General features: G+C 35.4%; 6 protein-coding genes and 1 long non-coding RNA gene across 10 annotated transcripts; 4 read left to right on the top strand and 3 right to left on the bottom strand.

Annotated features, from left to right (window-relative positions):
* The first annotated feature begins 45,883 nt into the window (after positions 1-45,883).
* LOC101894178 (protein phosphatase methylesterase 1) lies at positions 45,884-48,505 on the top strand. Its single transcript, XM_005189138.4, has 6 exons — positions 45,884-46,076; positions 46,137-46,335; positions 46,399-46,508; positions 47,275-47,586; positions 47,652-47,846; positions 47,901-48,505. The coding sequence occupies exons 1-6, from the start codon at positions 46,003-46,005 to the stop codon at positions 48,208-48,210; spliced, it is 1,200 nt and encodes a 399-aa protein (XP_005189195.1). The 5' UTR covers positions 45,884-46,002; the 3' UTR covers positions 48,211-48,505.
* A 68-nt stretch (positions 48,506-48,573) lies between these two features.
* LOC101894509 (UPF0193 protein EVG1 homolog) lies at positions 48,574-51,844 on the bottom strand. Its single transcript, XM_005189140.4, has 3 exons — positions 51,563-51,844; positions 50,866-51,243; positions 48,574-48,832 (listed from the first exon to the last, which is right to left on the bottom strand). Exons 1-3 carry the CDS (start codon positions 51,735-51,737, stop codon positions 48,660-48,662), a joined length of 726 nt encoding a protein of 241 aa, XP_005189197.3. The 5' UTR covers positions 51,738-51,844; the 3' UTR covers positions 48,574-48,659.
* Positions 51,845-56,185: 4,341 nt separating this feature from the next.
* Positions 56,186-58,089, bottom strand: LOC101894670 (zinc finger protein 595-like). Its single transcript, XM_005189141.3, has 4 exons — positions 57,260-58,089; positions 57,057-57,204; positions 56,433-56,984; positions 56,186-56,373 (listed from the first exon to the last, which is right to left on the bottom strand). The coding sequence occupies exons 1-4, from the start codon at positions 57,324-57,326 to the stop codon at positions 56,220-56,222; spliced, it is 921 nt and encodes a 306-aa protein (XP_005189198.1). The 5' UTR covers positions 57,327-58,089; the 3' UTR covers positions 56,186-56,219.
* Positions 58,090-61,637: 3,548 nt separating this feature from the next.
* Positions 61,638-106,525, bottom strand: LOC101894830 (protein Smaug). 4 transcript variants are annotated; one of them, XM_059131849.1, is made up of 7 exons: positions 106,233-106,525; positions 81,836-82,933; positions 79,462-80,464; positions 78,703-79,393; positions 78,421-78,640; positions 67,352-67,874; positions 61,638-62,791 (listed from the first exon to the last, which is right to left on the bottom strand). In XM_059131849.1, the coding sequence occupies exons 2-7, from the start codon at positions 82,576-82,578 to the stop codon at positions 62,750-62,752; spliced, it is 3,222 nt and encodes a 1,073-aa protein (XP_058987832.1). In that variant the 5' UTR covers positions 82,579-82,933; positions 106,233-106,525; the 3' UTR covers positions 61,638-62,749. The 4 variants fall into 4 exon arrangements, with proteins under 4 accessions (XP_058987832.1, XP_058987833.1, XP_058987831.1 ...); XM_059131850.1 differs by lacking the exon at positions 106,233-106,525 and adding an exon at positions 105,791-106,155; XM_059131848.1 differs by lacking the exon at positions 106,233-106,525 and adding an exon at positions 100,143-100,609.
* On the top strand, positions 92,504-93,390 carry LOC131806935 (uncharacterized). Its single transcript, XR_009344234.1, has 2 exons — positions 92,504-92,949; positions 93,013-93,390. It is a non-coding gene; the product is annotated as an uncharacterized LOC131806935 (long non-coding RNA).
* A 5,073-nt stretch (positions 106,526-111,598) lies between the features above and the next one.
* On the top strand, positions 111,599-119,464 carry LOC101897583 (ubiquitin-protein ligase E3B). Its single transcript, XM_005184865.4, has 11 exons — positions 111,599-111,962; positions 112,555-112,799; positions 112,860-113,105; positions 113,174-113,244; positions 113,517-113,698; positions 113,760-114,140; positions 114,195-114,802; positions 114,871-114,989; positions 115,044-115,426; positions 117,374-118,171; positions 118,234-119,464. Exons 2-11 carry the CDS (start codon positions 112,639-112,641, stop codon positions 118,516-118,518), a joined length of 3,234 nt encoding a protein of 1,077 aa, XP_005184922.1. The 5' UTR covers positions 111,599-111,962; positions 112,555-112,638; the 3' UTR covers positions 118,519-119,464.
* Positions 119,465-140,739: 21,275 nt separating this feature from the next.
* On the top strand, positions 140,740-142,844 carry LOC101897756 (T-box-containing protein TBX6L). Its single transcript, XM_005184866.4, has 2 exons — positions 140,740-141,051; positions 141,359-142,844. Exons 1-2 carry the CDS (start codon positions 140,795-140,797, stop codon positions 142,527-142,529), a joined length of 1,428 nt encoding a protein of 475 aa, XP_005184923.1. The 5' UTR covers positions 140,740-140,794; the 3' UTR covers positions 142,530-142,844.
* Positions 142,845-144,179: the final 1,335 nt, after the last annotated feature.

The following is a 144,179-nucleotide window of genomic DNA, read 5'->3' as shown; positions in this document are numbered from 1 at the left end:
TATACGAAGAAAATGCATAGAAATTGTTTTTCCATAGGTCGTAGTACCCATTAAGATCTTCCAATACGAAATTCGAGGCGATTCCGGTGAATAATGTTGCTGAAATCATCAAAATACCGAACATCGGGAGGTACCGTTATATGGGCTATACGAAGACGTGGATCTGCATACAAACATTTTGTCATAGGCTGTAGTACCCATTACGAACTTGAAATATGAAATTTTAAAATAATTCCGGTAGATAATGTCCCAAAAATCATGAAAATACCGAATATGGGAAGTTACCGTTATATGGGGGCTATACGAAAACGTGGACCGACAAGGCCCATTTACGAACCTAACCTGCCTACTGGTAAACTATGCATTTATGCAAAATTTTAACCTTCTATCTCAATTCGTTCGAGAGATAGCGTGATTACAGCAGACAGACGGACATTGCTAGATTGTCTTAGAATTTTACGCTGATCCATAATATATACACTTTGTAGGGTCTATTATGAAAATTTGGAAGTCTCAGTACTTCCGAGTACTACTCAGGAAGTCTCAGGACTTTACCTATATTAATTTTTTGAGAGAGGATTTGACCTATTCTTCAACCTACCAAAGTTCAGGAGTACCAAAGACTGCATCTGTATTGAATATTTTTTACGAATAGTTCAAGTACCCGCCGAAACCACAAAAGGTCAAATTACTGTTGACATAACGCAAAGTGGAGCAATATTGAATATTTATTGTTTTCGGAGCACTTAAACCTCGCTCTGAGGACCCCAAATATTAAATTGCAGATGATTTCGTTCGATAATAGGAACAATAGCTTTTGAAATACCGAACATCTGGAGGCACCGTTATATGTGGGCAATACCTAAATTTCGAATCGATATACCCGTTTTCAATACCAATATTGATGTCTGGTAACCTCTTTACAAATACTTGTCTATATAGTTATGTTTCTTGTGCAATAAAATTTTTACTTCGAACTGCATTTTGAGACAGCCCTGAGTTAGTAAACGCTTGGTGGAGTTAAAATTGAATGATACATTTTTATAACCTCCTCCATAAGATTTACCCCCTTTCTTATAAATATCAAAATTGAGGGACATATACGATTTCATTATATTCAAAAGTGCATCCAAGGAAATCCTACAACTTTAATTGTTTTCCACCACAAAAAAACAAAGACAACCATGTTTGTGTGTCAACTTAATTTGAAAATGTAAACAAGCCATTAGTATACTTTTTAGCTATTGATAGATTTTCCTTCCCAGTTGTTGTTGTTATTGCAATTGCCAAGCTGTATGTGTGTGTGCGTGGGTTTTTCTTTAATAGGACAATCGATGAAAGGAAAAACGTTTTTCACTGACAAAACAAAAAGAGTCAACATGACGTGGGAGTGGTGTTGTTTGTCGACAAAAATTTCAATGAAATCGAAACCGAATAAACAACAAAAAAAAACGAAAAAAACGTTGATAAATAAAAACAAATCTGTTGTAGTGTTGCATTCTTGTATTTGTTCAGTTGAATCGGTGTCAAAATGCAATTAATTTTTTTCAAATTAAAAAAAAAAAAACAAACGGTAATAAATCATTTTATGAGCAGTGAAATCTTCTCAAGAACTCCTGCATTACTAATTACTTGCATAGGATATGGGTTCATTTTATCAAATTGAACTCGGTTTAACTAGGAGGGGTTATTCGTTTTAACATTGTCATTTTTATGATCACTGCCCGAACCATGATTTTTTTCCAAAACGATTTAAAGGGTAAACGAACCAAAAAGTAACAAGTAAAAAATCAGGTAAGTTCGACCGGGCCGAACTTTTAATACCCTCCACCATTTTCAAGGATCTTGAAATTTTTCAAAAAAAAAAAAAATACCTCGCAAAATACCACTTAAATGAAAACCAATGGGGGCTGTACAAAGACGTGGACCTGCATAAGTAATTTTTTGTCATAGGCTGTAGAACCGATAACGAACTACAAACGAACTACAACTTTAAAACAATTCCGGTGAAAAATGTCGCTAAAATCATCAAAACACCGAATATCGGGAGGTATTGTTATGTGGACCTATGTGAACAGTTCTCATCCGGGTGGTAAAGTACTCAGAACGAACTCCTTCTGCGGATTTTCAGAAAATTTTATTGAAAAATTTGCTTACAATCATCAAAATAACGAATATCGAGGGTGCCATTATATGTGGTTTATACGATATCTTAGACCGATTTAGCCCATCTTCAAACTTGACCTGCCTGCAGACAAAAGACTGATCTGTGCAAAATTTTAGTTTCCTATCTTTATTCGTTTTGACTCTAGCGTGATTACAACAGACGGACGGACGGACAGGGCTAAATCGTCTTAAAATTTTATGCTGATCAAGAATATTACACTTCGTTCTGTCTAAAATTATTATTTCGTTGAGTTACAAACGGAATGGTGAACTTAATATACCCTCCTTGCTATGTATGTTGGAGGGTTTTAAAATAGTTAAAGAGGAAACTGAGTAGATCATGAAAGTAGAGCTAAAAAATAGAAGACGCATGTATAGGCGTTTTGATCAGGGCTGCAAACCACTGGACGATTTGGGTTGGCTTGGTTCAATGGTTCATACTACACTTTGAATCATGGTTCGGATTTTTAAATGACTTTCAAGTGGAGTAGCCTTCAAGCAACTTGCAACATATTTGTATGTGGTTCACGTTTCGGGTAATTTACAAAAATTACGGTTCAGCTCAAAACCGGTTCGGTTCTGAACCAGTTTGCACCCCTTGTTTTCATTCAAAGTTTACAACACAAATTAACCTAAGTGGAAGGGGCAATTTCCCATTTTCGACATTTTTTGAAATATTCGGACTAAGATTCCTCGGAAACCGTTCATTTTGGGTTTGTATATAGTGTCTTCCGCAATGTTACTGTCAACAATGCTTTGATTATTTTGGATAGTATTTTATTGAATGAAAGCAAAAAATGTGAGAAATAGCATCAAATTTTCGAATAAGTTTAGATTTGTTCGAATTGGTCACCTTTGGCACGAATAACGGCCTTCAAACGGCCAATGAAACCGTCAGACGCTGCGATATTTGGGCTCATTTCCGGCGAAGCGCTTGCTTGATGTGATCGACACTTCGGTAATTTTAAGTGACAACCTTCCTTTCCCAAATACTCCAGACACATAGTCCAACGGATTGGAATCCGGAGATTTTGGTGTCCATCGTGCGCTGGAAATGAAGCGAGGAACCTCATTTTGTAACCATTCTTGGGTGGCGCGTGCAGAGTGCAATGGTGCTGAGTCTTGTTGGAATGTCCAAGGTCTGCGGCCAAAATGTTTGCGTGTCCCCCAGAATATTTTCGCGATAATATTCGGCATTTATTCTGATGCCACCGCTGATTAATACGAGCGGAGAGCGACCATCGGGTGTTATGGCGGCCCACACCAACACCATGGCCGGCCGAGGTGCACATTTTCAGCTGGCAAGTAAACATGATCATTTTGTTTGTTTACAAACTGCTGGACAACGAATGCTTTCTCATCGGAGAAACCAAATTCGGCAGTTCACCACTTTCGGCCAAGCGAAGCAACTCTATATCTCTTTTGAGCCTATTTTCTTTCTGTTGCGGTGTAAGTTCTTGCACTTTTAGAATTTCAATGGCTTTAGCCCGAGCTCATTTTTCAATATTTGCCGAATCCAATATTGCGATATGTTCCATTTTTCGGCCACTGCGATACGGGTTTCGATCAAATCGCTCTTTTACATTTCGAACCATTTCTCCTGATGTTGCTGTTTTCTTCCGTAAGTCAAAATACTTATAAAAGAGTAATGAAATAACAGACTGCAGAGAACCTAGCTAAAGCTAGAATCTTTAACGAAGGTCAGTCTTGGTGCGTAGGCGCGTAGTAAGGCTGGGTTTTTGGAAATCCGTACTAAAAGTTTACGAAAAGTACTAAAATGTACTAAAAATTGAATACTTTGTATTGGACAAACGAAATGAGCTAGAATTCATTGGGAATGAGTGTCACTGATGGAGTGCAGGATTTTTGGAAATTCGAACTTTAAGTTTACGAAAAGATCTAAAATGGTACTAAACTTCTAAAATGGTACGATTTGGCAAATTTGGAAAGAAAGTTGGATATAGTACTAGTTCTATAATTCTATACTTCTAAAATGGCACGATTTGGCAAGGTTGGAAAGTTAACTTAATATATGAAGAAGGTTTTGGAAATGTCTACTAAATGGTACTAAATTTGAAACAATTGGTTGAGGGTGAACGGAAGAAGCTGGAATTTTAAAATTTTGTAATGAAGTCCCTGGTAGATATGTGATAAAGAGGTAGTATTTGAAATGTGTGGTACAATTGCACAAATCAAAAATGTGGAACTAGGGTGTCATATGTAGTCTGAAGGTGGTTACGGAAATGTGTACTGCAATTGTACGAAAAGTACTGAATGGTACTATATTTTGTATTGGGTAAAGGGACACATATAAAAAAATGAAATTCGATATTTAGATTACTGATGGGATCTGTGTTTGAAACTTGGCGGTGTTTTGGAAATGAGTCATATACAGGGTGAGATGAAAAAACTACAACCAACTTCAGACTGCTGTCATTTCTAAGCCACTCGTCCGACAGCTGTTAAAATTAATCCAGCGACAGCTCATCATATTGTTTACAAGCGTACATAACATTTGGCGTCCAGGTGGCCGAAAAATGGCTCGTGAGCTGAACATATCGCAATATTCCATTCGACAAATATTGAAAAATAAGCTGGGGGTAAAACCATTGCAATTCCAAAAGTTCAAGAAATTTTATATTTAGGTAACTGTTGGTATCTGTGTGTTGAGATCTGCTTTGTTTTGGAAATGAGTCTAATATTTGTACGAAAAGTACTAAATAACACTAAATTGGTTATAGTACTTTCTGGCTATATATGCCTTATATTCCCAACTGATTCCAGATAATCGAATTTTTCCGATTTTCTAACCAAAGTGGCGGTTTCGGTAGGGAAACTGCATGGAAAATGCTGAATTGCACAAAAACTATGCTAGCTGCGTCATATTTTAAAATTTATCTTCACGGGCATGGTATAGTGCTGGAATCGTCGAATTTAATGCTGAGGTCTCTGTTGGTGCAAGGAATTGATATATGGACGTGATTTTGGAAATGTGTGCTCCAAGAGTAAGAAAAGTTCTAAATAGTACTATATTTGGTACGATATGGTATTGGGTGAACAGATAGAGCCAAAAATCTGAAATTTGGTATTAGAGTCGCTGTTCATGTGTAGTCTTTGACGTATGGAGGTGGTTTCGGAAATGTGTACCTTAATTGTACGAAAAGCACTGGTACTATATTTGGTATTGGGTGGTTATCCCTCCAGATAAAGAGATAAAGTTCTGAAATTTATATATTTGTATAAAAAGTACTAATTAACATTAAATTGGGTATAGGGTAAAGGATAGTGCTGAAATCCTCAGATTTAAAACATTAGTTCCCTGTTAGTATCAGGAATTGATATATGGACGTGATTTTGGAAATGTGTACAACTGAAGCACGAAAAGTACTAAATCGATGTTCATGTGTAGCCTGGAGGTGCTTTCAGAGATGTGTACAATAATTTTACGAAAGTACTGGTACTATATTTCGTATTACGTGTAAGGATAGACATAAAATTCTAAAATTTCATATTTGGAGAATTGTTGGTAAGTGAGGTAGAGATTTGGACGTGGATTTTACAGTTGTTCGGAAATTACTAAATAATAGTAAAATTGTTGTCGGTTGAATGTATAGATCTCGAACCGTAAAATTTATATTGCGATAACTGTTGGTGTCTACGGGTTTTCACAACAGCACTAAAGATTTTTCAAATCAATACTAAAATTACTCGAGAAGTGTTACATGTTATTAAATTTAGTATTGAATGAACGTATACAGCTTGAATCCCGAAATTTGATATTGACGTCTCATCTGGAGTAAAGATCTGGTGGTGTTTTTTCAAATTCGTAGTATAATTGTTTGAAAATTACTAAATGGTACGGATCATTGTTGGTGTCTAGGATGGAGAGAATTATTTTTTTTAGATATGCGTTCTAAATATTACTAAATTCGGTGAGGGAATAATTTTATTGTACGAAAAGTACTAAATAGTTCTCAATTTGAAATTGGGTTAAGGAATATAGCTCAAAATCCTGAAATTTGTATATATGTTGGTGTCTGTGGTTAAAATATGGAAGTGGTTCGGATATGCGGGCTATATTTGTACGAAAATGGTACTAAATTTGGTACTAAATTTGGTATTAGGTGAAGTGATAGAGCTGGAATCCTGAAATTTGATATTTAGTTCATTTTTGGTTCCTAGGGTTTACATATGGACACTTTGAAATAGATTTGGAGAGAAAAAATGGATATGGGTTCATTGTGCAATGGTTTTACTAATATTCTCCTCGGTAAACTTCAAAATAAATGATTTTTGGTGTGATATATCCCGTCTTCTCATAAGATCTATAATTTGAAAAAAAAAAAAAAAATGAGATATGTGAAGTTTAAAGAAAAGGGAGAGATTTATTATGAGAATTCGTTTAATACAACATGTTTGCCATTTGTAGGGAGGGTCATCTAGAGTGAACCGATAGTATCCCTTTTCCACTTCCTATATGATTTTTGGAAGAAAAGGTTTTTATTGAAACAGTTTCGACCCTGTTCACGAATAAACAACTTTTCTGTGCCTGTTTTAAACTTCAAAATATATTTTTGCTTTAATTTATCATCATCTAATGACATGGCACAATAAAAACTTGAACAATTCTCTTCCAAAAATTCTCGTTGGCCTCTAATGAACCATAAAAAGAACAGTTCAAAACGTTTGACTCAGTTTGCTAATAAAATACGTCAACGAAATAGAAAATTAAACAGAAAACGATGAAAACAAAAGTGCAAAATTATGGCGAAGCTACTTTAAAGCCGACCTCTTCTGCTATGTTAATAGCGTTGACCACGTCGTTGTTGTTGTTGCCATCGTCAAACATTGCCTTAAACCGGCTTTTGACATTTAAAACTCAAAAATTATTTCATCGTTTAGTTATGAATGGAATGATTTTCGAGACTCAGACGTTCAACAGAAGCACAGTGTGAATTGGTTCAGCTGACATAGCTTTTTATTTATTTTGTTTTTCGGGTTTTAGATATTTGGTTATTCGTAAACAATTTAAAAAAAAATATTCATATATTCAAATCAAAACAAATATAAGATAATTCTTTGAAAAACTTTGTGCGTTTTAGAGATTTAGCGATAGATATGAGTCCATCGCTTAACATAGTCAAAATAGTTATTGGATTTGTATTGAAAAATGTTGAATGGTCTCAATGGTCACTGTTGAATGGTCTTGACAGTTCATAGTTCAGAATGTTGGAAAAGAGCTTTGAGATGACAAGATTTCAATTTTATTCCTTAGATATTTTAAACGCCTTTTTATAGACCAAACACCTTGTAATAAACATGTGTCCAAGTCATAGTAGGTATTCTTAATCAAATTTTACTAAGTCACAAACGTATTTTCAAATAGCGGTAAAAATTAAACGGCGTTGTTAAGTTCACGTTTCGAAGTGGTGCCCATATTCCCCAGACTTTGCTATGAATGTTGTTTTCTTACGAGTAGAAAACCTTTCAACCGATTTGGTTGAACAAATTTCCAAGTTCTATCCTAAATACTGCGAAATATATGTCAACCTATAGTAGGGGCACGTTTGTATGGTCAAAACTATATAAGGACCTTAACAACATTTGGCTTAAGAACCCAAAACTCCTCTAAAAACGAGTACTATCAGCCCTATCTCTTTACCCAGTAACAAATTTAGTACCTTTCCAACAATTATAGTACACATTTCCAAACGCACCTCCATATCTTAACCACCGACACCAACAGTTACATCTATATCAAACTTCGGGAGTTTCGCTCTAATCCTTCACCCAATGCCAGATTTATTTAAAATTAGTACTTTTCGGACACATTTCCAAACCAAAGCCAAATCTCAAACACAGATACGATCAGTAATCTAAATATCAAATTTCAGAATTATATCTCTATCCTTTCATAATATAGTCCCATTCATTTAATGCGGCCAAAACGTGTCTCATCAAAATAACGGTTTTTGACCCTGGTCTCTTTGGATCAAATCCGTTTCAGGACATTTGGAGTCGATCTAGCAATGTCTGGCTGGCTGGCTGGCTGGTTGGAGTGCACTTTAACTCCCGAAGGGAGTATCAGATTTGATCCAAACTTACATCGTACATCGTAATATTTTTGTCAAACTTAAAACGAGTTCGGAGATGGGCAATATCGGTCCACTCCTTCTGGTACCTCCCCACAAAATGTCAACATTTTTAAAGAAAATAATTTACTGCACAGAAAGAGAAACGATAAACCGATTTTGCTCCAACTTTGCAAATCCTCATATTTGTATAATTGCTAGGTCAGGTGTGAAAATGCTAGGTCAGGTGCTAGGTCAGGTGCGAAAATGGACAACATTGGTCCACTCCATCAAGTACCTCCCCCACAAAGGGTCAAAGTATTGAATAACCAAAACGATTATAAAATCCGAAATAAGCATCCGGTTGTCTTCTTATAACAAACATCACATTATTTTCACTACAACAAGATCTGCTGTGAAGATGGGATACATCGGCCCACTCCTTCTGGTCAACATTTTGAATATCCATGAAATTAACATTCGATTTCATTCAGTTCTTGTATTAACAAAAATGTTTGTGTGTGAAGTCTGAGAGAGGAAGCTTATTTCGCTTTCTTCCTTATGTGAACCCTATGTGGAGCAGGTACTAGAAGGAGTGGACCGATATCTTTCATCTTGGGTTTATAAAAATATTGGTGTATTTGAAATTTGAAGACAATCTGACTCTTACAACTCATTTTAGTTGTAGAATTGTAATTATTCAAAATTTTGACCCTTTGTGGAGGAGGTTCTTGATGGAGTGGACCGATATTATCCATTTTCGCACTTGACCTAGAACTGATGCAAATATTAGTATTTGCAAAGTTGGAGCAAAATCGGATTGTTGCTTCTTTTTATGTCAAGAAAAAAACATATTTTTTTGAAGGCAATTGGACTCTTACATCACATTTTATAAGAGTTGTAATAATTCAAAATGTTTACCTTTGGGGGTGGGGACACTACTTGATGGAGTGAACCGATATGGTCCATTTTCGTACCTGACCTGACCTTGGAGCAAAATCGGATCATCCTTTCTCTTTCTGTGCAGAAAATATTTTTTTTTGAAATTTTCGACCTTTTGTGGGGTAGGCACCAGAAGGAGTGGACCGATATATTCCATCTTAGCACCAGATCTTGGGTTAATAAAAATATTGGAATGTGTGAAGTTTGAAGACAATCGGACTCTTACATCACATTTTATAAAAGTTGTTGATGAAGAGGGCCAATATGGTCCGTTTTCGTACCTGACCTTGCACTGACGCAAATATTAGGATTTGCAAAGTTGGAGCAAAATCAGATCAACCTTTCTCTTTCTGTACAGAAAATATGTTTTTTAAAATTTCGACCTTTTGTGGGGGAGGTACCAGAAGTAGTGGACCGATACTGCCCATCTCAGAACTCGAATAATTTTGACAAAAGTATTACGATGTACCAAGTTTGGACCAAATCGGATACTACCTTAGAGAGTTATCGCGCGCACCAGCCAGACAGACAGACGGACGATTTAACGATGTCCGCCTGTCTGTCTGTCAGTCCGTCAAAATTTAGCAGAACAATTTGTATTGTGTCTAGGATGGTTGGTATTGAAAATGAAATATATCGGTCCACGTTTTAGTATAGTCCAAATATAATGGTACCTTCCGATATTCGGTATTTTGATGATTTTGCAACATTTATCCACGGATTTGTCTAAAAATTGGTATTTGTGGGTACCGATTTGTTCCAGCTCCGTTGGCGAAACATTGTATGTATAGGTCCACGTTTTTGTATAGCCCCTGGACAAATTAAAAAAAATTTACAAGAAGTTTAAAAATTTTAAGAAAATTTTCAACATTATTTTAACGCATACTTTGTAGGAATTCTAAATTAATTTCCCAAATTTCCGTTATCTTGTCCGGTTTTTATTTTATTTATTTTTATGTTTGAATTCAAAACAATATTAGATCCTTGCCAAACATTTTACGGAATTCGAAAAGCCCTAAAATTTTAATGTCACGATAGATATTAGTTTTTCCACCCAAAAGTTTAAGCGCTCAAAAAAAAACGGTTATGGTATAAAATATTTGCAAGATTATCAACATTATAGACTTGTAACAATACCTGAATACGACGTGGACAAGCTCAGCTAATGACTTTGTTGGGGAACCTAATTGGAAATGGTTGTAATAATTGCTTGGTGTGAATTTGCAAAGAAATGCAAATACTGGTGGTACGAAATGGCTGCTGTATCAATATTTATCAATGAATGGAAATATTCAAATGGGAAAACACCAATCAATATGGAATGTGAAATGCAAATAAAAACGATGCTGGCCCTCTACCTCCCCGGCCCCAGTGTAATAGCTATCATCGCAGCCAAGATCTACGCAGGCTGGCTGTTGACACAGTTACCACAAATCGAACGGCCTAAAGTTCACTTTTTGTGCTTTGCAATGCAACGACTTTTAAAGCAAGTATTGCCCCGGCCTCTGGCATAGAGACGAAGCGGTTTTTGCTCTTCCAATTGCTATGGAAATAGCCAAAGTTGTCACAAATTAGCATTTAAGTAAACACTTTTACTAAAACTGTCACATACGAACGCCGGACAGGCAGACAGACGCATTGGAATTGTTTATGGACGGACCAAACACTTGGCCTAAAATGCACGCAATGCTGCAAGTATTTTGCCCAGAGACAATCGCCAGTGTTGTATCGGAAAAACTCACACGAATCTGGAGCATATTTGCGCAATTTGTTTGCTCTGCAAAAGAGAGTAGAGGGTTGGATGGAAAATCCATTATAATCCACTCAACATAAATACAAGCTGGCCCCAGTAAAAATGTCGGGCCAAACAAACAACCATGCAACCGGCCGGCCGGTCGAACATGCAGCACATGCTCTTTGCCATCAATAACATGATGCCTTCTCACACCAGGCCAGGGAGGCATCCGAAGACGACGACGTCCATCGGTTTAGTTACGTGGCTTCACATTTCGCTTTCTGGCACACGGGCTTCTTTTCTTCCTATTATTGCGCGGATGGTCTGATGGTGGTTGGCGCATTGGAAGATAAGAGCCGAACCGATAAACAATTTCTTCAATTTCCATTTCATTTGTAATTTATGTTGTCACACAACACAGGAGAGAGGGAGAGAGGCAAAAAAAACAAACAAACAAACAAAAAACGCCAAGCGGAAAATGCATTGAAAATGAAACCAAGTTATTTTTTTTTTCGTCAGCCAAAGATTCCGAATAGTAAGAGCCAGACCAAGACTGGCATAAATAAAAATGTTGTACAGACCAAAGATATCAGTCCATGGTCCGCACGGCAACAAATATTTCAACGGTGCTATGCGACATGTGTAAGTAAATATTAGTCGGTCTGATTGTTGGCATTTGAATTATTGTAAATGACGATAAGAGTTTTACAGGCACGCTCCGCCCGAAAAAAAGAGTTAAATAATGAAAATGAAATCTTTTGGGCGGTAATATCTAAATTCCAGGTTTTTATTATAAAGAGCTTAGTAGCAATCTTATCAACAATTTTCAATTTCAAAAACAAATATTTATGGCACACTTTTTGGTATTAAATACCAGAAGCACTGACATTATTCTACACGATATAAAATTCCCAAGTAAGACCAAAAAAGTTTCCTAACCCTAGGGCATGTCACGGCAAATAAGTAGTTATCATTTTGGACCTACATGTCGAGAAGTAAAGAGAAAGAATTATTTGTTTTATGCAAATCCACTTTTTTATTTTGTCCGGTGCTGATTTGAACTCGCTATGATTTGTAGTTAAACACGTTGCCAGAAAATGTGGGACTTATTGCGAACTGCAAATACCAACTTTGAGAAAATCCAGCTAAAAATGTGACATAAATCGTTTAATTCCAAATAGCAGGAAGTGTTGTTATATGTTAATGTCTTTTTTGCCGGCTGGGGACAAAGGTTAACGAAAAATTTCGGCCTAAAATTTGACGTCAAAAATACCTTAAATTGGGTGATGCCGTTGCATGGAGCTGTAAAAAATTGTGGATATATATAATTTTTTTATACATTAACAACAGAGGGTAAGCATAAAACTATAAAGATTGGACAAAATGCATATGATCAATTAATGTTTCCATCCGGCAATAGATGGCCGACGACATGACACAAATGCATTAGAAAAATTACGGAAATATGTTATTCCGAAATCGCGAAGAAAAATCTATTCCAGAGCATTTCCTTGGATACAGAATCGATGAAAATCAACGAAAATCCCATAAAAGTGTCAGGTCTATTATAATAATATGTTATAACATAACATAATGCTATGTCACGATATGGTGACATAAGATATTTTTCTGCTACCAAAGTAACAATGGAATGTTCCATCTTATTATATAATATGTCCTTGGTATATATTTTAGGACATTTAGAGTCGATCTAGAGGTGTTCGTAAATCCTTCTGACTAGCTGACGATGCGCATGATTACTCTCGATGGAAGTATCCGATTTGGTTCAAACTTGGTACATCATAATATTTTTATCAAACTTAGATCGAGTTTGGAGATGGATAATATTGCTCCATTCCTGCAAGTACCTTCCCCACAAAGGGAAAAATAAGAGGCCAATTTTCTATATATTTTCGAATATAACACATCTATAACACATTTCTATGGACCCACAATCAGGTGTGAAAATGGATTATATCGGATTACTCCTTCTGATACCTTCTCCACAACGAGTCAAAATGTTGAATAATCATAACGCGGCCCACACCATCACCATGGCCGGCACTTGAGTTCTGGTGGCCAACCTATGGTGCACATTTTCAGCTGACCTCTTTGGCAAGTAAACACGATAATTTTGTTCGTTTACAAACTGCTGGACAACGAATGTTTTCTCATCAGAGAAAACCAAATTCGTCAGTTCACCACTTTCGGCCAAGCGACGCAATTCTTTAGCCCTTTTGAGTCTATTTTCTTTATGTTGCGGTGTAAGTTTTTGCACTTTTTGGAATTTCAATGATCTTACCCCGAGCTAATTTTTTCATAATTTACCGAATGGAATATTGCGATATGTTCAGGTCACCATTTTTCGGCCACTGCGACGCGAGTTTCGATCAAGTCGCTTCTTTACTTTTCGAACCATTTCTGCTGATGTTGCTGTTTTCTTCCGTTCACTTCCTTGATGTCGGGCTACGCTACCAGTATCACGAGCGATGGTAAAAGATTTGTTCACATTTAAATACTGGAGTGCTCTAACGATAGCCACTTGTGGTTTTCCAGCCAAATATAAAGAAATTACACTATTACGATTGAAGTCCATCACGAATAACTTTTTTTCTGGACAATTCTCACCAAAATGCTTTTGTACGCTTGTAAAAAATATAATGATCTGTCACTGCAATAATTTTAACAGCTGTCGGACGAGTGATAGCAGTCTAAAGTTTGTTGCAGTTTTTTTATCTCACCCTGTAAAGTATAGGAAGTAGTCGCTACAGGCCAAATCTGGACCTTGTAATACTTATTTCAGATACGAATTTTAAACCAAATCATGTATAACTTGACATTTAGAGTTCTGAGAAGGTATAACCTCTTCATGCTAAAACTTATCAAAATTGCTCCAGCATTTGGTATAGACCCATATCACGGTATCTCCTAATATTTTGAAGGTTTCGGCCACAATTTCAAACTCAATCATGAGTAACTTGACATATTGTGTTCTGAGCTAGCATAATCTCTGCATGCTAAATTTTGTAAAGATAAATCCACTATTATGTATTGACCACATATAACATAACACTTCCAAATTTTAGGTATTTTTAGAATCTAACACTGCAAAATGTTGTGAAGGTAAGTCCACAATTATATATCAGCCCTATATAATGGTACTTCCTAATTTTAGGTATTTTGAGGGTTTCAGACAGAGTTTTTTACAAACTTGTTTTTTTTGGTATTTTGTTTCTCATTTGATAAAACCTACAAAAATTGGCAATATAAAATCAACTATAACGTAGGTCTCTGCCGGGCCCAATGGGGTTAGATCCCAAAAAAATTAGAGATAAGCCCGAAAAAATTATTTATTCTTCGAAAAACCTTCTTAAATCTGAAGACAAAAAGACTACGTGTTTTTATGAGAAAGGATTAATAACAATAAAATATATAAAAATTGGATGGTGATTAAGCTTTCCTATCTGAAATAAAATTTAATATTATCAATATATCAAAAAAAATGTGACTAATTTTTAAAGAATAATCAATATTGTGTCCTCCTTTAAATCTCACGCATTATTTAAAAATGGATAATCAGTCAAAATCGAAGGTGAGGCAAGTAGCCTGATTTTCAAAGAGTCTGAATTATTGTTATATTGTTTAGATTTCCTATTAATAATAGGTTAAAAACGCAAGAGAAACTTATTTAAAAAGATCAACAAAAAACCAACGAAACATAGAACTACGAGTAGATCAAAGTACGTTCACCGCAAAATCAGTTGACTATTTTCTCCATTTTTTAAATTTATTTTATTTTTTTTTTATTTATTTATTTTTTTTTTTTTTTTGATTATGAAAGATGGTATTCCATACTAAAATAAAAAATTAAAATTTTAGACCTTCTCAATTTTTTAACTACATATACGAGAACTTTTCAGATATGGCGAAAATATGGTCATATTTTGAATTACATCTCTGTTTTTAGAACTTTTTTTATTCTAAAACGCTGATAACATTGATGCATCAATTTTAAAATTAGCACTTTCGATGAGAAAAAAAACGAAAGAGTGAAACAGAAAAATTACAACGGTTCAGTCAACATTCATCCCAGCTACCTTCAATGACCCCCTGCTTTTGCAACGGCATGATATTACACAAAAACTGGTATTTTTGGCCTTTTTGCTGTAAATTTTCGATTATAAGTTTGGGTTATGAGGTTAGATTCATTTCATTTAATGCCTTTGATGTGATATTCCCTTACCCTCGCTCACACTCTCTGAGTCTGTTGTTGTTAAACACAAAGGTAATAGCATTTCACATTGTTGTCTCTCGATATCCAGGATGCCAGTATGGGTGGTGCGGGAGAGAAAAACACAAAGAGAATTTCCTTAATTTCTGGACAACAAAAGCGTTAACCCAAAAAAGGAAAGTTCATTCATACGAAGTTCATTCGGCAGAGGTCAGTTAGTGGGCGTGATTCTTTAACGAAAGGGTGTTTTTTATTTTTTTGCATTCCCACACACGAAAATAATACAGGTTTCAATTATCCAGAAATTAATTGGAGATTTCAATTAAAACTATTGCTAATAACTATAGGTTAGGTTAGGTTGAAAAGAGGGGCGAAGCAATGCCCTGTTGGACATACACTTAAGCCAGTATACGCCTGTTGTGCGCTCTATACTAAGGGTTTTTTTTGAAGAAGGCGGGCAGTTTACTGTCCGTTATATTTGAAATTCAGTAGCCTTTTTGGAAATTCTTAACTTTCTTATATCATTTACCATGGTCTGATTAAGGTCTGGTATGAAGTCGTTCCCTAATAATTGGGATCTGATATTTGCAAACGCTGGGCATTGGCAGAGAAAATGTTCCAATGTTTCGTCATCTTCCACATATTCCCTTCATATGCGGTTTTCTGCACATCCTATTTTGTACCCATGAGCTTGTAGCCCAGGTGCCCCGTAAGGATGCCTGTTACCTCACTGATCTCTTTTTTACCTAGTAATAAAAGGTTCTTCGTTTTTATCTCATCGGATCGCCCCATACAATTTTTGCGGTTTTCTCTACACCCTCATTGTTCCATAGGGATATGTGGGGGTTTTTTGTCCATGTCTTTAACACTAGACGTTACACATTTAGCGGCACTGTATTGTCTAAGTTTATTGTTGCTAATTCCCGCTTGCAGTATCGTATTGTGATCGGGCAAGCGGAAAGAGATTTCGGTGTTTGTATCCTCGATAAAAAGTTCCAGTCCCACTCTCTCCCCTAGCACTGAGCCGTCTGTATAACAACAGTTTCCAGTCGGCATTTGTGGTAGGAATCCGACGATCCACGAGTCTCTGGTAGGGATTAATGTTTCACATGAGGCAGCTACAAAAGTTCCAGATATCCGGTCCGATACAAAATTTTCTATAGATTCTCCCGTTGTTACCTGTAAAATTGTTTGATGGTATGTAGCCTTATGTGGCCTTTGTTTATCCACTAATAAATATAACCTAAAAGTCAAACACCAAGATTTTTATTATGAAACCGTTTACCAAAACCAGCCAAGTATACCATTTATGGGAAAAAATTTTTATCAAGTGGCCGCGAGAATTAAATTTTATAAGAATAACATGAAAATAGAAACGAAATATATAATCATTAAATGACAATCTATGTATGGAAGGGAGGGAGAGAGTTTTAGACTCTGTATTAACTAAACTATCGATCGATTTTGTGCTGGAGCCGGACTTTTCCAATCATTTTTAAAGGTTAATGGACAGATGCTTGCATTCTATCGGAAAAAGAGTGAAATCTTTTAAATGTGGATTGTATGATTAAAAACATGTTGATGTAAAGTAATACAGTCTTAATTATACCCTCAACCATATGGCTACAGAGGGTATATACAATTTGATACGAGCAAAACGTGACGGTTTTAGACCCTAGGTCTCTTTGGATCAAACCTATTTCAGGACATTTGGAGTCGATCTAGCGATGTTCGTCCGTTCGTCTGTCTGTCTGGTTCGTGCGCACGATAACCCTCGAAGGGAGTATCCGATTTGGTCCAGACTTGGTACATCCTAATATTTTTGTCAAACTTAGATCGAGTTCGGATATGGGCAATATTGGTCCACTCCTTCTGGTACCTCCCACACAAAAGGTCGAAATTTTCAAAATATATATTTTTGCACAGAAAGAGAAAAGATAATCCGATTTTGCTCCATGTTTGCAATTCCTAATATTTGCGTCAGTGCTATGTCAGGTGTGAAAATGGACAATAACGGTCCACTCCATCAAGTACCTCCCCCACAAATGGTCAAAAATTTGAATAATTGCAACTCATAAAATGTGATGTAAGAGTTCAAATTTCACACATCCCAATATTTATATTAAACCAAGGTCTGGTGTTAAGATTGGCAAAATCGGTCCACTTCTTATGGTACCTCCCCCACAAATGGTCGAAATTTGCAAAAAAAATTCTGCACAGAAAGGGAAGACGTTTCCTAGAGGTTGATCTGCTCAGGAACTGTTAGGTTTTAAAACGTTCTAGGAAAATCTTCCCGCCAACACATTACTGGCCACCAAATTGGGCGCCAATAAAACAACTAAATTTAATAGTTTTATCTATTTCCTCACTTCCACTATTATTCACTGAGTCCATATATTATCAAGTACGATGGCCAAAATTGTCATACAACAAACCAGAGTTATCGATATGACCACCGGATTGAGCTCCAATAAAACAACCTATTTTGATAGTTTCTTCTATTTGCTCACTTCCATGAGCTTCTTAAGCCATCATAAGGAGTACAGATGAACTTCTCACCGATTGACCATATATTATACAGTTCGATGGTCAAAAATTGTCACCCAACAAATCCGTTTATACCACAATTTTAGGCATTCTTCTTCGGGGAAAACAGTGTTTTATAAACTAGTTAATAAACGTCCATTACACTATTTTTGCCCTACATCACCAAGTATGTGTTTGCCCAGGAGGAAGATCATTACGAAAGGAGGAAGATCATATAGGACTTCAATCGACGTTGTTGGTGTTGGCGGAGATTTTAAAGAAAGAAGTTGCAAGGGGTTAAATCACAAGATCTCGGTGACCAATTGTGATCACCTCTTCGAGACATAATCCGTAGAGCAATAGTTGTGTTGCTTTTTGCACCCTGTCCGATAATAAACAAGTAAAAAAGCAGCTAAGTTTGGCCGGGCCGAACTTTTTATACCCTTCATCATTCGAAAGGAAGGAAGGAACAACAGCTCGACAGACGGACGGACGCACAGAATTTGAATTATATACTTTGTTGGGTCTAAAATTATTATTTCGTTAAGATTATTAAAATGAGTTACAAACGGAATGGCAAACTCAATATGCCCTCTATACTATGTATGGTGGAGGGTATAAAAATCATCAATGAATCGTCGCTCCAACCTCATTTTCGAAAAAGTAGCCCGCAATGACCTCGAGAGATCATGAACCGCACCAAATAGTGACATACTGAGAATAGACAGGCTATGATGCATATTTCAGAAATTGTAAATATTGTTTTTCACATCGGATATGTGATAATTTTTAGAATATGTTAAAATGTTTGTTGGGTATCAGATCACCGAATACAGATAAAAATATTGGTATGGGAAAAATTACAAGAAAATCGAACATTTATATCCAATTTATGGGAAATCATTAATTCCATATTCATCTCAGGTTTCTGGTTGTAAAGAATCGCCGACTTGTTTCACAAGCTATGACAAATAGATGAAATATTACGACCCTTTGTGGGTGAGGTACCAGAAGGTGTTCGCAGATATATATCATCTTCACAACAGATCTTGTGTTAGCAAGAATGTTTGTATGTGTGAAATTTGAAGAGAGTTGGATGCTAATTTCGTTTTCTTTGAGCGCTTAGTTTTTCCATATCTTGAACCCTTTGTGGGGGAGGTACGAGAAGGAGTGAACCGATATATTCCATCTTCACACTAGACTTTGGGTGAATAAAAATATTGTGATGTGTGTAATTTGAAGACAATCGGAGTCTTACATCACATTTTATAAGAGTTATAATTATTCAAAATTTTGACCCTTTGTGGGGGAGGTACCGAAGGAGGAGTGAACCGATATATCCCATCTTCGCAACAGATATTTGTGTTAGTAGAAATAATGCGATGTGTGAAATATGAAGAGAACCGGATATTTATTTCGGATTTTATAATCGTTTTGGTTTTTTGAAACTTTGACACTTTGTGGCGGAGGTACCAGAAGCATGACCCGATCTCTACCATCTTTATAACAGATCTTTTCTTTATAAAAATATTGTGATGTGTATAATTTGAAGACAATCGGACTCCAACTTCACATTTTATAAGAGTTATAATTATTCAAAATTTTGACCCTTTGTGGGGGAAGTACTTGATGGAGTTGACCGAATTTTTCTCTATTTTCATCTTCCCACTTGACCTAGCATTGATGCAAATATTAGGATTTGCAAAGTTGGAGCAAAATCGGATTTCCCTTTCTCTTTTTGAGCAGTAAAATATTTTTTTGAAAACCTTGACCCTTTTTGGTTGATTTACCAGATGGAATGGTCCGATCTTTACCATCTTTATAACAGATCTTGTGTAGATAGAAATATGAAATATTGAGATGATTAAGTCTGAATGGAATGGGATGGTAATTTCGCGTTTTATGATCTTCATGGATATTCAACATTTTGACCCTTTGTGGGGAGGTACCAGAAGGAGTTCGCAGATATATTCCATTCCATTCCACCATGGATAAATAATTATATTGCGATGTGTGCAATTTGAAGACAATCGAACTCTTACATCACATTTTATAAGATTATAATTATTTAAATTGTTGACCCTTTGTGGGGGAGTACTTGATAGAGTGGACCGATTTTGTCCATTTTTTTACCTGACCTAGCACTGATGCAAATATTAGGATTTGCAAAGTTTGAGCAAAATCGGATTTTCCTTTCTTTATCTGTGCAGTAAAATACTTTTTTAAAAATTTCGATCTTTTGTGGAGTGGGTACCAGAAGGAGTGAGTTGATATTGCCCATCTCCGAACTCGATCTAAGTTTGATAATAACATTATGATGTTCAAAGTTTGGATCAAATCTGATACTCCTTTCAAGAGTTATCGTGCGTACCAGCCAGCCAGACAGACAGACGGATGGACGGACATCGCTAGATCGTGAAATGTTCTGAAACGAATTTGGTCCAAAGAGACCTAGGATCTAATGCCGTTATTACGTTTTGGCCGTATCAAATGATATATACCCTCTTTAGCCATATGGCTGAGGGAATAAAAAGGCGTAGAAGTTTCCAAATTTAAAATGACCCAGAGCAATATAAAAGTGAAGAATATATTTTAATTAAAAAGTGAATGAATGGTAATAAGATCCTCTTAGGGTCGATTTTTTCAGATAATCCGTAGAGTTTTGTAATAAAAGTTGAAAAAAAATTAATGCCTTTTTACGGTCGTTATCATATTTTGATCGAAAATTCCCCACCGTATTTTTAATACCGAAAGTACTAACTGTTGTTATCACTCCAAACCGAATTGTCGCCATTTAACACCCAAAATAATGTACCGAACTTGGTATTTGCAGTTTGTCGCGTAACTTTTGTTCAACATTTATTTCCTTTTTATTCAATTTCCATTATAATTTCCTCATTCTATTACATAATTTATCAACTATTTTTTTCTTTTTTTTTTTAACAACATCTAATCTCACCTTGGGTTAATGAAATTTCAATGTTTTAATAATTCCCACCCACTCCATGGGAGGGGTGGTTATGGATGCGAGTAAATGGTTGCCATCATGCTATCTATCGAATAGCTTAAACTCTCCCATTTCATCATCGTCGTCGTCATAGTCATCATGGGGAACAGGCCAAACTAATCTCCAACAACGAATGCCATGAAAGGATGTCGGTCGCAACAAATAACATTGACGTTGTTGCACTTTGGCACGCAACGTGTTTTTTTCTTCTTCTTCTTCTTTCTTTCTCCTTTGATGTGAACTTTTAATGCTACAACGTTTTCCACCTTTTTTTTCTTAGACGAGAGCAAAATTATCGTGTTATAAACATATTTATCTATGAATGGCAAGATTGGCGGCCACTTTCAGAAGGAAAACTACTACAAACTAATTAAGATTTTCTTTTGGTGTTTAACATGACGATGCTGTTGCTTTTGTTGTGGCTGCGGTAACTTTTCCATGGGAAATGTGTTGGAAGCCCCGATCGGGCATTGGAAAGTAAGGAAGGAGTTCATGTAAGACAAACAATAAATAGATTAACAAGTACCGCAATTGTTATGATCTCTTTTTTTAAATTTTAATGTTTATATTAAAATAATCGGCTTCGACAAGAAATATCAGACCACGAAAGGGAGTCAATAAATCCACACACCATTTATGGTATACTGTTTTACAAAATAATTATATGGCCCAGGTTAATATTTAATTCGTATACCTGTTGAAGAAACGGAGAATGTCCAATATTGGAAAGTATCAGAAAAATATTATACCTTCATCCTTATGGCAGAGGACAGTGAGCCTCATCGAAATAATGGTTTTGGACACTCGGCCTCTTTGGACTATTTTCGTTTTAGGACATTTGGAGTCGATCTAAACATGTCCGCCTATCTGATGAATCTCGAAACGAGATTTGGTCCAAACTTGGTACATCGTAACATTTTTACCAAATTTAGATCGAGTTCGGAGATGGCCAATATCGTTCCACTCCTCCCGATACATTCCACATACAAGTCCAGAATTTTATGAAAAAAAAATAAAAATCTTATATTGATGGGAGCATCAGATATACAGGGTAAAATGTAAAAAACTGCAACCAGCTTCGAATTGCTCTCATTTCTAAGTCCCACAGCTGTTAAAATTATTCCAGTGACAGCTCATTATATTGTTAACAGGCGTACAAAAGCATTTTGGTGAGAATTTTCCAGAAAAAAAGTTATTCGTGATGGAATTCAAGCGTGTTAATGTGATTTCTGTATATTTGGCTGGAAACCCACAAACGGTTATCGTTTAAGCACTCCAGCATTTAAATGTGAATAAATCTTTTGTGTCTCGTACCATCGCTCTTTGCTGTTATACTGGTAGCGTAGCCCGAAGTCAAGGAAGTGGACGGAAGAAAACAGCAATATCAGCAGAAATGGTTCGAAAAGTAAAGAAGCGACTTGATCGAAACCCGTGTTGCAGTGGCCGAAAAATGGCTAGTGAGCTGAACATGTCGCAATATTTCATTCGGCAAATTATGAAAATTGAGATCGGAGTAAAGTCATTGAAAGTCCAAAAAGTGCAAGAGCATACACCGCATCAAAAAGAAAATAGATTCAAAAGAGCTAAAGAGTCGCCAAAAGTGGTGAACTGCCGAATTTGGGTTTCTCCGATGAGAAAACATTCCTTGTCCAGCAGTTTGTAAACAAACAAATTGATCGTGTTTACCTACCAAAGAGGTCAGCTGAAAATGTGCACCTCGGGTGGCAACCAACTCAACTCAAGCGCCGGCCATGGTGAGGGTGTGGGCCGCCATAACAGCCGATGGTCGCTCTCCGCTCGTATTAATCGACCGTGACATCAGAATAAGTGCCGAATATTATCGCGAAAATATTCTGGAGGGTTTATTAAAGCCTTGGGCAGGCAAACATTTTGGCCGCAGACCTTGGACATTTCAACAGGACTCAGCGCCATCGCACTCAGCACGCACCACCCAAGAATGGTTACAAAATGAGGATCCTCGCTTCATTTCCAGCGCACAATGTCCACCAAAATCTCCAGATACCAAGCCGTTGAACTATTGTGTCTGGAGTATTTTGGAAAGCAAAGTTGGCACAAAAAATACCAAAGTGTCGATCGCCTCAAGCAAGGGCTTTGCCGGGAATGGGCCAAATGGCTGCGTTTGACCTAATCTAAACATATTCTAAAATTTGATGATATATCCGACATTTTTTGCTTTTATTCAATAAAATTTAAAAAAAATGTAAAAATTATGGCGTTTGACTTTGTTGCAGTTTTTTTTATCTCACCCTGTATATTCCCAAAATGGTACCATTTGTTATTCTTTGAACGGATTGAGCTAAAAACTTGAAATTTAGTATGATAATCAAGGTTGGGAAGTAAGTTTGATATGAGAAGGTGGTTTTGGAAATGTGTACTAAGTTTCGAACTGTACTAAATGGTACCAAATTTGAAAAAGTTTGGTTTAGGGTGAACGGATAAAGCTGGAATTTTGAAATTTTGTATTGGTGATCGGTTTGCGATAAAGACGTGTGTCTGGAAATGTGCTACAAGTGCACGAAAAGTACTAAATAGTACTATATTTAGTACAATCTGTGACTAGGTGAACCGAAAGTGTCTGCAGTTGGAAATTTGGTATTAGGGTCGCTGTTCATGTGTAGCCTGGATGTGGTTTCTGAAATGTGTTCCATAATTGTACGAAAAGTACTAGATAGTACTAAATTATGTACTGGGTGAGGGGATAGAAGTGAAACATTAAAATGTTATATTGCAATAATTTTCCGTGTCTAATATTGAGATATGGAACGGTTTTGCAAATGGGTACTAAAATTAACAAAAGTTCTAAATGTTACTAAATTTGGTATAGAGTGAATGTATCCTGAAATTTGATATTAGGGGTTCTGTTGGTATCTGGTATTGAGACCTGTTGTTGTGTTTAAAAATGTGTACTATTTTCGAAAATTACTTAATGCTACTAAATATGCTATTGACCGAATGTATAGAGCTGAAATCCCGAAATTTGCTATTGAGGTCTTTGTTGGTTTCTGGTGGTAGCTTTGCAAATGTGTACCAGAATTCGAAAAGTACTACATTAATTGTGGACCACTGTTGGTGTCTTGGATGGAGAGATATAGATTATTTTGGATATCTGTACTAAATGTTACTAAATTTGGTATTGGGTGAATGGGTACAGCTGAAATTTGGAAATTTGATATTGAGGTCACTGCCGGTTTCTAGGGTTTACATATGGAGAAGTTGAAATAGTTTTAGACAGAAAAATTGGATCTGGGTCCATTGTGCAATGGTTTTACTGATATTCTATCCGGTAAACTTCAAAATGAAAGTTTTAGAAGACTTTTTGGTATAAAAGATAAACATTCTCTTATTATTCTTTCCGAAAAAGGGAAAACTTCTATGTGTATATGAAATCTTGAAAGTCTGAAAACTCAACACAACACTTTAGATTAAGAAAATTTGTCAAACTGAACAAATTGTACATGTTGAGTTGTAAAATGGCCTAACACGAGCTGTTTGAACGAATCTAAACAGCTCTTGCTAGTATTCATAAAAAACTTGGTTCAGGAGCAAACACGGAAAAGACCCACTTCTTTGGATAAGTCCACATTCACGTTGAGTCACATGACTTATATTAATAGGTCATATAAGGCATGAATAGAAATAATTTTGATGGTCTTTTGTATTTTTTCTTCAACTACTCTGCAAAGTATTAGGATTGTATAAATTCGAATTCACTTCGATATAAATACGTATTTTTAGTTATATTTTATAATAGTGACTCTGCAAAACAATGCACTACTTCTATTGTGGTCATACATGTGTTTATACAATTTCCTTAGCATAAACAAGTAAAAAAGCTGTAAGTTCTGCCGGGCCGAAATTTTAATACCCTCCACCATTTGGTACAAATTTGGCAATTTCCAAAAAAATAAAATCCGTTAAAAATTCTGTTAAAATATTAAAAATACCGAATGCATATACGACGACGGCATAAGTTATCACAATATTTAAATGCGAAACTTGAAGAAAAATCTGTTTATAATGTAGCTAAAATCATCAAAATACCGAATATGGGGGGGGGGGGTACGGTATATGGGGGCTATACGAAGACGTGAACCTATATGGCCCATTTTCTGTTTTATGCTGCAGTATCTATTACGAACTTTTAATACCATGTTTGGAATGATTCCGTTAAATAATGTCGCTAAAATCATCAAAATACCGAATATCGTTATATGAGGCCTATATGAAGACGTGGACCTACATCGCTCATTTTTTGACTTAGGATGTAGTATCCATTACGAACTTCAAATACCAAATTTGAAAAGATTCCGGTAAATAATGTCGCTAAAATCATCAAAATACCGAATATCGGGGGGACCGTTATATGGGGGCTATACAAAGACGTGGACCTGCACAGATAATTTTCTCTCTTAGGCTGTAGTATCCATTACGAACTTCAAAAGCCAAATTTGAAACAATTCCGGTAAATAATGTCGCTAAAATCATCAAAATACCGAATATCGGGAGGTACCGTTATATGGGGGCAATATGATAACTTGGACCTACATGGCCCATTTACGAACTTAACCTGCCTACCGGCAATTTGTTCGAAAGATAGCGTGATTACAACAGACAGACGGACAGACAGACACACAGACACACAGACAGACAGACGGACATGGCTAAATCGCCTTAGAATTTTACGCTGATCAAGAATATATATACTTTTGTTGGGTCTGACATGAGTATTTCGTAGAGTTACAAACGGAATGACAAAATTAATATACCCTCCATAGTATGGTGGAGGGTATAAAAAGAAATTAACACTCAAATTCGTGTCGTACTTCATTTAACATCTGTTCAAACACAACTTCCGGTATTATTTCTTCAACTGGTGTTTCGTCTTTATTTTGAATACCTTTTTTAAAGGTGAATATTTAAATATAGATGTTGTGAGTAAAAAGAAATGTCTAGCTTCCTAAGAACTACATGTGTTGAAACATTTAAAAATAAATTTTAATTTAGTTGTTAATCTTAGTGCTTGAGAGGAGCATGACATTGAAAATATCTCAATGATCTTTCATCTGTAGCCGAGAAAACTAATTTCGGTAGCCGAGAAAAGTAATTTCAAGCACATGTCTTAAAGTGGAAAGGAGTGGTTGGTATTAAGAGAGAACAGTGGGTGGTATTGGTCGTGGACAGTGAAGAGGGTAATTATGACTTGGTTTTCAGTAATTTAGTTTTTCAGGTCCTCAATGAGGAGACGAAAATATATAAGAAGAAGAAGAATATATAACGCTAGAGTCCGATATTTTGCATTCACACATAAATGTAATCTAAATAAGGTTGTGTTAATAATAATAATTCTTTATTTACAATTTCGTTTAATACAGTTACGCATTGCTTTTTGTACCCTACAACGCTATGTGTAGGGGGTATTATTAGTTTGATTGGGCCAAAATTTATGTAACACCTCGAAATTTTGGTTTCCCACATAGGAAAGTATATATGGATCTTCCAATCTCGCCGAGCTGAGTCGATCTAGCTATGTATGTCCGCCAGTCCGTCTGTCCGTCCGTCCGTCTGTCCATGTTAATTTGTAATCACTCTACAGGTCGCAATTGTGGCCCGATCTTCACGAAATTTAGAATGGAGGTGGGGCTAGAGCCAGAATAGAAGCCCATTGCTGTTGGAGATGATCGCATAATATTTTTGCATGTGCTCTACAGGTCACAATTATAGACCAATCGAAGCGGAAGTTAGCATGGGGCCAGAGCTTAGAGCTGGACAGAAGCCTTCCAATTTTGATGGTCATCGGGTAATATTTAGTGGGTGAAATAGACCATAACATTTGTGTTAAATAAATGTCAAATTTTCCATTGAGCCGAAATCACAAATAGACGAAGTGGTCAATTCTGGGCGTTACGAAGATGCCGATAGTAAATATGTCGGATATAAATAGCGAAATATATATATATATATATATATATATATATATATATATATATATATATATATATATATATATATATATATATATATATATATATATATATATATATATATATATATATATATATATACAAAGGAAAGGGGTATTAGCTAGAATGCTTATATCTCAAGAATGGCTGGACCTGTTTTGACAAATTTTGTAAATTCAGAATGCCCTCTTGGCATAAAAGTATAAAATCTAAAAAAACGCATAAAAATATGCCAGTAATGATGTTAATATAGATTTTGTAGTATTTTGTGACATTTTTTAAATTTTTTTCAGATTTTTTATCGCATCCGTTTTTTCCAATTTGACTTATAATATTGAAGTGTATATTTTGAATATTTTTCACCTTACAACACAGGTTGAGGTTATTATATACAGATTGCAATTATCGTCCGATCCTCACGAAAATTTTCACAAGGTTAGGGTTATGGTCAGAAAGGCTATTCCTATTGTCTTCAAAGATGTCCGCAATATATTTAGAGGTTGAAGTCGACCAACAAAAAATGTTCCTGATTTTGCAGCCGTTATAAAGATAACAAACAAAGATCAATGGACACGAAATCTAGCATGAAGTTAGAGTTTAGGACAGCGGGAAGAATGGACCACTACTTTTGTGTAAAAAATTCCAGCATTACTTACAGACGATATCCGAAATACACAAAAGGCGAACTTCTGTCTTTTTTATGCCGATTTCGTTGACGAATGTAGCCAAATATCGTACACAAGCAAATCATATAGATGAATCTAATTTTGGTGTTACATATGAGGGGGGGGGGGGGTCTTTTTGAGATGATCGCAAAATATTTAAGGGCTCAAATGCACCAAAAACAGAAAAAATTCATGATCACATAATTGAAGCCAATCGATACGCCTGAGGAGAGAGCACGACGGAGTGCGTAAATATTAGGCATATGTCCCTGGTCAAAATGCTAAGAGTAATATCTGGGCAGTGCTCCGTGACATAATTTTAAAAGCGAAATCTTCCAAAATGGATTTGGGCATAAGGGGGCTTCTAACATATTGTAGGGTATGATATGGTCGGCCCAGCACGACTATAGCCTTTGCTTACTTTTTTTAATTGTATATTGTAAAAAAAGGAATTTTATACCTTCAGATATATGGGCGTATCAAATGATATATACCCTTATCATTGGATACGGCCAAAACGAGCCTTATCGAAATAACGTTTTTAGAACCTAGGTCTCTTTGAACCAAATCCATTTCAGGACATTTGGAGTCGATCTAGCGATGTCCGTCTGTCTGTCTGGTGTGCACGATAACTCTCAAAGGAAGTATCCGATTTGATCCAAACTCGGTATATTGTAATATTATTATCAAACTTAGATCAGAGATGGGCAATATCGGTCAACTCATTCTGGTACCTCCCACACAAAATGTCAACATTTTCAAAGAAAATAATTAACTGCACAGAAGAAGAAGGAATGATCCGATTTTGCTCCAACTATGCAAATCTTAATATTTGCATCAGTTCTAGACCAGGTTCGAAAATGGACAATATCGGTCCACTCCATCAAGTACCTCCCCCACAAAGGGTGAACATTTTGAATAATTATTTCTTTTTTAAAACATAATGTAAAATTCCGATTGTCTCCAAATTACACATATCACAATATTTTTATTAAACCAAGGTCTGTTATGAACATGGTATGTATCGGCCAACTCCTTCCGATACCTCCTCCACAAAGGGTTAAAATTTTGAATATCCATGAAGCGCAAAAATCCACGAAATTAACATCCGATCAATACAGAGTTGGTACATCTCAATATTTTTATCAACACAAGATCTGTTATAAAGATAGTATAGATCGGACCATTCCTTCTGGTACCTCCTACACAAAGGGTGAAAGTTTTGAATAACCATAATGATTATAAAGTCCGAAATAAGCATCCGGTTCTCTTCATATTTCACATATCCGATTATTTCTACTAACACAAGATCTGCAGTGAAGATGGAATGTATCGATCCACACCTTCTGGCGCCTCCCCCACAAAGGGCTATTAAATTTAAAGGGCTAGGAACTTTTTGTAATTTCTTGTACATTAAATATTGGCAGAGTTTTTAAAGATTTAGTGGAAAGTTGTGACGATTATTCTGCAAAATACTAGCAATAAAATAATAAAATATATTTTTTTGATAGTGACATTTAAACTCAATAGACGAGCTTTTACTTTAAAAATATCTCTGAAGATGATTTCCGGAGGAAATCGAAATATTGGATGAATAAAAAAGGAAAAATTCAAAAATAAAAAACATAGTTTTTTAATGACCTTAAGCCAAACAATTGACCAAATAAGTAAAATAAATATAACAGGTCAACAATATACAACAACATTTTAAATTTTGCTTCTTTCATCTAAAAGTATACAGAATTTTAAACTAGGTTTACTTGAATTTAATTAAAGAGTAATTTTGCATTTGAAGCTGTGGAAATTGGAGGATGAGCAAAACCCTAAAGTGCCGACTACTTGGACACTCACTCACTTGGAAATTCATTAACCATGGGATTTAAAATTGAGACGAATCAATATTTAATAACGTTGCATAATAGCTAGGTATTTTATTTTTAAATCAACCATCAAAATATGAATGAATTAAAAATCGTAGCGACGCAAAAACAAACCCGCCAGACTTCCAAAATGTAAATTGACAATTCACGTGAATAGCGACGAGCAAACCGGCACAGCAAGCCAGGTGATGAAACCGTATCAACAAATCTTCTTGTCAACAACTACGGCTCGAACATAAAAGTGAATATGAAAACAAACCATAAACCAAAGAAAGAGAAACAAACAGAAATTACGCTGTCAAGTTGTGGAATCCAATTCGAACTCAAAGGCAGTAACGTTATTTCTTTGTTGCTTCTTTTACTTTCATTTGCTACTCCGAATCTACTGCTACTTTAATGTACTTTTTTATTTGTTTTGAGTGGTTTCGTCGTTTCTTTTTGCTGTCCACACTACGAATGGAGAATAAAACAAAAAAAAAACGGAAATATTTCCACTCACTCATATTTATATTTTCACTCGTTCTGTGAGCTGACCGATATTAGGGATGATAAAGTGTATTGTTTGGCACTTTCTGAAAAGCAGTGATGGGATCTTCACAGTATGTGTGAAAAGGTACGCACCATCTCAAAACAGAAATTATAAGACACATTGAACAATAATGTAAGGAATATTGAATTGTGATGAAAACAGCACTGTATTAACGACTTCATGTCAGGCTGCCTTTCTTCGGAATTTTGATAATTTTTGTTGCCCATATTCGACGGACCCATCTGGCAACGCCATAACTTTTGACAGAGATGTCACATCGCTTAATGACATACCGCGTTTGAAGCGTCAGTCCAAGCAGATTTTTACCATGAACCAATACACGCCACGCGAGCGCTCTGAAATAGTTGAAATTTACATTCAACAGAAGAAGTCAATTGTGAAAAAAATGTGAGAAGTGCGCCTTCTAAGAACACCATTAGGCGTTTATACGAAAAATTTTCGACTGGTAAGGCTGTTTCTAATCCGAAAAGGCCATATAAAAGTCGACCAAGGCGATCGGCCGAGAATATCGCTGCCGTACGAGCCAGTGTTGAGAGGTCCCCAAGAACATCCCAAAAACGCCGTTCTCAGCAGTTGGGCATGGCTCGGTCCACTTTACAAAGGATTATTCGCATTGATTTGCATTTGTTCCCGTACAAAATTAAATTGACGCAAAGAATGTTGCCTGCGGACAAGCCTCGTCGATTGGAATGGGCCCAAAGGTCCGTCGAATATGGGCAACCCTTACCCTCCACTATATATAGTATAGAGAGTATATTAAGTTAGTCATACCGTTTGTAACTCATCGAAATAATAATTTTAGACATAACAAAGTATATATATTCTTGATCATCAGAAAATTTTAAGGCGATTTAGTCTGTTGTAATCAGCTAGAGTCAAAACGAGTAAAGATGGGAAGCTAAAATTTTTCACAGATCAGTCTTTTGTCTGCAGGCAGGTCAAGTTCGAAGATGGGCTATATCGGTCCACAATTTCGTATGCACTCCCATATAACTGTACCTACCCCTCGACATTCGGTATTTTGATGATTTTAGCTACATTTTTCAATGAAATTGTCTAAAAATCCATACTAGAAGCTCTTTCTAAGCAATTTACCCCCTGGAAGAGTCTATATGGGTCCACGATATCGTATGACCCACATACAACGGTACCCTATGATATTCGTTATTTTGACGATTTTAGGGACATTATTCATCGGAGTTGTTGTGAGATTTAGAATTCGTAATGGATACTACAGCCTGTGACAGAAAATTGTCTATGCAGGTCCAGGTCTTCGTATAGCCCCGATTACACAATACCTCCCTACATTTGGTATTTTGATGATTTTAGCTACATTATTCACCGGATACTTTGCAATATCTATGACGGCTATATTTGGTATTTTTAAGATTTTAACAAAATTTTTGAAGGATTTTATATTTTGGAAAATGTCCAAATTCGATCCAAACGGTGGAGGGTATTCAAAGTTCGGCCCGGCCGAATTTCAAATCTTAATTTTACAATAATTCCGTTGAAAATCGGAAAATTATTTATTATAGGAAGGTACCTGTATGTGGATGTGGACCTTCATAAGTAATTTTCTGATCTACGAAGTGATAGCCATTACGAACTCCATATAAAAAATACGAAAAATGTGACATAAATCATCAAAATACCGAATATATTTAGCTATAGTTATAGTTATTGGGGTTATATGAAAATGTGGACTTATATATATAACTTTATATCAGAGTATAAATGGTGAGATTAAAAAACTGCAAACAACTTCAGACTGCTGTCATTTCTAAGCCACTCGTCCGACAGCTGTTAAAATTAACAACTCATTATATTATTAATATTTACAAACGTACAAAGCATTTTGGTGAGAATTTTCCAGAAAAAAAGTTATTCGTGATGGAATTCAAGCGTGATAGTATGATTTCTTTATATTTGGCTGGAAAACTACAAGTGACTATCGTTAGAGCACTCCAGCATTTAAATGTGAATAAATCTTTTGTGCCTCGAACCATCACTCGTTACCGTGATACTGGTAGCGTAGCCCGACGTCAAGGAAGTGGACGGAAGAAAACAGCAACATCAGCAGAAATGGTTCGAATAATAAAGAAGTAACTTGATCGACACGCGCGTCGCAGTGGCCGAAAAATAACTCGTGAGCTGAACATATCGCAATATTCCATTCGGCAAATACAGAAAAAAACAAGTAAGCAAAGGCTATAGTCGTACGGGGCCGACTATGTGATACCCTAAAACACTACAATATATTTTAAGCCTCCTTACGTCCAAATCCGTTTTGGAAGATTTCGCTTTTGAAATTCTGCCCCGATATTAACATTAGCATATTGACCAGGGATATTTGCCCAATATTTAAGCACTCCGTCGTGCTGTTAGTTGTTGTGGTCCATTATTATAATCCAATGGTCATCCAAAATGCTAGAATTCTTCCCTGTCCCTAACTCTCTGCTCAGACGTGTCGATTGGCTTCTGATGAGGTAATCGTTTCTGTATTGGTTCATTTGAATCCCTAAATATTTTTCGATCATTTCCAAAAGCAAGAGGCCCCTCTGTATCTCTAAATTTAGACTCATCTATATGATTTACTTGTCTACGATGTTTGGCTATATTCGTCAAGGAAATCAGCATAGGAAGCCAGAAGTTCGCCTTTTGTGTATTTTTAATTCGCCTGTAAATAATGCTGATATTTTTCCACACAAAAGTAGTGGTCCATTCAACTCGCTGTCCTAAACTCTAACTTCGTGCGAAATTTCGTGTCCTTTTGTTTCAATTTGTGACCTTTATAACGACTGAAAATTCAGGAACATTTTTTGTTGTTGGTCCATTTCAACCTCTAAATATATTGCGGACATCTTTGAAAACAATAGGCCTAGCGCTTCTGAGCCTAACCCTATCTTTGTGAAAAATTTCGTGAGGATCGGACGATAATTGCAATCTGAATATAATAACCTCATCCTGTGTTGTAAGGTGAAAAAATATTACAAAATGTACTCTTCAATATTATAAGTCAAAATGAAAAAATCGCATGCGATAAAAATTATGAAAAAAATAAAATAATGTCACAAAATACTACAGAATCTATATTAACATCATTATTGACACCTTTTTATGCGATTTTTTTAGATTTTATTCTTTTATGCCAACAGGGCATTTTAAATTGACAAAATTTCCTTTGCATATAAACATTGTATATATTTCGCTATATATATCCGATATATTTACTGTCGGTATTTACGTAACGGTCAGAATTGACCTCTTCGTCTATTTGTGATTTCGCCAGGATTAAAAATATTCGCGGTTTAATGGAAAATTTTATTTAACACATATGTTGTGGTCTATTTCATATTACCCGATGACCACCAAAATTGGAAGGCTTCTGCCCAGCCCCAATCGCCATGCTAACTTCCGCGTCGATTGGTCTATAATTGTGACCTGTAGGGCAACTGCAAAATCAGGAAATTCTGGTCTTAACCCCACCTCCATTTTCAATTTCGTGAAGATCGGGCCATAATTGCGACCTGTAGAGTGATTACAAACTAACATGGACAGACGGACAGACGGACGAACAAACATACATAGCTAGATCGACTCAGCTCGGCGAGATAGGAAGATCCATATATACTTTCCTATGTGGGATACCAATATTTCGTGGTGTTACATAATTTTTGGCCCAATCAAACTTATAATACCCCCAACACATAGTGTTGTAGGGTATAATGAGCTCGGGGTAAAGTCATTGAAATTCCCAAAAGTGCAAGAACTTACACCGCAACAGAAAGAAAATAGACTCAAAAGAGCTAAAGAGTTGCTTAGCTTGGCCGAAAGTGGTGAACTGCCGAATTTGGTTTTCTCCGATGAGAAAACATTCTTTGTCCAGCAGTTTGTAAACAAACAAAATGATCGTGTTTACTTACTAAAGATGTCAGCTGAAAATGTGCACCGTCGGTTAGCCACAAGAACTCAAGCGCCGGTCATGGTGATGGTGTGGGCCACCATAAAATCCGATGGTCGCCGTGGCATCAGAATAAATGCCGAATATTATCGCGAAAATATTCTGAAAGGTCTATTAAAGCCTTGGGCACGCAAACATTTTGGCCGCAGACTTTCGACATTCCAACAGGACTCAGCACCATCGCATTCAGCACACGCCACCCAAGAATGGTTACAAATGGAGGTTCCTTGCTTCATTTCCAGCGCACAATAGCCAACAAAATCTCCGGATATCAATCCGTTGGACTATTGTGTCTGAAGTATTTTGGAATGGTTGGCACTAAAAAATACCAAAGTGTTCATTTTTTTATTATTTATTTATTCTAAAATTTGATGCTATTTCCGAAATTTTTTGCTTTAATTCAATAAAATCAAAACAAATGTAAAAATTATGGCGTTTGATTTTGTGTCAGTTTTTTATCTATTTTTTTATCTCATCTGCAATGACAGTTTTCTTGCAGAATATAATAAATATATCCTTTTTCTCCTTTATAATGAGGCTGCTGGATAATTCGTGCAGAAAATTATTCAGACAGACCTCATATGTGTCACTCCTTAATTGGAGACTGATTCACAAATCATTAAAAATAACCGATTGAGTAGAGGACAAACAAAAAATTAATCAAAACAACGAATGCTCAATCACTCACACAGACGTAAAGTCCGTTTGTTTCGCTGTCGTTAAAACGGAAAGTATGCAAATAAAGCAAAATGTTGAAAATTAAGTTTCCAAAGAAGGCCCTCTCATTAGCAAGTGTGGAAGAAACATCACAAAGAAGATGGAAAGGTAAAATAAAGTGAAATAACATAAAACGCACACTCACACCGCAAAAGATTGGTCGAAAACCTTAAACGCGTTGCAATGAAGGACGAGGAAGCAGCGAAACAAGTGTAAGAAGTTACGTACAACAATACACACAATAGAAGAAAAATATTGAGACGAACATAGAGAGGATGGCAATGTGGAATGTAGCCAATTCAAGAACAGCCATATAAAGTGCAACAATTAAAAAAACGGGAAGAAATGTGTATTGAGGGTTGCCAATTCTATTTTAATTTGTCGAGCGGAATTTTATATTTACAATTGACTAAGTTCTATTATAGAAAGTAGAGAGTAAATGAATTACTACTTTGAAGTCGATAACAGAACACGTAAAGCGTTGTTGATGTAACAACAACATGAGGAGATGGCCTTATCGACTCTGGTATTTTTATACCCTCCACCATAGTATGGAGGGTATATTAAGTTTGTCATTCCGTTTGTAACACCTCGAAATACACATTTTAAACCCACAAAGTTTACATATTTTTGATGAGCGTAAAATTCTATATCGATTTAGCGATGTCCGTCCGTCTTTTCGCCTGTCCGTCTGTGAAAATTAGGTTGAAATAATTTTACTCAAATGTGTATTGTCTGCATGTCTGGGTATTGAAAATTGGTGGGTGAAAATGGCGATTCAAGCGACATTATTCACCGAAAATGTTTCAAATTTGGTATTTGAAGTTCGTAATAGAGCCTACGACAGAAAATTGGGTTTTGTTTTATTTGCATTTATTCTGCTATGACATTAAATGTTACGCGTTATTGATAAAACAACAGCCACATGACACGGCTTTACCGACGCTAAAAAATGCCCTATGCGACTGTTGTTTATCAACTAAGTAAATTGAACGCGTTACGTGTTTAAACTCTACACCACATACTGGTAAGGTTATTATGTCTTTGGGTATTTGTTTGTAACATGGATAAGGAAGCGAAATAGAACTTAAGTTACTTTTGAGGATCTTCATAGAATCACTTTCTGAGTCGATCTATGAATGTCTGTCAGTCCATGTATTTTTATGAACAAAATGCAGGTCGCATTTATTATTTGATTGAGATGCAATTTTCCAAACAATATGTGTTTGACCCAAGGACGAACCCTCTTGAAATTGGTGAGGATCGGTTCAAATTTAGATATAGGTCCCGTAAATATCTTCAACCGGTCTCGGATTAAATGTGCACCAAATGGCCAATATCAGTCCAAATGGACTGAATTTTGGCATATCCGACCGAATTCAGACTAGAAGCAAGTACATCAAATTTGGTGAAAATCGCTTCAGATATAGATATAGCTTTCATATATATGTTTTATCCGATTTCTTGTTAAAGTCCCTCACACGCGTAATATGCACTCCACAACAATGATCTTTGGTACCAAATAACTTATGGAGATCAAAATTACCTCTGTCAAGTTTTATTGAGATCGGATCAGATTAGGATATAGCTCCCATATATATACATATCCGATATATCAGCCCAGATTGACCGAATCTTGGCACTTCCGACGGAATTCAGCCTAAAGTAGGCAGGTAGTAGGGCCCCCATAACGGTACCTTCCGATATTCGGTATTTTGATGATTTTATTGACATTATTTACCCGAGTTGTTTCAAATGTCGCATTCAAAGTTGGTAATGGGTATTACCGCTTATGTAAAAAATGTCGTTTGCAGTTCCAGTTTTCGTATAGCCCCCATATAAAGGTACCTCCCTTTATTCGGCGACATTATTCGCCAGAATTGTTTCAAATTTCGTGTTTGAAGATCTCAATGGGTACTACAGCCAATGCCAAAAAATTACTTATGCAGATCCGTGTCTTCGTATAGCCCCCATATAACGGTTTTCATTTTTCAAGTTCCTTCCAAATGATGGAGAGTTTTAAAAGTTCGGCCCGGCATTAGCTGCACGGCATTAAAAACGTGTTTATTCTGTTACGACCTTGTTGTTATACTTTTCTCTATTTTACCCTGCAAAGCATTTGGAAGTGAATTTCTCACTGCCTCTCTCAGACGCCGCTTCTTATCCTCAATGAGTCACTACTCAGTGGTGCCAAGGAAGTTAAAAGAATGTGTCGCGTGTACAGACACTTGTTCGTGACTTCCATTGGATACAACAGGGATCGTTTGAGCTTGTTTAATAATTGAACACATTTAAGCCATTATTCTATCTAACGATTATATGAAAATGCGGTTAAGTGGCAAGCATGGTCGCTTTGCTCTTTTAAAAGTGACAAAATTAATGTGTGAGTCAGAAATCACGCAGCAATCTCAGAATACATAAATCCACAACTGTGAATACCAGATATGGTTATAACATAGAGAGGTGCACATTCTCCCTAGCTATGGAGGAAGCCCCCACTCCTAACCTAACCTCCAATTTCTCTTAGATCATAGATAGTAGTACTTTCCTCAACCATGGGTAGGCTAACTGCGCAGAATTCAAAGAGCATTACAACAAATTTCTCAACAAAGGAAGCGGGAATAGAATAGTGATGAACTCCATAGTTTCAAACCTACTGATCCCAGGGTGTGAGAATTGACAGTGGAGAATAACCGGTTGGCAAAGAAGCATAAGAGGAAAAAAAGAAGCTTTACTCCTTCCCAACATTAGAGGATTATATTCATTCGGCGATTATTAACATGGGTTTCGCCTCAAAATAGTACCACAACAGCATTGCGCACACATATTAGCCGAAGACTAAACATAGACAAGTCGTGCCATAGAACAGTGTTGGTATCCCTAGACTTATATTTAAAAGGCCAACCCACACAGAATGTGCAGTTCGAGGGATATTTTACTCCGGCCACAAACAAATCAATGGTCCCAGGGGTGGCATTCGACATATTGTTTAAGTCGTCCGCGAAATCCACAGTTATCTGCTATAATTTTAGAAGTAGGGACAAGGTCCTCAATAGGCTAATAAGGAAATCTAGTTGGCCTCTAATAATGCGAAATATCGGTCTGGGGTTAGTTATACGATTTGGTCTGCAAATGCCAGTGCCACGCAATGGAGAAATATGTGGAACTGTCAGAATGCTGTCCTGCGAACACTCACTGGGTGACTCCTCATGATTCCAGTGGACCATTTAAATGAAGAGGCGAAATTTCTTACCATCCGTCAGCATAACATTTCCATCAAAACAAGATCTGTTATAAAGATGGCAGAAATCGGATCATTTCTTCTGGTACCTCCCCCACATAGGGTACAAGATTTTTGAAAAACCAAACGCTCATCCAACTCTATTCAAATTTCGCACATCCAAACATTTTTGCTAACGCAAGAAGACGATGATGTATATCTGCCAACCTCTTCTGGTACTTCACCCACAAAGGGTCACAATTTTCAATACAGGGTGAGATAATAAAACTACAACAAAGTCAAACGCCATAATTTTTACATTTATATTAAATTTTTTTGAATGAAAGCAAAAAATGTCAGAAATAGCATCAAATTTTAGAATAAGTTCTGTTCGAATTGGTCACCATTCGCACGAATTATGGCCAATGAAACCATCACAGGCTGCCCGTTTGTTGTATTCGGTACAACAAACGGTGAAGCGCTTGCTTGAGGTGATCGACACTTTGGTATTTTTTAGTGCCAACCTTGCGTTCCAAAATACTCCAGACACAATAGTCCAACGGATTGGTATCCGGAGATTTCGGTGGCCATTTTGCACTGGAAACGAAGTGAGGAACCTCATTATGTAACCATTTTTGGGTGGCGCGTACTGAGTCCTGTTGGAATGTCCAAGGTCTGCGGCCAAAATGTTTGCGTGCCCAAGGCTTTAGTACATCCTCCTCCTATTTTCGAATTAATATTCGGCCTTTATTCTGATGCCACAGTCGATTAATACGAGCGGAGAGCGACCACTGTTATGGGGGCCCACACCATCACCATGGCCGGTGCTTGAGTTCTGGTGGCCAACCGAAGGTGCACATTTTCAGCTGAACTCTTTGGCAGATTGTAAAAAAAGGTTATGTTTATCATTTTGTTTCTTTACAAACTGCTGGACAACGAATGTTTTCTCATCGGAGAAAACCAAATTAGGCAGTTCACCACATTCGCCCAAGCGAAGCAACTCTTTAGCTGTTTTGAGTCTATTTTCTTTCTGTTGTGGTGTATGTTTCCCGAGCTGATTTTCAATATTTGCCGACTGGAATATTGCGATATGTTCTCCTCACGAGCCATTTTTCGGCCACTGCGAGGCGGGTTTCGATCAAGGTTTTCCAGTATCACGGTAACGAGCGATGGTACGACACACAAAAGATTTATTCACAACATAATGAGCTGTCACTGGAATAATTTTAACAGCTGTCGAACAAGTGGCTTAGAAATGACACCAGTCTGCAGTTGGTTGCAGTTTTTTCACCTCACCCTGTTCTTATATCTGTCACAACTTGCCAAACAAGACGGCGATTCCTTACAACTTGCTTTATCTAAATATCCATATTTTCGTTAGAACTTTTTGTAGGGTTAACCTACTTCAAGAGGATTTATTTGAAGTATCAGTAATGGATATGACAATTTTAAACCAAGTCCGGTGGGTTTACCCATTTATATGTAAACCAGAAATCTGATATGAAAATGTAATTTTTCGAATTTTTTTATTTCGCATAAAATTGGACATAAATGTTCGGTTTCCTTCAAATTTTGCACATACCAATATATTTATCTGTATTACATGAAGTGTGAAAATGGAATACTTCGGTCCGCTATATCTCTTACATCACGCAAATTTCTACATTTTCTTAAAATTTGCACATATTATACACACACACACAATTTGCACATATCAAGTACAGGAAGTAGTCGATATAGTCCAAATCTAGCACGTTGTAATGTTTGTATCAGTCTTAGGTCAGATACGAATTGTCAATATTGGCCAACTACTTCGAAACCTTTCCCATAGAGGGTCAACAATTTGAATAATCCTAAATCTGTCGGCAAAACCGAATGAAACTATTTACTTTTACCATAGACAAATAAAGGTATAGACTAAAAAGTTGTCTCATCTGTTATCTTTGAAAAAAGTGCTTCAATAGATGTCGTTCATGCTGTAAGAGAGGTTCAGTAGACTCACTCAATTCTCTCAAAATACAAAATATTGAATATTTTTATGATTCATTATTATTTATCAATTAAAAACGAAACAGCGACTTTGTTTACTTTTACATTATCCAAATATGTCGTGAAATATAAAAATATAGAACTTAAATAGCAGAAAAATAAATGAATTGTTTTCGAAGTCGAGTGACTTCACTAGCCCTGAGTGACTTAACTGGCCCAAGATCAACCATAGTTACATCTGCCGGAAGGGGTAAATTTTAAAACTTTTTAGTCTATACCTTTATTTGTCTATGCTTTTACTTCAAATCAGCAAGCTCTTAGAAAAACGCCCTTTTAACTAAATGGTGTCATCCAATTTCAATTTGGCAACCCTTATTGATTTCAAGAAAGATTATGTAAAGAAGGATTGCGATTAAGCAACTCGGATTAGGGCCAAATAACTATAATGCGTAAAAAAACTTTAAGTATTTAATTTATAAACAGAATTTTAAAGGTAATTTTCTATTCAGAATTGCTTGATTTTCGTAATTTAAAGATGACGCGAAACACATTAACGGCTCTTCCACAGAGTAAGTTTTTAATTTGTTTGGTTATTTTTATTGTGTCCATTGATATTTTCTCACATCACAAATATTTTAGATACATACAGAGAACGTCAGTTAAATTGTGGGAATGTTTACCTTTTTGTGTAAAAATATTGTAGCGGGCTATTATAACTAAAACAAGAACACAAAATATATTCTCTGACCGGATGTTCGGTTACGTCGAAGGTTGTTGATATTCCGCTTTTCCGTGATACCTTTTTTATACTGCTTTTTTGCCAATTTCCTTTTTCAATTTTTCTTGTCAGCCAATCGATCACCATCAAATATTCTGCTTTTTTCATTCACTATAAAAACTACAGAGAAAATTAGCTTTGAGGCGGTCGTTGATAAAGCGCGCATGCGTACATCTTAATTTTACACAACTTTTGCTGACGGCAAGAATTTTACAACAAAGCACTCATAAAAAAAGTACTTAACACATTTCAATATGCCAATGTCTAAATTGCAAACACTCCATTGGCCATTTCTTTTATTTTATGTTGCTTCTTTTCTTTTATATCCACTTCGTTTAGCCAAAACTTCATAATAAAATAACACAAAACATTTGACAACTTTTGCCATTCGTTTCTCTGGATATTCTTACACGTCTTGCACTTTGAAGCGAATTAATAATTCTTATATTTTTTAATATCATATTTTTTTCATACGAACTTAACTATTCTTTTTCACAGACCATGCACAACTCTTTTTTGTGATTCTTCTTCTTTATCTCTCTCTTCTTATGTTGTGAGTAATTGCATTATTTTTGCTGACATAAACACACCAAGCCTCACTCTAATAAGGAAACACACAAACAACCATACACATTATTCAATATATTTTCATATATTATTGAGAACTATAGCTTCATCGAATATTGCAGTAAACCACAAGCTTTTGTTAATTATTTCTTTGATATTATTTGTTATTTTTCGATTAGCGGTTCACGAGTGGAATTAAAGAAATGCATTTGTTAGCACTTTTAGTTGATTTTGTTATTTGTATTTCTCTCTATGTCTCTTTACTTTTACACTTTACTGGAAGATTTATTCATTTGTTGACATTTTGTTTTATTAATTTTGTTATGATTTTATTTTTCTACAAATAACTTCACATTTTATTATTTATATTTAGGAATCATTTAAAAATATTTATTGCATTGAATTGTTTAGCATTTCCGACACGCCGCGGCGGCACGTTCATATCCTCACGCGTCAAAAATACAAGTAAAGTGACAAAGAGAAGAGAGCTTATTTATTCCTTTGACAAAATGAAATGCAGTTACTATAGTTGCATTTCAAGCGTTTAACGCTTTGAAGATAAAATGGGTACATTTAAATAGATTAAAACCATAAAGTGGTTGTTTTAAAGTTCCGTAGCCTGGTTTCTGATTGTGGGTTTTAACATAACCCCCATTTTTAACATTTTTTTAACGCCCTAAAATATATTTATAAATCTGTTTAATAAAATCCCTTATTTACATTTGGTTTGTTCCAGAACTGCAAGAATGTAAAGTTTCTACTACGATACCAACTTTTCCCTTTATGATATCGTAAAATTGCAAAACTAGTAGATTCTTGCAGATTCTGGAACAGGCCAATTGTGTGTACCTCTAAATATACCTCAAATGAGTGAGACACCTTCGTAAAATGCGCTAAGTGCTCTTGTAAATATGGTTATTGGCACCTAAATTAAAAGTTTTAGTAAATACATCATTTCTATACAGCATATTCAAAAGGATTGGTCATCTGAATGATGCGTTTTAATAAAAAAAAAATGGTTTGATTACAATGTAGACTTAGGCTCTGATCCAAAATCTGCAAGAATCTACTAGTTTTGCAATTTTACGATACCATAAAGAGAAATATGGTATCGTAGTAAAAACTTTTACATTCTATATAGTGAGCTTTTGCCTTTTCTCATTAATGCCTTATTTTCACCGACATGTTGTCGTAAAACCCGCTATTTAGACTGAAATACAATTAAATATGGAATAATTTTATATTTTTATTTCAGATATTTACCTTAAACTTCAAAAGCGCAACGCTTGGTATGTAAAATACGTCCAATAAGAAGTTTAAATGAGAATGAGAGTCTAACTGCACTATTGTGAATTGTATCGCTTTTTAACCATCGCCGATGCATAATTGGAAGCTGCATTCTGTTGTACGACAAATCGGAAATATTTAATTATTGTAGACGTTTGCTTTTTTATACCCTCCACTACGCATAGCATGGAGGGTATATTAAGTTCGTCGTACCGTTTGTAACTCATCGAAATAATTTTAGACCTAACAAAGTATATATATATTCTTGATCAGCGTAAAATTCTAAAACGATTTGGCCCCGTCCGTTCGTCCGTCTGCCCGTCTGTTGTGATCACGCTACATTCAAAACGAATAAAAATAGGAAGCTAAAATCTGCATTATCCATTACGAACATTAAATACCAAATTTCACACAATTCAGGTGAATAATGTCGCTAAAATCATCAAAATACCAAATATCGGGAGGTACAGTTATATGGGGGCTATACGAAGACGTGGACCTACACCTACAATTTTCTGCCATAGGCTGTAGTATTCATTACAAACTTAAAATACCAAATTTGAAACAATTCCGGTGAATAATGTCGCTAAAATCAACAAAGTAACGAATATCGGGAGATATCGCTATATGGGGCTATACGAAGACGTAAACTCTCACACACAATTTTCAGTCATAGGCTATAGTATCCATTACGAACTTCAAATACCAAATTTGAAAGAATTCCGTTGAATAATGTCGCTAAAATCAACAAAATACCGAATATCGCCAGGTACCGTTATGTGGGAGCTATACCAAAACCTGGACCTACATGGCCCATTTTCAATATCAAAAGTCCTGCAGACATAATACATAATGAATAATACATTTGAATTTTATCAATCTACTTCATTTCATCGTTCGGAAGCTAGAGGGATTTCCACAGACGGACGGACATCGCTAAATCGACATAGAATTTTATGCTGATCAAGAATATACATACTTTGTGGGGTCAAAAATGTATATTTCGAGGTGTTATAAACGGAATTACAAACTTAATATACTCTGCATACTATAGTGGAGGGTATAAAAATAAAATGGCGACAAGACAAGATTGTTTTATTCCAAAATAATACATTTTGTTGCTCGTTAACGTAAAAAAATATGCGTTTCTGTTTTCTCTAAATATTATATGATTTAAAATTATTTTCTTTTTTTGTTCAAAACAATACATAGACGTATACACACTGCATATATGTTTTGACAGAATAGGGGCACCAAAGGAAAAAATGTATTTAGGAGGTAGCTTTGTTCTACCAGATACCAGTCTATACGACATGTTACAGTCATATGTCAAGTGTATTTCACATTTTTATTTTATAGCATACTTTTAGAAGCGCACAATCATTTTTAGACTTAAAGTATGTTTACATTTAAAATCTCTATCTGGATTTTGGCTTTGTTTATTTTTATTTTTTTTTTAAATAGTTCTTATATTGGGAAAACTACGCGAAAGAAGAATGGATTTTCGGGGTTATTCCACAAGTGGAATCTATAATAGTAGGACAATACAGTTTTATCGCAAATTGTACAATTTGTTCCCATATATGTCGAAAATTTGCATTTATTTTGCAACCAAATTTGAAATAATTTCAAATTATTGTATGTTTTATTCAAAACAATACACACACATGCACACAAAATGTGTATATGTTTTGACAGAATGAGGGCACCAAAAGAAAAAAATTGTATTTGAGGTAACTTTGTTCTACCTCCTGTAATTGTGCCATGGTTATTATTACCTTGGTTATTACCTTTAATATGCGCTTTGCAATGTACGTTGCTTCCAATCACTGATTTTGAAAATATTTTGTTTTCGCTTTTCAAAGCAATACAAAATATATACACAAATGTTGTGTTCCAGAACCTGCAAATTAGTACTAATTAGCACTAATTCTGCTACAACGCGTTCCCGTACTCCAAAAACTAGCAAAACTTGCAGCTCTCTCGAGAAAAAAATGGCGCTGAGTGGTGCACATTTCTGCTTGTTTTAGCTACATGAATTTGGCCGAGCAGAAATGTGCAACTTGTAAATTTGACATTTAATTGGCAGGGCTAACAAGGTTGAAAAATGTATTGATACATTTCAATAAAGAAAATGATCTACTTGAAAACTAAAGGAAAAACTAATATTTGTCGTGCAAAAAACAAAAAGAGAAAATATGGAGCAACTGATGTATTCACTTTTGGATGATTCTAGCAGTGAAGAGGACTGGCTGAATGAGGAATCAGATTATTAATTATTAATATAAATTATTAATTTTAACTTATCGTCTTCAATACTCATTTTTTTAATGTTGGCGCTCTTTTCAGTAAGGTTTCACCAGTCCGATTTAGGCTGTTTACTTTTGGAATTTTGAATTTTGACATTTTATCGCATTTCTGCTAATTTTCCGTTCCTTTATTTTTTCAGCAAACCTAAATGAGAATGACATTTCGAACTGTTCTCCCTTCTGCTAGTTTTACTACTAAAAAAGTACTGGAACACAACTAAAGTTGGCAGAAGTCGGGTATACTTAGAAAAACTTGTAATCAGCTGATAGTTTTTCCTTACATTTTTATTGTGCCTTTCAAGAATCTACTAGTTTTGCAATTGTTTCAATATCATAAAGGAAAAATCGGTTATCATGTTAAAAACTTTTACATTCTTGAAGTTCTGGAACAGAACAACAGTAAAATACAAGTCTGATTGAAGACAATTTGTCTATTTGTAAACGCCAAGTAAGGAAACGGCTTTATCGACAGCTAACTTCTTGTGATTGTTGTTTTATCGATTATGTGTGACACGAAAGAAAATAGCTTATTTCTCTTAAATATTTCAAAGAAGATGTATGCTGTGTTTTCCTCATTTTTTCAATAATATTCAAAATAAATCAACCAAATTAATTTTCATTTATTCAATATACCCACCATGAAACTGCCGTTCCCTTTGTGGGTATATTAATGACGGGTGCGATGAAAAACGATGTTGTGACATTCAGTCATGGTCTTTTTGTAGCCATTATTCGCGCCAAGTAATAATACCGTTAAAACTCCAGGGAGGCGTTTAGCATCGATAAAACGGGCTCCTTGTGGCTTTTGTTTTATCGATAACATATAAGGCACAAAATGACTAAAGGAATAAGCAGACTGAAGGCGACACGCGTTATTTCATAAATGTATACATATTTAAGCTGCTCAACAAAAAAGCTGGCCACCAAAGAATTGCCACTTGCAGATGATGAATCTGCCAAGACAGCACCAAGTTTACACATCCATTCAATATCTCTAAGATGATGAAGTTGCATATGAGAGTGCCACTTATTTTTGATATCAATATTATTATTTTTGTGTCAATAAAGTGTTCTCCTTGTGTTTGTTATTTTACCGATTGCACGTGACATTAAATAACACGCAGCACATTCATTTTGTTTTGCCATTCATCGCGCTCTTTCTTTTTAGCATTTTACGTTGGTTTTATTGTGCAGTGCGTTAATTCTGTTTTGCCATTTATCGATATAACAACGATCACAAAAGAACAAATGAACTAACGTTCAAAAGTGTTGGATCAAGTTCCGATGGTTCCTTTTATGGAATAGTTACTTTGAACTAGTTCGTTCCGGAACGACACAACTCTACAAAATTACATGAAAAGATTCTTTTAAGAAAATACAAAAAAAATAGAAAGTATTTTCGTATAATAACAAAATCATGTCAAGTTTACAACGAACAGTGCTAAAAGGTCGTTTGCCTCCCACAATTCCTGGCACAAGAATTGGTCGCAGGTTTGAATGAAATGGCGAATTTTAGTTTTTCATCCCACAATCCTTTTCCTATCCTTTTAGCGATTCTTTTAAAAAATCAAGAGTGAGAGATTTCAAACCATCACTGTGGAGTGAATTCTTTGCCGAAAAGGAGGATGTCCAAGTCGATGAGAAGCGTTTATTCCGCATATATCGCACAAAACAGCCGGAAAAGCCGGGACCATTGTTGTTACTCTTGCATGGCGGTGGATATTCGGCATTAACATGGGCTCATTTTTGCGTAAGTTTACTTTTAAAGGATTTGATTTTTTAAATTATTTTATTTTCAACTTTATATTTGCAGACCGAAATAACCAATATGATTCATTGCCAATGTCTATCTATAGATCTGCGAGGCCATGGAGACACAGTTACCGATGATGATGATGACTTGTCTGCAGATACTTTGGCTAAGTAAGACAATTGTACCGATTGCGGGTTCTTTGGAAAACTAAGTGTTTTCGGAGCAAGTTGAATTTAGGGATCATTTTGAAATTTTTACCGCAGATGGGGATTTTTAACCTGATTTAGGAAAAGCAATTTTTTCTTGGGAGAGATATCCGGTTATTTAACCCGAAAGTTCGAATACAACATCCGGTTTTTATCAGGTTCTACAAAACTGTTATCTACAAAATGGGTATCATTTGAAAGCTTATGGAATTACCTATCCAACTTGAAAATTGGCCCATTATGGGGTTTTAATATCTACATGCTACATTAATGCCTAAATTGTCTTTCCAAAATGGTATGCGTAGCCGGTGTTGGGCATACCCCAAAATCTCAACCGAAGGCCGGCTACCTAAGAAAGGTTAGATACGTATTAGTGGAGCAAATCTCAATTTCATAATATCAACAATACAACAATATCTTTGGAACTATAAGAGATATCAGCATATGACCACTTGTGGAATGTTGTATCCCAATTTTCGGATCAAATAACCGGGTATTTCCCCCACGAAAACATTACTTTCTATTAATCAGGTTAAAAACGCCTACCTGTGGTAAAAATTGATCCAAGCATAGCCCCTAAACTCAATTTGCTCCAGTTAATCTAGATTTCATGAGTGGTTTCATTAATAAACTATTCATTTAACACTAGCAGTCGAGAGGGGAATACACACTTCATAATTGTTATTATTATATTTCATTATTATTATCAATTTCATTACCATTATTTTAGGGATATAGGTGATCTCCTGTTGAAACTTTATCCAACAAATATGCCACCTGTTTATGTCGTTGGTCATTCTATGGGCGGTGCTATTGCTGTACATTTTGCCCATTTGGAGTTAATTCCAAATCTGATTGGCATCACCGTCATAGATGTTGTCGAGGGAACTGCCATGGAAGCTTTGGCAAGTATGCAAAGTTTTTTACGTTCGCGACCACAATATTTTAAAAGTATACCAAATGCTATTGAATGGTGCATACGTAGCGGACAAATACGTAACATTGATAGTGCTAAGGTTTCAATGCCGGGACAAATAATTAAGTAAGTATCTTGTTTTGATGGATGATAGATGAGAAGATTGCATTTTTAATTTATACATATTCAAGCTGCACAACAAAAAAGTTGGCCACCAATGAATTGCCACTCGCCGATGATGAATCTGCCGAAGATACTGCCAACACCAAGTTTACACATCCTTTCAGTATCTCTGAAGATGAGGAAGTTGCCGATGAGGGTGAGGAACCGAAATCTCCCGAATTCAAAAGACCCACAACAACTGCCACCGAAGAGAACACCAAAAAGCAAGTGTAGTTTTAAAGTATTTCTTCTGCTTACTAAAATATTTTGTATTACAGATACACTTGGCGCATAGATCTATCAAAGTCCGAAAAATATTGGGTTGGCTGGTTTTCGGGCTTAAGTGAGAAGTTTCTCAATTTACGTTTGCCCAAACAACTTTTGTTAGCCAGCATTGATGGTCTAGACAAAGCTCTAACTGTAGGCCAAATGCAGGGACGTTTTCAGATGCAGGTTTTGGCTCGTTGTGGCCACGCTGTACACGAAGATCGCCCACATGAAGTAGCCGAAGTACTTAGTGGTTATTTGATTCGCAATCGTGTGGCCGAAACAGCAGGAGAATTTCGTTGTCATATGCCAGCTTGTTAAATTTGGCCAATGGATCTCTGCCCTATTGCATACTCTCACACACACACACTTCCAAAAATGTGTCAAGTAATGCAAAATAAAGCCAATAAACGGATTTTATTTGTGATTATGAAATTTTTATGATATTTTCCCCAAATTTGGTCACAATTTCTTATAAATAAGAAAACATATTTATTATTACAACAAAATAATAAATTTATGATATCAATTACTAAAACTTTATTAAATTATAAGTATTCATATTAATTTGCGTTCATCGATTTTGGCTTGAAATAAATTTCAATAACAAAACTCATTTATTTTTCTATGAAAGCAATTGTGTTAGCATGTTCTCTAAGCCCACAATGGAACTAATTCATAAAATTTGTGTTAAAAATGTATTTATTTGAAAGCATATTGGAAATGTTCACAGAGACAAAAAATATTCGTGCAAGTTATAATGAAAATTATTACTCCAAGTAACAGATGCCTTTATTTTTTAAATGCCGTTTTGTTTCGATTGATTTTATTTGGCGCAAACGTTGGGCAATTTGTTCACGTATCTCGTCGCGATACCGTTTACCTTCTCCCAAAGCTTCCATTTCGGCAAGCCATTCCGCACGTTCGTTTATTTGGTCTAATACTGAAAAAAAAATAAGTAAAAAATAACAATTGCTGATATTAATTTATGACTACCAGATATAACCTGATCTGATTTACAAGGATGTATATTTAAAATTTGATAACTAGCAAATATTTTTTTTTTTTTTTTTTTTTTTTTTTTTGTTTAATTGTTTAATTTATTGAATCTTTCATATATTTAATGAAAATAACAATAAGGTTTCAATATTTGATGCCATTCCTTATTACATCTGCAATTCAGTGCAAATATGTTAAAGACGTTCTGGTGGACAACAACAATACACAATCTTCTAAATATGATGCATGGTTAATGTAAATGGATGCAGTGCAATAGTAACTTTACTACATCGTTGGAAACCGCATCAGTTGGGTATCAAAATATCGAACAGTTGTCATTCGCATATTACGTACTCAACGTCTTATATTTTTCTTCTCTTAAAATAATAATATGCTTTGTCAAACCCCCGGTTTTGGAAACGTCTTAATATGAATAAGTTATGTGCTTCGAAAATTTGATGGAGTTTATTCTATTTCCTAGATGACGTACAAGGGCAAAAGATTGTTCATCTGATAGGGTGAGAAAAAAATATGAGTCGGTGTGTCGAAAAGCATATGCCTTTAAGTTTAGAGTATTAACCTATTTTGTGAGAGTTATAATTATTCAATATTTGTATAACCTCTACCATAGTATGGAGGGTATATTAAGTTTGTCATATCGTTTTTAATACCTCGAAATATACATTTTGGACCCCACAAAATATTTATATTCTAGATCAGCATAAAATTCGATATCGATTTAGCGATGTTCGTCCGTCTGTGGAAATCACTCTAACTTCTGAACGAAATGAAATATGTTGATAAAATTTTACTAAAATTATAATATACATTTCTGCAGAACTTTTAATATTGAAAATGAGCCATGTAGGTCCACGTTTTGGTATACCTCCCTATTTTCGGTATTTTCATGATTTTAGCGACATTATTCACCGGAAATGTTTCAAATTTGGTATTTGAAGTTCGTAATCGATCGATGGTACATCCCGATATTCGGTATTTTGATGATTTTAGCGATATTATTCACCGGAAATGTTTCAAATTTGGTATTTGAAGTTCATATTGGATACTACAGCCTATAACAGAAAATTGTCTGTGCACGTCTTCGTATAGCCCTCATATAACGGTACCTCCCGATATTCGGTATTTGAACGATTTTAGCAACATTATTCACCGGTAATGTTTCAAATTGGGTATTTGAAGATCGTAATGAATGCTACAGCCTAAGACTGAAATTTGTCTGTGCGGGTTCACGTCTTCGAATAGCCCTCATATACGGCATGTCCCGATATTCGGTATTTTGATGATTTTAGCGACATTATTCACCGGAATTGTTTCAAATTTGGTATTTGAAGTTTGTAATGGATACTACAGCCTATGACAGAAAATTGTCCATGCAGGTCCGCATCGTCGTAAAGCCCCCAACGATTTTTTATTGATTTTTATTATTTTATGCATAAGTCCACGTTTTGGTATAGTCCCCATTTAACGGTACCTCCCGATATTGGGTATTTTGATGATTTTTGTCACATTTTTCCACAGATTTGTTCAAAAATTGGTATTTATAGTTCGTTATAGCTCCAGTGGCAGAACATTGAATATTTAGGTCCACTTTTTCCTATAGCGCACATATAACGATACCCACCGAAATTCGGTATTTGGATAATCCTAGTCACATTTACCCACGAAATTGTTTCAAATTTGGTATTTAGGGAAGATTTGCTAGATGACAATGCTTAAAGTATAAAATTGTATATAGAGGTCCCCGTTTTGGTATTGCCCCCATACAACGAATCTAAGCATTGATGTGATAGAAATCTTACGATACATAATGTTTGACTTATATCGGATACTTTCTTCGCTTTATATGATGTAAGTATAGTTTTTGAAAATTTTCGATAAAGTAAAACTATGGCAGTATAAAATGATGTATAGCAATAAATGATATATGTCCTATTCTGTTGGAACCTTTACACTTACATTCATTGATTATATCATCCGTTGTTGCAGGTGGTTCAGGTTTCGTTTTCTGTTTACGCTTCGGTTTCAAAGTAGTTTCAGACATACGAAAGCCCGACATTGCTTCTTGTAATAATTTTTTCGATTTTTCCGAAGGCATCTTATCGTCAGGTTTTGGACGGTACCGTGGTGTTTCATAAGCTCCACTTGCTTTAATTTCGGTTAGTGATTTTCGTTTAGCATTGTGGGCTTTACGTAGAATTTCTAAAGCTTCGGTATCTGGATCTTTGAAGATATTTATTCGTCTTGGTTCCGGTTTGGGCAGTGGTTCCCCATTGCGTAAATGATGATCGATTTGTTTCCGCATTAGCATTGTCATTTTAGACTCTTTCATCAGCACTATTGAAAACGATAAGTGGTAGATCATGGGTTTGAATATAAAAAAATAGGATTTTGATGGAAGGGACATTAGAAAATGTAATATTATAAATTTACTGGACATTTCAAAATCGGAAATCAGATGAAAATGATTTTGTTTAAGCGAGAGAAGAAAATTCTAGGTCGTACTAAAATTAGCTTTCTTTAAGATAATTTGCTCTGTTACTCGATGAATTCAAATCATATTTTAGGTGGATAATATTTACGTAAAAAATAATGTGTAAAATGTGTAAAAAATCTCACGTTCTACATATATGTATGTGAAAATCATTCTACTTACATTTCAATAAATCCGACGTTTCTTTGCTATATTGAATTTTCGGTGTATGAAAGAGTCCACCTTGAGGGATACGTTCACTTGGCCACATTTTGGGCTGATTTTCTGTTGCCGAGTTCATGTTAATGTTCATATTCCCTTCTTGAGAAGATGTTTTAAATTTGTGTATGTTATCCATGTTCGATCTGTTTGTTGCGATGTTTTTTTTTTTTCAATTTTTATATGAATATGTTTTTATATTTATATGGTAAGTCAGTTTAACTTCGTAAACAATAAAAAGTTGAACGGAGCACCAAGGCAACGGAAAATTTATTTAAATTTGAAGGGGTTGTTTGGAAGTTCGTTATTTATTAAGAGCTGTATGTGCATGATAATGTTACGTATGTATGCATACTTAACGTATGTGTAAAGATCATAAATTAAATATGTTTATTAATAATAGGTTGAGATTTCGATACTGCTGCCATATTAAAAAGAATGAAATAAAGGCTCCCAAACAGATAGTTGTCTGTGGGCAATGTGGAGTGCGCTCAATATATTGCTTAGCTCTTACAAACCTATATATATATAAGGGGGAAAATGTTTCTATGTTTGTTTGTAATTTATGGACTCGAAACCGCTACAACATCGCCTGAAAGTAACTTAGGATATATAAATTTTTGAAATTCGACTTGGAACTGAAGATATAGCATCAGAATTAAAGGCATCTTTTATAAATTTAGATTTTATATGCACATGTCTATTGATCGATTACACATACAGTCTCCAAATTTGGAATAAAAATATATTTGTCAATTTTTTTTTGAAATCGGCTCAGATTTGGATATAGCTCAGATATATATTTTCGGCAGATTTCACAAATTCGATGCACCAACACGATACGTATGTTCGATTCTAATAAAATTCGGAATGAGTGACTAAATTTGGTACAAAAATAAATTTGACAAATCAATTAGAAATCGTTTAAGATTTGGATATAGCTCCCATATATTCTTGGCCAATTTCATATATTTGATGCACCAAACACGGTATGTACCTCCAATTTCAATGAAATATGGAAGGTGTGACAGAATTTGGTGTAAAAGTAAATTTTGTCAAATTACAGGGAGAGATAAAAAAAAACTGCAACAAAGTCAAACTTTATAATTTTTACATTTTTTTTAAATTTTATTGAATGAAAGCAAAAAATGTCGGAAATATCATCAAATTTTAGAATATATTTAGATTTATTCGAATTGGTCACCATTGGTGCGAATTATGGCCTTCAAACGGCCAATGAAACCTGCCACGCTGTCCGAATGTTGCTCTGCGGTATTTTGGCCCATTCCCGGCGAAGCGCTTGCTTGACGTGATCGACACTTTGGTATTTTTTAGTGCCAACCTTGCTTTCCAAAATACTCCAGACACAATAGTCCAACGGATTGGTATCCGGAGATTTTGGTGGCCATTGTGCGCTGGAAATGAAGCGAGGAACCTCATTATAAAACCATTCTTGGGTGGCACGTGCTAAGTGCGATAGTGCTGAGTCCTGTTGGAATGCTTGCGTGCCCAAGGCTTTAATAAACCCTCCAGAATATGTTCGCGATTATATTCGGCATTTATTCTGATGCCACGGTCGATTAATACGAGCGGAGAGCGACCATCGGATGTTATGGCGGCCCACACCATCACCATGACCGGCGCTTGAGTTCTGGTGGCCAACCGAAGGTGCACATTTTCAGCTGACCTCTTTGGCAAGTAAACACGATCATTTTGTTTGTTTACAAACTGCTGGACAGCAAAAGTTTTCTCATCGGAGAAAACCAAATTCTGCAGTTGACCACTTCCGGCCAAGCGAAGCAACTCTTTAGCTCTTTTGAGTCTATTTTCTTTCTGTTGCGGTGTAAGTTCTTGCACTTTTTGGAATTGCAATGGCTTTAGCCCGAGCTCATTTTTCAATTCCGAATGAAATATTGCGATATGTTCAGCTTACGAGCCATTTTCCGACCACTGTTACGCGGGTTTCGATCAAGTCGCTTCTTTACTTTTCGAACCATTTCTGCTGATGTTGACGTCGGGCTACGCTATCATCGTACGTATCACGATAACGAGCGATGATACGAGACACAAAAAATTATTCAAATTTAAATGCTGGAGTGCTCTAACGATAGCCACTTGTTGTTTTTCAGCCAAATATAAAGAAATCACACTATCACGATTGAATTCCATCACGAATAACTTTTTTCTGGAAAATTCTCACCAAAATGCTTTGTACGCTTGTAAACAATATAATGAGCTGTTACTGGAATAATGTCGGACGAGTGGATTAGAAATGACAGCAGTCTGAAGTTGGTTGCAGTTTTTTCTGTATATTGAAATCGGTTTAGATTGGGAAATGATTTTATTACGAAGCATTGACCCACAACGCCTTTGCAATGGTATTAGACTAACAGTAAAAAACTACAAAACAATTTAATTGAGGATATCAATATTACGGGAAGGTTCTTGCTACCTCGTATTCTCTAATTGCAACAGAAATTCTATTCAACAAAGATTGCAATTTACGGCACGCTTGGCATTTCCTATGAAATTAATAAATCCGAAGGACAAACCCTTCGTGTATGAGGGCTAAATTTGGCATGTTCCTGCTTTTCTCATGGTCAGCTGTTCTAGGCATGTTCACGCATTGGTAGGTCGAGCCATTTGTGTGTTTACGCATTAAACTATTACAATAATTACATTTTTTTAAATTTTGAATTTTTTATACCCTACAACACTAAGTGTTGGGGGTATTATTAGTTCGATTGGACCAAAAATTATGTAACACCTCGAAATATTGGTTTCCCACATCGGAAAGTATATATGGATCTTCCTATCTCGCCGAGATGAGTCGATCTAGCTATATATGTCCGTCCGTCCGTCTGTCCATGTTAATTTGTAATCACTCTACAGGTCGCAATTATGACCCGATCCTCACGAAATTGGTCAGCCATGGGTTAAGGTCAGAATAGAACCCTATTTCTTTTGGAGAAGATCGCATAATATTTAGGGGTTGAAATGGACCAAAAACTGAAACATTTCCTGATTTTGCAGTTGCTCTACAGGTCGCAATTATAGACCAATCGATGTGAAAGTCAGCATGGGGTTAGATCTTAGAGTTGGGCAGAAGCATTCCAAGACCATAACAATTGTGTTAAATAAAAGTCAAATTTTTCCTTAGACCGCGAATATTTTTAATCCCGGCGAAATCACATATAGACGAACAGGTCAATTCTGACCGTTGCAGATGCCGATAGTAAATATATCGGATATATATAGCGAAATACATGCAATGTATATATACAAAGGAAGAGGATGTTAGCTAGAATGCTTATATCTCAAGAATGGCTGGACCGATTTTGACAAATTTTGTCAATTCAGAATGCCCTCCTGTCATAAAAGTGTAAAAAAAGATTCCAATAATGTTATTAAATATAAATTTTATAGTATTTTGTGACATTTTTTCTCATATTTTTTATCGCATGCGATTTTTTAAATTTGACTTATAATATTGAAGTGTATATTTGGTAATATTTTTTACCTTACAACACAGATAGCAATTTTTGTCCAATCCTCACGAAAATTTTCATAAGGATACGGTTAGGCTCAGAGAGGCTAGGCCTATTGTTTTCAAAAATGTCTGCAATATATTTTGGGGTTGAAATGGACCAACAACTAAAAATGTTCATGATTTTGGAAATCTCGCATGAAGTTAGAGTTTAGGACAGCGGGTAGAACAAATCACTACTTTTGTGTGAAAATATACCAACATTACTGCCAGGCGATATCCGAAATACACAAAAGGCGAACTTCTTGCTTTTTTATGCTGATTTCGTTGACGAATATATCGTAGACAAGCAAATCATATAGATGAGTCTAAATTTGGATATACAGAGGGGCCTCTTGCTTTCGGAGATGATCGCAAAATATTTAAGGGTTCAAATGAACCAACAACAGAAAAAATTTCCTGATCACACAATTGAAGCGAATCGACAAACCAGAGAAGAGAGTTAAGGACTGGGAAGAATTCTAGCATTTTGGATGACCATTGGATTATATTTAGCTGTAAAATGGACCACAACAACAAACAGCACGACGGAGAGCGTAAATGTTGTTGACATAAGGGGGATTCTAACATAATTTAGTGTTGTAGGGTACCGCATGGTCGGTTGTTTTATTTATTTTTTTTTTTAACCAACAAATATTCGTATAAAAAATTGTTAATGCATATAAAATCAAAAGGGGTAGAAAAGCGCTAGTTTAATATAAAGGAAGTCGATATAGTCCAAATTCGGCGCTTTGTAATATTTATATTTGACTAAGGTTAGATACGAAATCTCAATAATGGGTCATCATTTTAATAATTAAAACCTTGTAAATTTTAATAGTAATAACTGATTTTGGGATATTGGTTATAAAGGGGTATGAGATTGTCACTACTAGTAATGCTGAAAGTGAATCCTAGCCAACCACCTACGTTCCTCTTGCTCTCTGTTATTTTCCAAAATAATTGTCAATTTTTCAACCTCTTTTCCAATATTTATTAAAAAAGAGAAACAATTGGATTATATAGATTCTAATTTATGAATAAATTAAAATAAAAAAATACAACAATTCTCATAACAAATAAATGTATACTAGTTCAAGCATTCTTATGAGAAGCCAAGAATTTACGACAGGCCTGTAAGCAATGGCGATTTAAATAGCTTTCCTGACTAAACGCTTTGGTACACTGTGGACATTGATATTTCCAGTTATGATGACCCTTGGTGCGTTGATGGGCTCTTAGGTTAGATCTGTCAAATAAATAGAAAGCTTTTACAACTGTGATGTGACATTAAATTGTTTCGCTAACCTATCGGCAAAACTTTTTTTGCACGACTCAACGGGGCAAACAAATGGTTTTTCGCCAGTATGTAAACGCATATGACCATTTAATACCCAGGGTCGATCGAACTTTTTGTGACAGTGTTCACACTCATAGGCTTTGTCTAGGTGTTTGATACGCTTAGGTTTGTTTAGACTAGCATCCGTAAAATGTAAATTATGTTGAAAATTATTTGAAGAAATTAACGAAGGATCCTCTTGATGAGTTTGGTAAGACGAACTCGACGACAGCTTCGAGTTTGTTTTAAGAAATACATCCCCATTTTTTGTGGGATTAGACATCATATATGTTTCTTCTTCTTTGATTGTGTTCTCCGAATTCTGGGCATTCCGTTTAACGGCAAGCGTGGTTGAACGAGTCATTGTTTGACTGCTTTGTGCCACTTTTTCGGACGCCTGCCAATAGGTATGACTGAAAGTGCCATTTTTATGGATGTCCGTGTGTCGCTCCATTAGAGTCATATTTAAAATGGCTTCCAGTTCATACCTGGTGGCCATGGGTATAACATCGCTGTCATACCTATGAAAAATTGAGAAAAATAAAATTCCGTTTCTTTTTCACCTCCGAAGAAGTAAAATCTTCTCAACTCACCAATCAGAGGGATCCAAAATACGTTTTGGCCTCAACTTCGGTTTGCAAGATTTCTCAACGCTCGCCTTGGGAACACTTACGTAAAATGTTCTTTTCAATCGAGGTAATTTGGTTATTTTTGGAAAAATGTCAGTTCGACGAAAAACATCTGTAAGTGATTGCATTTATTCACAAGCTTTTTAAAAGTTCACTGTGAATCTTACCATCCAAAGCCTCATTAAGACGTATCTGGGCATAGTTGTAGCGCTGAGAGAAGATGCTCCGTACCATATTGACTTGAAGATATTCTCTGGCTAAGTATTAGAAAAATACTCTCTTAACTATTCCACTGCGATATTTCTTTGCAATACACCCGGTTACTGATTTTATTTTACGTTCTGCTACCAAAGCCAACTTTGTTTTTAAAATTATTCATAAATTCATATCTGAGAGCCGTTTTTATACAAAACATCATACTATGAAGGGTATAATAAATTTGCCATTTTCCCTGTAACTTCCCCACAAAGTGATCAACTTTTCTTGATCGGCATAAAATGTTATGTCTATTTGGCGATGACTGCCCGTCTGTCTGTGGAAATGACTCTATATTTAAGGTAGCCTCATTTCAAATAACAATAATTCAGCTCTTCATTTTCTGTAATTTACCTTGTCAAATTTAAATTCATCAACAAGTAAAAAAGAATTATGTTCTTATGTTTGAAATCCCGAGCTTATACGGACAATGGGATGCCAAAGGATGTAGAATCCTTTGCAAATTCGAAATATCCATATGGCTAGGGAAGGCATATATCATTTGATAACCATAATAACGGTTTTAGACCATAGGTCTCTTTGGACCAAGTCCATTTCAGGACAGTGGGAGGCGATCTGGCGATGTCCGTCCGTATGTCCGTCTGTTTGTCTGGTACGCACAATAACTCTCGAAGGGAGTCTCCGAATTGTTCCAAACTTGGTACATCGTAATATTATTATCAAACTCAGATCGACCTCGGAGATGGGCAATATCGGTCCACTGCTTCTGGTACCTCCTCCGCAAAATGTTAACATTTTTACTGCACAGACAGAGAAAGGATAATCGGATTTCGCTCAAACTTTGTGAATCCTAATATTTGCATTAGTTCTAAGTCATGTGCGATAATGGATAATATTTGTCCACTCCGTCAAGAAAAGGATAATCCGATTTTGCTCCAACTTTGTAAATCCTAATATTTGCATCAGTGCTAGGTCAGGTGCAAAATGGGCAATATCGGTCTACTCCATGAAGTGGCTCTCCCACAAAGGGTCAAAATGTTGAATAGTTACAACTCTAATAAAATGTGATGTAAGAATCTGATTGTCTTCAAATTTCGCACATCCTAATATTTTTATGAACCCAAGATCTGGTATTAAAACGGAATATGTGGGTCCACTCCTTCTGGTACCTCACCCACAAAAAGTAGAAATTTTGGATTTGTTATAAAGATGGTAGATATCGGACCATACCTCCTGGTACCTCCCCCACAAAGGGTCAAAGTTTTGAACAATAAAAACGTTTATAAAATCCGAAATAAGCATCAGATTCTCTTTATATTTCACACGTACAAACATTTTTGCTAACACAAGATCTGTTGTGAAGATGGAATATATCGGTACTCTGTTTCTGGTACCTCCCCCACAAAGGCTCAAAATTTTGAATATCCATAAAGCTCATAAAAAGCGAAGTCATCATTCGATTCCATTCCAGACTTGATACATCTCAATATTTCCATCAACAAGTTCTGTTATAAATATGGTAGAGATCGGACCATATGGTACCTCCCCCACATAGGGTTCAAGATTTGAGAATAAAAACGCTCAAAGAAAGCAAAATAGGAATCCAGCTCTCTTCAAATTTCACACAGACAAACATTTTTGCTAACTCAAGATCTGTTGTGAAGAAGATATATATCTGCGAACCCCTTATGCAACCTCAACCACAAAAGGTCACAATTTTCGATACTTTTGCGAAACAAGTCAACGATTCCTTAACACTTGCTATATCCCAAAATTTCTCTCAACCAGAATATGGAATTATGATTTCGCATAAAATTGGATATAAATATTCGATTTTCTGGTAATTTTGTCCATACCATTATTTTTATCTGTATCAGATAAGTTATGAAAATGGAATACTTCGGCCGACTATATCTCGTACCTCACGCGTATTTTAACATTTTCTAAAAATTATCACATATCTCATATAAAGTGAAGGAAGTAACCAATATAGTCCAAATCTGGCACGTGGCAGTATTTCTATCATATTTATTTGGGTTTAAAACGAAATGGCCAATATTGGCCATCGTACTTTTGTGTCTCGTACCATCGCTCGTTAACGTGATACTGGTAGCGTAGCCCGACGTCAAGGAAGTGGTCGGAAGAAAACAGCAACATCTGCAGAAATGGTTCGAATAGTAAAGAAGCGACTTGATCGAAAACCGCGTCACAGTGGCCGAAAAATGGCTGAGCTGAACATATCGCAATATTCCATTTGGCAAATATTGAAAAATGAGCTCGGGGTAAAGCCATTGAAATGTCAAAAAGTGTAACAACTTACACCGCAACAGAAAGAAAATAGACTCAAAAGAGCTACAGAGTTACTTCGCTTGGCCAAAAGTGGTGAACTGCCGAATTTGGTTTTCTCCGATGAGAAAACATTCGTTGTCCGGCAGTTCGTAAACAAACAAAATTATCATGTTTACTTGCCAAAGAGGTCAGCTGAAAATGTGCACCTTCAGTTGCCCACCAGAACTCAATCGCCGGTCATGGTGATGGTGTGGGCCGCCATAACATCCGATGGTCGCTCCCCGCTCGTATTAATCAACCGTTGCATCAGAATAAATTCCGAATATTATCGCGAAAATATGCCTTGGGCACGCAAACATTTTGGCCGCAGATCTTGGACATTCCAACAGGACTCGGCACCATCGCACTCAGCACGTGCCACTCAAGAATGGTTACAAAATGAGGTTCCTTGCTTCATTTCCAGCGCATAATGGCCACCAAAATCTCCGGATACCAATCCGTTGGACTATTGTGTCTGGAGTATTTTGGAGAGCAAGGTTGGCACTAAAAAATACCAAAATGTCGATCACCTCAAGCAAGCGCTTCGCCGGGAATGGGCCAAAATACCGTAGAGCAACATTTGGGCAGCGTTTGACGGTTTCATTGGCCTATTGAAGGGCATAATCCGCGCCAAAGGTGACCAATTCGAACAAATCTAAACTTATTCTAAAATTTGATGCTATTTCCCACATTTTTCACTTTCATTCAATAAAATTTAAAAAAAAAAATGTAAAAACGATCGCGTTTGACTTTTTGCAGCCAGGTTCTGGAGTACAGGTTCTGGAGTTCGCACAACCACCATGTAACGGTACATCCCGATATTCGGTATTCGGATGATTTTAACCATATTTCTCAACGGATCTTTTCAAAGTCGATATTTGGATTTTCAAGGGGTATCACTTCATACGGCTAACAATTATTTATACAGGTCCACGTATGGATCCATATAAATGTCGAATTTAAACTATTCCCTTAGAGAATGTGGCTAAAATCGTCATATTAACGGTAGGTACAATTATATGGGGTCTATAAGAAAACGTGGACCTATGCCGGCAATATTATTTTGCAGTTAGGGGAACCCGTTACAAATGATTGCAAGTAATGCTCAGAAGAAAGAAATGACTTACCCCTACGACATTTCCATGTAAAATTCGCAAGTATTTATTTATTTTTCTCTTTTAAAATAATTGAAACAAAAATCATAAAATTTATTTCTTAAAATGAATTTTTATTTGTTTTGTTGTATAACAAATATTAAACATAAGTTTTCAAAATATAAAAATTAACATTTCTTAATGTGGGAAATTTACTTTCTTATGTTTTTTTTATTCTTTTTATAAATATTTGTTGCTAAATTATCGCAAAGTTAAGATGAAAAATAATCTCATGTCTTAGACTGAAATAGTTAATGTATAAATGTATTTTCTTAAAAATGTTTAATTAGCACATATTTGATAAGGTTTTTGTTTTGTACAAAACCTAAAAAAAGATACAGAAGAAAGACACAGAGACCCACATGCATATTAAAAATATTTTAATAACAAAATTTTATCTATTTTTTTTCGCAACATTTGCCGGGTGTTTCAGGGAAACTGATTTACATGGAAAACCAAGCAGCAGCAAATAAAAATGGAAAAATAAAAACAAAGCCCTTTTACAAATGAAAACAAATGTCTTATATATTGATAATACAATTATAAGAAAATAAAATTACACAGGATGTCTTAAAAATTATATAATAGAAAATAATTTAAAATAGTTAATTATAAAATACATACAATATTTTCGATAGACGATTCATTACACACATAATTTAATAAAAAATAATTATAAAAACAAACATTCATACAACATTTTATTTTATTTTATTTTTAGGGTTATAAAGAGGGATATTATTTTTAACTCGTATCAGTTTTCTAGATTTATGTATTTTTTTCTTCTTCTTCCTCTTGTAAGTTACACAATATATTTATATATGTTTAGAGTTGAAAACTTTGTATGTTTGTTTTTTTTTTTTGGGTTCTTGTTGACTTTATTTGGGAGGGGCGGAAACGGACGATACGATATCATTGTTTGGTTTACATGTTTCATATATTTATTTATTTATCTTAGTTTTAATTTTTATAGTTTCTATATAAGAGTCCTTTTATTATCAGCATAATCAAATGTTGTTGTAAGTCATATATAAGCTATATACTACATAATATATTTGTTTTACTTTTAATTTATAATTATGCATATAAATCAATTTTTGTAATATTAAAAAAACGAAAAATGTACAATACAAATAAACAATAATTTCATATTTTGTGGTAGTGTGTGGAGTAGTTGAAATATTGGGGAGGGGGATTGTTTTGTGTGTGTATGTGTGTTTGCATGTAAAGTGTGTTTGGTATTTTAATGTAAAATGTGGTGTATTTTTTAAATGTTAATTTCATTAATTCAGCAATTACATTCCGTTAGTGGAAAAAATGTTTGATTTGTTTTATATTTTATTTTGTTTTTGTTTTCTAGGAGAAAAAAATAAATAGTTTACTACTTTTTTAAAGTCCAACTTCAGCAAATATATTCATGGGGTTTCCTTTTGTCAAAATTTTTAATAAAATGTATTTTTTCTTTTTGATTTGAAATCATTTCTTTGTATTGTGAGAATTTTCGTAATATTTTATTTTTCGCTTGCAATTTTTATTGAAAACACCTCTACTTTTTATTTAAATTTTTGTTTAACTTACATTGTCAATTTCTTTCCATAGTTGTTCTTCCCGTTGTTTTAAATTGTTTATTTTGTTTTGTTCTTCAAGGAAAATAATCTAAGTCAGTCTCTTTTTTTGTAATTTTTGTTATAATTTTCAAGGTATTTTTCTACTTTCAAATAATTGAATGGTATCGCGTAATATTGCATTCAGTTTTTTTTTTTTCTTTCGAAAAAAATTTTAAATCTTTTTTGTTTAGCTATAATAGTTGTATGTGTGCTGTTCAAGACCAATATTGCCAAAAAATAAAATTAAAGAATAATTATGTTACAAATAATGGCTATGATGAGGTTTAGGCTGATGATGGTGATGGTTAAAGATAGGGCGATGCAATGGAATTGTCGTTAATTTGGGCTTGTCTCAAAATAAAGTAAAATGCTGATCGAACTTGGCCAAATTTTCCTACGAGTGTAAAAAAAGATAAATAAAAATAAGTATAAAATGAAAAATATCAAAACATAACCATTTATTATTAAGACAGCACAACTCAAGGAGTTATCTAGAAGATTTACCAACTAATTAAAGAAAGTGTTTATTTACAGAACATAGGAAATTTCTACTATTGTTTACGACCTCAAAAACTGGGAATATCTAACCAAGCTGATATTGAATACTTTGATTTCATTTCCTAGGCTTACTTCATAAAAAATGAAGCTCTCAATTATGTTGATTACAATCCCCCAATTATATATACCCAAATTCGACAAAATATATCAACCCATGGTACAATGAAGACAAGGTAGGCTAATTATGAAAAAAATTCAAGTCTAGAGGTCTACCTGTTTGGCTTGTAATGTCAGAATTACTATCAAAACAATCAACGCAATCTATATTTTCATTTGTCTATGGTCTTTACCATTTTAGGTCTTTGTTTACATATTTAGTAGAGCTTTACATAACAAATAAAAGTTTTTTATGGGGAATTTGTGAGAACTAAATCATATCCAAAGGAACTAATATATGAGAGGAATATCCACCTATGAATTGATTTCGACTAAATTTACCGAGTCAATTGTGCCTTTTCAATTCGGGCTTGGGTAATATTTGGTGCACAATTTACTTAAAATCGGATAGCGATATATATGGGAGCTATATCTAAATCTGAATCGATCTCGATAAAATTTAGCAAAGGTATTTTTGAGTTGTATTTCATATACTTCCCCGAATATCGTTACAACGGAGTGCATATTACGGCTGCGGAGGACAAAAACAAAACAAATCGGATGAACAATATATATGAGAGCTATAGCTATATCTGAACCTATTTCGATCAAGTTTGACATACTTGTTTCTAGACTCAATTTGGTCGTAAGTGCCAAATTCCATCCCATTTGGTCTAATATAACAAGTATGGTGCGCAATAAAAAGCAAATCGGACGAAGTTATATATGGGAGCTATATCCAAATCTGACCCGATCTAGATAAAATTTTGCAAAGGTATTTCTGAGTTGTATTTGATGTATTTCCACGAATATCGTTACAACGGAGGGCATACTACGGCTGTGCGGGACAAATTCAACAAATCGGATGAACAATATATATGGGAGTTATAGCTTTTATCTTAACCGCCAAATTTGACGTACTTGTTTCTATACTCAATTTGGTTGTAAGTGCCAAATTCCATCCCATTTGGGCTAATATTACACGTTTGGTGCACAATAAAAGGCAAATCAGACGAAGATATATATGGGAGTTGTATCTAAATTTTGACCGATTATCTCCAATTTAAATAGGCTTCGTCCTTGGGTCAAACAAACTATTTGTACAAAATTTCATCTGGATTGGGTAATAAATGTGACCTCTATTTTGTTTACAAAAATACATTGACGGGCAGACGGATATGCATAAATCGACTCATAATGTGATTCTATGCAGATCATTAAAACGAATTATGGGCTTATCTGGTTTCCCTTTGCTTGTTACAAACAAATGCACAATGACATAATTCCCTGACCACCTTGTGGTGTTGGGTATAAAAATTTGAATCACTGATTTTCGATGCTGGGATATCCAAATATTCTGTGGAATAAACTATCGCTACATCAGACATATAGAGGTTAACATTTCACAAAGATTCAAGTTATCGCAATTCAATTTGTTCAGATGATTTTTTTAACATAATGAATGAGAATTAAAGACGGTTGAAGCATTTTAACATGTAAAAAGGACATTGTAAATGGATAACTTTATTTTCTTTTCACATACAGCTCCAATATTTTTTTTAAAAAGGCAGAATTACATATCGAACGAAATTTTATATGTTATCCAATAAGAAAAGGGAAAGGTACCCATGGACTTAGCAAGTGCTGGAATAAAAGTAACATTCCTGGATATGTGCAGATAGAAAAGGAAATTGTTCTACATTAAAAATTTAAAGGCACTAATGTGTTGTGTAAAATTCTATGTTAGTCCTTAATTTGAGAATTTCATGTGCATTTTAATTTATAAAAATTTTTATATTGAAAAATCACATGATATTTTTTCAATAGAAACATGAATCAACCAATTCAAATTGCATAAAAAAAGAGAATTTGAATAGATATACAGATTTTTTGAATTGTACCCAAAAAAAATTTAACTGAAATTCTTACATGTCTAGTAAGACATATGTACATTGCTTTTAGAAAAGCAATAACAGCATTATAAGCACAATTATGAAACCTAATCACTGACTGAAATGTCGTTCAATATAGTTGTCTCCCCACATACATTACATAAGTTATTGTGATGTTTGTATAAATATATGTTAGAAACTCATCTAGCTTAGAAGAAGTTTAAAGTTCGGAAGTAGATATAATTATTGCTCTGTTCCCGAACTGCAAGAATGTATAATTTTTTACTACGGTAAACGATTTTCCCTTTATGATATCGAAACCAGTAAGGAAAAGTCAAAAGTCGGGCGGGGCCGACTATATGATACCCTACACCACTATGCATATTTAGTAGATCTAGCGTAACAAAAGAATTTATATGAAGTAGATCATACCACCTATCAACATTTGGTTTTAGAGCAGTTCTAGTTTGGTTTCAGACGGAACTAATATATAGGGAGCATATCCAACTCTGAATCGATTTTTACTGAATTTAATGGATACATTTAACATTCCTATAGCGTGATATCTCTTCGAGAAGACTTATATTAAAGAATATATATTGGATCCAGACTGATATTAGCCATTATTTGCACAATAAATCTGAAATCGGATTAATACGTTAGCTACATCCAAATCTTAGTCGCTCTCGATAAAATTTGACAAAAGTATTTCTGAGCTCTATAAGATATCTGATCCAAATATCAGTGTTGTCAAATCGGATGAAACATACATATGGGACCTATAGCTATATCTGAACCGATTTTCTAGAATTTGATGTACTTGCTTCTAGACTGAATTCGGTCGGATGTAACAAAAGTTCAAGAATTTTTGACAGATATTGGCAATTTGGTGTACAATTAACACAAAATCGGTTGGGGTATATATATGGTAGCTATATCCAAATCTGATCCAATCTTGATAAAATTTGGCAGAGACATTTCCGAGCTCCATAAGATATCTGCTACCGAATATCCTTTTTGTCGAATGTATATTACGAATGTGAGGTACTTAAACACCAAATCGGATGTAACATATATATGGGAGCTATATATCTAAACCTATTTTCTCCAAATTTGATGTACTTGACTGAATTCGGTGCAAAATTTCATCTCAATCGGATAATAAATGCTACCTGCATTTTGTTCGCAAGAATACATGCATTTTGTTCGCAAGAATACATGGACGGACGGACTGACTGACATGCATAAATCGACTCAGAAAGTGATTCTATCAAGATCCTCAAAAGTAACTAATTGTCTATCTCGCTTCCTTCTTCCTGTCACAAACAAATGCCTTACCAAAGACCTAATACCCTTACCACTATGTGGTGTAGGGTAAAGAAATGGCAAAGCTAGTCTTGCTGGTTCTGAAACAGAGCATATATATTGGTGAAAAGTGTTTCTTTTTTGGTTACTGTTTCCTGTAAAACGGACATGAAATATTTCTACATTAATATAATACACTAACACATAGAATGTGACATAGATATTACAAAAAATATTAGTCTAGAACAGCAAATTTCTTTTAAAACGGCTACAAGTTTTGCAACAACAAGTATACGATTTTTGTGCAAAACATCATTATCGTTTGTCAAAAATAAAAATGATTAAATCTTTTAAAGATGTATACATAGATAAGGGCAAACACAACAATAGAAGCGATACGAAAATAAATATTACAATATTACGGATCATTACTACCATCACTAATAATTCAGCAAGAATACAAATAGCAGTAATATATAGACAACTTAAACAATTTTACAAAGAGTCCTGATGGAATTTCAATCAATTCGGAAGTAGTAAATCCATTAATTAATAGCTTGTTCGGTCATTTGAAGACACAGGGTTTCCAATTGCTCAAGACTACTGGCGTCATTTAAACAATCCGAATTGGAATTACAATTGGAAATGGTAGATGCTTTTGAGACATCTGTGGCATTGTTGGTGGCAGATGAGGAAGTTTGTGATGGGTGAGGGGAATAGTTTTCATTGAGGGTGGGTAGTGTTAGGTTCAGGGGCGAGGGTGTGCAACAACTACTGACACCACAGTTACTACTATGACCATGGCTAAGACTGTGGCCATGACTGTTACATGAACTACCAACAGCGGCAGCAGCTGCAGCCAACAGTTGCAATTGTTGCTGCTGTTGTTGCAGTAAAATGTGTTGCTGCTGTTGGTGTTGCAGATTGTTAGTACTATTATTACTGTTATTATTGTTGGTGGTGATTAGTATTTGGGGAGGTGGTGGGGGAGGTTGTGATGATGTTTGAGATTGAGAGGGCGTTGGTGGTAAGACGACACTGTTACTGTTTGCATTTATGACTGTTCCAGAGCCAGTCGCTTGCATGAGATCATCAGTACTAACCATAACGACAGCGGCCATTGTTTTCTTTGGCACAGATGCGGCAGCCGATGACGACGATGAGTTGTGGTGTTGTTGCAACGATTCCAAATTATTATTGTTTTGATTATTAACATTGTTATTGTTGTTGTTAATAGAGGTAAGGCTAGCTTTCCTTGCTTGTTGATGTTGTTGTTGCTTCTGATTGATCATATCAATCCTTGACATTTCCTCATTGTTCATAACATTTGTTGTGGACAGTATAGCCTGACCCGGTTGGAATATCATTTTTTGTGGCTGTTGTGGTCCGCCAGAAACCACAATCAAATTATTGAGTGAACGTCGATGTTGTTGGTTGTGTTGCTGTTGTTGTTGTTGCTGCTGTTGTTGATGTTGCAATTGCTGGTTATGATGATGCTGTTGTTGCAAACAACTCAGAGAAAAATTTAACATATCATTGGAATTTTTACGATGATTTATACGATCACTGCTGCCATTTTTCTGATCACATTTGCGTGCTTTGCCATTCCACCTGGAAAATTGAAAACTATAAAAATTACTTTGTGTTCGCATCAGAGAAATTAAACAAAGAAAATGCTTAAAATAGTCGTTTTGAAAAAACGCCAAAAGATAAAGCTTAAATATTGTAATAATAAATGCTAAGTTGACTTTAATCTTTATAAGTCGATTAAAGTTGCGTATACATGAGATATTTATTAACAAACATTATACGCACGCAGCCAGCAGTATTTTCCAGATGGCGCAACATTTGCTCTTACCGTGAGAATATTTCCATCTATTATTGATCACAACTCGTACATCAGAGACAAATGTCAGTGCATCAATCAATGTAGATATGACTTGTTCCGTAACTAAATTGGGATTTTTTGTTTTTTATTGTTTATACCCAATCTAATAATAATCTTAATTTTAGTACTTTAATTGCTATATCTTCACAAAGATATAGTAATCAGCAAATTTATACCTTAGCGAATATGTATAGCACACTCATATTAATTTCGCCAATGTCTAGAATTTGTAGTTAACTTTGTCCTCTTCTCAAAAAATAATAAAGAAGTTAGAAAGTTTCTGTCGGTGCTCCGACAAATATATGGGCCAATTGACGAATTTTTTCATATTTTATTGAAAGAAATGGATTTTTCGCAATATTTGGTATCATTACCACCTCCAATCCAATAGCATTCCTAGAAATTATGAAAAAAATATAAACGCTAATTATTTAAAGAAGCTAAACAATGTATGATCAACTATTGGTCACTCCAATTGCGTGAATTAAAGCCCACGTATTCGAAGCACAAACTGATAAAAACAATTAAAAAAAAACAGGTAGGATCAGCCGGACCGAACTTTTAAAACCCTCCTATAATTTGGAAGTAACTTGAAATTTTTCAAAAAACAAAAGTGTAAGGAAAAGTCAAAAGTCGGGCAGAGAAAAAAAAACGGGTAGGATCAGCCGGACCGAACTTTTAAAACCCTACTATCATTTGGAAGTAACTTGAAATTTTTCAAAAAACAAAACTGTAAGGAAAATTCAAAAGTCGGGCAGAGCCGACTATATGATACCTTACGCCACTATGGATATTTGGTAAAGCTAGCAAAATAAATTTATTTGAAGTAGATCATACCACCTATCAACATTTGGCTTTAGAGCAGTTATAATTGGGTTTCAGAAGGAATTTATACAGGGTGAGATAAAAAAAACTGCAACAAAGTCAAACGCCAAAATTTTTACATTTTTTTTTTTGAAATTTTATTGAAAGAAAGCATAAAATGTCGGAAATAGCATCAAATTTTAGAATAAGTTTAGATTTGTTCGAATTGGTCACCTTTAGCACGAACTATGGCCTTCAAACGGCCAATGAAACCATCACACCCTGCTCTGCGGTATTTTCGACCATTCCCGGCGAAGTGCTTGCTTGAGGTGATCGACACTTTGGTAATTTTAAGTGCCAATCTTTTGCTTTTTTTGCTTTCCAAAATACTCCAGACACAATAGTCCAACGGATTGGAATCCGGAGATTTTGGTGGCCATTCTGCGCAGGAAATGAAGCGAGGAACCTCATTTTGTAACCGGCAGTTGTCCACTTTCGGCCAAGCGAAATAACTCTTTAGCTTTTTTGAATCTATTTTCTTTCCGTTGTGGTGCAAGCTAGTACAAAATGAGTGCATACTTTCCATCGAAATAAATTGTTTGTACGCTTTTTTAGCATTAAAAAATATTATAGATCAGTCTGCATAGTCCGACTTTTTCTCACTATCGTTGTATTTACTAGTGAAGATGTAAATGTATAGAAGTGCGGTTGTAAGATTTAGAACACTTCCGAAAGAGTTTTAGTTTTTTTTTAATTCTTTGGTTCCTATTCTACTGGGCCTACGATCGTCACTTGGGTACAAAAAAGTTTTAGTCATACGAATACCTCTTCGCCACTAATCTTTCACCACTGATAACTAAACGTAGTTTTTATAAAATCTGTAATGGGATTAAGTTTGACTATTTTGCCACAACTAAAAAATTATATATGTAACCTCCTTTTTTCATCTATTGAAAACAGATATTAACAGTGTTTACGTGTAATTTTTTATTAAATGTATGGCAGTTCAGTAAAATTTGTAAACCAGGTTTTAACAATTTTCTAAACAATGCCGCAGTGAGTCGCAACCAAAAGATGAGAAAAATTATGGCCTACGCCATATCGGTTTATAAGAGTTCGTTATATACACATTTTCATATATAAAACACCCCCAGACATTGACCTCAAGTTCCTTACACGATATATATCTTCAAATAAGTACTGTTATACGAGAAAAGCTACGTCATTTCCTTGCATCTTTTATATTATTAATCTATAAACCACCACAGAAATCACTGTCGGCGGTTTCATCTGAAAAATCCTAATCAGATAGATTTATTTTTGTAATCCGATTACAGGCCATCATCGATTGTAATTATTCATATATAAATGCGTTTTCAAATGCAAACGGTAACATTCGTTATTTTTCTGCCAGAGAACTAAGTGTGTTTCTTGTTATTTTGTAAAACGACCGGTCGTTATACTTAGAACAATGAACAGCTGTTTACGATCGTCTCCACTATTAGTGATGATATTTCTAGTGATTAAACAACAAGCTATTTGCGAGCTTATCAGACTTCCAACACCTGCCCTAACAAGTCGAAAAATCATACTCAATCATCGCCAACTAAAATCAATTGAAGCTTCAATGGACCTGAACACCGATCCGTGTGAGAATTTCTATCAATATGCCTGCGGCAATTGGGATAGTATGCACACAAATGTCACCAAGTATCATGACTATTATCGAATGATTGAATATTACACCAACAGAGAAATGGCCATTGCATTGAGCAAGAAAACAACGCTAACAAAGGAGCCGAAATTTGTGGAGAAGGCTCGCGCCTACTTTAAATCTTGTACCAGTATGAGACATCTAGATTTAAGGCAATTTCTCAAATGGTTGGACGATAATGAAAATTTGAGAACAGTTGTCGGAGGAACAAATGGAAATGCAAGTACTGATTATCCAGATTGGATACGGAATTTAGCTGTTTTAAAAAAATATGGCTTAAGTGGCATCTTTATGGATGAAATTTATTTTAAAGATCTAAGAATTTTTAAGCTTAGCCGGCCTATAAAGAGCAATGGTTTTGTAAAATTTCCCTACCAAACCTATCATGTGTTGGCCAAGTCATCGTTTGGCTGGAAAAATGAAACATTAAATGATAAATGGATACAATTTTCGAGCTTGGAAAATGATTTACAAAATCTACAATTAACTACCAATGGAACCCAAAAATCGTTTAATATTTTTACAATTCAAGAAATACCCTGGCTCAAGTATTACATGGATACGCTGTTGGAAAATACTCAAATTCCAGTGAAAAATCTTAGAATCTTTGTTTCAGATATGACATACTTAACAAGGCTTTATAGATTGTTGTATACCTACGATGCCGAGTTTATTGGCGAATATTTGCAAATAAGATTCCTCTGGAGCGTACTCACCAATGGTTATACAAAATTTACTCCCGATATGTGTGCACTGAAGACTCGACAATTTATGTATTTGGCCACGGACTGGTTGTATGAACATCAACATCCTGTTTTGGTAAAAAGTGTTCCGAAAATTGAATTCATATTCCAGAATATTAAGGAACACTTTAGGAAACTTTTACTAACCAATCCAAATGGTTTCGACAAAAACGTTATGTCATTTCTTTTAAAGAAGTTGAACAGTATTCAACTACAAGTTGGACATTTGCCCCGAACTAATACCCAAGCGAAACTTGAAAATATCTACAAACATTTGAATATGAATGAAAGCAACTTTTATCACAATCAAATGCAATTGTTGAAATTCCAAACAAATAACACCTTCCTCAATTACATTGCCACACAAAATCGCTCAGAATACATAGAACACACAAAGAAGTTATCGCCCTATTTTCATCGGATTTACAATACTGTGGTATTACCCATAACCACATTGCAATTACCCATCTACGATGTGAACTTGTATGACTTGTACCAATACAGTTCGCTTGGTTATATATTGGGCCATGAAATAACACATGGCTTCGACACTTTGGGTACTCAACGAGATCCGAATGGTCGCAAATTGACAATTTATCATGATATGATTAATGCAAATGCTCGATTTAAGGAAAATCTAGAGTGTATACGCAATTTAAACAATGGACGAATTGATGAGAAAATAGCCGATGTAACTGGATTCCGTGTGGCATTTCAAACCTATTTTGAAATGCATCCAAATGCCCGACAGCAAACTCTAAATGTAAACGGTAGAAACTTGACCCTGGACAAGGTATTCTTTCTCAATCATGCACAATTCAGATGTACCTCAGCTAAAGCGAATGTTTTCTCGGATAAAACTCATGGCACTGCAGAAGATCGTATCGTAGATGCACTTTCACATTTTCCAGAATTTGTTAAAACATTTCAATGTTCTAAATACTCAGATATGTATTTAGAGAAAACATGTCAGCTATGGAGAAGATGAATGAATATTTTGGAGATTTAGTTGTATATATGTAAATATTGTTTTCATATAATTTAATTAAAGAGCAAGAAAGAACGAAAAACTAGCCATTGCAGATGACATTTGCCCGCTAAGAAAAAAGAATTTATTTTTTGATGTATACTTTAATCATTAACAAGTAATCGAGCGGCTAAGTAGATTTTTATTCCTTCGGAAGGGGATGGGACATCCATACTTAGGCTTAGAAGGAAATTCAAAAAAAGTAAAAATCAACGATATCCTCATAAATATAATAAGAACATTCCTCAGTTTTTGTATAAAACAGAACTAAATATTGAATATGTTTTTAAACATTTTTGTGGGGACGATTTCTGTAAAAAACTATGTGAACCGAAAACACGCATTGCATATAGTGTGAAAGAATCATTGCATTCATTTAAAAATCATTAACCTATAATTGTGAAGCCATTAACCCTATACAATCATCTGAATCATTTTGCACATTATAATTAGGAAATTCGCACATATAAATAAGTACCAAGTTCAAATATATACATACGAATACACATATTAGCAAGTATCTATGAAAATACCAATGTCTGACACTAAATCATAATGTATAAATAACATTTAGACTATCGTAAAGTTCAATAATTGAAAAATCAACAACAATGAGATGAAAATAATAAATATGAGTACATCTTACAATATGTATTAGATATAAATGATAGATATGTAAATGTAGATATGAAAGTTTTATCTTTTATAATTTATTAGGATCAGATATAATAAGAAACATAAAAATCGTTCTATGCAACTGGGATAAATAAATGTGGTTTTTTTTATATAAAAATCACAATAATGAGATTGAGCCCAATCATTTTCCAACAAAATATTTTCTTCTGGTTTTTCGTTTGGCTCGAGGTCAGAATTTAAAAAACAGACGAATTTGTTTTTTTATATATTAATTTATTTTTCCGATATTTCGACTATCCTCGATAGTCATCATCAGGGATTTGACTTGAAAAAACAATTAACATTTAGTATAAATAAATAAAACAAAACACTATAACGATAATTACATTGGATTTTAACTCTTCTGTTTTTAAGTTCTCTGATGCAGCTTTTCCATCCTTTCCTTTTTACTCGAATTTTCCAACTAATTTTTCCTTATGCTTTTCGATGACATTTCTATAAATTTGAGCACAATGTTCCGTGTCAGTTTTGTAGTTCATTCGTTTATTAGGAGGTACATTTATAATATGTAGCATTTCTAACATGTACCTACGTTTGTAGTTATTTTCTTGTGCCAAGATGTCGACATCTTTGAAATTGGGCGTATGTCCTTCTTGTTGGCAATGGGCAGCAAGGGCAGTTTTTTGCTCTATGGGTTTAGTTTTTGTCTTTTGGTCCGATTTATGAGAGCTAATACGAGTTTTTAATTTAGATTTTGTTGTCCCAACATATGCCTTCTGACATACGTTGGACCCGTCCCCATTACATTTAATCTTATAAACGACGTTAGATTTATCCTCGTGTGGAATTTTTGTTTTAGTTCTACTAAAGAAATTATTGTTGGTGTTACTGCTTCTGAATGCCAATTGATACTTCTCACTGTTATACATGTTTGATGAAGAAAATCTTTCCGAAAACCCTGGTATATATGTAGATCTTTTATATGTCTTTTCCACTAATTTTGTATTTTGGTATGCTCTATTACCCTCAGCGCGTTTAATCAATTCATTAACAATGTTACTAGGGAAGTCATTCATTTTTAAAATCTTTATTATTTTGATTTTGTTCTTTGCATGGAATTTTCTGTCACTTATTTTCAAGACCCTTTGGATAAAGTTTGTGGCCGTGTTGATTTTTATTCGTCGCGGATGCTTTGAATGGTAATTAATTAATCTACCCGAGGCTGTTGGCTTTTGGTACCAATCTAATAGCAACTTTTTTCCTTCTCTTTGTACTAAGCTATCTAGATATGGTAACTGATTATTCAATTCACTCTCCATCGTAAACCGTAGTTGTTTGTTGTACATATTCAGCGTCTTAAGTGTATTTTCCACTTCCTCCTTTTTTACGATGCAAAATATGTCGTCCACATATTTTGTCAAGAATCTGGGTTTGGTCGTCAATTTGTTCATAGTTTCGTCAAGAAGTTTCTCCATTATTATGTCAGCAATGATTGGTGAAATAGGTGAGCCCATCGGCATGCCTTTTTGTTGTTCATATATCTTATCCTTATATGCGAAATATCTAGCGTCCTTAATACATGTTGTCAAAATGTCAATAAAAAGATCCATTGGTATATGTGTATGTTCCTTTATAATAGACCAACTATCTTTAATAGCACTAATTGCCAAGTTTACTGGAATGCTTGGGAACAAGGAAACCACGTCAAATGAAATTAAAATTTCGTCATCTTCAATATGTTGGTTATTAATCCTGGATTTGAAGTCTATTGCATCTTTAATGTTGTATTTTGAATCAACTGTCAATACTTTTAGGATTTTTGATATATATCTAGATAACTCATAAGTCGGCGAATTTGTAAATGAACATATTGGTCGTAGTGGTGTTCCCTCCTTATGGATTTTGGGCAATCCATATATCTTTGGTGGTATTGACGTTCTATTTATTAAGTTATATTTCACTTTTTCGTCAATTAGTTTTAACTCAAATAATTTTATAACTAATTTATTGTTTTTCTCTTGTAGTCCTGTTGTTGGGTCTTTTCTTACACGTTTGTAAGTACACATGTCCATTAAAATTGCGTTCATTTTTGAATCATATTCTGTTTTTGACATGGCAACAGTTTTTCCACCCTTGTCTGCATTTAATATTAATAATTCTTTATTTTGTTTCAAAAATTTCGCCGTTTGGTCCACTGTGTTTAGAACAAACCGATCTCTTTTCCCTAATGTCGTTTTCCTTGTGTGGTCATTTATCAGAGTAATAAAATTTATTCTCGCATTCTCTTGTTGTTCTCTGTTATCCAACGTTTGAATGCACTCTTCTCCCTCAGCGATAATATCAAACAAGGGGAACGTCGTTTTTGTTGTTGGCAAAGAGAACTTCGGCCCAAGAGACAGCAACCATTCAACGTTGTTGGGTATGTCAGTATCTGTTTTATTTACGAACCATTCCTTGTTGTGTTGTATGTTCAGTTGACAGTGTTGTTGTTGTTTTAATGCGTCTAGTTTGTTGGTGTGTATAGATTTCTGTTTTGTGCTTTGAGAGTGAGAAATGATATTCTCACTTTCTGTGAGTAATATTAAGTCGTCTGCATCTAATTGGTCCCTGAGTTGAGCTTTAATGTTTGTAACTAAAACGGGGGAGAGTATCCCCCGACAAAAAAAAATTAAGTAACGCGGATTTCCGTAACCATGGCATTCCCTGTCTTACCTCCTATCCACTAAATAAATTAATGTTGCTTTTATAAAAACAACAAAAATGTGATTAAAGCCTAACTATTTAAAAACAACGAAATCATATTTTAAAAACACTAATTATTTAAAGCAACAAAGCTGTTAATGTATAACGAACTATTGGTGACTCCAATCTTCTTCTATATCTAAAAAATAGGAAAATGTTTGTATGTTATTTATGGAGTCGAAAACCGCACAGATTTTCCTGAAAATTTTCAGTATACTACAACATCGCCTGAAGCATCAGAAGCGGAGATAACTCCCAAAAATTTAGACTTTGAAATGCATAACTGAATTTGGAACAAAAATAAATTTGCCAAAAAATTATTACGGGGAAGTATGCTACTATCTCGAATTCTCTAATTGCAACAGAAATGTCACTCAACTTCAAATACTTGCAGTTTCCTGCACGCTTGGCATTTCCTATAAAATTAATAAATCCGAAGGACAAACCCTTCGTGTTTGGCATGATCCTGCTTTTTTCATGGCCAGCTGTAACTGGCATTTTCACGCGATAATAGAACGAGCGATTTGTTTATTTACGCATTAAAGTATTACAATAAATGCGTTTTTTTAATTCTTGAATTTGTTTTATTATTTTTTTAAACCATAAAATATTTGAAAATAACGATTTTAATGCAGCTACTACAACAAAAATGAATTTTTAGAGTCCGCGGATCTTTTGGATAAATTTTCACAAACAAGGTTTTATTGAATCGGAATGTAAAAAAGAAAGCAATGGCTACAGTCGGCAATGGTCGACAATTTCATACCCTACAACACAATAATATGTGCTTAAGTTTCTGCAGATCTGAAACCATATTTACCCCTAAGAAACATCCTAATTTCTACCACATAATAAAAGCATATGTTGAAATGTTGCTACTTTTTTACTTTATTCATCATGGATCTGGAACCAATATTTTCCGAAAACATACGATATCTAAAAAACGCGTCTGTGTTCCTAATGTGTCAAATACCAGATTGTTCTTCCGGAAAAAACAAATATTTCACAATAAAAATGCATGCATAATAACAAATTAACTTCAATTCATTCTTAAAATAATGTCACATTGTCCTGCGAAAGTTTTATCTTGGTTTTTTGACAGAAACCTCGAAACATTTGCCTTATGTCATGTTAATGATATTCAAAACAATATTTGAAAATGTAGATTCCTCTATATGATCCCCTGTATCGCCGATATTTGGATATATTAGTCAACGAAATTAACATCAATGTAAAGACCAAAAGTGCGACTTTCAAGTATTTGTTACTTCGTTAATTTTCGAGTTTTTTTTTCACACAAAATTGTGGTCTATTTCACCAGCTAAATATTATTCGATGACCATCCAAAATGCTAGGCTTTAGCGCTGTCCTAAACTAAGACGTCATAAAAAAATTAACGTCTAGTGGTCTTTAGGAGAGAACTGCAGAACGACTGCAAAATTTAAACAATGTCTAGGATTATGGTTCATTCTAAGCCCTAAATATCCTGAGCACAGCGTTGTTTAATGGTTGACGCAGATAAAATTTGAAAAGTTATACAATTGATATAACTCTCATTTATAGTTTTTATAATCAATATTTTGGGCCATTCCAACAGTCCATTATATCGAAAAATATTGAATTTATATAAGATACAATCACAATTCGTGTTAATAAATAAGTAGAACTTTGCTTTAATTATGTTTAATTTTTTTGGAGTTATTGCATCCGATTTAGTATTTGAGCTCTCCCAAGACCAAACCGTAATTTGCACTTTAAAAACCAGTAAAGATACCCTAAACCGCTTTCAATATTTAGTAGAGCTTCACATAACAAAAATAAACTTTTAGGGGGATTTGTGAGAATTAAATAATACCAACTACGATTACAGTTACAATTTATAGTCCAAAGGACTACATTTATCGAAACATTTGTGTCTTTTCAATTCGAACTTTTATTATCCATTTGTTGTACAATTCACTTCAAATATTTGTTAGCTATATCCAAATCTGAACCGATCTCAATAAAATTAGGCAAATGTATTTCTGAGCTGTGTTTGATGTATTTCCCTGAATATCGTTGTTACAGAGGGCTTATTACGGCTGTGGAGAACAAATATAGCAAATCGGGTGAAGAATATGTATGGGAGCTATGGCTCCCATTTTTCACCAAATTTGGCATATTAGTTTCTGGTCTCAATCTGGTAGGTACCAAGTTCCATCCCATTTGGGCTAATATTACAAGTTTGGTGCACAATAAAAGGCAAATCGGACGAAGATATATATGGGAGCTATATCCAAATCTGAACCGATCTCGATAAAATTTAGCAAAGGTATTTCTGAGCTATAGTTGACATATTTCCCCAATTATCGTTGATTCAGAGTGCATGTGATTTTATGCAGATTATCAAAACTAACTATGGGCCTATCTCGTTTTCTTTTGCCTGTTATAAACAAATGTATAAACACGTAAAAACAGTTAGTCGCTTTAGCGTTGCTGCATGAGTTCACATCATAAATAAATACAATATAAAGTCGTTGCACTTTAAAAAAAATTATTTTAATTGTGAAATATAGGTATAAACCTAATGTAAATTATTAACTATGATATCCAATTAAAATGTTTCTTTTTTAACTCACCTGGGTTTATTCAAATTGCCATTGCTGCCATTTTTATTGTGGTGCATTTTTGGGGTTAATGACATCTTCAATTTCGACAACTTGAACTTCAATTCCTTCAATTGATTTACGTGATTCACAAAAGCCTCATTGTGTATGGACCGATCCAATATCCACAAGATTACACTGATATTATCATCATCAACCACAGCATATGGGTCTTTTTGAGCAATGGTACAAACTAAAAAGACAGTTTGAAATTATTACTCTAAATGAATGTTAAGCTACCCCCTTAAAACGTACCCAAATCAACAATTTTCAAAAACATTAAAGCAACATTATCTTCGCCTGCGGCAACTAATTCTATTGGTTTCATGGGTGTGAGAACAATATTGGCCAACTCTTCAATGGCTGCCTGCAGCTTAAGCTGGCCATTCATCAGTTCATGTTCCATTTTGGCCAAATGATTGCAACGCTCCTTAAGTTTATCTATGCACAGAGCCAATTTATGGGAAGCACCTTTGGTTACACCTAAACTTTGTAAATATTCCTCGGTTATCTGCAACATATCCTCGTATGTCATATTCTTGAAAAGTTCGATGTATTTATGTAGACGCAATGATTTTAGCCACAGGCCAATGCTGGACATGCCAACGTTTCTTGTTTGAAATTTTATGTAGTTCGGTTTGAAATCATCCAGACGTGTATCCGAACCACTATTGGTCAAAGAGCCACGATGATGTTCAATCGACAGTGAAAAACTGCGTGGTTTGTTGGCAAATTGGGCCAAGTTTTCCGTAGAGTTTGAACAATTGTCATTGACAGTGATGACTGATGAGTTAGATGACGAAGCAGATGAGGATATGGTTTGAGTGGTAAGACTGTTGGAACGTCGTGTTTTAAGAGCGGCATATTTGCTATCCAAACTCCAACGATTTATGTCTAAGTGATCACCACAATTGCTCATCAATATGGATGCATAACCCATTTGTGGCTAAAAATGAAATTGAAATAGATATTATTATAATATTCAAATAAAATCAAGTTGTTTATTCAACTTACCTGTAACTGACCCAAGTTGTTACTTCCATTGTTGCTGCAACTATCGCAATTGTTCATTGTATTTGAATTGGGATCAAAATCTAAAATTTCAGTACCATTCTTAGAGAATGAGGTGTCATGATCATCGATACCATTCAATTGACTACTACAATTATTGTTATTATTAATTATATTAATAATTGGATTGGTTTGTGTGCCAAAGAGATTGGGTGTTGTTGCCACCGTTGAACCGGTAACAGACGCAGTCAGACCATTCACCAACGATGTACAATTATTTGTGTCCCCAACAACACCGCCCAAGGAATCGACAATACTCGTTCCGATATTGAGTCCTAAACTATTTTGACTAGATGCTAATTCATTCAGCGTAATACCATTCAAATTATCACAGAGTTGATCGGCTAGTTGACCGACCGTGACACCAACACCATTAGCACCACCAGCATTTCCTCCACCGGCACTGACACCGCCACCACCACCTCCACCAACACCGTTATTGTTCACACTATTATTATTATTATTGTTGTTGATGTTGGATTTTACAACTAACGATGACCAATCTGATGCTATACTTGATGGTGGTTGTTTGTTAGTTTGTTGTTGCTGCTGATGATGTTGTTGTTGTTGTTGATGCTGCTGTTGCTGCAGTTGATGCCTGCTTGGAGGTTGTATTGTTTGCCAGTCTGTATTGCGTGATCCCATAATTGATTGAGAAATTGTTGTTGAATTACAATTCTGCGTCAAGTTGCCAAACGATGAGGCTGCCGATGCATTCGATGCTGTCGAAGAAATTGACAAAGCCGAAGATGACGATGAAGTAGCCGACGATCCAGATGTAGTCATAGTTGGATTTTCCAACAATAGACCACTAACAAGGCTATTTTGATTTGATATGAAAGTTGAACTATGCATTGATGGGGGAGGTACACCCATATTGTATGATGCACAATTACTGGAAGATTGTAAATGATCTTCCAGGTGTCGCAACCAACCATTTAAGGATCTGCAAAGGAAATATGAAATGATTATATTTAAAGTTCCATGAGATATGTAAAACAAGAAAAATAGCAATTGTCGGTTTTGCCGACAGATTTATACCCCCAGCCTTGAGTTATGATTATTCAAACTGTTGACCCTTTATGGGGGAGGTTTCGAAGCAGTTGGCCAATATTGACAACGTGCCAGATTTGAATTATATATGCGCCCTTCAGTTTATATGAGATATGTGAACATTTTTGGAAACAGTGGAAACATGCGTGAGGTAACAGATATAGTGGATCGAAGTATTCCATTTTCATACTTCATCTAATAGAGATAAATATATTGGTATGTGCAAATTGAAAGAAATTTAACAATTTTATCCAATTTTATGCGAAATCATAGATTTTGATTGTGTTGATGGAAATGTTAAGATGCACCAAGTCTTAATGGAATTGGATATTAATTTCGCGTTTTATCAGCTTCATGGATACCCAAAATGTTGACCTTTAATGGGAGAGGTGCCAGAAGGAGTGGACTAATATATCCCATCTTCAAGCCAGGCCTTGGTTTGATAGAAATATTGTCATGTGTGTAATTTAAAGAGAACCGGATGCTTATTTCGGATTTTACGATCGGTTTTGTTATTCAAAACTTTGACCCTTTGTGGGGGAAGTACCACAAGGAATGGTCCAAACTCCACAATCTTTATAACAGATCTTGTATTGATGGAAATATTGAGATGTGTCAAATCTGAATGGAATCGGATATTAATTTCGTGTTTTATGAGTTTCGCGAATATTCAAAATTTAAACCCTTTGTGGGGGAGGTACCGGAAGAAGTGGACCGATATATTCCATCTTCACGCCAGAATTAGCGCCAATGCAAATATTAGGATTAGTGGACCGATATTGTCCATCTACGAACTCGATCTAAGTTTAATAATAATATTACGATGTACCAAGCTTGGACCAAATTTCGAGAGTTATCGTGCGCACAAGCCAAACATCGCTAGATCGACTCCAAATGTCCTTAAACGGATTTGGTTCAAAGATACCTAGTGTCTAAACCCGTTAAACCCTAGTGTCTAAACCCGTTATGGCTGAGGGTATAAAAACATACACAACTAGACGGCTTATAAAGACGACTCTAGATCTTTTATAACCACTGCAGTCAAAATAAGTTCATTAATGAACTAAAGCCTTAGGGGTACAGCTGCTGCACACAAACCTCCTTGGACATCATCATGTAGCCTCTGTTGGTGATAAATGGCCAGCATACGAATAATAAACTATAACGCTAATAACTAGAGTGTTAAAATACATATATTTCAAACCTAGACATTCTTTGGGAATTATTTTCTAAATAATAAAATGAGAAACACAATATTACTCACCTACGATCCTCACTCGATATGGCTGAATGTATTAGCATATAGGAGAATATTTGCTGCACCAATTCGGTTGGTACAATTTGACGTATTGTATCCTTTACGGCCAGCGGTATCAACGATAGATATATCATTTTGGCCTCTTCATTGCCTGGCTTTAGTAGAGGTAACATATTCAATACCTCGTGCAATATATCTTCTTTCTTCCCATACAATTTTCTCTCATCGCATTGTGTTAATTGAAAATCAGATCCATAGCACGATGGCATTGAATCTTTGTCCGATGATGATGAAGACAGCGTATCAACTAAATCGCCCAAATGAAATGTCTTGTAGGCATTCAATAGATTCTGCAAATATGATGGATTATTGGCATTCATATCGATGACTACGGTGCTTAGATTGGATGTGGAACCCATGTTCTGTGTCAAGGTATTATCAATGGAATATTGTAGAAATTTCAAGCTGGGATAACGCAGACGCTTTAGCAGGGCATACATTACCACCGTACGCTCACAGTCGTTCCATTTCTCGAAGAGATTTGTGACCGTGTTCACTTGTTCGCAAAATAATGCATTCCCGGTGGAATTAGTACTGCCACCATTGGTCGTATTGGTTGTTGTTGTCAACGTCGGAGACGTGACCATGGTTGGTGCGTTATTGCTGTTGTTATGACTGTTGCTGCTGCTGCAGCTGCCATTTGTTATATTTTGGGTTTCAGCGTTGCTATTGTTGCTTGTGTATTTCATATTGATGTCTTTCTTTGCCTTTTTAGGTTATAGATTTGTCAAGTGTTATTTCGTTCTAGCTTTATTGGCTCACTGTCTGGCAAAATGACCGACTGACTTATATATTTTTTTCTTTTCTCTTTGTATTGTACAATACGTTGTCGCTGTGTTTCTTTATTGTAGTTGTTGCTCTATTCGTTTTGGAACAACAAAAGTCCTTTCTCTTATGTTTTTGGTTTATTTTTTTTACAATAAATAATAGTAGAAGTATTAACAATAGCTGTAGATAGTCTATTTTGCTTGCATTATCTTGGTAGATATTCTCGTTCTTGTTGCTATCCAAGGAATAAACAAACGGTCGTGGTTGGTAAAATATCTAAAAAGATAGGAAATCGAGAAAGATGATTAATAAGGATGAAATGTGTGTAAAGTATTTTAAAGGAAGTGGAAAGATATTGGCTACTGCGTAGCTTGATGGCGAATTATCATCACCACTATGCATATTTAGCAGAGCCCCTGTAACCGATCTTGTGTGGGAATTAACCACTAAATCGGATAAAACATATACAGGGTGTGATGAAAAAAACTGCAACCAACTTGAGAATTCTGTCATTTCTAAGCCACTTGTCCGACAGCTGTTAAAATTATTCTAGTTACAGCTCATTATATTGTTTACAAGCGTACAAAAGCATTTTGGTGAGAATTTTCCAGAAAAAAAGTTATTCATGATGGAATTCAAGCGTGATAGTGTGATTTCTTTATATTTGGCTGGAAAACCACAAGTGGCTATCGTTATAGCACTCCAGCATTTGAATGTGAATAAATCTTTTGTGTCTCGTACCATCGCTCGTTACCGTGATACTGATAGCATAGCCCGACGTCAAGGAAGTGGACGGTAGAAAACAGCAACATCAGCAGAAATGGTTCGTATAGTAATAAAGCGACTTGATCGAAACCCGCGTCGCAGTGGCCGAAACATGACTTGTGAGCTGAAAATATTGCAATATTCCATTCAGCAAATATTGAAAAATAAGCTCGGTGTAAAGCCATTGAAATTACAAAGGTGCAAGAACTTACACCGTAACAGAAAGAAAATAGACTCAAAAGAGCTAAAGAGTTGCTTCGCTTGGCCGGAAATGGTGAACTGCCGAAATTGGTTTTCTCCGATGAGAAAACATTCGTTGACCAGCAGTTTGTAAACAAACAAAATTATCGTGTTTACTTGCCAAAGAGGTCAGCTGAAAATGTGCACCTTCGGTTGGCCACCAGAACTCAACTCTTCGGACTCAGCATCATCGCACTAAGCAAGCGCCAACCAAGAATGGTTACAAAATGAGGTTCCTCGCTTCATTTCCAGCGCACACTGGCCACCAAAATCTTCGGATACCAATCCGTTGGCCTACTGTGTCTGGAGTATTTTGGAAAGCAAGATTGGCACTAAAAACACCAAATTGTCGATTACTTCAAGCAAGCGCTTCGCCGGAAATGGGCCAAATAACGCAGAGCAACATTCGGGCAGCGTGTGACGGTTTCATTGGCCGTTTGAAGGCCATAATTCGTGCCAAAGGTGACAAATTCGAAGAAATCTAAATTTATTTTAAAATTTGATGCTATTTCCGACAAAAAATATTGCGTTTGACTTTGTTGCAGATTTTTTTCTCACCCTGTATGGCTATATCTGAACCGATTTTCACCAAATTCAATGTACTTGCTTCTAGACTGGGTTCGGCTGGATAGGCCAAAATTCAGGTCATTTGAACTGATATTGACTATTTGGTGCACAATTAACCCGAAATCTGTTGAAGATATATTTGGGAGCTATATCCAAATCTAAATCGATCTTGATAAAATTTGATATATTATTTCAGAGCTATATCTAATATCTGGTACCAAAGATCATTGTTGCATTTTACGCCTGTGAGAGACTTTAAACCTCAAATCAGATAAATCATATATATGGGAGCTACCAATTTACACCAAATTTGAAATACTGCTTTCTAGGATTGGCCTATTAACTGCTACTGTAGTTGGTATCGTTGCGCACATCAAAAACCAAAATTGTATGGGGATCAAAGAAGGGATAACCTATTTCGAAATTTAAATACGGGATTTTAAACCATTAAATCGCTTAAGTACCGAAAATAGTGAGGTACGAAAATTACTACTGGCAAATACACATATGTGCAAAATTCAAAAAATAGTGGGATTACAACAGACAGAAAGTCGGACATCGCTAAGTCGATTTAGTATTTTATGCTGTTCAAGAATTTGAATACTTTATAGAATCTTACGTGATTCTTTCGAGGAGATACAAACGGAATTGGTGATATGTATCCACAGCTGATAATGTATCCACAATATGGTCGAGGGTTTTAAAGGTGCGCATAAAATATGACTAACAATTTTAAAAGGAATTACATATAATACTCTTTAAAATTGTTTAATTGATTAATAGGACCATGATTACCCCAAGAGGCAGTTATCAATAATATCATTTTTCATTTACATAGTAATGAAAAGCATAATTATTCTCCTAGCGAAGCGTATAATAAATTTGGTCTGACGGAAATTACGCTGTTTTTTTTTGTCCCTCTGAATTTTTACTTGGATATGTCAAATCAGATATACATATATTGATTTTATTAGTACATGCTAATTGTCAAAAAAAAATAGCAATAACAAATATGATGGAATGAAAATCTATCATCTGAAGATGATGTTGACGTTAGTATGTCGTTCATCATATGATCTACAATTTGTCCAAGTACATATAACAATGATGTCTGGCGTGCCAAAATAAATAAATGAATTGTATTCGAAATTCATTACTTTTGGTTTTGTTTGCCACCGAATCAAGTGAGTGACATGGGCTTACCCAACAAAAAGATATGTTTATTTTCGCTACGAATTTGCTATGAGTAAATTTCCGTTCAGCCCGAGTACAAAAATAAATAATAACAAATATATGTATCAATAGAAAAATTCTGCTTGAAATTGAAACCCTTTTACTTGAGCTAAGAACGTAGCTAAAAGGTAACTGTTAAATTATGTCTTTCCTACAAGTCAAAGGGGGTCTTCTTCATTCGGGAGTAGTGCTATTATGTACTGTTACCCTTTAGTTCCAACCCTGTAAAAAAAACTTTAGTGAGAAGATTTTGTATTGTATTGTATATGATGGCATTGAAAGTATTGACAAAAACAGAACAACTAAAAACACAATTAAAAGCTATTTGTCATTTTTTGTTTCGTTCTTTTTTTTCACTTTAGTTTGTGAACTGCCCACGATGATACATTACAGCAACAATAGTCATGTAATGACGATGATGCTGACACAGAAAACAGAGACACAGGAGTAACATTGACGTGGATGAGCTTTAAATGAAATGTTTTTATGTTTACATTTGAGCCTATATAGGACACCAATATAAAGTTGCACTGTGTTTAAATACGCCTCCATGAACGGACATTTTATTATCGATTTAATATGGCCACCTTGTTGACACATGCATGTACAAATTTATAATTGTGGGACAATATCTGACAAAAACATACACTGACCCCTTCTATTGCCTGCATGTGTGTTGTGGGTTTTTGTTTTAACATTTCGATTGCCATCAGAACATCAGCGGCAAACAGTAGCGCATCATTGCCTATCTATTACCTTTTTTCCGCCGTTCACTCAGGCTGTTCTGTTGTTTGTTTCTATCACCTTAAATTGTGTTGGCTGAGAATTTGTTTTTGCGTGTTGTTGCCTTTCATGTTAATGTAGAGCAAATATTTTTTTTAAATAAATTATTTATTTACTTTTTGTTTGTTATTTATTTATTTCAAGTTGAATGGTGTGGATTTAATAGAAGGTTCGTATATGTGCTACTCTGTGTATGGGTAGTACATAATCCGAATTAGACCAAGTACATTTCCCATGCCAGACAAATTCCTATGTACGTAAAAATAAAATAAATACGTTCATACAAATCGAAAATAAACGCTTAATGTTTGTATATCTTTATTCAATATTTTCTGATATGAGAATAATATTGTATAATGTATGTATTTATTTAGAGCAAAAAATCAAAAATGACGCTTGTATGCGATGATCGAAGCGATATGTCTTAAAAGTTCAATATACCACATTTGCCCAGTAGATATAATCAAATCAACTTTTTTTTAAACACATGTTTTATATTCATTATACCTTTTTTTTAATTTAAAATTTCAAATAACTTCTATATTAGGTAAATGTAAAATGAGTAGAGTTCGTTTATCTTGGGCATTTTTTTAGATACCGTTGTTAAGTTTAATAGGCTTAATTCCAATATTTCTGTTTTTATAGAATCAAGGTTTATCTATAAGTGCGGTTGTAAAATTTATAAGGAATACCAAAAAATCTAGTTTGGTTTCTCTTCTATCGAGCTTGCGATCGTCGGGTGTTATAAAAGAGTTTTTGTCATAGGATAGGTCTCTTTGGACCAAATCCGTCTCAGAACAAAATTAAGGTTTATCTATAAATGCGGTTGTAAGATTAATAAGAAATTTCAAAAAAATCTAGTTTGGTTTCTTTTCTATCGAGCCACTCTACACTCCACTCCATCAAGTACCTCCCCCACAAAGGATCAACATTTTGAATAATTATAACTTTTATAAAATGTGATGTAAGAGTCCGATTGTCTTCAAATTACACATACAATATTTTTATTAACCCAAGGTCTGGTGTGGAACATATCGGTCCACTCCTTCTGGTACCTCCCCCACAAAGGGTCAAAATTTTGAATATCCATGAAACTCATAAAACACGAGATTAGGGTTTAAGCTTTGAAAAACAAATCTCTCAAAGAAGGTAAAAATAGCATCTAACTCTCTTGAAATTTCACACATCAAAATATTTTTGCTAATCCAAGATCTGTTGTGAAGATGATATTTATCTGGTATATACCAGTTCTGGCACCTCATATATGATGATATATACCCCTTCTGGTTCCCCACCCACAAAGGGTCACAATTTCCAATACTTATATCTGTCATAACTTGCGAAACAAGTTGGTGATTCTTTACAACTTTCGATATCTAAATATTTCTCTTAACTAGAAATCTGATATGAATACGTAATTTATCGGATTTTTTGATTTCGCAAAAAAGTTGATATAAATGTTCGATTCTGCGCATACCAATATTTTGATCTGTCTTAGATGAAGTATGAAAATGGAATACTTTGATCCGGTATATCCGTTACCTCAGGCTTATTTCCACATTTTCCCAAAATTTGCACATATCTCATAAATAAATAAAGTATATTCGAAACCTCCCCCATAAAGGCTTAACAGTTTGAATAATCATAACTCAACGCTGGGGGTATACATCTGTCGGCAAAACCGACTGATACTATTTTACTTGTTTCAACCCAATTTAACGAAAACCGAAAGCTTGTGTTTCCAATCTATACAGGTCCACTTTTTTTTCATATAAATCCAAACAACGACCCCTCCAGGTGTTTGATATTCAGAAATTTGGTATTACAGATTTCTATAAAAGACAAATAAAATATTTTGTTCGATAAAAAATTTTGGTACTCATAAACATAGATATATTTTTTTATCTTAGATTAAATTAGATATAATTAGATATTCAAATAACTATATTTATTCCAAATCAAAGTTAAAGCGTTTTTCCAACTACGCTTTTGATATTTTGGATAAGTTTAATTTAAGATTGGAATTTCATGAAAATGCTCATATGATAGAGGCAATTAATAGTCAGAGAAACTTTATGTGCGTGAAAATAAATTTAAATTTAAATTCTACTACTTTGATTTTTCGCTTACCAACACTGGTTTTCTCTCAGAGATAAATTTAAATTTAACTACATTTTCGTGAGAGTAAATTTAAATTTAACTCAAAAGTGCTTGTTGTGAAAGAAAATAAAAGTTAAAATTATGAAAATAATATAACAATAAAATGTTATATGAATTGTATTAAAAATTAATAATTATAAGAACTTTGGCCAAAACAAGAAAAGTGGCCAGACTTATATTTCCTATGGTCACTGTAGGATAAATGGGTTTGGACCCACTGTGGGAAAATGGTTAGGGATGCACCTTTATGGTGTTCATTTTCGGAAAGAGCATCGAAAATGCTCCTAGACCAATGATTCTCATAATTCAAACCCATCTGGAATTCCCACTGTGGCCAGACTTATATTTCATATGGTCACTGTAGGAGGAATTGGTTTGGACCCACTGTGGAAAAATGGTTAGGGATGCACCCTTATGGTGTCCATTTTCGGAAAGAGCATCGAAAATGCTCCTAGACCACTTATTCTCATAATTCAAACCCATCTGGAATTCCCACAGTGGCCAGATTTATATTTCATATGGTCACTGTAGGAGAAATGGGTTTGGACCCATTGTGGGAAAATGGTTAGGGATGCGCCTTTATGGTTTTCATTTTCGGAAAGAGCATCGAAAATGCTCCTAGACCACTTATTCTCATAATCCAAACCCATCTGGAATTCCCACAGTGGCCAGATTTATATTTTATGTCCTCTTTGGAGAAATTGGTTTGGACCCACTGTGGGAAAATGGTGAGGGATGCGCCTTTATGGTGTCCATTTTCGGAAAGAGCATCGAAAATGCTCCTAGACCACTTATTCTCATAATCCAAACCCATCTGGAATTCCCACAGTGGCCAGATTTATATTTCATATGGTCACTGTAGGAGAAATGGGTTTGGACCCACTGTGGGAAAATGGTTAGGGATGCGCCTTTATGGTTTTCATTTTCGGAAAGAGCATCGAAAATGCTCCTAGACCACTTATTCTCATAATTCAAACCCATCTGGAATTCCCACAGTGGCCAGATTTATATTTCATATGGTCACTGTAGGAGAAATGGGTTTGGACCCATTGTGGGAAAATGGTTAGGGATGCGCCTTTATGGTGTCCATTTTCGGAAAGAGCATCGAAAATGCTCCTAGACCACTTATTCTCATAATCCAAACCCATCTGGAATTCCCACAGTGGCCAGATTTATATTTCATATGGTCACTGTAGGAGAAATGGGTTTGGACCCACTGTGGGAAAATGGTTAGGGATGCGCCTTTATGGTGTCCATTTTCGGAAAGAGCATCGAAAATGCTCCTAGACCACTTATTCTCATAATCCAAACCCATCTGGAATTCCCACAGTGGCCAGATTTATATTTCATGTGGTCCTCTTTGGAGAAATTGGTTTGGACTCACTGTGGGAAAATGGTTAGGGATGCACCTTTATGGTGTCCATTTTCGGAAAGAGCATCGAAAATGCTCCTAGACCACTTATTCTCATAATCCAAACCCATCTGGAATTCCCACAGTGGCCAGATTTATATTTCATATGGTCACTGTAGGAGAAATGGGTTTGGACCCACTGTGGGACAATGGTTAGGGATGCGCCTTTATGGTGTCCATTTACGGAAAGAGCATCGAAAATGCTCCTAGACCAATGATTCTCATAATCCAAACCCATCTGGAATTCCCACAGTGGCCAGATTTATATTTCATATGGTCACTGTAGGAGAAATGGGTTTGGACCCACTGTGGGAAAATGGTTAGGGATGCGCCTTTATGGTTTTCATTTTCGGAAAGAGCATCGAAAATGCTCCTAGACCACTTATTCTCATAATTCAAACCCATCTGGAATTCCCACAGTGGCCAGATTTATATTTCATATGGTCACTGTAGGAGAAATGGGTTTGGACCCATTGTGGGAAAATGGTTAGGGATGCGCCTTTATGGTGTCCATTTTCGGAAAGAGCATCGAAAATGCTCCTAGACCACTTATTCTCATAATCCAAACCCATCTGGAATTCCCACAGTGGCCAGATTTATATTTCATATGGTCACTGTAGGAGAAATGGGTTTGGACCCACTGTGGGAAAATGGTTAGGGATGCGCCTTTATGGTGTCCATTTTCGGAAAGAGCATCGAAAATGCTCCTAGACCACTTATTCTCATAATCCAAACCCATCTGGAATTCCCACAGTGGCCAGATTTATATTTCATGTGGTCCTCTTTGGAGAAATTGGTTTGGACCCACTGTGGGAAAATGGTTAGGGATGCACCTTTATGGTGTCCATTTTCGGAAAGAGCATCGAAAATGCTCCTAGACCACTTATTCTCATAATCCAAACCCATCTGGAATTCCCACAGTGGCCAGATTTATATTTCATATGGTCACTGTAGGAGAAATGGGTTTGGACCCACTGTGGGACAATGGTTAGGGATGCGCCTTTATGGTGTCCATTTACGGAAAGAGCATCGAAAATGCTCCTAGACCAATGATTCTCATAATCCAAACCCATCTGGAAATCCCACAGTGGCCAGACTTATATTTCATATGGTCACTGTAGGAGAAATGGGTTTGGACCCACTGTGGGAAAATTGGTTAGGGATGCACCCTTATGGTGTCCATTTTCGGAAAGAGCATCGAAAATGCTCCTAGACCACTTATTCTCATAATCCAAACCCATCTGGAATTCCCACAGTGGCCAGATTTATATTTCATATGGTCACTGTAGGAGAAATGGGTTTGGACCCACTGTGGGAAAATGGTTAGGGATGCGCCTTTATGGTGTCCATTTTCGGAAAGAGCATCGAAAATGCTCCTAGACCACTTATTCTCATAATCCAAACCCATCTGGAATTCCCACAGTGGCCAGATTTATATTTCATATGGTCACTGTAGGAGAAATGGGTTTGGACCCACTGTGGGAAAATGGTTAGGGATGCGCCTTTATGGTGTTCATTTTCGGAAAGAGCATCGAAAATGCTCCTAGACCAATGATTCTCATAATCCAAACCCATCTGGAATTCCCACAGTGGCGAGATTTATATTTCATGTGGTCCTCTTTGGGTCCAAACCACCACTGTGGGAAAATGGTTAGGGATGCACCTTTATGGTGTTCATTTTTTGTTCCATGGTTGTTACCAATGCTCCCAGACAACTTCTTTTGAAAAACCAAACCTATCCGAAAATCTCACAGAAGGCCGACTTAAATTTAATGTAGCCACCATTGTATTGTTCTTATATTTTTAAGTAAGCTCCAATTTTTTATTGATGTTCAACAAAAAATCTGCAATAGAATCCTTTGTTCATTTTAATTTTTTTTTTTTGACGTTTTTGGTGACAGAGTGTTTGATTTTATAGTGTTTCTATTTTTCTGTTATCATCTTCTTTTAACTATTTTCTCTGCAAGACCATAAAATATTTTTTTTTCTAAAGTTTGCTCTTCTGCTATTTTTGCAACTAAATGGTAAGGGAACGAAGCTCTTATGTAATGGCTAAGGCATTACTGTTACATTTTTTAATTAACAGCTTTACCAAAAATTCGACTTGGTGCACACAACTGTCGTCTGTAATACCCTAATTATCTAGGTACATCTACCATCTAATAACGTTGTAAAAATCAGAAATATATTTTTAAAAATAAACCACATTAAATTTGTATTATTCATTTCCATTTCCAACACACATAAAAGGAAAGTGTTATATTGTTAATGTTGAAATCTACTGCTTTGAAATTTTATACGCTATATGTATTTCGGTTAAGTTTATATAATTACATATGTTAAAATTGTGCGGTGAATAAGGGCAACAAATTACAATTTGTTAAAATGTTACTAATATTCTTCGTTATTACTATGGCAGATGCATCAACACTTGGGAGCATTGATATGTCAAAAAAAATTAAATATTTTTTCAAATATAAGAAAATTTTTATATGTTTTCTTGTATGACGTCATTCGGAGGTTATTATAATTCGCATTTTTAAACAATTTTTACAAATTTAAATAATTTTTCATTCAACATTTTCAATTCCAAAATTGGGTTGACAGTTCATTGTCCCAGGGGCTGTGTCGATGCGTCCACCTATATTATTCTACCATGGTTGTTACCATACGTTACCACACGCAGCATTAGTAACTAAAAATTGCAACCCTGCTACATTTTTACCATCCAACAAATTGACAACATTGTGGCGGCAAAAAAGCAATAATTGTGATTGAATTGTGCTCAGTTGGCGGGGAAATAAACAACAAACGAACATCGATTTTCAGACTAAAATTTTATAATATTTTGCTTTTCTTGCTGTCAATTTATGAAAATCGAAGAAATTAAAGTGTTGTCCGAGAAGCTGCTGTTCTAGTTGCGAATTTGTCAAAAAACAAGAAAATGCTGGTCTTGTCTCACAGCTGAGGTACCATCCGGTACGGGCAAAGCTGCAATTGCTCCAGTTATTGCACAGGAATTAGGCAATAAGGTTAAGGTAACATTCTGCACATGATGAGTTCGGAGATGTTCCGCAGTGACACCTTTGCAACGGAATTGGATTTGGAGACCGAGGGTTGGTTGTGTTATACGGTAAGAAAAATAATATACTTTTTCGATTTTCCTTTGTTAACATTTCGATTTCTTTGTTCACAGTGACACCACAGACACTGCCTCACCTCATGGCATTCCCTTGGATTTACCTGATCTATGGCTCATCATAGGCATCTTGCCATAGCATTCCAGTGAAATATGGAACAACTCATAATGTTAAATGGAGAACCTGCAATTTGAAGAGTCTGCCTTTAAACGTCTCAATGACGTTGACTGTCCAGTTGCATATTGATGATATTCATGCCTTATTCTTGGGTGCAAGACGTTCATCGAATCGTCTATACGAGAAGAATACAAAATGTATGATGAAATCTATGGAATTGACTCACACTGACATTATTTGCTATATTTCATACCTGTCACATTCCTTACTTACCCACATATTTTAGCAATAAAAAAACAATAGTTTGCCTGCCATTATTAGTGCATTTTTCCTTATGACTAAAGGCTCGATCAAGACGTATTTTCAAGGTGACTCAATAAGACCAACTGCCCTCTTTTTTGGCTGCCAAAGCCCATTTAAAATAAGTAACAAATATCTCTATTTCGAAAAAAAAAAACGTGGGAAGTATTGACAATAAATTTTCTTCAAAAAGTCCACAATTACGATTTCAAAATATTAAATTACAGCCATTTCGACTGAGAAAAATTCTTAGTGGACCTTTTATTCTTTTAAAAGCCCAATTGCCAAATTGAAGTCAATTCGAATTCGAAACATTTTTGCTGGGAAGTAAATTACACTTCAATTTTCGTGTTTCTTCTGCCACTTTATTTTAAATTTTATATACATTGAGATACCGAAATGTATAATCAGCTCAGTCGGTTGAGAGTCAATTAATTTCATAAATTTTGTATTCTTCTCGTATAGACGATTCGATGAACGTCTTGCACCCAAGAATAAGGCATGAATATCATCAATATGCAACTGGACAGTCAACGTCATTGAGACGTTTAAAGGCAGACTCTTCAAATTGCAGGTTCTCCATTTAACATTATGAGTTGTTCCATATTTCACTGGAATGCTATGGCAAGATGCCTATGATGAGCCATAGATCAGGTAAATCCAAGGGAATGCCATGAGGTGAGGCAGTGTCTGTGGTGTCACTGTGAACAAAGAAATCGAAATGTTAACAAAGGAAAATCGAAAAAGTATATTATTTTTCTTACCGTATAACACAACCAACCCTCGGTCTCCAAATCCAATTCCGTTGCAAAGGTGTCACTGCGGAACATCTCCGAACTCATCATGTGCAGAATGTTACCTTAACCTTATTGCCTAATTCCTGTGCAATAACTGGAGCAATTGCAGCTTTGCCCGTACCGGATGGTACCTCAGCTGTGAGACAAGACCAGCATTTTCTTGTTTTTTGACAAATTCGCAACTAGAACAGCAGCTTCTCGGACAACACTTTAATTTCTTCGATTTTCATAAATTGACAGCAAGAAAAGCAAAATATTATAAAATTTTAGTCTGAAAATCGATGTTCGTTTGTTGTTTATTTCCCCGCCAACTGAGCACAATTCAATCACAATTATTGCTTTTTTGCCGCCACAATGTTGTCAATTTGTTGGATGGTAAAAATGTAGCAGGGTTGCAATTTTTAGTTACTAATGCTGCGTGTGGTAACGTATGGTAACAACCATGGTAGAATAATATAGGTGGACGCATCGACACAGCCCCTGGGACAATGAACTGTCAACCCAATTTTGGAATTGAAAATGTTGAATGAAAAATTATTTAAATTTGTAAAAATTGTTTAAAAATGCGAATTATAATAACCTCCGAATGACGTCATACAAGAAAACATATAAAAATTTTCTTATATTTGAAAAAATATTTAATTTTTTTTGACATATCAATGCTCCCAAGCGTTGATGCATCTGCCATAGTAATAACGAAGAATATTAGTAACATTTTAACAAATTGTAATTTGTTGCCCTTATTCACCGCACAATTTTAACATATGTAATTATATAAACTTAACCGAAATACATATAGCGTATAAAATTTCAAAGCAGTAGATTTCAACATTAACAATATAACACTTTCCTTTTATGTGTGTTGGAAATGGAAATGAATAATACAAATTTAATGTGGTTTATTTTTAAAAATATATTTCTGATTTTTACAACGTTATTAGATGGTAGATGTACCTAGATAATTAGGGTATTACAGACGACAGTTGTGTGCACCAAGTCGAATTTTTGGTAAAGCTGTTTTTAGTAAAGCTGGGAGCATTGGTAACAACCATGGAACAAAAAATGAACACCATAAAGGTGCATCCCTAACCATTTTCCCACAGTGGGTCCAAACCAATTTCTCCAAAGAGGACCACATGAAATATAAATCTCACCACTGTGGGAATTCCAGATGGGTTTGGATTATGAGAATCATTGGTCTAGGAGCATTTTCGATGCTCTTTCCGAAAATGAACACCATAAAGGCGCATCCCTAACCATTTTCCCACAGTGGGTCCAAACCCATTTCTCCTACAGTGACCATATGAAATATAAATCTGGCCACTGTGGGAATTCCAGATGGGTTTGGATTATGAGAATAAGTGGTCTAGGAGCATTTTCGATGCTCTTTCCGCAAATGGACACCATAAAGGCGCATCCCTCACCATTTTCCCACAGTGGGTCCAAACCAATTTCTCCAAAGAGGACATAAAATATAAATCTGGCCACTGTGGGAATTCCAGATGGGTTTGGATTATGAGAATAAGTGGTCTAGGAGCATTTTCGATGCTCTTTCCGAAAATGAAAACCATAAAGGCGCATCCCTAACCATTTTCCCACAGTGGGTCCAAACCCATTTCTCCTACAGTGACCATATGAAATATAAATCTGGCCACTGTGGGAATTCCAGATGGGTTTGAATTATGAGAATAAGTGGTCTAGGAGCATTTTCGATGCTCTTTCCGAAAATGGACACCATAAAGGCGCATCCCTAACCATTTTCCCACAGTGGGTCCAAACCCATTTCTCCTACAGTGACCATATGAAATATAAATCTGGCCACTGTGGGAATTCCAGATGGGTTTGAATTATGAGAATAAGTGGTCTAGGAGCATTTTCGATGCTCTTTCCGAAAATGGACACCATAAAGGCGCATCCCTAACCATTTTCCCACAGTGGGTCCAAGCCCATTTCTCCTACAGTGACCATATGAAATATAAATCTGGCCACTGTGGGAATTCCAGATGGGTTTGGATTATGAGAATAAGTGGTCTAGGAGCATTTTCGATGCTCTTTCCGAAAATGAACACCATAAGGGTGCATCCCTAACCAATTTTCCCACAGTGGGTCCAAACCCATTTCTCCTACAGTGACCATATGAAATATAAGTCTGGCCACTGTGGGATTTCCAGATGGGTTTGGATTATGAGAATCATTGGTCTAGGAGCATTTTCGATGCTCTTTCCGTAAATGGACACCATAAAGGCGCATCCCTAACCATTGTCCCACAGTGGGTCCAAACCCATTTCTCCTACAGTGACCATATGAAATATAAATCTGGCCACTGTGGGAATTCCAGATGGGTTTGGATTATGAGAATAAGTGGTCTAGGAGCATTTTCGATGCTCTTTCCGAAAATGGACACCATAAAGGTGCATCCCTAACCATTTTCCCACAGTGGGTCCAAACCCATTTCTCCTACAATGACCATATGAAATATAAATCTGGCCACTGTGGGAATTCCAGATGGGTTTGAATTATGAGAATAAGTGGTCTAGGAGCATTTTCGATGCTCTTTCCGAAAATGAAAACCATAAAGGCGCATCCCTAACCATTTTCCCACAGTGGGTCCAAACCCATTTCTCCTACAGTGACCATATGAAATATAAATCTGGCCACTGTGGGAATTCCAGATGGGTTTGGATTATGAGAATCATTGGTCTAGGAGCATTTTCGATGCTCTTTCCGAAAATGAACACCATAAAGGTGCATCCCTAACCATTTTCCCACAATGGGTCCAAACCCATTTATCCTACAGTGACCATAGGAAATATAAGTCTGGCCACTTTTCTTGTTCTGGCCAAAGTTCTTATAATTATTAATTTTTAATACAATTCATATAACATTTTATTGTTATATTATTTTCATAATTTTAACTTTTATTTTCTTTCACAACAAGCACTTTTGAGTTAAATTTAAATTTACTCTCACGAAAATGTAGTTAAATTTAAATTTATCTCTGAGAGAAAACCAGTGTTGGTAAGCGAAAAATCAAAGTAGTAGAATTTAAATTTAAATTTATTTTCACGCACATAGAAACTTTGGGTTGTCAAACACACAATATCTCTCTCCTTTGGGGTTTTCAAATGAGGATCAGGCAGGCATTACCTGCTTTTATGAAAAGGCGCTCGCCGGGACTCATCGTGGGTAGCTATTGCGTACCTTTTTATTATTTTTTTTTATTATTATTGTTGTTATTTTATTGTTTTGTTTTTTTTTTTTTTTTGTTCTTTTTCATATGTTTTTATTTTTAGATGTAAGTTTTAGTTTTAAGTTTTAAACCCTAGATTTAAGATTTTCTCTTTTATGTAAAAGTCCCGGGAGCAAGGGCGTCCATTAACACACCAGATGTTCACATTTTATTGCCTTTTTATTAAATGAAGCATGATGCTGTATAACTTTTCTTGACATTAGGATAATACATTATAGTCTTAAGGATTCCTTTATATTGTTTTTAATTGTAATCTTATTGATAAAAAAAGACTCAATAAAATATAACTTAACTTATAACTTGGTACTCATAGACATAGATATATTTCTTTACCTTAAATTTAAGACTAATATATTTACATTTGACTAGATCCATACAAATTTTTGGGGAAAAAAGTATTTTTATACCCTACAACACTATGTGTGGGGGTATTGTAAGTTTGATGGGGCCAAAAATTATGTAACACCTCGAAATATTGATCTCCGACATAGGAAACTATATATGGATCTTCCTATCTCGCCGAGCTGAGTCGATCTAGTAATGTATGTCCGTCTGTCCATGTTAATTTGTAATCACGCTACAGGTCGCAATTATGGCCCGACCCTCACAAAATTGAAAATGTGCGTTTGGTTTGGGTCAGAATAGAAGTCTATTGTTTCTGGAGATGATCGCAAAATATTTAGGTGTTAAAATGGACCAAAAACAGAAAAAAATCCTGATTTTGCTGTTGCTCCACAGGCCACAATTATAGACCAATCGACGCGGAATTTTGCATGGAGTTAGAATTTAGGGCTGGGCCTTTTTATGTCAAAAATTACGAAAATTTCCCCTAGACCGCGAATATTTTTAGTCCGGCCAAATCACAAATGCATTAAGAGGTCACTTCTGACCATTACAGTGATGCTGATAGCCAAGATATCGGATATATAGCAAAAAATAGGTTCAATATATATATAAAAGAAATAGATCTTAGTTATTCTGCATATAAGTCAATAATTTTTGTCATATTTTTCATTGCATGCGATTTTTTTAAAAAGACTTACAATTTTGAATTGTATATTTTGTATTTTTTTTACACACACAACACTGTGTTGAGGGTATTATATACAGTTCGCAATTATCGTCCGATCCCCACGAAAGGGGATATGGTTAAGGTCAGCATTAAAGCCTATTGTTTTTGAAGATGTACATTTAGGGGCTCAAATGGACAAAATAAAATTAAATTTTCCTGACTTTGCAGTCGCTCTAAAGGTCACAATTGAAAACTAATTTTGCTTGAAAAGAGAATTAAGGCAGGAAAGTTTAGCATTTTGGATGACCGTTGGATTATATCACAATTTTCGTAAAAAAATTATCTTGAATACCTAACAACGCTACACTTAAATATTGAGCAAATGCCCCCAGTCAAAAACCTTAGGGTAACATTTGGACAGGGCTCTATGACATTATTTCAAAAACGAAATCCTCCAAAATGGATTTGAACATAAGATGTCTCTCAATATACTGTAGTGTTGTAGGGTATCACATGGTCGGCCCGCACGACTATAGCCTTTGCTTACTTGTTTAAATCAATAATTCCCAATGAATAGTGTAAATGAAATTACTTTATAAGGTTTTTTAAGAAATTATAGATTTACAGAGTTTTGGGGCATGTTTTCGAATATCGATACGAAAGAGAATGCAAAGAAAAACACCATTAAAAAAGTGTGTGTGCGTTTTTTAATTTTTATTAAACTATAAAGAAGCCTATAATTTGAAAAACTCATTCACTTTTGTATAAACATACATAAACCGTTCCTTATAGTTATTAAAACTTACGACTGGGCATTCATGTACTACATGTGGAGTACTTAGTAAGAATAAATTAGCTTTTCGCCTTTGGAGCAAGCCACCGAAATAGGTAGGATGGACGGTAGGTATAGGGTATGGAGGTTCAAACGATATGTTGCACAGAATATGAGTAAACTATCGCGCGTATCTAAAACGGATAAAGCAACAACACTTCTATGTGAGCTGTACTAGAGTTGGGAAACACACAGCTGTTATATAACAAGGAAGGTAATGAGGTGTTGCAAGGAATATAGGTAGGAATGTGGGGCATTTTCTAATGGCTTTTCGACGATCTATTGATGTGGAACTCTCACACTACCATTTTGTAGATTATTCTGTGAAACCATTATTTTTTAAGTTCATCGAGAATTCATCACTAAACAATCAATTATTACTACTTTTATACGAGAGAATCTGTGACAAAAGAAGAAATGCGACAATTTAGCAGAAATAGTATACAAAGAATTTCAGATTAAAAACCCATTTTCTCCTATAGCCTGAATCGTCCATCTCATGCTCCATCGATTATCAACAAATCTATGTACGAAGACATAAAACTCTTGATCACAGCATTGTTATAGATAAGCTATGCCATTACAATATATTAGAAACTATTCAATTCTGCAAAACTATACACGCATTGTAAATATTGGCATTTAATGAAGTCATGGCAATTTCCCACCATTAAAATACAAATCTTCATCAGTGTCAACATTTTGTGGTTTGACTATAATTCTAATTCTAAAATTACAAAACATAACCTCACATCTGTTGTTGTAATTTTTAATACGTAGGTTATGGCATTCATTTCCAATAGACAAACGGTAAATATGTATTCCAATAGTAATTGGCGCTTTGTTAAAAATGCGCATTTATTACGAAATGTACTCACATTTAAGGAGAATGCAAAAACAAAAAAGCGTGAATCCTTTTTTTAATTTCTCCAGGAAATCTGTGTATGTCGTCTGCCAAACCTGTTGATGCTGCTGGTTAATTTCTATGGTGATTGTGATCTGGTCACAATATGTCGGATCTTTAATCAGAAATCAATCTATATATCCGTCAAAAATTTGCTATTTCAAAGCAAACACACACGCACACAAAATGCCAAGAGCATTTACAAACACACAATAAAGGTATTGAAAAACGATTTTCTAAATCGTTCTGGTTAATAAATTATTAAAATATTTCGTTTTTCACTCTATCTTATAACATTATTACAGCAAATTTCTTTGGTTTGATTTTAGGCAAAACAAATGATAAAATTGGACATTGAAGACTTGACAAGACAACACAGTATGACTGGTGGTTGGTTGGTTTATCGTTCGTTGGGTTCGAACAGCAGCAACAGAGTACAAAATAATCTCGGTGGAGTTGTTAAGAGTCTAACATTTTGAAAATGGCATTGTTGTTGTACGAAACTGTAAAAAATGTCTACAACTTTTTTAACGAAGTGTTTTATGGCGCGAAGAGAAATAATTACGAAAAAGAATATAAAATATAACATACAAAATATCAACAAATATTGAACTTGGGTAACAACGCATATGAAGGGATACCGTTGTTTTCAAAGCCCAAATCATTTTTTTGAAGAGAGCAGAGAGAGTTGCTTTTTTATGGAAAGAACAAAAAAGAGAGATTTACTCTTTACTGAAATAAGGAAACCAACAGTTGTAGTTACAAAATTAAAAATTTTTCAATTATTGACAAATAACATTCTATTTGTTGTTAGGTAGCTAAAGCCTTGCCACACGTTTAATGAAAGAAGTAACCTTATACTTAAATAGGAGCTACAAATGCATATGAAAAAGCTTAAAAATTATAAATCTCATATTGAAATGATCACCGGGCCTATTCTGCGAAACAGCCCTATATTTATTCTTTATATTTTTGTACTGCATCGAAAACTAAAACAAAAGCATTTTAACGAAAGGTCTTTATCTCTCAGTGTTTGGGAAATTACTAAACATCTATGGGATTTTACTTGATGCTCCTCTGGCAGCTACGACCACAGGCGCTTACAAATCCGCATTTGGAGTCTTCACATAACAAATAAAAGTTTTTATGGGGAATTTGTCAGAATTAAATCATACCAACTATGATTATGTTATAATTCAAAGTCCAGAGGAACTAATATATAAGAGGAATATCCTCCTTTGAATCGATTTCTACAAAGGTGTTTCTGAGCTGTATGTGATATATTTCCCCGAATATCGTTGTTACAGTGTGCATATTACGGCTGCGGAGGACAAAAATAAAAATCGGACAAAGGTACACTGGTGGCCAAAACTAAAACAACTGAAATTATAAGGAGAAAGAATGCCCTGTAACTTTTTTAAAAAACTTTGTTAACTTTCATATGATCGCTGCAATTTCAGTTTTTTTCCTTTATATTTATCGCTTTTTGCTTTCTTCAACAATTTCGATTTTTATAAATCATTTTTGAGAAGTTTTTTAAAAAGTTTAAAAATGGCTAGAAGCAAATACAGCACATGAATAAAACAGCAAATTATTTGTTACTATAAAAACAAGCTATAGCAGAAAATGATTTCCGAGAAATATTTCATAAATATTTCTGTGATTTCTCGTATACTAAGTCGGTTTTATGAAACTGGATAAGTAGTAACAGTCTATAACGGATGGAGGCCGTGAAAAACTTCAGCCCGTACTGATCAACAAATAAAAAAAGCAACCATTTAAGAATTTAACTGAATTGGCGAGAGAGCTATCATTGGATATAAGCTCGAGATCAGTGCATAGACGAGTAGTGGCAACTGGTCTGCATGCCCGTAAGCCATCAAAAAAGTCATTTATATCTGTACAAATCGGAAAACCAGGCTGGCTTTCGGAAACGATAAAAATAATTGGAACCCAGCTCAATGGAAAAACATTTTATTCTGGGATGAGTCTACGTTTAATTTAAAAGCTCAGACATGAAAAATGTTACAAGGGTACAGTGAAGCATGAGGGACGGTCAAAAATGGTGTGGCGCTGTTTTTCTTTCTATGGACTTGGGCCTATCCATGAAATAAAGGAAGTTATGGATCGGTTCGTTTAAAAACACGTGTTGGACATCACGTTGTTCTCTTTCGCTGATTAAAATATTCGGCTTATTTGTGTGTTTCAACATGACAATGATCCCAAACATGCATCAAAACTTGTCAAAGATTGGTTACGGGAGTCAAAAATCGTTGTTTTGTTATGGTCGGCACAATCACTTGACCTAAATCCCATAGAAAATCTTTGGAGTATCGTAGACAGGAAGATCACAACAGAACACATAATTTTCCATAGAATTCAGGGTGCCTGGAAAAGCATATCCAAGGATCAAATTGAGCGTGTTATAGATTCAATGTCTTGTAGGTGTGCAGCTGCTATCAAAAATAATGGTTATGTTATCGACTACTAGCCAAAATTTAATTATGTTAAAATAAAAAATCAAACGAGACTCCGGAGTATCCGTTCTGCAGAGAATATTGCTGCTGTAGCCGAGGATGTCATGGAAGCGCCATCGACGACGACGTTCCTCGCAAATGGGTATCAGTCGACGGTTTTTACAGCGAATTTTGATACAAGATTTTAAGATATTTCCGTACAAAGTCCAGGTGGTGCATTAGCTGTTAGCTGGTGACCTCTAACATACGCTCAAGCCATCCTTAATCACCACCAAGAAGAAGATGATTTTCATCAAAAATAATCAACGACTTCTTTTTGCCGGAACTCTATGAGTTGGGATTGGAAAACAGGTGGTTCCAACAAGACGGTGCAATGGCACACTTTCCACAATCGATATGCTGAAGGATGCTTTGCCCGGATGCCTAATCTCCCGTTTTGGCGATTTGTACTGTCAAGAAAGATCGATTTTTGTGGGGCTTTTTGAAGTTGCGGGTTTATGTCAACAAGCCTCAGACTCTTTCAGCTCTTAAAAACAATATCCGTGAAGAATGTGAGAACCTATCGCCGGAAGTTTTGGCCAATGGAAAATGCAATAAAAAGGACAATTAAATGTGGCGATGGCCATTTACATGACATCATATTCTCGACTTGATGTATAAAAACTAAAAGAACAAATAAAAATAATCCACTAAAAGAACCAACGTTTTTCATTTTTTTTTTAATTAAAGCTAAAAAACGTCGGAAGTTTACTTTTGCCCCATCTTGTATAAAATGTTTGTCATTCATAAATACCTAGACTTTAATTAATATATAGATGACTAAATAGTCATCATCTTCTGTAAATAAGCATTTTAAACATCAAGGTCCACGAAAATTTAACTATTTCGATATTTTTGGCCACATTTCCAATTTGTATCTTCTGGTTACATAACTTCCAGAAAGTGCAAGGAGATAAAATATAATCCGAAAATTACCCAGTGTTTTGTTACGCCTTGTGGAGAAAAATACATTTTTACACAGACAAAATAGATAAAAGCGTATGAAAGGTAATCTAAGATGTCATAAAAGACGTACGAACGACGCTTTAACGAATGAGCGTGTATTACTATTTAAAACATGCGTTTATTGTAATTACAATTCGATAAAAAAAATAATTTCCCATTTTGCCCTGGTATATGGGCTTGTCATAAGGCCACGGAATGTGATATTTACATGTTATGAAGAAATCCTTCAAATTATATATTAAATCTTCGTCCACTGCCATGCGTTCTGTAAGACTCCACTCTCTGCCTGCTTCAACAATACCACCATACAGGGTGAGATGAAAAAACTGCAACCAACGTCAGACTATTGTCATTTCTAAGCCACTTGTCCGACAGCTGTTCAAATTATTCTAGTGACAGTTCATTGCATTATATTGCTTATATTATATTGTTTACAGGCGTACTAAAGCTTTTTGCTGAGAAAGTTATTCGTGACGAAATTCAAGCGTGATAGTGTGATTTATTTATATTTGGCGGGAAAACCACAAGTGGCTATCGTTAGAGCACTCCAGCATTTAAATGTGAATAAATTAAAGAGATCCAAAGAGGTCAGCAGACAATATGCACCTTCGGTTGGCCACCAGAACTCAAGCGCCGGCTATGGTGATGGTGTGGGCCGCCATAACAGCTGGTGGTCGCTCTCCGCTCGTGTTAATCGACCGTGAGATCAGAATAAATGCCGAATATTATCGCGAAAATATTTTGGAGTGTGTATTGAAGCCTTGATATTCGAATTAAGTTGTAGACCTGGAACAAATTATCTTTAGGAACACTAAGTGAAAAATAACCCTTTTTTCTAGTGGTATTTCTTTCATCCCAATCATAATGGTATTATTTTATTCTGGGAAAAATGTTACTTCGACAAAACCTTTTTAAAAAATTGTCACATGAATGGATTATGTTGGCTGGTTTAGAAGCCACGAATGCATTTTCTAAATTTTGATCTTTGGATGACTAACAAAACTGAAGTAGCAATCGAGCGTAAAAGGTCGTATATCGCTTTAATACATTTCAAGCCCGTTTACAAAAGTGGCCGTCCATTATTGGTCACAATTTTAGCGAGATCAAAAGAACTTTAACATTATGTGAAGTTCATGTCCAGCTAATAACAAAGAACATGTAATCCTTTTTCCGCATCCTTTTTTGCTAAATTATTAATTTAATATACAGTCTTCTAATAATACTAATGTCTACTTTGATCGCAGTTGCCAATTGTGGGAGAGAACCTGGAACGTAAGTCCAGAAATCGTCCATCTTTATCTCTATCAGCTCACAAGAGAGCTATCAAAAATTAACTAGCAATTTCCAACTTCCGTGATCTGAATTTTCCCATGTTAGGTTCCAAACTTCATTATCATCCCGTAAAACATCTCTCTGTACATCACTCAATGGCTACTAACAAAGCAAGGAAATTTTATGCAAAAGTACAAGTATTTGCTTGGGATGCTCTGGCCTATAACATGCCAGCATTGTTATTGCTGCAATTGGGAAGAGGAGGCTGTGAGGAAAAAAACTGCACACACATATAAACAGCAAAAAATCATTTCTAGCGATTTCTCTTTGTTGTAAACAGAAGACGGGGGACTTATCCATTGGAGCGCTGGAGCATTTCTTGTGTCTGTATTGTAGCGTGGTGTACATTTATTTGTTCGTGTTTTGTTTTCTTGTTAACAGCAAAAAAATGACCGTAATTTTTCTCTGGTTGAAAGTTTGTTGATATTGCGCTGCTCAGTTGCGTCTCTGTCGAGCTTGTTATTGTTGCTTTACCGTTATAATTGCGATGTTTGTTTTGTTTGTTGGTGTTATTCCACACACACACCACACTTATGCTGCGACAACAAATATGATAACGGCGGCGACAGCACGAAGGTAGCGTCGCTGCCGACGTTACTTTCTCATTATTTTTTCGCAGAGATGATTATGGTTGTTTCACTTGTTTTTTGTTGGAACGTATTTTCGCTTTTTATTCTTGAAATTTCCAATTGTAAATTTGAGTAGACTTGTTACTTTTTCAACAAAGAAAAAAAAAAAAAAACAAAAATAATTATGTAGTCACAATTCCCAATTTAAATGTTTTGCATTTTTTTTCATTTAGACTTACACCAAACACAAACAATTAACTTTGTTGCCATTGTTATTTGATCAACTACTGACTGTGTGTTTTTTCTTCTGCTTTTTCTATTTGTGCTAAATTCTCATTATTTTTGTTTCTGTTTTTCTGGGTGCTGATTTTCTTTACGCAGTAACAGCGCAGTAAAACCTTGAAAATATTTTTTTTATTTCATCTTTATTTTTGCTGTTGCAATCTTTTTCTTCTTTCTTTCTCATTTACTTCAGCATAGCACTGACTTTGTACTTAAAAATAGCCACACCAAATTCAATTGAATCCTTGCCCCCACCATTCACACACAATAGGAGAAAAATCAACGGGCGGGAGCACAACACACATAGAAAAAAAACACATTCATCCCAAAATTGTTGAACAATTTCATACTTTTCCTTCTCATTTGTTTTTTTGGCCCGTTCATTGTAACTTTCCTCACCTTTTTTTATTGTATTTCTCTCACTCTACTACTTTGTCACTTTTCTTTTATTGTATTATAATTATTCTTCACGAAAAAATCGAACCACGTTTACGTCCTTTTTATTGGAGGTTACAAGCACACAATTGTTAAACTCCATGTTTTCGATGTTTGCTATTTCTTTGCGGGGATGTCAATGGAATTATTTGCGAAACCCGTAGCCTTATTTGATAGTTTTTTTAATAATTTTCCTCAATGAATATTTTTTCCTCTTCGTAAAACAACTAATTTTTTCTTTTCAGAGTAGGGATACGTAGTTCGAGTACTCGTCTTGAACGACTGAACGCCGTCAAAGTGCTGTGGCTTTGATCTAATTTTAGACTTTGTTTCCGCTTAAACATCTGATACCGATGTCATGTTCCCACGGACATTCGAATAGCATTTTTCGCCCACAAAGTCATTGTAAAGAACATTTAGAGGCATCAACACTTGGGAACATTGATATGTCAAATGTTTTTTTAAATAAGTATTTTTTTATAAGTTTTCTTATGCGATGCAAAAAAGAAAATAAAAAAAATTAAAATCATATGGTATCATAGCCCTACCTTGATATTATTGTACCCATGGTACAAAAATTGAAATCATATGGTATCATAGCCCTACCTTGATATTATTGTACCCATGGTACAATGATATCAAGGTAGGGCTATGATACCATATGATTTCAATTTTTTTTTATTTTCTTGGCTTAATATGTCATCTTTATTTGTTTATGTATGTGTTTTTTATTTTTTTTTTTTCAATAAAAAAAAAAAACAATTGTTCAGAAAACATTCAAATTAGGATGTTTTCAAATGTTTGTTTCATCGTATGCATCGACAAAATCTAGAGTTTTTGTAGCGAAATAATCCTTTAGAGATATATAGAACCTGGTTGTGAAAAGAAGTGTTGACCTTTCATTCAGTTTTCGCGGTTTTCAATTATGTATTCAAAATAAATGCAACAAGTTGTTTGATTTTTTTATTGTTTTGATACTAATTCTGACATTACAAGCCAAACAGGTATACCTCTATACTTGCAATTTTTTCAAACTTGGCCTACCTTCTCTTCATTGTACCATGCATACCATTACAACCTCTGATTTGCGTCGTATAAGAAAACATATAAATATCTAATTATTTTTGACAAAACAAATTTTGACATATCAATGTTTCCAAGCGTTGGTCCATCTACCTATATTCTTCTAGCGTGATACATACATACACACACATACCACGAAAATAAAAAAAATGAATCAATTGGCTTAATTTTGCCCTACCTTGACTTATTTGTGTCATGGGCAAAAGTAAATTTTGTGTTGTTATTGAAACACTATGAAATGATGTTAACATTTACAATTTTGGTCCATTTTTTAAATATTGTTTTTGTTTATTTTTAGAATGTTTGGCATTTAAAACAATACATACACACATACAATCTAATGTTTTGCTCCGGAACCTACAAGAATTAAAGAAAATGTTACTACCACAACCAATTTTCCTTTATGATATCCATGGTTGAGTCAAAAAGGTAAAGTCATGCAATCATATGTTTAAAATTGTTAAAAAATCTTAATTTGACAACATCTCATTGTCAAATCTATATATAAATGTAAGTTGTGTTAGTTACTACGCTTATAACTTAAGAACCGCTGAACTGATTTTAATGATTCACACAAATTCGGAATTGTCTCCTCTCCGAAAAGGATAATATCCAAAAAAAATCGCGTAAAAATATGATATATTAACATTTTCATTTTGACTTTTCAAATGTACAATAGTAGTGTTTTATTTTGCATGATTTTTTTTTCTATTTTGACTTACTTTTTTCTAATGTACATTTGTAGTGTTTTTTATATTTTACTTTTGAATTCGAATATTAATACCAATTTATTTAATTGACTTGATTTCTTGAGAACTGAAATTGATGGCGGGTTACATGGAAGTGTAGTACCGAATTATGTGGTGGCGAAACGGAATAGATGATATCGAAATAATTTAACGCCGTCACACCAAAGTTAAAAGATAATTACTTTTTCAAAATCGCTAAAAAATCACGAAAAAAAGATTTAATTGCAAAAATTGTCAAATCGGGAAAAAATCTAAAAAAAAAAATTTCAATGGAATCGAATTTTAAAATAATAGCACATTCTATTGATAAACTTTGTAAGGATCTTTAAACATTTGCTGTATAAAATCAGAGAACAAGTTGAAGATTTTTTCAATTTGTTATTTTTCTTTTGTAAATTTTTTTCAATTTGTATTATCATATTGAATTCAGTGGATTTTTTGTGAACAAAATAAAGAATAATTTTTCACTACATACAATTTTTCACCTAAAAATGAAATAAGTGCGAAATACGATGTTAACTGACATCTACCTTTCAACTCCAGGGCCGACATCGTGGTTCAGCTGGAAGATGCGAACACATTTAAACAAATAAAAATTACCGAAAAATCCTAATGGGGCTCATTTCAAAGCGTGGACCTACTCCTTTCATGTGACAATAATCCGTCCAATGAGAGCTCAAAATGCAAAATTCTTTGGGAGTACAATCAGTAAAATACCAAATTTAACAGGTGCAAAATAGTAGAGCGAATGGGACTTTTAGTAAGAAAAGGATTTCTATCCTTCCAAAAATTCTTCCCAAACATTCAAGATACCTTAAATCGCTTTTGCAGGTCATGATATCGATCATAACTCACGGATAAGGGTGCAACCCGATTTCCTATTTATATAACCATCGTATGATTTAAGCTATTTTTGGGATCTTGGCCACTTTTTTCATTTTTTGGCCCTTATTTGGCATTTTTGTTTCTAATGGGGTAGAGAACCTCTTCGCATAAAATTTGAAATTTTCAGAGTAGGGCTCATATTGGTCTTGACCACATTCATCAATTGATTTGGCTAAAGAATGTTATGCCACCCTGGGGTAGGGAACCATCATACAGATAATTGCCACATAGGAATTTATTTAAGTAAATTCCCTACATTGGAGTATCCCCAAGCCCACTTTCACATCTAATGTGTGGTCAGAAAAGAAAATTTTGTATTCTATAGAATTTGTAACCCCCAAGAGAATATTGGTTGGGCCACTTTTTGGTATAACCCTCATATGAATGTATTCCTGATTCCAGCTATGACTGTGGTCTTGGCCACGTTTTTCAACTGATTTGGCCATTATTTGGCTCTTGGTTTTTCTATTTCGAGGGTCTTGACCACATTTTCCAACCATCTTTCAGAAAAATGTCAACATACGTAAATATTTTGGTACAGTCCCCATATAGTCCCCTGGGCCGCCGATCTGTAGTGATTTTTATCGATTGGCGGACGACAACACGGGCATTGTTTAATCGTCATTGAATTGTACTATGAACAAGAACATAGACTTTTTGGGGACGCTAATGCGCAATTTGAGGTGCTATGGTAATAGGTGTAAAAGCGTAATTAACTTTGACTATTCAGAAATTATTTTGCCCTCCTTCCATAGATATTTATTTCTATTTAGTCGGATCAATATTTATATTAAAATTTGTTCACCTTTATGAGCTAGATTTGTGAAAGATTATGCTATATAAAATTTGCATTACAGACTAAAACAACGGTCCTGTGACGCGGACCGGCCATTTATAAATCCATTGTAAATACAGAATAAAGGCCTGCACAAGACGAATTGTATAAATTATGCTTTTTTCGACACACTGACTTTGTCTACTCAATCATGCGCTATGTATTTGAAAAGCAATGACAACCAACAACATCCCCCATTTTGATTCATGTGTGCCATTGTCTAAGGTTCGATCGTGGCATGGCTGACTCGAATATTTGCATGGTGTTCTCGAAAAATGCAGGGTGTCAACGATGACATCGAACCGTGTCATCGTCAAATTGTGTGTCATTTGTGTACGTGTGCTTAAATTGAGAGTGTGTGTGTGTGTTACTTTCGACGACGAGGGTGTGTTTTGTGTGTGCTGTAATTTTGAAGTAACAAACACCGCGTAAATATAAAATTGAGTTCAATAACAAAATGTACATGGGCAACAACAAATGAATAGAAAAAATGAAATATATGCTTAATAATCCCAATTTATTGGTGATTATCATAAAATGTTGGTCATAAAAAAGAGGTAAATATTGTTTGCATATTTTCAATCTACATATATTGTTCTTTTAAAATTAAAGTTTGTGGGCAGAGATTTGACTCTCATTCAATAACAGAATATACACAGAATTGAACAATGGTAGTATATAGTGTTGTTATGTGAATTACAGTAGCACTCATTCTCATTTACATATCAATACCGGAGGCAAACATTTATGAAATTATAATCAAAATGAGAAAATTTTTCAGGGGATTATTGTTTTTTAATAAGGATTAACATTTTAGATTGTTTCGTCAATAACCACGAAATGTGAACATTCTGTGTGGACCAATTAGAAGTACCTTTAATATTTTAGTAATCGCCAAGAAATTCTTTATTACAAAAAATGTATTTTTTCACATATCGGAAAAGCAGGTAGCGATTGCGCTTTGCCTTCATTATGTGTGTGTGTCTTTTTCGTTGGCAATTGTTTCATAATTGTTGTTGTTTTTTTGATAGAACATTTCTGTATGACACACTATTCAACATTCCCTTTTATTGGTCATTACATGTTATGACGATGGGTTTGAGTGTGACCGACATGACGAGACATCGAGCATTTAGTTGGATGTCACGTACTGTTATGCGTTTGATCAAACAGGGCACAACATGACGAGCATTTTTTCTCCATGACATAAATAGAGAAAAGTGTCACATTTGCAGCCCTTTAATACAGAAATCAGAGATGGTAACCTTTTTTATACAGTGAAATTTGACAAGGTAATTTACAAAAAAATTCAGAAATGGGTATGTTTATTTGAAATGACTGTACTTTCTTGATTTTACATTGAATGATATCGATGTAAGTTGCAAAACTATTTGCTTTTTGCAGGTTTTGAGAAGGAGCATGACAACATATAAGTACACCAAGAGAATAATAAATTGCAATAATGACAATAATTGCCTTGAATATGTAACCGTCCATTTGAATCCACTGTTTTCTGTTACTAATCAATTTGATTGTACATTGGACAATGAAAGACGAATAAGAATGTCGTCATTTCTCCGTCATATCCTAGACGAAGAAGAAATTTTAATTATTATTGCTTATTTTTCTGAAATGTGAAAAAAAATTCAATAACGCACAATAATTGCATTGAATATGCATATGTAACCGTCCATTTGGATCCACTGTTTTGTGTTATTAATCAATCCGATTGTACATTGGACAATTAAAGAAGAATAAGCATGTCATCATTTCTCAGTCATACCCTAGAAGAAGAAGAAGAAATTTTTATTATTATTGTTCATTATTTTTCTGAAAAGTGAGAAAAAAATGAAGTAATTTTGGATATTGGTGTAATTTTAACAATCAAATGGATTATATTGCGTCAAGCTCGTAATGAAATTCTAATCATACGCTGAATGTATTCCGCAAATATAAAGAAATAAAGGAAAAACCATCATGACTACGATGCTATCAAGGCACAAATTTTATTGTTAAAATAAATTTCATTTCTGTGGATGTGTGAAGTTATAAATATCGAAAGTCTCTGCACAACTCCAGTAAAGTAATTATTCATGTGATTAGATATGCTGAAAATAGTTTCCAAAATGAATGACGACAATTGTAAGTTGGGGAAATGAAGTGCATTACACACTCACATGCAAGTACAAAAATATAATTTTATAATTTTTTTATAATACAAATAATCCGATGAATATACTTTTTAAGCTTCTCAACTACTTATGACATCGATATGTTCCTAAGTATTCCAAACAGTGAATCATTCAAAATGTTAAAATAAAGCATAATTTAAACTTCTCGGATCTAGACCTAGGGTTAAATTCTCGAATTTCTTGTCTGTTAATGACCAAAATGTCTTCTATTGTCTGTGGAATATTTATAAATATACTATTGCCTTTATAAGATTTATATGTTTTGTAAACTTCGTAGGTTTTTCTTAGAATTCCCTGAGGTATTTATGGTCTATTGAAGGTCTTGAAGGCGTGAAACACGCAGAAACCTATTGTTCATAGAGGACTTCGAGGTCTTCCGGTGTCTCTAGGACTAAAATAGTTATAATCTGTGCACATGAAATGTTTGGGTGGAACAGTATTAACGAAAGCTTTTGAAAACCATTATTCGAATTAATTTTATTTCTTTGCAGTCGCTTAGAAACTTATATTTATTGTTATGTTCACCTTTAATTTCCCGATAGGATACAATTTAGAGACTCAGCTATACACAATCTTGTGGGGAACATATTTGCTTAATCTAACGCCATTCCAAAACTACTGTGAAAATGTTCAGTGGCACGGAATCACAGAAAACCACATTTCTGGATAAGACCAAGGCAGCCAGAGAAGAAAGAGCTCTTGAAAAGAAACGCACTGAGGCAGCCATTAAAATACAATCAACTGTTAAAGGATTTTTGTGTCGCAGGCGTTTTCTAAAGCGCATATTGTAAGTTCCAGAAGAATGTAGCAACGAATCTTTTTATATGTATATCCACTCTATTTCCAGACATGACTTTGATACCCTTTTCCCGAATAATTCTGCCGGCGATGAACACAAAGAAAAAATTGAGTTATACGCAGCCTCTGTTGTGTATCCGGTTTGTTTGCGTTTCTTGGCAAATTATAAATTATGCAAAGATAATGAAGAAACACGTGAACGCATTGAACGTTTATGTCGCTATTTGAATAAGTCAATGGAAAGTGATTCTCCCAAGCTTTCGTACGCCACTTTGTGTTTGCAAAAAGAAAAGAGGTATGCAATAGATTTAACAAATTTAATAAGAATCGTAACTTATTGAGTTGATATCTTTTATATTTAAGCTTGGCATGGATAGCACACATAAAGACTCTGCTTAATTTCATTCTTCAGCTGCTTCAGGACATTAAACCAGGTGAATATTAATTGAAAGTTTTTTTTTTTTCAATCAGATCCATAAAGCATTTTAGTTTGAAGGAAAAATATCTGCTCGGTTATAGTACCTGCAAGAATCTACTAGTTTTGCAATTTTCTTCGATATCATAAAGGGAAAATCGGTTATCGTAGTGAAAACTTTCACATTCTTGCAGTTCTAGAGCAGACCAATCGTTATTTTATTTAATCCAGTAACTCTTCTAAACTCCTCTTTAATAATTTGTGTATCAAATTTTACATCAAATTTTACAGAAAATCATGCAGATAGCATATCATTGGCTCTATACCTGCACACATTGGTGGTGTTCACTTCACCAAAATCATGGGGAATTTTACGTATAAAACAGTTTGAAAAAGTACAACCAGCATTGCAGAAAATATGCTGTAATATTCAAGGCAATCTTATACAAAATGATTTCTTCAAAATAATGAGAGTAAGAAAAACGCTTTTATGCTTTTAAAGAAATACTAACTGTTTTCCCTTATATCCCTTAGAGTCTCCTCCTGAAGGGAACTGCACGCGAAGACCTTTCATTGAAACCCGTTTCATTGATTGCCATAATGACTTTGTGCACACGTCCATTGTTGGATGGTGATTTTTCACGTAATATAATGGCTCAGTTTCTTATTGAGATATTATCAGTGCCGGCGCTGGTTTATCATTTGAATGCTGTCGCTCCACAATGCATTGAACAAATGTCCTCAATGTGGATTCTGAAACGAGCCTTAAACATATCGGAAGATATGAACTGGTTTAAGGATTATGGTTCCAGTATGCCGGGTACCAAAAGTTTGGCTTTGTTGGGAAACATAATTAATTTGTTTAATATAGAAAATGTGGCTGAGGCCAAGCTTTTGGCTTATCCCCTGTTGACGGTAAGCAGAAGAGAAATGTAATTAACAATGTTTCATAATGACCTCTGTTTGCAGAACACTGTAACAATGCTTTTTGAAAATATACCCAGCACATCTTCTTCAAAGGGCGTGTTTACACAGTGGCATGAATTGCTAGGCTGGCATACGCCCTCCAAAGATCCAGCACAAAATCAATGTGTTGCCATAATTAAAAAACAATTTCACATGTTGTGGGCATTACGTTGTCTACAGATACTATTGGGAGACCTTCTTAAGGAAATCAATGTGAATTTTGAACGTATTGAATTTCAGGCACCCAGTCTGGCCTCTACAAGCAATTTGTTGCGAAGAGCTCTTGAACGTAGTTCAACACGCACAAATCTAAACAAATCTGCCAAGGTTGCATGGCGTAAATTGGATTCTCCGGAAGTAATACAGGTCTCGCGTATTTGCGCCATGTATTATTCTGCCCTGAATACCTTGTCACAACTGAAACTGGAAATATTGACCGGTATATGCTTTGTGGATAAAGTATTCTATGATTTGTGGTTGTTTTTGACTTCAATGGGACCTAATTGCGCTCTGAAGGAATATTTAGAATTATTTAAATGTGAAGATTTTCAAAATAAGCCACAAACACAAATGTTGATGCTGTTTTGTGATTGCATGACCCACTACGTAACGTAAGTTTTAAATAATTTATAAGATTAAAAATGTATACGATTTTTTGTTTTTCTTATGCATTTCCTAGAGTCCTTGATGAGCACGAGATGTACACCGAACAGAAATGTTTTCAACTAAACGATTTTGTTATGCTGACATATTTTTTAAATAACATTTTGTATCGCATCATAAATGAGGATATATTTGGTAAATATTAATTTCTCGTTCGAAAGTACTCATTTAATTGTATTTCGATTTTAGGCAATACCAAAAACATCACCCAATCCCCGGTCTTTGTATCGTTGCACATGCTAATGTTGTGTCTCTATAAGAGAGATTGCCGACGTCGTTTCACCCCACCTAATCATTGGTTAATACCTGAGGTGAAACCTTCGACGTTTATCAATGATTTGGAAAAGGGAAAACGTCATGCAGTCATATTATTGCAAAAAATGCCTCACATTATACCTCATGAAGATCGTGTTAAGCTATTTAGAAAATTTGTTCAAAACGAAAAGGCAGTATTGGGTCTAACAGAATCAGCTTGTGCCTCGCCACGTTCTGCATTGATAGTTGTACATCGTGAGCGTATTGTGGAGGATGGTTATCGTCAGTTGGCCGCCTTGAAACCTCACGCATTAAAGGTAATTTCAGTGAATAATATCATAGAGAAAAATAGTCGGGAATATGTTTTGTGGAAAAATAGTTGCAACGAAGAAGATTCTGACTTAATTCAAGTTTGAAGGCAGCTCTATCTTTAAAGCGAGAATCTATTTTGTGTCAACCCCTTTGGGAGTTTCCCATCTATTAATACTGACAGTTGTTATATTTAAAATTTGACCTTATTTCACAAAAGAATACTAACCGCCTGTTTTTGTAACAATATTTCCCCATTTGTTCGCAAATTTATCAAAAAACTGGCTTTAGTTTTTGAAGTAAATGTGACATACACACCAAAATGTTCCCTTCTATTTTTAGTTCTGTAACAAAAATATATATATAAAGAGACTCACCTTCATGAACAGAAATTGGCTGTTTATCATAGAATCACGCTTAAATTGAATCTTTATAATGAACATCAGTATTCTGTTGGCACATTTTACTTATTTTGAGTACAGCTCATTAGGCGTGATTCTAACATTTTCTTTGGTATATTTTCGTTTGTATGTTACTGACGGGAAAACGTTTGTTTCGAAAACCAAAATCTGTTTTTTTATAACATCCACCTTGAAATGGAGGGTATATTAACTTCGTCATTCCGTTTGTAACATCCCTAAATATTCGCCGTAGACCCCATAAAGTATAAATATTCATAATCAGCAAAAAAATTCCAGTTTGATTTAACGATGTATGTCTGTCTGTCTTTCGAAATCACGATACAGCCCGCATTATTTGTCATAGAGCTCCAAAAACTTGGCAGAACGATTTGTATTGTGTCTAGGATGGTTGGTATTGAATTTTGATATAGCCGCCATATAACGGTACCTCCCGATATTCGGTATTTTGATGATTTTTGCCACATTTTTTCACGAATTTGTCTAAAAATTGGTATTTTTAGTTCGCAATGGACTTTAGCTCCAGTGGCTAAACATTGTGTACAGATAGGTCCACGTTCTTGTATAGCCCCCTTATAACGTTACCTCCCGATACTAGGTTTTTTGACGATTTGTGCCACATTTTCCATGGATTTGTCTAAAAATTTGTATTTGTATTTCATGATGGATTATAGCTCCGCTAGCGCAACATTGTATGTATAGGTCCACGATTTTGAGTAGCCTCCCGATATTCCGTATTTTGATGATTTTGGCCACATTTTTGATTTGTCCAAAAATTGGTATTTGTAGTTCGCAATGGGTATATATTGCTCCACGTTTTCGTATAGCCCCCACATAATGAGACCTCTGGATATTAGGTATTTTCATGATTTTTGCCAGATTTTTCCGCGGATTTGTTTAAAAATTGGTATTTGTAGTTCATAATGGGTTGTAGCTCCGTTGGCAGAACATTGAATATTTACGTCCAGGTAACGATACCCGCATGTATTCGGTATTTAAATAATCCCAGTCACATTTACTCACGAAATTGTTTCAAATTTGGCATTTAAGAAGATTTGGTAGATGACAATTCTTGAAGTATAAAATTCTCTATAGAGGTTCCCGTTTAGGTATGGTCCCCATACAACGGCCTCACCCACTTCATGGTTTTTTTGAAAAGTTTAACAGGGTTATCCAAACGGTCTTGTAGTTTAAAGAGGAACACTTTTGAGTACAGATGGTTTTATATAAACATGTTGGAGGTGTTAAAAGTTCGGCCCGGCCGAACTTAATTTTTTTACTTGTTTTCGACAAATTTGAGAACGAATAGGAAACAAATTGTTACAAAAACAGGCTGTAAATACGCTAGATGAAGATATATTTTTTAACGTACAATTTCGAACCACAACATGATTAAACGAATGCCAGATTTGTCAAACGAAATTGACGAAATGACCAACAACGCCATCTATGGTATTTTACATGTACATTCACTTATCTAATTTTATCTACAATTAACTTATTTTTGATTTTTATTTATGAATTGCATACTTTTAGGGAGTCATACGAGTACGTTTCATCAATCAACAAGGTCTCCACGAAGCTGGCATCGATCAGGATGGCGTTTTCAAAGAATTTCTTGAAGAGACAATAAAACGAGTTTTTGATCCTGCATTAAATCTCTTTAAAACCACATCAGACCAACGCCTGTATCCTTCACCCATATCCTATGTGCAAGATAATCATTTGCAACTTTTTGAGTTTGTGGGTCGCATGTTGGGAAAGGCCGTTTATGAGGGCATAGTTGTCGATGTGCCATTTGCATCGTTCTTCTTATCCCAACTGTTGGGCCAAACTCACCAAGCGCTTTACTCTTGTATGGATGAGCTGCCGTCATTGGATGCTGAACTCTACAAAAGTCTGACATTTATTAAACATTACGAACATGATGTGGCCGATTTAAATTTAACATTTTCCGTGGACCAAGATGTGATGGGTAAAATCGTTACCCATGAACTGCATCCAGGTGGTAAAGGACGTGCTGTGACCGATCACAATAAATTAGTTTATATACATTATATGGCCTATTTTCATATGAATACACAAATACGCGAACAGACTCAGGCATTCAATCGTGGTTTTCGTAGCATTGTCAATCCCGAATGGTTGTCGTTATTCTCACCGCCAGAATTGCAGCGTTTGATATCGGGTGATACGGTACCCTTAGATTTGAAAGATTTACGTAAACACACACAGTATTATGGTGGTTTCCATGATTCACATCGCGTCATTGGTTGGTTGTGGGACATATTGGCTAAAGATTTTACCGAAGAAGAAAAGAAGCTATTCTTAAAGGTATGAACAAGTAAAGTCCACATTTCGAAATTTTAATATGAATTGTTTTGATTATTTTGCAGTTTGTTACGAGTTGTTCGAAACCACCACTATTGGGCTTTGCCCATTTGGAACCACCTTTTTCAATTCGTTGTGTTGAAGTTGGCGATGATGAGGATACTGGCGATACCATTGGCAGTGTTATACGTGGTTTCTTTACAATACGCAAGAAGGATCCCCTAAATCGTTTACCCACCTCCTCGACCTGCTTTAATTTACTCAAATTGCCAAATTATCAAAAGAAATCGACACTACGAGATAAGTTGCGTTATGCAGTTACCAGTAATACCGGCTTTGAGTTGTCTTAACTCAACAAGTTTGGTTCGTCGTCAAATGTATCACTTGTTTTCAGCAGATGCAGTTCAATTATATTTGGTTTGAAACCCACATATCAATATTTAATGTTCATTATGCTTTCAGTAATTGATTGTGTTTTGTTTGTTAGCTATAGCTTTTTTTCAACTTCACACAAATTTTTATTTATATATTTTGGAAACTATTGGGAACTAATTGAAAAATGACGTCGTTAAATAGATTTCCATAACTTTGAGATTCAAATATTGCAATTTATATGTAAATCATATATCGAAATAATTGCAACTTTTATTGCCTGAATCTTTCTTTTTCAGGCAGATCTCACGTATGAAACCAATTATTTTCCGGTTCTTAATTTCTATTGGAAATTCATCACAAATCTATAAAAGTAGAAAACTAAAGAATATCAGGATATAATTAAAAAATATATATTATTATTTATAATTCTTCCCACCAATGTGCATCTTGATTTTTGAGTTTACATTGATTGAATTATTTTCAAATAATTATTGATTTTGAAAGGCAATTTTCAATCTATTAGGAACTGTGATATTGGATTTTTTTCGGAAAAGAAAAATTATAGATGGATTGAAATCGTTTGTTATTCAAAAGAGTATATCAACAAAATGATTGGCATTAATTAATTATTTTTTTTTTTGATTCTTAGTTAAAATTTACATATATTTTTTTATTAATTTTGCTCATTTATATTCTATCTTCAGATTTTAACACTTGAAATATATATTGTGGTCAATGTATTATAAAAGAAAACCATTATCTTGTAATTATACGCATTCACATATACACACATAAGTTGAACGTAACATACACATAATCTTTAATATATATAAATATTTGAAATAAACTTATAATTATGTATACACCGAACATTTTTCAAATAAAATACTAAAACGCTGTGTTTGTGTACGATAAATGTAACAGATATTGTTTTAAATGGGAAAATGCGTACATGAGTAAAGCGAGGAGGCCCAGTCCTGGAAATGAAAAATTGGAACCAACTCCAGGCGGCTGTCATTTCTAAGCCACGCGTCCGACAGCTGTTAAAATTATTACAGCGACAGTTCATTATATTGTTTACATTTTTATTTATATTTGGCTGGAAAACCACATGTGGCTATCGTCAGAGCACTCCAGCATTTGAATGTGAAAAAAATCTTTTGTGTCTCGTACCATCGCTCGTTATTGTGATACTGGCAGCGTAGCCCGACGTCAAGGAAGTGGACGGAAGAAAACAGCAACATCAGCAGAAATGGTTCGGAAAGTAAAGAAGCGACTTGATAGAAAACCGCGTTGCAGTGGTCGAAAAATGACTCGTGAACTGAACATATCGCAATATTCCATTCGGCAAATATTGAAACATGAGCTCGGGGTAAAGCCATTGAAATTTCAAAAAGTGCAAGAACTTACACCGTAACAGAAAGAAAATAGACTCAAAAGAGCTAAAAAGTGTTGCTTCGCTTGACCGAAAGAGGTGAACTGCCGAATTTGGTTTTCTTCGATGAGAAAACATTCTTCGTCCAGCAGCTTGTAAACAAAAAAATGATCGTGTTTACTTGCCGAAGAGGTTAGCTGAAAATGTGCACCTTCGGTTGGCCACCAGATCTCAAGCGCGGGCCATTGTGATGGTGTGAACCGTCATAACAGCCGATGAGCGCTCTCCGCTCGTATCAGAATAAATGACGAATATTATCGCGAAAATATTCTGGAGGGTGTATTAAAGCCTTGGGCACGCAAACATTTTGGCCGCAGACCTTGGACATCCAACAGGACTCAGCAACATCGTCACCCAAGAATGGTTACAAAATTAGGTTCCTCGCTTTATTTCCAGCGCACAATGGCCACCAAAATCTCCGGATACCAATCCGTTGGACTATTGTGCCTGGAGTATTTTGGAAAGCACTAAAAAATACCAAAGTGTCGATCACCTCAAGCAAGCTATTCGCGGGAATGGGCCAAAATACCTCAGAGCAACATTCGGGCAGCGTTTGACGGTTTCATTGGCTGTTTGAAGGCCATAATTCGTGCCAAAGGCGACCAATTCGAACAAATCTAAATTTATTCTAAAATTTGATGCTATTTCCGACATGTTTTGGTTTCATTCAATAAAATAAAAAAAATTGTAATAATTATTGCGTTTGATTTTGTTGCAGTTTTTTAATCTAACCCTGTATGCATATCAATACCTCCTCATTTTAGGTATTTTGAAATCAGCTGTAATTATGACATTTCGTTCTTGTAGTGGTTAAAAAGTAACCATTGTAGGTCCGCTTTTTAGCATATTCTCTATATAACACCAGTAAGGAAAAGTATAAAATCGGGAGGGGCCGACTATATGACACTATGGATATTTAGTAGAGCTCCCGTAACAAAAGAATTTATATGAAGTAGATCATACCACCTATCAATATTTGCCTTTAGAACAGTTATAATTTGGTTTCAAAGGGATCTAATATATGGGAGGCGTACCATTGCTATAGAGAGCTTAATATCACTTCGAGAAGGAATATATTAAATATATTATGTACGTCCCGAATTTCACTCGATTTGAGCTGATATTAGTCATTATTTTCACAATAAACTTGAAATCGTATTAAGGATATATATGGGAGCTATAACCAAACATCAGCTGATCTCGATAAAATTTGGCAAGGGTATTTACGAGCTCTATAAGATATCTGGTAGAGATCAAATCGGATGAAACATATATATGGGAGCTAAAGCTATATCTGACAAAGACCTTTGTATCTGAACCGCTTTTAGACTGAATTCGGTTGGATGTGCAAAATTCAGGTCATTTGGACTTATATTAGCCATTTGGTGCACAATTAACCCGAAATCGGTTGAAGATATATATGGGAGCTATATCTAAATTCCGATTCTCACCAATTTGAATAGGATTCATCCTTGAGCCAAACAAATTTAATCTCAATCAGTGTTGAGAATAGATACACGACCGTTTCGTCTGTGTGTTATTTCAATTCTGATTTTATTTAAGAAATATGTTCCTTACGTACTACTGAAACTAATCTAACTTAACCTAGTCGCAGCCACACAATTGTTCTTATCTATTCTAATATTGAATGGAGAACATTGCAGGGCTGCTTGTAATTTCATTCAACTGGTCTTGTGCATCTACTGAGCGCATCGATATCTGTGCCTGTGGGTCATAACCTTTATTATCTCACACATTATCGTATGCGTCAGCGCACAAGATCACTGAATTCTTCATATGTGATATTTTATGGCGGCTGGGAAATATTTAATTTTAGAACATTTATTTTTTATTGCTACATTTTCCCAGCGCCTCAATCGCACTCAAAAGTATGTACAAAGTATTTTGTACATTCTCCCGGGCGGCTTTAATGTGTATGTTAATAGTGGACTGTATTTTTAAAAAGTTAAATAAATGTATACTATAAAATATTTAAATATAAAAATATGAAAAGTAAACTAACTATATATGCTCAAACAATATAAATATTCAATTAAGTGACTGCTTCCAGGAAACGACTCCATTTCTTTGTCCAGTCCTTCTTGCAATTGCCACCACCTTTATCTGCCGGCTTCATTCTCCATACCGCATTAATAGTCCATCGATGCAGACCGCCATCATTCTTATCGGAAAGGATTACCATTGGCTCCATGGTACGCTCTGCTTTGTCGTCTTCTGTTTTCACGGCCATTGATGATTTGCTATTGATTCCGCTAAGGCCTTCAGGAACTGGAAACAGAGAACTTTGTTTGTTTTTTCCCACTTCTTCGATAAATTCATTTCCATACTCGTTGGAACTGATGGGACCTTCTGTGCGTAACTCCTTTATTCCTTTTTCCTTTACTCCAATATAATTATATTTTTCGAGTTCTTCATTGTTCAGGGTGGAATTTTCTTCTTTTTCTTTCCGTTCCTCAAAATGAGGACTTGCCGGCGGGAAACACTTCACAATATTTCCTTCTAAACATCGAATCTGTTTTAGATTAACAGCATTATGTCCCTTTCTTACACTTGCTAGTTGCTTGGACAGGTCATCTTTCTCAGCTTCCAAGACTCGTCGCGCTCTTTCCGAGCTAGCCAATTTTTCATTGACTTTATTTAACTTCGTTTTTAGATGTCGCACTTGATCATTCTGAACTCGATGTTTTTCTTCGAATTGTTCATCTTTGGCCCGCAGGTTTTCTTCAGATTTGGCGAGCAGATATTTTTCGTGGGCCTTCGCATTTCTCAATATCGTTTCACTTTTTTCCACTTCGATTATTAGTTGAGAACGCAATTCGATTGCTTGTCCCAGCAGAGATTGTAAATTATTTTCATAGGCTTGCATTTGTTCGTGCAAACCATCTTCCAATTCTCTGTCGTAATCTTCCTTTGTTTCGACATAGTTGAGTTGTCTGTTTTCTTCCACTTGCTCTTCCCAAGTTAAATGGTCGTATTTCAGCGAGAGTATCCATCGTGATGGAGGTTTCATCGAATCTTCGATTTCTTCATCGATGTCCAAGCCTGTGTAATTGCGACTCCGGGTTGCTAAAAGCTTCATTGCTGATAACATACACATATCCACATCACAGGACAATGTCTTCATAAGTGTTGGAAGATATTTTTGGTGTACCCTCAAGTACCGTCGTAACTGGTAATATGTGTTTTCTACCAGTACCTTCCATGCCGCGACGTGTTTCACCTTTTCAAAGGCTGACGTCGACGTTAATAGCTGGAAATAGTCTGCCAAAGTGGTGATATTTTCTTCCATTTTTTTATTCATTTTTTATTTAAATGTTTGTCCTCTTTTAAAAAACTTTTTTATATTGCCTTCTTGGCTTTTTTCTATTTTTTGCTTTTTTCCAGTTGGGACTTTGATGTCCTCTTTTCAAAATGGTATGTTTTTCTTTTATTTGGGACTTTGTTGTCCTCTTATCTCTTTTTTTTTTTTTAATTAGTTTTTTTTTTTTTTTTGGTTTTGGCCCTATGGCGTGTTTTGTAATTTTTGCCCTTCGGGTCTTTTTTGTAATATGTTTTTTTTTATTTTTTATTATTTTTTTTTTTAATTCTGCCTCTATGGCATTTTTATTTTTGCACTATGGCTTTTTCAAATACTTTAATCCCTTCGACTATTTTTTAAAATGTCTCAGCAGACTTTTGTTTTGTAGCTGTTCTCCTCTTTTTTGAAAAATAGCTACTTCTTTTTTGGTTATTTTGAGTTTCTTACCACTGGTGGGGGATAACTCAAACCAATTTAATTTTAGGTCGTCGATTCTTTATTATTCGAAGGACCAATGAATGAGAAAAGAAAACCAACCTAATGGTTTGGCTGTTGATTCAATTCTTAGTATCCGGCTCGAAGGACCAATGTTGAGAATAGATACACGACCGTTTCGTCTGTGTGTTATTTCAATTCTGATTTTATTTAAGAAATATGTTCCTTACGTACTACTGAAACTAATCTAACTTAACCTAGTCGCAGCCACACAATTGTTCTTATCTATTCTAATATTGAATGGAGAACATTGCAGGGCTGCTTGTAATTTCATTCAAGTGGTCTTGTGCATCTACTGAGCGCATCGATATCTGTGCCTGTGGGTCATAACCTTTATTATCTCACACATTATCGTATGCGTCAGCGCACAAGATCACTGAATTCTTCATATGTGATATTTTATGGCGGCTGGGAAATATTTAATTTTAGAACATTTATTTTTTATTTTCCCAGCGCCTCAATCGCACTCAAAAGTATGTACAAAGTATTTTGTACAATCAGATAATAAATACGACAGATGGACGGACGGAATGACATGCATTAATCGACTCAGAAAGTGATTCTATGAAGATCCTCAAAAGTGGCATGGGTCTACCCCGCTTCCTTCTCCATGTTACAAACAAATTCACAAAAATATAATACCCTTACCATTATGTGGCATAGGGTATAACAAGTAAAAAAACAGTAAGTTCGGCCGGGCTAAACTTTGAGCGCTCCACCATTTGGAGCAAATTTGGAAATTTTCAAAAAAATAAAATCCGTTAAAAATTCAGTTAAAATCTTAAAAACACGTGGACCTGCATAGACAATTTCTTGTCACAGGCTGTAGCACCTATTAGGAACTTCAAATACGAAATTTGAAACAACTCCGTTGAATAATGTCCCTAAAATCATGAAAATACCGAATATAGGAAGGTACCGGTATATGTGACCTATACGAAGACCTTAACCTACATGGACAGTTTTCCGCCATAGGCTGTAATAGCTACTAGAAACTTCAAATACGAAATTTCAAACCATTTCGGCTAATATTGTACCTAAAATCGTCAAAATATAGAATATAGGGAGGAACCGATATATGGGACCTATACGAAGACCTATACGTGCGTAGACAATTTTCTGTCACAGACTGTAATACCTATTACGAACTTCAAATACGAAATTTCAAAGAATTTCGGTTAATATTGTACCTAAAATCATCAAAATACCGAATATAGGGAGATACTGTTATATGGAGGCTATACGAAGACGTGGGCCTGCATACGCAATTTACGCGTCTATTGCAAACACGCTAGAGTCAAAACGAATTTTGCACCGATCTATCTTTTGTCTGCAGGCAGCTCAACTTTGAAGATGGGCTATATCGGTCCACGATATCGTAAAGCTCTAGTATAACAGTACCCCCGATATTCGATATTTTGATAATTTTAACTACATTTTTCAATGGAATTGTCTGAACTTCTACACAAGGAGTTCTTCGTGACTACTTTTGACCCTGAAAGCGAGTTTTTTATATAGGTCCAAGATATCGTATATCCCCCATATAACTGTACCTCCCGAAATTCGGTATTTTGATAATAATAATAATTTTAGTCACTTTTGTCACATTGTCTGAAGTTCTACACAAGGAGTTCTTCGTGACTACTTTACCCATTGAAAGGGTATTGTCTATATAGGTCCACGATATCGTATATACCCCATAAGTGTACATTCCGATTTTCGGTATTTTGATGAATTTAACCATATTTTTCAATGGAATAGACTGAAAATCCACACAAGGAGTTCTCTCTGAGTACTTTACCCCTGCAAGAGAATTGTCTATATAGGTCTACGTTTTAGTATAGCACTCATATAACGCTACCCCGAGATAATCGGTATTTTCAGGATTTTCGCGACATTGTTCACCGGAATTGCCTCAAAATTCGTATTTGAAGTTTGTAATCGTTACTACAGCCTATGACAAAAAAAAAATACTTATCCAGCACCATATCTTCGTATAGCCGCCCATATAAAGGTTTTCATATGAGCGGAGGAAGACTTAAAAGATAGTTTGTTCGTCCATAGAAAAATGTGTAGACATAAAACTGAAATGCTTCCTGTGACCATTAGAGTCCTACAAATCAATTTACCCAAAATGAAAATTCTGAAAAGTAATTTTCTTAACCACAAACAACATCCTCGTCAGGTTACAAACTACCAGTTTTCAGTATAGATCTGTGTCTGTTATCTAATCCTTTTCTATGTTTTACCCTGTATTACATTCCACCAGCAATGGCTAATAAGAGATTTTGTGGTCTGTTGGCACAGTATGCCGGGCAAGCGGTGTTCGCAGAATGGCGTCATCAACGGAAGCGGTGTCATTTGATTTGCACGCTCAAACTAACCGGACACTGAGATGCAATGCAGCTACTTAGACCATAAAAGGATAGGCAGACAGACATTGGCCTTTGTCTGTCTCCTTGTCAGATGCTTCTTGGTTCGATGGTCGTTAGATCTTAACACTTTAACCTGTCCCGCTTTGGGCGAGAGAAAAGTGTCGCCAGTCTTGTAATAACCATTATATCACATGTAATAAATTTGTTTCCATCACTTCAATTGTCATTGTTCTTGCCATTCTTTTTGGGCGTTTGCTGCGTTGCTACCCCCGCTGAGCTGTGATGCTTGCTTGTGCCATAAATGCTGTAAAGCAAGATCATGAAATTCTTCATTAAACTATTGGACATCGTAAAACATCAACGGGGGTTCTCTATCGCTCTCACTCACTCTCTCTCTCTCTCTGCCTCTCCATTCCTTTGTGACACTGTAACAAGTGTCATTAGATTGCAACTCGGATAGTTTTGTACGCATCTATGGCTTGTGATATTTACCGACACGGTTCATTTAGGAGACAATGGCGAACATTGTCAACCTAATCGGAAATCAGGACACAAATGCTGTGTCGACGACAAGTGTTTTTTGGTTTTTGTGTTGCATCTTTTCGTTTGCGGCTGGTTTGATTTTTAATGGGTCATTTGTGGGTGTGTTGTGATCGGCGCCAGCATTTACTGTCCTCGATCGAGTCGGTGTGTCGTTGAGAATTGTTTGAATCCTTTCCGCTTCCTAAGTGACATAACTGTTATGTCATTTGTTTTGTGAAATGTTCATGTTCATCTTATCGGCGCGTTATCTTTGGCGGATCTTTGTGATTTTCTTTATCAGGTTTTTATATCTTCGTTCCTGGTGGGAGCTGTAAAACGACAGCGAAACGGTGGCAAAAATGTTGGCCTGGAACAAGGTGAAACTAGCAGCTGTGTTTGGTAATCTACATTTTTATATTTTTCGTCAAATCTGGTGAGAAGGTGGAATGGTTTGTTTCTTGTGAAGGCATTCGATAGGTGAAATGCATTAGGAAAAAACGAAGGGGGCCTCTTGATTTCTTCAATATCTGTTTAGATTCGCTTTGTTGAAAATGTCATCCTTTCTAACGCAAAGGCCTGATGAATCTCCCGGCATATTTATCGAAGTCAGTGCGAACTTCTTGTGAGTTCTAAGATGGAACAGCTGAGGTTTTGTTGCATTATGTCCTTCAAAAATATCTACTGACTTACATTTGACATTCCGTTTGGAACACCTCGGAATATTCGTTAGATACCTCATAAATTTTTTAAAATATTTCTGTTGAAAAATGCAGCTGAAATTATCAAAATACCGAATATTGGGAGGTACCGTTATATTGGGGCTATACGAAGACAAGTATCTCTATAGGACATTTTTTGCCAAATACCAAATTTAAAAAAATTCCGGCGTTAACTTTGGCACAGTTAAATGGGATATACATCAAAACTTGAACCTATACAGGGTGAGATAAAAAAAAACTGCAACAAACCGCCACGTGCTGCCCGAATATTGTTCTGCGGTATTTTGGTCCATTCCCGGCGAAGCGCTTACTTGAAGTGATCGACACTTTGCTATTTTTTAGTGTCAACCTTGCTTTCCAAAATACTCCAGACACAATAGTCCCACGGATTGGTATCCGGAGATTTTGGTGGCCATTGTGCGCTGGAAATCAAGCGAGGAACCTAATTTTGTAACCATTCTTGGGTGGCGCGTGCTGAGTGCGATGGTGCTGAGTCCTGTTGGAATGTCCACGATCTGCGGCCAAGATGTTTGTGTGCCCAAGGCTTTAATACATCCTCCAGAATATTTTCGCGATTATATTCGGCATTTATTCCGATATCATGGTCAATTAATACGAGCTGAGAGCGACCATCAGCTGTTATGGCGGCCCACACCATCACCATGGCTGACCTCTTTGGCAAGTAAACACGATAATTTTGTTTGTTTACAAACTGCTGGACAACGAATATTTTCTCATCGGAGAAACCCAAATTCGGTAGTTCACCACTTTCGGCCAAGCGAAGCAACTCTTTGGCTCTTTTGAGTCTATTTTCTTTCTGCTGCGGTGTAAGTTCTTGTACTTTTTCGAATTTCAGTGGCTTTACCCCGATCTCATTTTGCAATATTTTCCGAATGGAATATTGCGATATCTTCAGCTCACGAGCCATTTTCGGCCACTGCGACGCGGGTTTCGATCAAGTCGCTTCTTTACTTTTCGAACCATTTCTGCCGATGTTGCTGTTTTCTTCCGTCCACTGGAGTGCACTAACGGTAGCCACTTGTGGTTTTCCTGCCAAATATAAAGAAATCACACCATCACGCTTAAATTCCATCACGAATAACTTTTATCTAGAAAATTCTCCCCAAAATGCTTTGGTACGCTTGTAAACAATATAATGAACTGTCACTGGAATAATTTTAACAGTTGCCGGACGAGAGGATTAGAAATGACAGAAGTCTGAAGTTGGTTGCAGTTTTTTCATCTCACCCTGTATATCTCACTTTGAATCAATTTCCACTCAATTTGACGGAGGCATATGTGCCTCTCGACTTTGAATACCATTAGATTGGAAAAAATATACCCAAAATCTATCTCATTTGAGCTGAGATTACACTTTTGGTGCACAACAAACTTAAAATCGGAAAAAATGTATATTGGGTCAACATCTAAATCTGAACCGATCTTGATAAAATTTGACAAATGTATTTCTGAGCTGCATTTGATATCGTTTCCCGAATATCATTGTTACAGAGTTCATGTTACGGCTGTGGGGGACAAAAATAAAAGATATCGGTGCTGAACCGATTTTCAACAAATTTGACACACCTTTTTCCAGGCTCAATTTGGTCTATCCTATTTAGGCAAATATTACACATTTGGTGCACAATAAAAGGCAAATCGCACGAAAATATATATGGGAGCTATATCTAAATTTGGAACGATTATCATAAATTTAATAGGGTTTGTCCTTGCGCTAAAGAAATGGTTTTGTGCAAATTTTTATCTCAATTGGGTAATAAATGCGACCTGTACTTTGTTCACAAAAATACATAGACAGACAGAGGGACGGACTGACATCCATAAATCGATTTATGAAAGTGATTCTATGAGGATCCTCAAAAGTAACTAGGGGTCTATCTCGTTTTCTTCTCCACGTTACAAACAAACGCGCGAAGATATCTTACGCTGAGCCGTGTGGTGTAGGGTATAACAAGAAAAAAGCGGCCCTCCATCATTCGGAAGGAACTTGAAAAAGTAAAAAATAAAAAAATTCTGTCGAAATATTACGATCAAGTAAAAACCTTTATATGAGGGCTCTACGAATACGTGGTACTCAATAAGTAATTTTTGTCACAGGCTGTAGTAACGATTTCGAACTTCAAATACGAAATTCGAAACAATTCCGGTGAATAATGTGTCTCATATCATCAAAATACCGAATAAAAGGAGGTACCGTTGAATGGGTGCACAATAAAAGACAAATCTCAGGAAGATATATATGGTAGGTATATCTAAATTTGGAACGATTATCATAAATTAATTAGGGTTCGTCCTTGCGCTAAAGAAATGGTTTTGTGCAAATTTTATCTCATTTGGGTAATAAATGCGACCTGTACTTTGTTCACAGAAATACATAGACAGACAGACGGACGGACAGATATTCATAAATCGGTTTATGAAAGTGATTCTATGAGGACCGTCAAAATTAACTAGGGGTCTAACCCGTTTTCTTATCCATGTTACAAACAAACGCGCGAAGATATCTTACCCTACCCAGTGTCGTGTAAGGTATAACAAGTAAAAAAGCAGCTAAGTTCGGTCGGCCAGAACTTTTTATACCCTCCACCATTCGGAAGGAACTTGAAAAAATAAAATAAAATTCTGTCGAAATATTACGCTCAAGTGAAAACCTTGATATGAGGGCTCTACGAATATGTGGTGCTGAATAAGTAATTTTTGTCATAGGCTGTAGTAACGATTCCGAACTTCAAATACGAAATTCGAAACAATTCCGGTGAATAATGTCTCTGATATCATCAAAATACCGAATATCAGGAGGTACCGTTGTATGGGGGCTATACTAAGACGTGGACCTGCATAGATAATTTTCCGTCATCGGTTGTAGTACGCATTACGAACTTCAAATACGAAAGTTGATGCAATTCTGGTGAATAATGTCGCGAAAATCCTGGAAATCCCGAATATATCGGTATAGCGTTACATTCGAGCTATACTAAAACGTAGACCTATATAGACAATTCTCTTCTAGTGAGTAAAGGACTCAGAGGGAACTCCTTGTGTGGGTTTAAAGATAATTCCATTCAATATTGTGGCTAATCGTAGACCTATGTAGAAAATTCTCCTTCAGGGGGTAAAGTACTGACAGAGAACTCCTTGAGTAGAATTTTAGACAATTCCATTGAAAATGTGGTTAAAATCAACAAAATACCGAATATCAGGAGGTACCGTTATATGGTGGATATACGTTATCGTGGACCGATATAGCCCATCTTCGAACTTGACCTGAATGCAGAAAAAAGACTGATCTGTGCGAAATTTTAGCTTCCTATATTTATTTGTTTTGACTCTAGCGTGATTACAACAGACGGACAGACGGACGGACAGGGCTAAATCGTCCTAGAATTTAACGAAAGGGCTATACGATATCGTGGATCGATTCGAACTTGACCTGAATGCAGAAAAAGAAATCTTAGCTTCCTATCTTTATTCGTTTTGACTCTAGTGTGATTACAATAGACGGACAGACAGACGGACGGACAGGGCTAAATTGTCCTAGAATTTTACGCTGATCAAGAATATGTATACTTTGCTGGGTCTAAAATTATTATTTCAATGAGTTACAAACGGAATGACGAATTTATTATACCCTCCATACTATGTATGGCGGAGGGTATAAAAATGAGTTAAATGATTTGTTTATTTATTTTTTTTTTACAAAAATAAAATCGGTGTAAGAATTACACCACTTTACCAAATACGCAACATGTTTCACCACTTGAAGGTTATGAAATTACAACGCCATTTTTACTTGTGGGGAATATCACAGAATATAAATCTGATATACAAAAATTTCACCTACCACCACGTGTCCGCATGGGTGGTTAATAAGATGTGTCGATATAATACAAGCTAAGCGTTTCCAATTAGTACCTCACCCTATCCACTCCCCGTTCATTGTCATCATCCCCTATGGATCGATCATTCATGTGTCAAGTGTATTATGCTGGCTTGATCGATTGTTAAATGTTGAGTCATTCATCCAACCATCCAGCGGACCATCCTCCCAGCCATTAACACACACATTGTGTTGATACTTCGCCCTTAAGTGTTTGTTTCCTCTTTGCTCGTTGCTACTGTTAGTCAATGTCCACTTAGACGCGACATAAGACTAGACTAGACAAACCAGCCAGCTAGCAAGCAAGAAGCTCAGTGCAACACTAGGGAACAGTAATAACATTTACTTGACAGCACCACTGTCCACTGTCTGCAGACATTTGAGAGATTTGTCACGCCCCATACGGAGGTGCCACAACACACATGACCAACAAAAGCACTCCTTGAAGAAGACAAACCACCCAACCAACCAACAAACTAGCCGCTTAATCCAAAGTAGAAACAAAATCAAATAACAAGACTCCGATGACGCCGTCGTCCATCAGCATGAATGTTTGGTGAACCAAGCGACTTGGTCATTGTCGACGATCAACGCCCCGATCAGAAGACTGTCGTCATTAAGTGTTGTTTTTCTTTTCCATGGCGATTGCGCCCAATCCTATCTGGTCATTTTTAAAACTTCATTCAGTTGAGATTTAGAAAAACCCAAAATAGCCAACCAGCCAGCAACAAAGTACAAATGACGGCAAAAACAACAACTACTCATTCACCATTACACGTTACGTTTTTGCCATATTTTTCTAAGCCATGTTTCCGTTATTGCCAGTTAATGTTGGTAATTTGAGTTGAACTTCCCAAAATCTCAATTCTGATTGTTTTTCTTACAATTAGTGCAAAGATATGAGGTTGATCTTTCCTTTTGCTGATCTACTGCTGCTGTTGCTGGTACTGATAATGAATGACCAGTGGAAATCCTTGAAAACTAATTAAATATTATTAGCACAAAATGGAAAATCCTTTTTTGGGATTTTCCTCTAAATTGATGATCTTTTGTGAGATGGTTGCATCAAAGTTAATCCATTTGGACATTTCCGTTACCAGGAAGTAATGGCGAGAATTGAAGTGCACAACCAACAGGATTTGGCAATTTCATTGCCTGTGTCTGCTGCGGTAATATGAGTTGAGTTCACGTAATGAGAGAGAGAGAGAGAGAGAGTTGGAGAGAGAGAGAGAGTGGGTTGATCTTATGTCTATGGTATTGCATGTCATCAAGATCAATCCTTTTTTTTCTGGAATTAAATATGAGAATTAGGATGGCGAACGACTTGACTTGGCGCCCAACTATCAAATTTATTTAATATTTTGCAACCACAAAATGGATTCGTGGAAAATGTTTTTTAGGATAAACCATGTAATTTAAAGATTTTGCTTTGGGATCAATGGTCAGGTAGCGATAAGCTATTTAAAACTTGGGGAATACATTCAGGGAATTTTTAGATTGCAAAACAATTTCTTAATGAATGGAAAAAGTTTAGCCTAAACAAATTGGAATGAAATCTCGTCCTGATTTAATGGCAAGCCTTGGACACTCACTTGATGATTCACGTAATGAGAGATAGAGAGAGAGAGAGAGAGAGAGAGAGAGAGAGAGAGAGAGAGAGAGAGAGAGAGTTGAGGAGAGAGTGCGTGGATCTTATGTCTATGGCTTTACATGGCATCAAGATCAATCCTTTTTTTCTTGAATTAAATATGAGAATTAGAATGTCAAACGACTTGATTTGGCGCCCAACTGTCAGATTTATTTATTATTTTGCAACCACAAAATTGATTTGTGGAATAAGTTTTTAAGATAAAACATGTAATTTAAAGATTTTACTAGGGATCAAAGATCAGGTAGCGATATGCAATTTAAAACTTTCGAAATACATTCAGGGAATTTGTAGATGAATGGAAAAAATTTAGAGTAAACAAATCGGAAGGAAATCTCTTCTTGATTCAATGGCAAACCTTGGACAGTCATTTTTTTTGGCAATTTACTAATGTTTTAGATCAAATACATCGAAAGACCCTTGATAAAATGAAGAGAAAATAGGATAACCAAATATTTTTCATAAATCAGCTCATATGCAAGGCCTACCTCATCTGACTGGAAAGGAGATAATTTGAGAGAAAACAAAAATTATGTTTTGTTTATATTTCACGATTTATTTTAACTGCTTTTAGTCGTGAAATGATTAATTAAGCAAATTATTGAAATAAATATACGAATAATGTTCTGACACTGATTTGTTGCTGATTCAAGAAAGCTATGGGAAAACTGGGTTGGTGAGTGAGATCTAACTCTTGAGCAGGTTTGATAAAATGAAATTGTGTGATTCAAATTTTCTAAAATACTTAAAAAATTGTCTCTTTTCTTTCTCATAAACAGCTGTACAAATTTAAAAATATAACTTCAGATGTCATCTGAACACGAAAACGAAGAAATGTTTATTTTAATTTTGAAAAAATATGCCACTCGTCTTGCGCAAAGGCTGTGGAAATAATTTTAACATTTTTTTTTAAAATGATACAAATTGAATTATGAATTATTACATCTTAAGTTTAGTTTTGCGACATTTGGAGTCGATCGATATCAATCCGTCCGTTTACGCACAGAGCATGATAACTCTCGAAGGGAGTATCCGATTTGTACATCAAAATTTGGTACATCGTAATATGTTTAGCAAACTGAGATCGGGCTAGAAGATGGACAGTAACGGTACACCTCTTCTGATACCTACCCCACAAAATTTCAATACTTTTGAGCGAACGGAGTCCCCCATTCATAATATTATAATATTAGATAAGATTTAGGTCAGGGCCAAAAATGGACGTTATTGGCCCCCCTCCTATATAGATCATTTTCTGCAATTTTTGGGTATACAATATACAATATATGGTTTCAAATTGCATCTGTACGCCCCTCTTGCCCCGCCTCTTTTGGTACCTCCACACAAAAGGTAAACATATTCGATTGTCTTCAAACTTAGCACATCTAATTTTATTGGATTATGTTCGAGCTGGAATGAAAATGGAATATATATGTGTCCACACTTTCTGGAAACTCCGCCAACTCACAGGCCACGACCACAAAGTTCGTAAATGTACCAATAATCAAAACCTCATATTAAGCGAAAGCAGTTTCCGATATTTCGATAAAATATAGGTCAGGATCCAAAATAAAAATTACTATCTTAAGCAGATTTTCTTACAGTTTTTCACATCCCAATTTTTTTGTGTTAATATTGGAGCTAGTGTAAAAATATATCTGTCTACCGTACCTCCCTTCGTTCAGGAAATTCGAATAAAAACTTAATATATCTTCTATATATATAAAAATCAATTGTTGTTTGTTGGTAACGGAATCAGTTGGAAACGGCTGGACCGATTTGCATAATTTTTTGTACAAACGTATTGACCACGCCTCCTTTTACGCCCACTATTACGATTTATCTAAAATCTTTATATTTGCCAAAATAGTGAAGATATCGGTTTGAGAATTATTACACGAGATGCTGTTAGCTTTCCATCCAACCCTAAGTACTTATTTAGGGGCTGAGGAACGCGCCTACCTTTAAACCTATCTCTCTGTATGTAAAAGAAAGTTGTGTTAGTTACTACTCTTATAACATAAAGACCGCCGGTCTGATTTTAACGATTTAGACAAATTCGGAATTGCCTTTTGGCAGAAAAGAATAATATCCAAAAAAAAAAATCGCATAAAAATGTGAAATTTGAACATTTTCATTTTGACTTTTAAAATGTACAATAGTAATGTTTTATATTGCATATTTTTTTCATTTTGACTTACTATTTTCGAATGTACATTTGTAGTGTTTTTTTTTTAATTCTAATATGATGTGTAGGTTTTTTTGGGTAGTATAAAGCCACAACGGATTAAACTGTTATTTATAGATTTTATATATTTATTCGTAATACCCAATAAATACATAAAATCTATAAATAACAATTTTATCCGTTGTCGCTTTATATAAAAATTCTAAAATCGGGAAAAATCGACAATTTTTCAATGGAATCGAATTTCAAAATAATAGTACATTCTACCGACAAACTTGGTAAGGACCTTCAAAAATTTGCCGCAAAGCGGTTGAAGAAGGAGCGAACCAGTTGAAGATTCTTTTTTTTTTTTTTAATTAACCAAATTTTTCGTACTAATTTTAGCTTATGTTGATAATTTAAGAAGAAACCATCTTTGCAAAAAATTATCACGTTTTGGTATCACCATTATATGATTTAAGGTATTTTCGGGGTCTTGGCCACTTTTTTCATTTTTTGGCTCTTATTTGACATCTTTGTTTCTAAGGGGGAAGAAAACCACTTCTTATAAATTTTTATTTTTCGGAAAAGTGCGCATTTTAGTCTTGAGGCTGCCTGGGGTAAAAAACCCTGGGGTATAAAATCATCTTACAGATAATTATCCTCATAGGAATTTATTTAAGTATAGTCCCCACATTAGTATACCCCCAAGTCCACTTTCCCAACCAATGTGTGGTCAGAAATGAAAATTTGGTATTCTATTGAATTTGTAACCCCCAAGAGAATATTGGTTGGGAACGTAGATTTGGGATGTACGTCTATATGAAATAAACTCCGAAATGTCAATCTGGGACTCATTCAGTTGGAAATTGTGGCAGAAACATGAAAAAAATACGAAATTATAAAGTAACTTTATTGGATCTCCACCACACAATTTAAATGACAAACAATTAATGTCCATTTTACGGTAATCGGAGCAAAAGAGTAATTTTTTTGGCTATTCTGACAACATTCTGCCTTCAAGTATGAGGTGAACAAAACTGAATACCACGCAGTACGGGATTTTAAACGTTAGAAATACAAATTTCAAATTATAGCTCATTTGAATGCTTTTTACAATATCAAAATTGTTGAAAATAAGTTTTCACGATGTGGAAGCATTATTCTTGAGTTAACCTATTCATGATGATTTGCCAAACAAAAGTGACGTCACTTTCATATTAAAAAAGTATCTCATAAAAAACGCGGATTAGATGTGAATTGGATTCAGATGAGAAGTGGATAGTATTGGTCCACTCCTTCAGTGTCCTCTCCATAAAGAGTCAACATTTTGCATAATCATAATGTAAGTCAAAATATATTTTAATAAACCGACCTAAGCTGAGGGTATACATCTGTTGGCATACCCGATTGATACTTTTTAACTTTTTATATCTTTGGTCCCTTGGTCAGAAGCCACCAAAGAAATTGTAAAAAATAACAACATCTCATTCTCAAAATATATATTTATAAATTCATTGTATTTACACAAATCAGAGATGGAAACCTTTTTTCTATTCAGTGAAATTTGACAAGGTAAATTACAGAAAATGCAGAGATGGATATTATAATTTGAAATGACTTTACCTTCTTAATTTTAGCATCATAAGAGATTATATAAGAACGCCATTCGACATAAGATTGACATGCGTTTATAAAAAAATCTAATAAAAATGCAAGGTAAGAAGATATTTTTTCCCATAGAAAAATGTATAGACATTAAATTGAAATACTTCCTGCAACAATAAGAGTCGTACAAATCAAGTTACCTAATGTGAAAATTCTGAAAATTAATTTTCTTAACTGCAAACGACATCCTTGTCAGGTTACAAGCTACCGTTTTTCAGGGTAGATCTGTGTCCGTTATCTAATCCTTTTCTATGTTTTACCTTGTATTACATTCCACCAGCAATTGCTAATAGGAGATTTTGCGGTCTGTTGGCACAGTATGCTGGGCAAGCAAGTTCGCAGAATGGCGTCATCAACGGAAGCGGTGACATTTGGTTTGCACGCTCAAAATAACCGGACACTGAGATGCAATGCAGCTACTTAAACCATAAGACGGCAGACAGACAGACAATGAATTTTGTCTGGCAGTTTGTTACGTGTTAACACTTTAACCAGTCCTGCTCCGGACGAGAGAAAATTGTCTTTCTAACTTGTTATGCAGTTGCCTATTGATATACTTATACGATCTACTCAAGAATGCTTCTGTTTTTTAAATCTAACCCATATGTTAAGTCTCTGTTTTGAGAGTAGACCTGAAGTATAGACTATAGTTTTTTAGCAAATTTCCATTCTCCAAAATAGTTTTTGTTTATTGGGCTAGTTGATATTCCTTCAGCCATATGACTACAGAGGGTATATATCAATTGATACGGCCAAAATGTGCCTAACCGAAATAACGGTTTTAGACCCTAGGTTTCTTTGGGCCAAATCCGTTTCAGTACATTTGGAGTCGATCTAGCGATGTCCGTCAGTTCGACTGTCCGTCTGTCTGTCTAGCTGGTGCGCAAAATAACTCTCGAAGGGAGTATCCAATTTGGTTCAAACTTGGTACATCGTAATATTATTATCAAACTTATATCGATTTCGAGTCCGCCTCTTCTGGTAACTCCCACACAAAAGGTCGACATTTTCAAAAAAATTATTTTACTGCACAGAAAGAGAAAGAATAATCAGATTTTGCTTTAACTTTGCAAATTCTAATTTTTGCATAAGTGCAAGTGAAACTAACATCCGATTCCATTCAGACTTGACACATCTCAATATTTCCATCAACACAAGATCTGTTATAAATATGGTGGAGATCGTATCATTTCTTCTGGTACCTCCCCCACAGAGGATCAACGTTTTGAATAACCAAAACGATTATAAAATCCGAAACAAGCATCCGGTTCTCTTCATATTTTACACATCCCACTATTTCTACTAACACAAAATCTGCTGTGAAGATGAGATATGTCGGTCCACTCCTTCTGGTCCACTATGTCGGTCCACTCCTTCTGGTGAAAATTTTGAATATCCATGAAGCTCATAAAACGCGAAATTAACATCCGGCACCACATGCATATTTCCAAACATTTGCACAAAGAGGTCAGCTGAAAATATGCACCTTCGGTTGGCCACCAGACCACAAACACTGGTCATGGTGATGGAGTGGCCCGCCATAACAGCCGATGGTCACATACCGCTCGTATTCATCGACCGTGGCATCAGAATAAATGCCGAATATTATCGCGAAAATATTCTGGAGGGTGTATTAAAGCCTTGGGGACGCAAACATTTTGGCCGCAGACCTTGGACATTCCAACAGGACTCAGTACCACAGCACTCAGCACGCGCCACCCAAGAATGGTTACAAAATGAGCTTCCTCGCTTCATTTCCAGCGCATAATGGCCACCAAAACCTCCGGATACCAATCCGTTGGACTATTGTGTCTGGAGTATTTTGGAAAGCAAGGTTGGCACTAAAAAATATCAAAGTGTCGATCACCTCAAGCAAACGCTTCGCCGGGAATGGGTCAAAATACCGCAGAGCAACATTCGGGCAGCGTGTGTTCATTGGCTGTTTAAAGGCCATAATTCGTTCCAAAGGTGAACAATGCGAACAAATCTAAACTTATTCTAAAATTTTATGCTATTTCTGAAATTTTTTACTTTCATTCAATAAAATTAAAAAAAAAAAATTGTAAAAATTATGGCGTTTGACTTTGTTGCAGCTTGTTTTATCTCAGCCTCATATAAAGTATGGGAAGTAACCAATATAGTTTAAATCTGACATGTTGTAATATTTAAATCGGACTTAGGTCAGATACGAATTGGAAAATATTGGCCAACTGCTCCGGAACCTTCCTCATAAAGGGTCAACAGCTAGAATAATCATAACTCAAGGCTGGGGGTATACATCTTTCGGCAAAACCGACTGATACTATTTAACTTATTTTTCACGCTACTTAACGCATTTGAAAGATGAGTAAAAATATGAAAGATGAGTAAAAATTGCAATTTTTTGCATATAATTTTGAAAAATTCTGACAGGAAGCGACTGCTTTGCTCTAGTTTTACAAAGCTATTCTACCTCCTTATTGTAGCATGGCTAAAAGTAACTTGTTTTCAGATTTATGTTTTTTCCAGAACATGCAAGAAGCCACTGGTTCTTATCATAAAAGAAAAATCGGTTATTGTAGTTAAAAGTTTTTCATTCTTGCAGTTCTGGACCAGAGCATTACCCTATATTTTCATTCTGCCAAATACTTGTTGTTTTTTTCTTGATAGTTTTTAACTTTCAAAAGGATTAAATAGTATCCTGCATTTCTAAAATAATGTTTCCAGTAAAAAAATCTGTTCGTTTTCTGAAATGTGAAATATATTATCTATAAGTCCTACAAAAAATTTAAATTCATGTCCTTCATCTAAAGGAAACACTTGAATTTCAAAATAGCTATTTGTTATCGTTTGTTTTAAAGAATGATAATTAAATTTAAACAAACAAACATAGGAGTTGGCAATTAGGCTTACAGTGGCCACTCATGCACACAAAAGTCAATTACCACAAAGCGGAAATTGGTTTTAAATTACCGAAAGCAAAGCCTGCGATTTTTTAATAAAAACTCTTTGCAAGGATCCTCCACAAACAGGATACTCAAGTATGGATCATCGTATGATTCCTTTTGCGATTTCCATAATAACTTCATACATACATACATAAGTACTTGGAAAGGATCAATAATTGCAATTACAGACACAAAAAGGCAGCTAGAGACCGGAGACCAATTGATATAAATCACCCAACGATTCTTATGATAATCATCTAGCCTCAATTCAACTCAATATTGAGCCATTTCCGGTTGGTGACATTTGGAAGCCAATTTTGTAACTTGAATTAGGCGCTTCTTAATTCTCAAGTAGGCAAAAAGAATCTCTTTTGTTTGTTTGTCTGTCTCGGAAAAAAAAAGGAATAAAACAAATTAGTTACGCGACAATTTTGAATGACAACAACTGGAGAGAGTTAGCCCCGGGAAGAATGAAAACAATAAGTGATTATTAATATATCACTTACTTAGTACAGGCATTTTGAATGAACGAAGCAACGAACGAACGACCAGTTGAAGTGGCCTGTCTGGCTCAGTATGGGTTGATTGTTCTTTTCCTTCTCACCACCAACAACAACATGTGAGACATTGATTTTTCTTTTTGTATTGAAACAAAATAAAAATGGAGATCAAACATTTGGATGTTGGTACCATTGTTGGTGGGAAAGAGAAGAATAGATTAGCCATTCAAATGAGTGTGAAAGAGAGGGAGAGAGAAACAATGGAACTACTGTCCATATTGTAACAGGTAGAACAAGTTTGCCAACAAGTGCGTGTGTGTGGCTACCCACAGCACACACAAATACACAACATACCCACACAAATGCTCTCTTGACAACTCAAGTGCTGATCACGAATCTCAGAGAGTATGGCCCTTAAGAGATTTGTGTGATTTGTTTGGCAGAGAGTTAAGTAAACTGAGTTGTGCTGTTGAATCAGTTTGAGAGCAACCGTTGAAGAAGTAACAATTCACAGCGGAGAAGCAAAAATTAAATAATTTTTAACATAAAAATTAGTTCGTTTTTTTTCAAAACATAAAATGATTACCATGAACGAATTAGTGGATTTAAGAATGCAACAACAAATTGCCCAAGAGATTATCTATCGCCAACAGATAATGCAACGGATACCTGATCCATTTGCTGCGGCCATGATGCCCTCAATGCACTTGCCACCACACATGCTAATGCCTTCCCATCCCCCTCTTCCGGGGGTCGAGGCTAAGTTGGAGAACAAAGACTTGTGGCAGCAATTTCATAAAATCGGCACCGAAATGATCATCACCAAGACTGGAAGGTATGTATGCGCTTGAATATGCCGAATGTAGGGTATATGAAGAAAACAAACAAAAGAAGACAGGTGTGATGTCAATGTTATCAGTCATTCTGCCCCAACAAAGATAAAGTTGTCAAACAAAAGCTAAGGGGGGAGTGGGTGGTTGAAGCAACTATCAACACCCACCCACCCACCTTAGGCTTGAGGAAGATAAACATTGGGGTGTGATTGTGATATCCAACATGTCAATAGATAATACCCATCATCGTCTTTGTCACCATTTATAGACTTAAAGCTAATCATTTATTTTCTTTTCATTTTCTTGCAGACGTATGTTCCCCTCCATGCGTGTCTCCCTCAAGGGCTTGGAAGAAGAATCCCAATATTGTGTTCTTGTAGAAATGGTACCTGTCGGAGATTGTCGTTACAAATTCTCCGGTTCCCAGTGGGTACCAGCCGGTGGTGCTGAACCCCAATCACCACAGAGAATGTACCTGCATCCCGACAGTCCAGCCAGCGGCTCACATTGGCAAGCTCAGCCCATCCTCTTCAACAAAGTAAAGCTAACCAACAATACTCTGGACAACAACGGTCATGTGGTCTTGGCCAGCATGCACAAATATCAGCCACGTATCCATGTCATACGCACCAATGACCTATCCCAAATACCCTGGGCCCCGCAACAGGCTTTTGTTTTTCCCGAAACGGAATTTGTGGCCGTCACAGCATATCAAAACGATCGTATTACCAAGCTGAAAATCGACAACAATCCCTTTGCAAAAGGTTTTCGTGAAACCGGCCAATCGAAATGTAAAAGGAAAATGTCCCTCTCGCCAGCCCTGTCAGATGACCAGAATGCCAATAGCTCGTCACACACCGATGATGATCAATCGAGTATTGCCAGTAGCCAGGATTCACCACCGTCGGCCACGCATCACAATAAACGTTTCTGCAGTCGTGAGGAACCTTTGCCCTACATGGACTTGAATGGAGCCATGCGTTATGCCATGCAACAACAATCGGCTGCCACAGCTGCTGCCCTGATGAATGATTTTGCGCCGAGCTTCTTCCCACAAATGCCGTCGGTAGTGCAAGCCTCTCCAGCCTCCATGTATATGAGTCATGCCGCTTCGTATATGGATGCCATGGCAATGCAACAACGTCTACCTTTTGCGTATCAACAGCATTCCGCGCAATCGGATAATGAGGACAATTCCAGCCAGGTGGAACAGACCAACGAATTATATGTGGATGTAGTTAGTACCTCATCGGAGGATTATCACAACAACGCCACAACACCCTCAGCATCACCAGCCAGCAAATCATGTCAATCGCTGCCACAGACGCCAGCTTCAGTGATATCAGCCACCACCTCTCCCAAGAGATCGAATTCCTCCGATTCCTTGTTGTCCTGTGTTGGTGATATGCCAACTAAACGTTCCAGTTTCAGTATTTCTTCTATACTGGGAAGTAATACCAGAAATGTAGTGACTGTTTAAATCACTGACTTCTTGAGACATCCTGACCCACCACCTCCCTTTCCCCTTTCATCAATGAGCTTTAGGTGCATAATTTGATTGGATTTTTTTCGATTTTATTATTTAAATTAAATTTTATATGCTGAGCATGTTAGAAGTTAAGTTAATATTTCCCAGCAAATCGAGTGTAGATTAGGTTTTTTATACCTATTTGTATATGTATGTGTATTATAGTTTTAGGACAAAAAAGTAATAATAATTTATTTTATATTTAATTTTAATAATTTTATACGAAAAGAATTAAATCTACTTGAAAATACAAAATATAATACTCAATGACTTTTCATTTCGTATGATGGCATCGCTCTTTTTAGAGAACATTTTATTTTAAGCAATTGCGCATTAAGTCGTAACTGCCGCTTAGATTTGTAGATATTGGTTCAGATTTGAGAAGTTGAATCCTTGTTTCTACTTGCAATGAAGTCGTGGACTTTGGGAGATTTGAAATGTACAACATGGTGTAGGTATTTTAATGAACGTGGACATAATTCGCAAAATGTTCTTGTCAACGAATCGGAAACAGCTCCCAAAATTTGTCAAATCAATATTCATATTTCAATGCTTAAGCTATATACTACTAGCAAAAAAAGCTTTCCTTTGTTGTATGTCAATATGACTTCAAATTCTCTTCTCATATTGCGTACATGACTTTGTTTAACTTCTCAAAAACGTGTTTTTATTGAAATCCGTTCTCAAAACCTAGGGTTTTAGTTACGATATTAAGAGTTTTTAAGCTCCATTACCAAGAATTTTCCTACAGCATGCCAGTTCATTGTCACCTTTTCTCCATCTTTTCTTCATGTACATTTAAAGGTAGAAAAACTGCACCTTTAAAGGAGAAACACTCCAAAACTATATTTAATCCATCCGAGAAGCCAGGTCCAAAATTTTGTAATTTCATGTAAAAGAAAATCTGTTATTATACCCTACAACACTATGTGTTGGGGGTATTATAAGTTTGATTGGGCCAAGAATTATGTAACACCTCGAAATATTGGTTTCCCACATAGGAAAGTATATATGGATCTTCATGTCTCGCCGAGCTGGGTCGATCTAGCAATGTATGTTCGTGTTAATTTGTAATCACTCTACAGGTCGCAATTATGGACTGATCTTCACGAAATTTAGAATGTAGGTGGGGCTACAACTAGAATAAAACCCTATTGCATTGGAGATGATCGCATAATATTTAGAGGTTGAAATGGACCAAAAACTGAAAAATTTTCTGATTTTGCAGTTGCTCTACAGGCCGCAATTATAGACCAATCGAAGCGGAAGGTAGCATGGGACTAGAGCTTAGGGCTGGGCAGAAGCCTGCCAATTTGGATGGTCATCAGATAATATTTAGTGGGTGAAATAGACCATAACATTTGTGTTAAATAAAAGTCAAATTTTCCATTAAACCGCGAATATTTGTAATCCCGGCGAAATCACATATAGATAAACAGGCCAATCCAGACCGTTACGTAGATGCCGATAGTAAATATATCGGATATATATAGCGAAATATATACAATGTGTATACACAAAGGAAGGGGATGTTAGCTAGAATACTTATATCTCAAGAATGGCTGCACAGATTTTGACAAATTTTGACGGAGGGCATAAAAG

This window comes from Musca domestica, unplaced genomic scaffold (genome assembly GCF_030504385.1).
Source record: "Musca domestica strain aabys unplaced genomic scaffold, Musca_domestica.polishedcontigs.V.1.1 9, whole genome shotgun sequence".
Classification (NCBI taxonomy): domain Eukaryota; kingdom Metazoa; phylum Arthropoda; class Insecta; order Diptera; family Muscidae; genus Musca; species Musca domestica.
This window is presented reverse-complemented; position numbering and strand designations above follow the sequence as displayed.

Coding starts and splice junctions, on each gene's coding strand:
- LOC101894178 (XM_005189138.4), top strand. CDS start 46,003: ATGTCAAGTTTACAACGAACAGTGCTAAAAGGTCGTTTGCCTCCCACA. Junction 46,077..46,136: donor GGCACAAGAATTGGTCGCAG/GTTTGAATGAAA, acceptor CTATCCTTTTAG/CGATTCTTTTAAAAAATCAA. Junction 46,336..46,398: donor TAACATGGGCTCATTTTTGC/GTAAGTTTACTT, acceptor TTATATTTGCAG/ACCGAAATAACCAATATGAT.
- LOC101894509 (XM_005189140.4), bottom strand. CDS start 51,737: ATGGATAACATACACAAATTTAAAACATCTTCTCAAGAAGGGAATATG. Junction 51,244..51,562: donor AACGTCGGATTTATTGAAAT/GTAAGTAGAATG, acceptor CGTTTTCAATAG/TGCTGATGAAAGAGTCTAAA. Junction 48,833..50,865: donor GGATGATATAATCAATGAAT/GTAAGTGTAAAG, acceptor TTTTTTTTTCAG/TATTAGACCAAATAAACGAA.
- LOC101894670 (XM_005189141.3), bottom strand. CDS start 57,326: ATGGTACGGAGCATCTTCTCTCAGCGCTACAACTATGCCCAGATACGT. Junction 57,205..57,259: donor TCTTAATGAGGCTTTGGATG/GTAAGATTCACA, acceptor AATCACTTACAG/ATGTTTTTCGTCGAACTGAC. Junction 56,374..56,432: donor AAAAAAAGTTTTGCCGATAG/GTTAGCGAAACA, acceptor TTTATTTGACAG/ATCTAACCTAAGAGCCCATC.
- LOC101894830 (XM_059131849.1), bottom strand. CDS start 82,578: ATGAAATACACAAGCAACAATAGCAACGCTGAAACCCAAAATATAACA. Junction 79,394..79,461: donor ACAACTTGGGTCAGTTACAG/GTAAGTTGAATA, acceptor TTTCATTTTTAG/CCACAAATGGGTTATGCATC. Junction 62,792..67,351: donor CAATGGCCGCTGTCGTTATG/GTTAGTACTGAT, acceptor TTACACTCGTAG/GAAAATTTGGCCAAGTTCGA.
- LOC101897583 (XM_005184865.4), top strand. CDS start 112,639: ATGTTCAGTGGCACGGAATCACAGAAAACCACATTTCTGGATAAGACC. Junction 114,141..114,194: donor TGGCTTATCCCCTGTTGACG/GTAAGCAGAAGA, acceptor CTCTGTTTGCAG/AACACTGTAACAATGCTTTT. Junction 114,803..114,870: donor TGCATGACCCACTACGTAAC/GTAAGTTTTAAA, acceptor TGCATTTCCTAG/AGTCCTTGATGAGCACGAGA.
- LOC101897756 (XM_005184866.4), top strand. CDS start 140,795: ATGATTACCATGAACGAATTAGTGGATTTAAGAATGCAACAACAAATT. Junction 141,052..141,358: donor ATCATCACCAAGACTGGAAG/GTATGTATGCGC, acceptor ATTTTCTTGCAG/ACGTATGTTCCCCTCCATGC.